Source organism: Ailuropoda melanoleuca, chromosome 7 (genome assembly GCF_002007445.2).
Source record: "Ailuropoda melanoleuca isolate Jingjing chromosome 7, ASM200744v2, whole genome shotgun sequence".
In the NCBI taxonomy this organism is placed as follows: Eukaryota; Metazoa; Chordata; class Mammalia; order Carnivora; family Ursidae; genus Ailuropoda; species Ailuropoda melanoleuca.
Window position 1 is genome coordinate 76,147,580 of NC_048224.1, and position 144,179 is coordinate 76,291,758.

The 144,179-nt window shown below is 37.4% G+C and overlaps 3 protein-coding genes and 1 long non-coding RNA gene across 12 annotated transcripts in view; 1 reads left to right on the forward strand and 3 right to left on the reverse strand.

The window, feature by feature from the left end:
* Nucleotides 1–3,073: 3,073 nt before the first annotated feature.
* CCDC169 (coiled-coil domain containing 169) lies at nt 3,074–52,762 on the reverse strand. Its single transcript, XM_034665071.1, has 8 exons — nt 52,370–52,762; nt 50,793–50,872; nt 37,740–37,850; nt 37,609–37,649; nt 18,900–18,998; nt 18,630–18,683; nt 13,663–13,739; nt 3,074–4,258 (listed from the first exon to the last, which is right to left on the reverse strand). The coding sequence occupies exons 1-8, from the start codon at nt 52,450–52,452 to the stop codon at nt 4,159–4,161; spliced, it is 645 nt and encodes a 214-aa protein (XP_034520962.1). The 5' UTR covers nt 52,453–52,762; the 3' UTR covers nt 3,074–4,158.
* Nucleotides 52,763–57,598: 4,836 nt separating this feature from the next.
* On the reverse strand, nt 57,599–87,553 carry SPART (spartin). 8 transcript variants are annotated; one of them, XM_011236715.3, is made up of 9 exons: nt 87,388–87,553; nt 82,896–83,707; nt 78,610–78,807; nt 76,328–76,504; nt 72,846–72,969; nt 68,411–68,605; nt 67,257–67,415; nt 67,087–67,177; nt 57,599–59,140 (listed from the first exon to the last, which is right to left on the reverse strand). In XM_011236715.3, exons 2-9 carry the CDS (start codon nt 83,703–83,705, stop codon nt 58,867–58,869), a joined length of 2,028 nt encoding a protein of 675 aa, XP_011235017.1. In that variant the 5' UTR covers nt 83,706–83,707; nt 87,388–87,553; the 3' UTR covers nt 57,599–58,866. The 8 variants fall into 8 exon arrangements, with proteins under 8 accessions (XP_011235017.1, XP_019665045.1, XP_011235016.1 ...); XM_019809486.2 differs by having other exon boundaries at nt 87,352–87,553; XM_011236714.3 differs by lacking the exon at nt 87,388–87,553 and adding an exon at nt 87,096–87,326.
* A 17,098-nt stretch (nt 87,554–104,651) lies between these two features.
* On the reverse strand, nt 104,652–110,534 carry LOC109491169. The gene is made up of 4 exons (XR_002144505.1): nt 110,450–110,534; nt 110,263–110,342; nt 105,628–105,783; nt 104,652–104,795 (listed from the first exon to the last, which is right to left on the reverse strand). It is a non-coding gene; the product is annotated as an uncharacterized LOC109491169 (long non-coding RNA).
* Nucleotides 110,535–143,937: 33,403 nt separating this feature from the next.
* The window catches only part of CCNA1 (cyclin A1), a 12,404-nt gene continuing 12,162 nt past the window's right edge, over nt 143,938–144,179 (forward strand). Inside the window, exon 1 of one of the 2 annotated variants that reach the window (XM_019809489.2) lies at nt 143,938–144,019. The gene's annotated coding sequence lies outside the window, so the exon portion shown is untranslated. Of the gene's footprint in view, nt 144,020–144,158 lie in introns of those variants that run through there. The other variant, XM_011236718.3, reaches the window with a different exon arrangement.

The following is a 144,179-nucleotide window of genomic DNA, read 5'->3' on the forward strand; positions in this document are numbered from 1 at the left end:
ATATTTCGTTAAAATTTATCTGCTAATTTATTAAAATATTACCAAGTTTAACATTTTTTATAACAGCTTTATTGAGGTACAAATTATATAACATGCACTACTCATTTAAAGTGCTCAATGTTTTTTAGTATACCCACAGAGTTGTGCAACCATCACCACAATTAATTTTAGAACATTTTCATCACACTCCAAAAAGAACCCTTGTACACATTAACAGTCATTTCCCATTGCCCACCCTTCCCCCAGCCCCACCAGCCTTCGGCAAGTATTACTAACCTACTTTGTGTCTGTATGGATTTGCTTATTCTGGACTTTTCATATAAATGGAATTATACAATATATGATCTCTTGTGACTGGCTTCTTTCATTTAGAATAACCTTTTCAAGGTCCATCCAAGTGGTAGCATATGGCAGTACTTCATTCTTTCTTATGGCTGAGTAATATTTCCCATTGTTTGGATAGACCACCTTTTGTTTACCCATACATTGGTTGATGGACATTTGGGTTGTTTCAACTTTTTAGCTATTATAAATAATGGTGCTATAAACATTTTATACACACTTTTATGTAGACATAGGTTTTCGTTGCTCTGGGGTATATACCTCGGAGTGGAATTGCTGGGTCATGTGGTAACTTTGTTTCAAAGTGGCTGTGCCATTTTACATTCCCACCAGCAGTATATGAGGGCTCCAATTTCTCTACATCCTCGTTTTCACTCACCATCATCTGCCTTTTTTATAGCAACATTTGTTTTTATAAATGATGCTGATATTTTGTAATATATTTACACATTAAAATTTTGAAGTATATTATTGTTTACTGATATTTTGCTTTATGAATTCTAAACTCTTTAAAATAAACACTGATATTAATACATATTTCACTATTAAAGTTAAAAGCTCAAGCTGTCATTTTTACACTGGTTGTTTCAATAAATAATTGCATTTTCTTATAAAACTTCACATGATACATTATCCTTAAAGCTCAGAATTCAGTAAAACTTTTTCTCTACTTGTAACTTCCTTCTACACAAAAATGAGAGCTGGATAATTCATTCCTTCTTTCTGCTAATTGCTAGAAAGCTTAAAAGCTAGAGCTTTTCTTAGTTGGAAATTCTTTTTTTTTTTTTTAAAGATTTTATTTATTTATTCGACAGAGACAGAGACAGCCAGCGAGAGAGGGAACACAAGCAGGGGGAGTGGGAGAGGAAGAAGCAGGCTCCCAGCGGAGGAGTCCGATGTGGGACTCGATCCCGGAACGCCAGGATCACGCCCTGAGCCGAAGGCAGACGCTTAACTGCTGTGCCACCCAGGCGCCCCTCTTAGTTGGAAATTCTTACAAAACATTAACTTTTATCTGTTATCTTATGATCATTGTTTTTATACCTCTACATTTAGTAAAAGCTAACACAATCCTTTTTAGAAATACGGTATAAAAAAGTAAATAAATATGTAGTAAGTATCCTTGACCTGCACAGAAATTTATTCCCAATTCTATAAGTGATTAAAGTAAGGCAATGCAAAGTGACTTACTCGAAGTTAGAAGCTTAGAAGTGGCAAGGCTGGTATTAGAACTTAGATCTAAGAGAATTCCCCATATCAGTTCTTTATGCTACCCCATCCCTCTGTTTAAGACAGGCCTTTTCTTCTTATACTGTTGGTGGGAATGCAAGCTGGCACAGCCACTCTGAAAAACAATATGGAGGTTCCTCAAGACATTAAAAATAGAGCTACCCTATGACCCAACACTTGCAATACTAGGCATTTACCCCAAAGATACATGTAGTGAAAAGAAGGGGCACATGCACCCCAATGTTCATAGCAGCAATGTACACAATAGGCAAACTGTGGAAGGAGCCTAGATGTCCTTCAACAGATGAATGGATAAAGAAGATGAGGTTCATATATACAATGGAATATTACTCAGCCATCAGAAAGGATGAATACCCACCATTTGCATCAGCATGGATGCAACTGGAGGGGATTACATTAAATGAAATAATTCACTTTGTAAATTCAAAATTTTTCTAATTTATACATCAGGTTAATCTACTACTTGTTTTTAAAATAGTGCCCAACTATTCTAAACCAGCAGAGAAAGACAATTATAATATGGTTTCACTCATATGTGGAACACAAGGAATAACATGGAGGACCACAGGGGAAGGGAGGGAAAACTGAATGGGAAGAAATCAGAGAGGGAGACAAACCATGAGAGACTCTGGACTCCAGGAAACAAACTGAGAGTTACAGAAGGGAGGGGGTAACAGGGTAATGGGTATTAAGGAGGGCATGTGTGGTGATGAGCACTAGGTGTTTTATGCAACTAATGAATCATTGAACGCTACATCAAAAACTAATAATGTACTATATGTTGGCTAATTGAACATAATAATAAAATATATATTCTCTAAAAGGCAAAAACAAAAAAGACAGGCCTTTTCTGTCATTGGAAACTGTCCCAGAGTAGCTCCTACAGACCTAATACTCAAACATGACAGAGTCCCCATAATAAGATATTCAACTAATATCCCATCCTAGTGATGGAAATAAATTTAAATGTTCCAAATTCAATCCCCACAATGGCTTGCTCTGTATGACAGAAATAAATTCATTTTTCAGTGATGACTCTGTGATTATATTATGAATATTTAAGTCATCAGTTTGCTGCTAATGCTAAGAAAGATTGTATAAGACTTAAAAATCTAATATTTGTTTAATAATATGGGCCACAATATCTGATCTTTGTAGTTAGCTTAAGAACAGGGGAGACAGGGGTGCCTGTGTGGCTCAGTTGGTTAAGCGTCTGCCTTAGGCTCAGGTCATGATCCCAGAGACCCGGGATCAAGCCCCGGGATCAAGGCCTGCATCGGGCTCCCTGCTCAGCACGGGGTCTGCTTCTTCCTCTGTTCCTCAGCCCCCCCGCAAATAAATAAATAAAATCTTAAAAAAAAAAAAAAAAAAAAAGAACAGGGGAGATAGTTCCAAACAGCATTTGGAATAATTTATAGAAAGTTATTTTATGGTTTTCTGTATTACTTTATAAAGTCACATAAAAGAACTATTTGTCTATATGAAATTTATGAATTCTTCCTCAAAGAAAGAAAGTGAATATCTATAAAAAGTTATTATAGAAATGCATTCAGTATTCATTACTGTTGATACTGAATAGAAGTTAGGTTTTAGTTCCAGATATAAGGTGAGAACACCATTAGCTGAAAACTAAGTTAGCTGTGAGTTATTTCCAGAAATATAAAGTCCAATAATTTTACTTATTAAGTTGGGCAAATAAATCATAGGTATGTTCCAAACCAAGGTAATAGTTACAAAACCACCTAAAGATAAAGAGAAAAATTCAATAAATTGCATAAATGTCTTAAACAAACCTTTCTCCTCTCCTCCCTCTATCTCCACATAGAGACTTATGTGAATGCTTGCAATGTTTAGTCTAAAGAATTAGAACATCACTATGAATTAAGAAACATCATAAAATGATTTAAATCACTATGTGCTAAGTAGTAGGACCTTGTAGTTGAATAAATACTGGTTTTCTAGCAAAGTACAAACCTTAGAAGTTATATCATTTGCCTCCATCATTTTACAGATGTGGGAAAAGGAACCTGCCCAAGATCTCCTAAATCCATGGCAGGGTAGGAATTATAACGAAGCTGATTACAGATTGAAGGCTATTTCCATAACACCATGGTAGTTCAAATCAAAGTTGAAAATCCATCTTATTTGTAGCTTTGTTTAAACCATAAGTTTAAAAGACCTGAACACGATATGGCCTATAATAGCAAAATGTCTTGATGAATTCACATTTTTAGCTGACAGTCAACTAGAAACCAAATAAAATAGCCATGTTATTATCAGCACAGATTATGAATAAATTATTAAAAATAAGTGTAATAATGCCAACCTTCAGGCTTTCTAGGATATTTTAAAATCATAAGCAATGCTATTAGGTATTTTAGGATCACTTGAGACAATTACTTTCATACAAACAAAGGAACAAACTTCTGGAGGAGGAGCTAAGAGAAGTTCGATAGCTCTTTCTTGTCTATTTCATTCCCTGAAAAATGTGTTAAACATTAACTTCACAAGTTGAATATTACAGATGAAAAAAGGGAAGAAATAGAAATCCACCCAGTTCTAGAATTACGGATTGAGTTTTGGAAGATGGTTTGATCTCGTAATCTTTTTTACTGGTCCTCTCTTGGCATTCATTGTCTTCTGATTAACTGGATTATATCTTCCCCTAAAATGAAAGAAGCGTTAATCATAATTTTTCAGTCAACATTGTGTACAACAAAAACATTATATGTTTACAGTACCATCCTAAACAGCCATATGTTATACCATATTATCTCATTACAGATAGAGAGGAAACCAACTCAAGGGCAGATAATCCAAAGGCCAGGAAGGAGTCCATGACGTGGCCTGATGTAGAAAGCTCTGACCAAAGAAAGATGAGATGGACCATTCTGATACTGCCTCTGGAAATATGAATTAAAGCTAAGGAAATAGAAGCCATGAAGTAGGGCAGGGAGAATAAAGAAATAAGGATCCATGAGTAAGCCAAATGTGTTACCTAAAATTATAATAAAATTGGAACAAGGATATACCAAGGTCTGTGATATTAAAAAGATATAGAGAATGAAGATGGTAGTTGGTAATGAGAAGGAAAGTGAAGTATAGATTGAACTAGTTGAAATAATAACAGCAGCATTTTTGAAGCACATAATTTATGTCAGGAACTGTTCTAAATTCTATTTATGAATTGATTCATATCAACCTAACAAAATCTATGATGTATGTACTATTATTAGCCCTGTTAGACAGATGAGAAAAACAAGGTTATATAGATAGTAAGTGGATCTAGAATTTGAATCCAGAAAGGCTGAGTTCAAAGACTATGCCTTTACTTTTCTTTATAGTAGACCACTAAAGTGAAGAACTATGAAGTTCTGCTGAGACTTTCAAAGCTTCCTTGAACTCTAGTTTTAATATCTGTGGGACAAATTATATTGGAATTCCTGTTCTTGGATTTCCGTGGGACCATCTTTCCTTTATTGATTTACATATCTTTATAAAGCCAACTTCCCCACACTCTTACTTAAGAGTAGAGTCAGCTTCAATTGCCTGCAAGGTGCTTTTCAAAAATATTTTACTCAGGGAGTGATATCAGGAAAAATGACAGAATGACTTTAGAAAAATCTTTCCTCCATAAAAGCTGTGGAAAAATTGGCAAAAATGGTCAGAAGCAACTTTTTCAGAGTTCTGGAAATTAACCAAGGACTTGAAGCAATCTTGGAGAATTTATTAAACACACTACACACCACACCCACCTACCCACACACAGCTGAAACTCAGCAAAAACACTGAATTTTGTAACATTTTTACTTGCCCTAGCCCCCTTTCCCCAGCTTTGTGGTATCCCTATGAAAACACTGAAAAACTGACCCTAAAATTCATATGGAAATTAAAGGGACTCCAAAAAGCCAAAACAATCCTGAAAAAGAAGAATTAAGTTGGAGTAATCACACTTGCTTATTTCAAAACTTACTGAAAAGCTAGTCATCAAGACAGCATGGTGCTGGCGTAAGGATAGACTTATAGATCAATGGAGTAGAACTGAGAGTCTAGAAATAAACTCATATGTTTATGGTTGATTTTTTAAAAGGGTGCAAAAACAATCAAATGGGGAAGAACAGTCTTTACAACAAATGGTGATAGGACAATGGGATAGACATGTGCAAAAGACTGAAACTGGACCCCAGTTTCACAGTACACATAAAAATTGACTCAAAATTGAATCAAAAAGGACCTAAAACTATAAAACTCTTAGAAGAAAATATATGTAAAAATCTTTGTGCTCTTGGGTTAGGCAAAAGTTTCTTAAATATGATACCTAAAGCATAAGTAATGAAGAAAAAAAAATCCTAGGAAGCAAAGGTCAACTGGATTTCATCCAAATCAAAACTTTTATGCTTCAAAGGACATCACCAAGAAAGAAAAAACAACAACAAAAATGTAAGAAAATATTTGCAAATCATGTATCTGATAAGGTCTAGCAACCAGAATATATAAAGTACTCTTACAACACAAGAACAGGACAATAACCCAATTTAAAAATGGACAAAAGGGGCATGTAGGTGGTTCAGTAGGTTAAGTGTCTGCCTTCAGCTCAGGTCATGATCTCAGGGTCTTGGGATTGAGTCCTGCATCCAGCTCCCAGCTCAGTGGGAAGCCTGCTTCTCCCTTGCTCTCTGCCACTCCCATTGCCGGTGTTCTCTCATTCTCTCTCTCTCAAATTAATAAATAAACAAACAAACAAACAAAAAAACAAATAAATAAAATCTTTTTAAAAAATGGGCAAAAGACTTGAACAGGCATTTCTCCAAAGAAGATATACAAATGGCAAGCAAGTACATAAGAAGATGCTTAACATCATTAGTCCTTGGAGAAGTCGAAACTACAATGAGATACCACTTCACAAGTACTGGGATGGCTTAAAAAAAAAAAAAAGGACAATAACAAATGTTGATAAAGATTTGGAAAAATTGGAACCCTCATACATTGCTAATGGGAATATAAAATGATGCAGTAGCCCTGGAGAATAGTTTGGCAGTTCTTCAAAAAGATAAAACAGTTATAAATCGACTCAGCATTTCCATTCGAAGGCATATACATATACATATACATATACATAGCCAAAACATGGAAAAAGCCCAAATGTTCATCAACTGATGAACCGATAAAGAAGTTGTGGTATGTGTACACACACACACACACACACACACACACACACAAGAATATTACTCAGCCATCAAAAAGAATAAAATCTTGACATTTGCAATGACATGGATGAAACTAGAGAGTATTATGCTAAGCAAAATAAGTCAGAGAAAGACAAATACCATATGATTTCACTCATGTGGAATTTAAGAAATGAAACAGATGAAAATAGGGGAAGGGAAGGAAAAATAAAATAGAGAGGGAGGCAAACCATAAGAGACTCTTAACTATAGGGAACAAAATGAAGGTCGATGGAGGGGAGGTGTGTGGGGGATGGGGCAGTTGGGTGATGGGCATTAAGGAGGGCACTTGATGTAATGAGCACTGGATGTTATATGCAACTGATGAATCACTAAATTCTACCCCTGAAACTAATACTACATTATATGTGAACTAACTTGAATTTAAATAAAATCTTGAAAGAAAAAAAGGGTAAATTTTGGGGTATGTCAATTATATCTCAATATAAATATTTTTAAATGTTGTACTTTGGGAATGAACCATTTCCTGTGCAAAGAGCTTCCTTAATTAAATAACAATGCTTTAGAATAATTTTGTCTTCTGGTGTAATATGGAATTAACCACAAGCATTTAATTATATCATATTCAATTAATAGTTCATTCTAGATATTTATTGTTTACTATACTAAATGCTTTTATATTATGTTAAGGATATTTTAAATGGCTTCCTTAATACCAACCATTTCTATAAGATCTAATTGACATGATGACACTAATTATCAAGGTGAGGTACATAACTCTAAAGATATATTTAATTTCCTAGAACTCCTTTAGAACAGTGTTTTCAAACTACAGAATGCAACTCAATAGTGGACTGATTTAGTGAATTATAACAGCAATATAAAAAATAGAACAAAATAGAAAATAACAGCATGCTTTGCACATAATAAGCCTAAGTACTCTTTCATAATCTTTTTCAGTTATATGTAAATATATATATGGGTAAACTGGGTCACAATATGACATCAGTCATGGTCAACAAAATTTGGAAATCATTTTCCATTCCTGAGTATTGTAGTTTTTATATACATGATAGTAGCTAAGACCCTTGCAAGATTATGCTAGCTTAACAGTGTTGTAGCTTTGTCACTTGCAGTTTCAAATTATTGTCATATGTCTTATTCTCTTCCACAAATAAATTCTTTGTTACTTTACTAATTCTTTATATTCAACAAAATACTATACATTGTAGAAGAATAATAATAGCTGATATTTATTGAACTAGGATTTTTCAATAATCTTTAATTTCATATTAACCATTTAATTTGGATTTTGTCATCCCCATTTTACAGGTGAATAAACAATCTGAAGGAGGTTACTTACATCAAGCCAAGTTAAATAGTAAGTGACAAGAGGCAAAAATTGATCCATCTACCTGCTTCAAACCCAGTGCGAATTTTCATTTACCACCTTACTTTTACCACACTCACTATTTTTAAAACTATCATACTGCATTAGCTACACAAATATTTACACTGTTATTTTACTTAAGGTATTCTATAGTCATTCTAATAGATGAACTTTTTCTTTATTTTCCTCTGTTATTGAATTTTTATTTTTTATTTTTTTTAATTTTTAATTTCTTTCTTTTTTTTTTTTTAATTTTTAAGTAATCTCTACACCCTATGTGGGTCTTAAACTCATAACCTCAAGATCAAAAGTAGCATATTCAACTGATGAGCCAGCCAGACACCTCTTGATTTTTGTTCTTTTTTTTTTTTAAAGATTTTATTTATTTATTTGAGGGAGAGAGTGTGCATGCGTGGGGGAAGGAGCAGAGAGAGAGGGACAACCAGACTCCACCCTGAGCACAGAGCCTAACGTGAGGCTCAAGCTCACAAGACTGAGATCATGACCTGAGCCGAATTCGAGTCGAACACTCAACCAACTGAGCCACCCAAGTGCCCCTACTTTTCTCCTTTAATATGATGTAGTTAAAAATGATTATAGAGTACACATATTCTTTTTTTTTATTGGCTGCCCCAATCTTACCCTATAAAAACAAATGGAAACACTAAAGCAATTAGACACAAGTATCCCATTAATAATTACCTTGACTTCCTGTATAAATCTAGTCCCAAATGAAGTTATCAAGGTTTAGATTTTTTCTATGTTTATTTAAAATCTTTATTGTTCTTTCCTTAGTAGAAGCAACAGAATCCTATAAAAAGAGCGCCATATCTTGAACACCCTTTATGAGCTGGGTGCTTTATAAGTTGTGTTAAAAGTAGTACACATATTCTTATAGAAAATACCAGAAAATATAAATATAAGTTATCCATGATCCCAATATACTACTTTATATTATAATTTTTATTTATTACTCTAGGTAAACATTTTCCTGTGTCAATTATATATTTTCCTAGAATGTAATTTTTTGTAACTTTATAATATCATTATAGTTAATTGAATTATTCCCTTATTGTTGGATATTTTGGTTGTGTTTTCCCTCCTCTAGCTGCTTTTCTTATCAAAAGGTGGTTCCCTAAATAATCTGTCTCTTAATGAGCCCCAGAATCAATTTCTCTCAGGTCCTGTGATTGCAGGGCACTAAGGATTGCCTTATTTTCTTCTCTAGAGCTTTTAATCACTCTAGAACACTACTAAGGAGAAAAAAAAAATAGGATGTTCACACTAAAGAAAAAAAATTTTACAGTTTTCTACCTTTAGGAACCACTGCTTGTGGTATCAGCTTTTGAAGTCTTTGCTTGCAGGAATATGATTTTTTTTATAGTTAATACATGCCATAAGTCATAGCCATAAGGTTACCTATTAACTTGGCAACTTCTAAACCGCATCCTAAAGAGATGATTTCTCCTATTTAAGGATGATATCTCTTATTTATCCTTTTAAGATTTTATTTTTAAGTAATCTATACACCCAATATGGGGCTTGAACTTACAACCCTGAGATCAAGAGTTGCAGGCTCCACCTACTGATCCAGCCAGGTGCCCCATATCCTTTTTTCAAATAAGTATATACAAGGATCTCTAGAACACATCTTTCAATAGCAGTATAGATATCTCGTTCATTTTGTGACTATGGTTTCACAAAATAGGAATGTATGTAATAGCAAATATGCAGTATTCCTCTTTGAAAGATTTTTTTTAAATAGTATATCACAGTCAAATGGATATTTTCTTTATTTCTTTTTCTTTTCTTTTTTTTTTAAGAGAAGGAGAAAGAGTGTGCCCACGAGCCGGCGGGGGTAGGGGGGAGAGGGGTGGGGGGAGAGGGAGAGAGAAAATTTTAAGCAGGCTCCATGCCCAGTGTATAGCCCGATGCGGGGCTTAATCTCATGAACCTGCGATCATGACTTGAGTTGAAATGAAGAGTCGGACATTCAACCGACTGAGCCATCCAAGTATCCCACATGGGTATTTTCTAGTGCTCTCATTTATTCCGAACATTAGGAAAACTCCGTAAGTCAGTATTTACCATTAGCATATATAAGAATATCAACTAAAGCAAACATTAAAAGCCACTAAAACTTGATTTTTAAAACATTGCTTTAAGTATAACATATATAGGAGAGTACACAAAATAGAGATGTAAGCTCCATGAATTATAATAAAGCAAATACTCATGTAACCACCACCCAGGTCAACAAACAGAACGTTGCCATCACACTGGAAGACCTTGTGCTCCTCCCACTTATCATTCCCCTTCTCCTTCCCATTGGTAACCACTATCCTGTCTTCTGACACAGTTTAGTTGTGCCTGTCTTTGAACATCATATAAATAGAATCATATTATATGTATTTTCTGGCCTCTTTTCCCCAAAACTGTGATAATTTTCCATGATGTTGTGTGAGCTGTAGTTTGTTTTTATTGTTGTTATTATTCATATATATATATGTGTGTGTATATAATATATTCATGTTACTGTTCATAAATATACAAATGTTTTTATATAAGAATAACATATACGTATGAATATATATCTCTCGAAAAATTTTATCTGATCTACTACTGATAGATATTTGAGTTCAGTTTATGGCTGTTATGAATAAAGCTGTTATGAGCACTCTTGCACAGGTTTTATGGTGTAAATATATGCACTATTCTCTTAGGTATATAACTAAGACTGCAATTGTTGGGCTATAGAGTAGGTGTATGGTCAGCTAAATGTAGAAAGTAATACTAAACACTATTCCAAAGTGGTTGCATAAATTTTTACTTATATCTTTGACAACACTTGTAATCATCAATCTTTAAAATTTGTGGTGGCCTTTCATAACTTTCATTTGCATTCCACTGAGTAAGTAATGGTGTTGAGTCCATTGGCCATTTGGATATCCTCCTCTGTGAGGTACTTAACACTAAAACTTGGTTTAAAGACTAAAACTTTAATCAAAAAGCATACTAAATTCTGGAGCTGAGGCAATAACTCAGAACAACAATACTTTAAAGTAGTACCAATTATATATACCTAATTTGGAAGGTTATAGGTATATAGAAATGTTTCTATTATTTGAGTTATTTGGTTTATTAGTATTTCCGGAAAGTGAAGTTGGGGTTTTTTTTTTTTCCCATTTGTATGATCATTTATTCACTCATGCATTCATTAAAAAAATTAGTAAACACCTATTTATTTATGCCAGGCACTGTATTTAACATTAGGCTCTACCAAAGATGGAAGTGACGTATCCGAGATCAAGCATGTGCAGTTCCAGGGGGCAGAGACCAGCTTACTGAACAGGGATCCCAGACCATGTCATCCACTTCTGATGCACTAGCACTGCCAGCTCAGTTCAGACCTATGGTATGGGGGGCTCCAAAGAGAAACTGATCATCAGGATGATATAGCAGGGGGCAAGGAGGAATGGGTTTGGCATCCAGGTCGTCTACTTGAGTGTCTTTTAGTACCACCTTGCCCAGTTTGACAGTTAAGTGGATGAGAACCATTTATACACGGCCTGGAAATGATGTGACAACCAGGATTCCGTTTCTCAGGGTAGGTCACCCCATCAGAGGAAGAGAAGGCCCACACTTCGTTCACTGATGAATCAGCTTGATACGTGAGACTGCAGCTGCACTGTAGCCCTATTCTCTCTGCCCGAATATATTTCCTTCCCCTCGAGGTACTCATTCTAAGAATGCTCACGAGTAAATTTCCTACATGCTGATTTCCATTTCAGAGTCTACTCCCTGAGAGATCCAACCAACAATAGTATCAGTGGAAAACTAAACTGCCCTAATAGACCTACAGTCTAGTGATATAGATGTGTATGTGTGTTAATACATGAGTAGAATGAATTTTATTTGTATATTCAAAATATTTGTCCATTATTTAAGCAAATTTGAATAAAAGAGGTATTATCTTTCTAAAAGATAATTGGAAGATAAATGTAAAAATAAAAAAGAAATATGAATTGGAAGATAAATGGTAAAAACAAAAAAGAAATATGTAGGGTGATTGTGCAGAAAGAGTTACTGTAGCAGGCCTGAAACTGCTCTCCTTAGAAAGGCCTTCTTGCAAGGTTGGTCATTGGCTGGTGTCTGGGAACTTAGTGGTAAAAAGTTCCCTACAATGATATAAAACTTCCCTTAAAAGAAAAGGAATGGCTTACAGTACTTGAACTGTATAAACAATATGGTTACTATGAACATGTTTTCCTTCTGGAAGTTTGGAATTCGGTATGTGCTAAGCAGAGGGTACCTACACAACTAGCCCCTAGTAAAAAAAGTGGGCACTAAGTATCTAATGAATTTCTCTGGAAGATAAAATTCCATGTGCTGTCACCTATGTTCCACGACTTCCTGCTGGAGGAATGAAGTGTGTCTATGTGACTACACTAGAGGACTTTTAGAAGCTTGTGCCTAGTTTCCTCCAAACTTCATCCTATACACCTTTATCCTTTGATGAATTTTCTTCGTATCCTTTGGCTGCAATACATTCTAGCTGTATGCACAAATATATGCTGAGTCTTGTGATTCTTTCTAGCAAATCACTGAACAGGGGACTGGTCTGGGGGGCCCCCAGCACAGAGGTATAATAGTTTTCAGAGGGAAATTGTTTTCTATAATTTAATGTTTTAACTATATTATATTTCTATTGATATAAATGTACAGGATAATGTTATAATTTAAAATATTCATCACTGCTCAAGGAAGAATATACTTCTTTCCATCTAACCATATACTGGACAAAACGTTGCTATCCCATGAATATCCACCAAAAACACTTGCTATATTGCATATATCTTGAATGTCTGTATTTGAAAAGAATTCTGATTTATAGTTAATTTATACCCTGGTTTACTTTTTTGATATTGTTAAGTTGTATCTGAATATATTCCCCTACATAGAAAAGGTTATATAAGACAAGGATTGCCTGACTAAATATTCTGTACTTAGTACAGAACAGGAAAAATTACGTGTAGATATAACTTCCTAAACCCATAAAACATTCTTCTGTTCTTCATTCATCCTAAATTGGTTTTGTTTCCATTGGAAAACACAATTTAAACTGCACTGTCTTCTACACTAATTTCAGTGTCTATATTTCATCAGTAAAAAAGTTAAGGCTGGTAATTTAATTGCGTTTATACTGTTAATGGTGTAGATTTAGGCTCTTCTTGGGTAGTGTATTGTTTTAGCTTTGAAAATAAGAACTTATCATGTTGGAAAGCCAGAACATATTCTTGGGATCTACAAAAATGTATATAAATAGTGAATAGAGAGCACAAACTTCTTTAAGTTCTTCTACCATCTGTTTGTTATTTTATACCGTTGCTATAAAATCTAGAAGTTCAACTTCCAAAATATAATGGACAGCTGTTTCGTCAGTATCAAATGCAAATATAATTAATTAGAAAAGAAAAATATAGTTAGACTTACATTTTCACTAGATTCTCTTTCATTCTAGGCAGTTGATCCATCTGTTGCCTTTTAGAAACTTGGTATGAGTCAGAGACCTGAAATATAAACATTTGAGCATTTGTCCTCTTATTTCATGACTGATTTTGGAGATAAGTGGAATAGTCCATTCTCAATTAACTCTTTTATAACCAGGCCCTTAAGTGGTATGTATAAGAGAAGCTAAAGAATAATGGGAAATTCTGGCCTTCTCCAGTATTAAAACATTCCTAAAGATTATGGAAACTCCTTTATCTCAACCCCACATTCCATGTGATTTTTAAAATAAATATAGAGGAAGCTATGAAAATCATATCATTTTTGTGGTATAAAGATCATTAAAAGTTTTTGTAATGGACACTGAACATAAATAATACGTATACTCTGCCATTAAGAAAGATATGACAATAGAAGCTCTATGTATATTGAAATGGAAAACAAGATCATATTTTCATTTTTGTCTGTTTTGAGGTATTTCTGTGATACAAAAGTGGAGACTTCCATTAGGTGGTATAAATAAAATTTCCAGTACAGGAACAGTTGAGGCTGGTGACCTTAGAGATGGCAATTGAAGACATGAGTAAATGAGATCATTCAGTAGAACACACAGGGAAGGAAGAGAGTTGATGATATAAACTTGAAAATGCAACTTTTAAGGGGTAGGAGAATTACTAGAGGCCATCCTTTAGGTTTAGGAAAACCCAGGAAAAAATACAGTCATGGAAGTCAAGAGGTGGGTAATATTCAAAAAGTGAGTATGGTTAGCAATATGTAATGTCTCAGAGATGTCTACACTACCAGGAGGCTTGAAAAGGAGTCATTATGTTTGGCTATTTTTTTTTTTAAGATTTTATTTATTTATTGGACAGAGATAGAGACAGCCAGCGAGAGAGGGAACACAAGCAGGGGGAGTGGGAGAGGAAGAAGCAGGCTCATAGCGGAGAAGCCTGATGGGGGGCTCGATCCCGTAACGCCGGGATCACGCCCTGAGCCGAAGGCAGACGCTTAACCGCTGTGCCACCCAGACGCCCCCATTATGTTTGGCTATTAAAAAGTAAACTGTGCCAGAGCCCAGTACTGGGGGTTAGAAAGGAGGTCAAAGACGTCGAAGATTAAAAGCAAAACAGTGAGTATATTCACACTTGCATGAAATTTGACTGAGAAAAGGAAAGCTAAGGTAGTAGTTTTATTAAGATGGGGTAAAATAAAAGTTGGCTTTACTTTGGTGGAAGAGATGAGCATCTTTGTGAAGATGTTGGACCATCTTTGCTAAGTGGGACAATTTTGGGCACATTGAACCAGAAGATGGAATTCACTCATTTATTCACTCAGCAAATGCTATCGAGCATCCACTGTGTGCCACCTCCTGTTTAGGACTGGGGCACAAAGATAAGTCATAGTTCTTACAATCTATTGGAGCATAATAAATAGATCATACAATAGATTGCACAATTCACTGCCTTGGAAGAGGTTTGCACAGGTGCTTTGTAAGCATAAAGCAGATGCTAGTTCAGGCCACAGGGGGCCTGGAAGAGTAGCCAATTTAGAGCTAAGGAAAGGACATTCCAGGCAGAAGGAGCAAGAAGGGCCTACAAATATAAGACAGCATGATATATGCAGGGTCCACATACATTGTTGTATGTACAGTACAGGGTGTGAGTAGGGACACAGCTGGAAAGTTAGGCACTGGGTGTTGGAAAGGACCTTGTAGACTACACTGAGCTTTGCTGAAATCCTTTGGACAATGCAAAGTCACTGAAGACTTTAAATAGGGAACACATCACTGGGGCACCTGGGTGGCTCAGTCAATTAAGCGTCCAACTCTTGATTTCGGCTCAGGTCATGATCTCAGTGTCCTGGGATCCAGCCCTGATATGGGCTTCATGCTCCCTCTCTCTCTGCCCCTCCTCCCCAATAAATAAATGAATCTTTAAAAAAAATAGGGAACAACAGCATATCTGTATTTCAGAATGATTGCTCAGGCAGCAGAGGAGAAAAAATTGAGTATGGTGGGGGCAAAAGTTTAATAGCTATGCTGTTGAGATTATATTTCAAGTCTAGATTTAAATCTGGGGAGCTCTAGGGCTCCTGGGTGGCTCAGGCAGTTAAACATCTGCCTTTGGCTCAGATCATGATTCTAGAGTCCCAGGATTGAGCCCCCAATCTGAAGCCCCACTCATTAGGGGGTTTGCTTCTCCTTTTGCCCCTCCCCCTGCTCATGCTCTCTCTTTCTCTCTCTCTCCCACTCTCTCTCAAATAAATAAATAAAATCTTTTCAAAAGAAAATAAAAATAAATCTGAGGAGATCTATTTTCAAATGAACAATAATAAAATAGAGTTGTCCAAAAAGACAACAGAAACAGCTGGATAGTCTGGAACCTATGTCATAAGGAATTGCTAGTGTAACTTTTGTGGTAATTTAATATTTTATCTTAGGGAAAAAACTATGGAAACACTTAAGAGTTGTTTTCATATCTTTGAGAAGCTGTAACATAGGAGACTTATAGAATTATTCTGTGTTCTTCAGAGCAGGGAGCTAAAACCAATATGTTTTAAGGAAGGAGAATAAGGAGCATCATCTGATGCTTTAATAATTCTAATAATTAGAATTAACTGACGATGAAACAGAACAGCCTCAGGTTCATTTTCTGTAAACCAAAGCATTATATTCAACAGTGTCTCCGATCTACTGCTAAAATTCTGTTTATGGAAACAGACAAGTTCTAGTCAGCCCTTCTGCCTGACTTAAGCAATGCAATGAAGCTGTGTATTCTTAAAACTCAATGTCTTTACCGTACACATACTGCATAAATTAGAAAAATCCTGAGATATGGAAACTCACAGTTTCATTCAAAACAGTGAAGACAGCAGAAGTATAAAGAGCAGCCTCAGCAAATAGCTCTAGTTATCTACCTAAGAATCAATTATTTATGGATTCAGCATGGGAAGAACTGCAGATCATCCATTGACCTTTCCAGTCACCCTAATATCCACATGGTCAGAACCATCTTTGACTATAAAGATTAACAATGCATTCTAGAGTGAAAATCCTTATTAACATTTATACTGGGGAACAGGATTAACATCTTCCTGGGAAGCTGTTAAAATAGGCTTTGACTGTATGTTCAGTGATCCTGTATAATCAGAGTAGAACCCACCTAAGTGAATTTTTCAGATAAACAAAGGTGAAGGAGAGAGGCTTGGGCAAGTAGACATTCTAATGCCCCTGTCACAGAGAGAGAGAGGCTAGGGAGATCAGGAAAGAAAACAGGAAAATAAGGTGCACCACTTACTAGAATATAGAACATATTATGGGGCCAGGCATTTTACTCAGCACTTTACATACATTACATCTCTAAACACTCACAAATCCCCTGCAAGACAGTACTATTATTTCCTGTTCTACCAAGGAAAGAAATTAGGCCCCAAAAGGTCACACTACAATTAAGTACCAAGCTGGGATTTAAATCCAAATTTAAATGACTCCAAAACCTGTGGTCTTTCCTCAAATCACGGTCTTGTAAAGCAATGAGCATTTATGCTAGAAATCGAAGGAAGCAGAACTGGCCAGGTGGAGTCACGGTCTGAGGAAGGGCATGAGGGTGCTGCACTGCAGGGGTAAGCAGGGATGCCTGCTGAGTGTCCAGGACCAGCAAGTGTGAACTGATTGTTTTATGGGTAAGAGACCACAAGGAGCGGTTCTATTTTGTCTCAATTTCCTAACTTAATCTTGGTCATTACTAGAAGTCCAAGCCTCCCTTTACCCACCACTGCCCTTCCATTCCCAAACTGATCTATACATCCCCTTATCAGCTCCAAGCCCCAATCCTAACTCCCTTCCTCTCAGTCCTTTCATTGATCCTCTGGAAATACCAGATCAGTGATTAGCAGACTATCTTTACGGCACACCCAGCCCTCAAGTTCCTCTACTTCCTTGCCTCACCAAGTTAATGTCCTGAAGACTCCAACCTTCTTCTTGGCTCTTCCTCCCCTTTCACTGTTGAAACTCTTCAGAGCTATATTCTAAACTATCTTTTCTTTTCACCCAGTATACTCTCCCTGATGCATTCCCTTCATTCACATGGCTTCATTTACTATCTATATGCTAATAATTTCCACATCTATATCTCCAATTTTTATCTTTTCTACCCTGAGATTCATATATCCAACTGCTCTTTGGACAATTTCATTTAGATAATGTGCATTGAAAACTAAACTCATATCCTGATTTTAAAACATATATCAAAATAAAGCTAACAAGGATTAAATATCTAAATGTAAAATATTTAGCTAAGTACTACAAAAAGATGTGATAAATATTATGAAACATTGAGATGAAGACTTTTAAACTATGACATCAGAAACCATAAATAAAAGATAGCTCTGACAACATCAAAACAAAAACTCAGTAATACTGACATCATCATAAATAAAACTGAAATGCAAATGAAAAATTATGGAAAATATGTGCAACATCATTTATAATTTACTGATCACTTTCCTGTCCCGTCCTGTCATTTGTATGTACACACTTTCCTATCCTGTATTGTAAGTACACCCTTTCTAGTAATAGTGGTGCTATAGCTATCTGAGACCTCACTGTGCCTAATTATGACATAAAATGCCATGAATTTCATGATAGCAGAGGGGTAACTGCTTATTTGCTTGAATTTAGAAATTATAGATCAAACTAAAAGGATAACTAAGGAAGCAAATATGCAAAATATTCCCTTAATCTGGGAAACTTTTACCTCCTTTCTTAACTTTTTATAAAACCTATACATTTTCCTTTTCACCCCCCATATTTAGAAACTTGGTACATTTTCTCCCATAATTCCAACATATGTTTGTCTACCAAACCAAACCAATCAAAAGTCTAGAAAAGTGAAAAATGTAGTTTACAGTAAGAGGAAACTCTTAAAATTTGGAAGTAAGACAACGAAAGTTACCCGAGACATTTCAGCTAGGTATCTACGGCACTCATTGGTGGTCTTGTGGTAAGCCTACAGGAAAAATACAAAAGAATCCAACATCAGAGAGGATTTGCAATACTAGCAAGACTATTACTAAGTCAAGTTTATGTCTCTTTGCTGTTTTTTAAAATAGTGTAGGAAATAGTTTTGTAAGCATTTTGTGATAATAGTATAGTAGGTTTGTAGATAACATACCAAAAATAATGACAGTTACAAAGAAATGTCTAGTATAGAACATAAACAAACCTTTGATTCTTGTTCCCGTCTCAGTGCACAGTTTTTCACTTGATTTTCAAGGCTCCTTTTCTCTTTTTCTAGCTGTTTAAGCAATGTATTTAAGTATTCCTGAAAGTATAAACAGTAGATTTTTACATGTACTCATGCTCTAAATAACAGTAAGAAATTTCTTCACTGGTAAATGCCTCTACCTCATAACATTCTGTGACTTCAAATTCTATAATATGCACCTTTTAAGTAATAGCAATAATAATAATTACGATATTTATTGAACCCAAACAATATTCCAAGTCAGTACTTGTGCTAAGTGCTTTCCACAGATTATTCCATTTAATCCTTATAAAAGCCATGAGGATGGCTAATATATTTATTTCCATTTTACTGTTGAGAAAATTGCACCTGATAGATGTTAAGTAACTGGTCCAAAGACACACAGCTAATAAATGGTAGAGCTGGAATTAGAACCCAGGTAGTTTGGGGTGCCTGGTTGGTTCAGTCAGTGGAACATGACACTCTTGATCTCGACCCCATGTTGGATGTAGAGATTACTTAAAAATAAAATCTTAAATTAAAGAAAAAGGAACCCAGGTAATCTGACTCTAAAGACCACACATGCTAAAATATTATTATATATTTTTCATATGACTGATACCAGTGTAAAAACAGTACAGTAGAAAAACAGACAATAAAGCTGATAACCAGGAAAACTGAGAAAATATTGCAGAGTAGGACATTTCTGGAAACTAAGACCTCAAGCCAAATACCATTCATCACAAATAGCTGGAGCTGAGTAGAGATTTAGCCAAATGCCAGAGCAATACTGCATTACAGCAATTTGGTTTAAAAATTTAATCTCTAAACCAATAATTATTTGCTATTACTCCAATTATTTCTCATATTCTTACACATTACCACATTAACATTAAAAAAAATCTCCAAATTGAACTCTACATAACCCTTGTTGGTCATGATCTAGGTCACTGAAGTTACTAAAAGGAACATTTAAAGAAGAACAGTAGCAGCTGATTTAAATCTCCACAAAGCGAAACTGCATGATATTTTAGAGCTCAAACCTTCCTCCTGAAAAACAGCTAATTCTCTAAAAACTTATTCTCTACTAGATACTTGTTAATACTTATTAGAATATTTAAAAAATGTATCAATAGGATAATTAGGTCAGCTGAAGCAAGTTCTTGTCTCTAAAAATAACACCAGTGATAATACAAATCCCTTTGTTGTGACAATTCTCTACTATGCATATTTGATTACCATGAAAACATAACTGGGTGATATTTTGCAGGCAGGCCTTATATCTCTTTGAAAACCATGCACTGGTGTCATAAATGGCTTCCAGTCCCCCCTTCCCCAAATACAAACTTGCTCCAGAAAAAAGTCCATGAAAGCCCCACAAATTTAAGAGGTTAAACTGAGTTATCTTATAGGAAATTTGACCCTTATGAAATAAATCGCTGCTCAAGTATGAAGAGTTTTTGAAGAAATAAGTGGTCAAAGGCCCTTTGGGGGGAAGACTGGAGATATGGTCATGATATATACGTGGAATGATATAGGCTAGGAACCCAGCCACCTCTTTGGTCAATGATTTCTAGAACTGAAAATTAGTTCAGATCTGGGAAATGAGCAAAGAATTGTGCTTTCTATTGGGCTGACTGTTCTCAGCCTCCTGTTCCTCCACTGATTTTTCTTATTTTTTATTTTTTTAATAGATGTTGAACAGCACCCACATTAACTGGCCTGGCAGTTGGAAGAGGAGGTGGGGGCAGCTCCTGAGGGGAGAACCCGTTGCCTTATCGGAGAAAGGACTCTGTAGCACCTTCTAAAACAGTGAATATTCTAGCTCTTACTAGAGGTAGAGGTGGCAAGAGGGTCCAGCTGGAGTCATGGAGTCAACAGCCTTAGGGGCACCCATCCAGATGTCCTGTCACACTTTTCAGGATCCCTGGTTATTCCTATTAGGGCCCTGCCCTTTGGGTAACACACCTGCATGGACTGAGCATTTAAATGCCTCTGGAACTCTGCAACTCACTATCAGCTCTTCAGCCTTGTTGTTCTACAAGTCTGCCCTTCTACTACTGGTATAAAAGACCTCTACCACCAAGACTCTCTGGTTTTCACTCTCAGATATTGTTAACTATTCTCAGTCTCATTTATCCTTACACAGGGTGTCAATACAGCTTAAAAACAAACCTATCTTTTTCAAATGCCTACATCATGGATTCTTCTACAATATTCCCCTCTGCAATAACATTTTCCAAGGTCACCATCAGTGAAGTCTTAGTAGCCAGGATCTACTGGTGCCACATCTACAAATCAGGACGGCTTCCTCTGCCTGCCACAAAGTAAGCAAGCCAGGCCCCAATCCCCACCTTACCTCCTGGGTTTTTTTTGCATCACTCCCAGTACCTCTAGTCGTAGACTTAGTCTTCTGAGAAGCAGACACCAAGACGGGATTAAAAGTGAAAGGATTCTGTTATCAGAAATGCCTGTCTTGAGAGGAATCAGGGAAGGAACAGGAGAAGGCTGGGAAAGTAGTTTGATTATAATACAAGTCTGAGCCTTAGTGAAGGGGAAAGGAAAAGAAAGTTAGGTGGAAGTGGAAACATCCTAGGCTGGCATGCAGCCTAAGGAAAGTTTGGCAAAACCATCAACGAATCCTTAAGCCAAAGTCAATGACAATGGAGTCCCATGTTTCCCAGAAATAGGGTTGCCTTAGTATCCCCACTGTACCCAATATGGGCATGGAGCGGCCCATGAGAGGTGTGGTCTTGGTGTAAAAGTAGTGAAATATTTTGAAGCCTAATAAGTCCTCAGTCAATTAACTTCCCTATCCTGGGAAGTCTGTGAGGTGCCTTCTCTGGGCAGCCACACTAACAGTCTTTTTTCTTAAGGGCATTTCAGTTTTTCAATGGAAGAACTGTCCAATCTCCTCCCTTGTGAGGTTTCATCTTAGCCACTGGTTTTCTGGGAGTAGAGCAAGGGAAGAAAGCTGAGAGTTCCATTATTCAGACCGCATATTTTTGTTTAATTCCATCATTCTTAGACCTCTATCATATTCTCATCCTCCTCTGTGCCTGAAGGCCCAAAATCCAGAACTTCTGCAGCTGTATTTTTCCAGAAAATAAACTCCCAACTGAAGGAGAGTATCCTGACTGAGTGGGGTGGGCAGAGGGGTCCCCATAGTCAACTGCTCCATGTCTATATGATCAACTAATTTCCCAGTTTCCACTCTTTCCTCACCTCCACCTTCTTTAATCCTTGGTGCTGCCAAGTTCCAAAGCACTAAGCAGGTCTAAGGAGTGACTGCTTTGTTTTCACTAATAGTCCTTCCTCTTGTCAAGAGTTTTGTTGTGCTTCCTCAACCCTGTCAAGTGAGTGACTATTCCTCCAGCTAAGGTTCTTCTAAAATTTGTTTAAATCTCTCACCTCCTGAGATGTCCTTCTATACTCTTCTTATCTATTCACTTCAATTACAAACTATCATTTCTCCGCTAATAAATATCACAACCAAATCTAAATCTGTGTGCCTATTCTTAACATTTGCTTGACACCTCAAGCTCAATTTTACCAAAACCACTTTCTACAACTTTACACAACTTATATCCCAATAAATTCAATGCTTTAATGGTACCAAGCATAGATTTCTAATTTTGCATGGGATATCTGGATTTGGTTAAGTGCGAGTTTTTTTAGGAATTTTGTACATGGGAAGAAAGAGTATGGGTTTGTGAGACTGAGTCATGTAAGAGTGAATATGTCAAAAAATGAACTGTAGTAGTCATTAAAAAAATTATGCTAACAGAGCTCAGGCCTGAAAGCCTACTACATACACTATCTCCCTTCTTAATTTTATAACCAAAAAAATCTTGACTAAGATGGGAACCATTATAGTTAAGCACATTTTTTAAAACACCATCCTACTTCACTAATAGTTCTTCAATAATTTTGTACTCAAACACTATGAATTATAAAATATGCTTGTTGTCAGCTACCTGTCTTGATACTTTTATTAGGAATTCCTAAATTAAAAAGTGTTTAGTGTTTTTAAAATGGCAACACACTAAAGCTGGGAAAATTTGAGTATCAAATTAAATAATGCTAAAAATTATATAAAAGTATATAACATAAAATTATATTATAAAAATCCATGAGTTCATCCTGATCTAAATTTTCAAATAATAATAAATATAGAGAAGAGAAAGATTTTCTCTATACTAGAACAATGACTAATAAATAGTGAAAGTCATGGACCATGATAGTAATTATCAACCAAGAAACATCAACAGAGGGGTGCCTGGGTAGTGCAGTTGTTAAGCGTCTGCCTTCGGCTCAGGGCGTGATCCCGGCGTTCCGGGATCGAGTCCCACATGGGGCCCCTCCTCTGGGAGCCTGTTTCTTCCTCTCCCACTCCCCTGCTGTGTTCCCTCTCTCGCTGGCTGTCTATCTCTGTCACATAAATAAATAAAATCTTCAAAAAAAAAAAAAAGAAACATCAACAGATGATAAACTAGTAAGTCAATATGAAATGGGATATTTACGTACTCTCAAAATACTTCCTCATAAAATGTTTTTTAATTACAAAGCGGAAAAGAATAACTTTGCAATGGAGATGCCTGACAGACGTCTTTTTAATTAAGTGATCAAAGTTAACGTTAACAATTATGAGACAAATTGAAATAACTTCTCACTTGATTGGATGAGAACACAATTTGACTTATGTGGCATTCTTACCAAAAATGTATAATTGTAATCTAACCATGAGGAGTCATCAGACAAACACATATACTAGAACATTCTACAAAATGTTTAGCAAGTAATCTTCAAAAATGTTGAGGTTGAAAGTCAAAGAAAAACTGAAAAACTGTTTTTCCCCCAGTTTTATTGAGGTCTAACTGGCAATTAAAATTGTAAGGCATTTAAAATGTATGACAGAATGATTTCAGATAGATAGATGGATGGATAGATAGATAGATAGATAAATAGATAGATAGATATGGTGAAAGTGTATGGTGAAAGGATTTTCCCCATCAATGAAGAACTATTTTGATTTAGGACACTAAAAGCACATGACAACTAAATGCAATATAATGATCCTGAATAGGGTCTTTCTGTATAAAGAACATTATTGGGACAACTGATGAACCTGTATGAGCAGTGGAGAATCAGTGCTAATTTCTTGATTTTGATGGCTACATTATGATTGTGTAGGAGAAAGTCCTTGTGTATCTTAAAGTAGTCAGAAGTGATAGCAACTTACTCTAAAATGGTTCTTGAAAGCAGAAGTTTCTTGCACTATTCTTGCATTTTTTCTGTAAGTTTGAAGTTATTTCTAAATAAATAAAATTGTAAATCCACCCAACAAAAACAATGGCAACATACGAATTTCATAAACTTGTAGAGAGATGTGGAAAATGTGTGACGCAGAAACTTCATATCAGATGTGGACCTCTTGCCTTGTCCTGATTTTCTTCGTAACCACCTTCACTTTTAACATCTTGATTTATTATCCTTCCAGCCTATACCACACCATCTCCCAGCTTTGTGCTTGTTTGTTTCCCCTAGACTCAGCATAGAGACACAAAGTATTTTATTTTCTCTGGTTAGCCTTTGGACTACTCTCACAAGTAGAATTCCTGGGACCTATCTCACTCTTCCCTGAGCCTGCTTCCTAGTTGAATTTTAGATGCACTATACACTGGTATTATGCCATCACTCAGGAAAGTGGGGTGGTTCGTTGGGGCAATCTCATGGTAATAAGGCAAGCATAAAAATAAATGGTTTCAATTAATGAAATCTATCATATCAACAGACTAAATGAAATTATGTGGTCATATCAATAGATGCAGAAAAAGCATCTGACAAAATCCAACACCCACTAATACAAAAAACTCTCAGTAAACTAGGAATAGAGGAGAACTTCCTTAACTTGATAAAGAATATCTTAAACAACAACAACAACAACTATAGTAACATCATACTTAATGGTTTGAATCTTGAAGCTTTCCCACTGAGATCAGATGGTACAAGGCAAGGATGACCCCTCTCACCACTTATTACAACATCACACTGGAAGTCCTTGCCAATATAATAAGACAAGAAAAGGAAATACAATGTGTATAGATTGGGAAGGAAGATAAAAAAAACTATGCTTGCAGATAATGTGATCATCTATGTAGAATATCCAAAATAATCAATAACAACAAACTCTGGAACTAATAAGTGATTATAACAATGTTGCAGAATGACCAGGTTAATATATGAAAATCAATTGTTTTCCTGTATACTGGCAATGAACAAGTAGAATTTGAAATTAAAAAACACAATACCATTTATATTAGCATCCCCCAAAATGAAATATTTAGATAAAAATCTAACAAGATATATGTAAGATCTGGATAAGGATAACTACAAAACTATGATGAACAAAATCAAAAAACTAAATAAACGGGAAAGATATTCCATGTTCATGGATAGGAAGACTCAATATTGTCAAGATGTCAGTTTTTCCCAACATAATCTATAGATTCAATGCAATCTCAATCAAAATTCCAACATGTTATTTTATGGATATTGATGAACTGATTCTAAAGTTTAAAGGAGAAGCAAAAGATTCAAACAGCCAAAATGACATTGAGAAAGAAGAACAAAATTGAAGGACTGATGTTTACCAACTTTATGACTTACCAAAAAGCTACAGTAATCAAGATTGGTATTAACAAAAGGGTAGATATATAAATAGAACAGAATAGAAACCCCAGAAATAGACCACCCAGAACAAATAGATCCTTTTTCAACTGATCTTTGACAAAGGAACAAAAGCAATGCCATGGAGCAAAGATAATTTCTACAACAAATGGTGCCAGAACAACTGGACATCCACATGCAAAAAAATGAATCTAGTCTATGCTCTTCACAAAAATTAGCCCAAAGTGGATCACAGACCTAAATGTAAAATGCAAAATGAGGGATGCCTGGGTGGCTCAGTCAGTTAAGCTTTGGCTTTCAGCTCAGGTCATGATCTCAGGGTCCTAGGATCAACCCCAGCATCAGGTTCCCTGCTCAGCGAGGACCCTACTTCTCCTACTCCCTCTGCCCCTGCCCCCACTCACGCTCTCTTGCTCTCTCTCAAATAAACAAATAAATAAATAAATAAAATCTTAAAAAAAAATAAAATTCAAAATTATATAACTCCTGGAAGATGACATAGGAGAAAACCTAGATAGATGCCCCTGGGTATGGTGGTATCTTTTTAGATATAACACCAAAGGCACTATCCATGAAAGAAATAATAAACAAGCTGGTCTTCATTAAAATTAAAAACTTCTGCTCTGTGAAAGACAATGCCAAGAGAATTAGAAGACAAGCCACACACTGGGAGAAAATATTTGCAAAACACACATCTGATAATCAACTGTTACCTAAAATACACAAAGAACTCTTAAAACTCAACAACAAACAACCTGATTTAAAAATAGGCCAAAGATCTTAACAAATACCTCATGAAAGAAGATATACGGATGAAAAATAAGCATATGAGAAGATGCTCCACATCATATGTCATCAGGGAAATGCAAATTAAAACAACAAGGAAATACAACTACTCATCTATTAGAATGGCCAAAATCCACAACACTGAATCCACAATACTGAATGCCAGTGAGGATGTGGAGCAATAGAAACTCTCATATAATGCTGGTGGGAATGCAAAATGGTACAGCTTCTTTAGAAGACAGTCTGACAAGGGCACCTGGGTGGCTCAGTCAGTTAAGTATAGGACTCTTGATTTCTGCTCAGGTCATGATCTCAGAGTTATGGGATGGAGCCCCACATCAGGTTCTGTGCTCAGCAAGGAGTCTGCTTGTCCCTCTCCCTCTGCTCCTCCCCATGCTTGTGCTTTCTCTCTCTCAAATAAATAAGTAAATAAAATCTTTTTAAAAAAAAAAGAAGAAGAAGACAGTCTGGCAGTTTCTTACAAAACTAAACATACTCTTACCATATGATCCCATGATTGCACTTCTTGGTATTTGACCAAAGGAGTTGAAACTTATGTTCCTACAAAAACCTGCATATGGATGTTTATAGAATCTTTACTCATAGCTGCTAAAACTTGGAAATAACCAAGATGTCCTTCAGTGGGTGGGTGGATAAAATGATACATCCAGACAATGAAATATTATTCAGCACTAAAAACAAATGAACTATTAAGGCATGAAAAAACATGGAAGAATCTTAAACGTATATTACTAAGTGAAAGAAGCCAATCTGAAAAGGTTATATACTGTCTGACTGCATCTGTATGACATTCTGGAAAAGGCAAAACTATGCAGACAGTAAAAAGATCAGTGGTTGCCAGAAGTTGGGGATGGATAGTGGGAAGGAACAGGTGGAGCACAGAGGACTTTTAGGGCAGTGAAAATACTCTGTATTATACTACAAGGACACATACATGTCATTATACATTTTCCAAACCCATAGAATGTACAACACCAAGAGTAAACCCTAATGTAAACTATGGACTTTGGGTGATTACGATGAGCAACGTAGGTTCATTCCAGTAATGGAATGAATAATGTTGATAATGGGGAGGCTATGCATGTGTAGGGTAGAGAGTATGTGAGAAATCTCTGTACCTTCCTTCCAATTTTGTTAAGAACCTGAAACTGCTCTAAAAAAAGGTATTAATTAATTAATTAATTAATTTAAAAGATTGTCCTGGGGAGAAAACAAGAACATATTCTGGGTTTTGTAAAAACTGTATTAGTCATTAAATACCCAGGATTATTAAAAGCAAGATATTTGTAATTATCCATTTAAAAAATTATTATAAACATAAGAAATCCTTTAAAATTATAAAATTATACTACAGTAACTTCAAAGTTCATTCTAGATTTTGCTTCTTTATTTTACTGACTCTAAAATGAACTATTTTTTAAAAATGGTTTTATCAAAGACACATATTCTCTTCATCCCATCACTTACGATTCATTAGAAGACCCATAACTTAATGTTCTTCATCTTTCCAAGGAGCTTGTTAGCTGATTATAAAATCAATGGTCACATACCAGAAAACTATAGCCTGAAAAGACATACTAAAGCCATAGCTAAATTGAATATTCCACTGGAAATTAACCAAAAAGAAATTACACACACAAAAGTTAATTCTTGTCTTATCACGGAGGAGTTGTTTTGTTTATGATACTAATCAGTTCTTAATATTTCACCTATGTTCATGTCTTAATTTGCTTGGAAAAGGTCACTTCCCAACGGTACATTGAAACAACAGGGTAAGAAAAAGAAATTTTGGGACACTTTTACATACCTGAAATCAAATATACTTAGTTTTTTTTTTTTAAGTCCCTTTCTTCTATCCTAATAAAAACAAAGCCCTATTAGCCACCTATTTTTTAAGCAATGTTAACTGCTATACTATAGTAAAGAACATATAAAAGCTACAAGTAAAAAAAAATCACTCTCCTGAATGCTTACAAGAGAAAAATATGAGAATATAGTTCATCACAGCGCCTAGATATCCAATACTTTTCAATGAAGGCAATTGCAATGAATGAATACAGCCCTATGCATGCTTAAATACCAAACGCCCCCTTGTGGACAAAATTGTTATTATATTTATATATAAAATCTGTGTTAACTTGTTTTGTGATTTGAGGCTACACACCTGTCTCCAAACTGACACATGACCTTCGGGGAGAACACAAAACTGGTGACATCTAGGACAGAATACATCAGGAAGCAGTCTCAGATGGATTCTACAGATCTACCACTAGCCAGGTGGCTAGTGGGAATTCCTCTTCTTGCTTTGTTTGTATCACATTCTTGAGAATCCAAGATCCCTTCAGTAAGCCTTCACTATGTGGCTGATATATCACTTTAAACACAAATATATTTAGGGGTGTCAATAGTGCTTTAGGCTCATTACTATTAACGCCTGGTTATTAGGTTCTAAAACGCATATTTATGTCTTTAAAACAAAATTTCTAAGAATATTCTGAAGGTGGCAATGACCAGAATGAACCCACTGGGAGCATGACCAGATGCTGCAGTGAGGTAATAGCTCCCTGGGAAGTCCAAACNGGTAATAGTTCCCGGAAGTCCAAACTGAGCTGGATGTTTGTCCAGGACCCCATGAAGCAGCATAACTAAAAGAAGAATCTGAATCACAATAAAGGGAATCACATTCAGGAAAATGGTATGGGGCATCCGGATGTACAAAAGAGGAGGGCGATGATTAAGGACACTGGAAGTCAGCATGTAGAACATGAATGGACCAAAACAGAAAATGATATGAGGGGAGAGTCTTGTTTCTTTAAAGGCTCAAGTGTATGATGAAGAGGCTAGTCTGGCTCTATGAAAGAATTTGTGAGACTTAAAACTCTCTTCCTTCTTGCTGAGCAGGGCAAGGAGAGAGATTTTATGGTTTGTCCTGAGGAAAGCTGAAACAGACTTCAGAAGGGAAACTAGGTAAATATCCAAAAGTAATATCTCAAGACATCAATTGACCAAAGGATTAACTTGCAAAGAGGCCAATTCATCTACTGTTCTAAATTTACCAATTTATCAAAAACTTGCTTTTAGGAGAGTCTTCCATGCATGTGAACTTATTCTTTTTCTGAGTATATTTTTCAATGATCATATTAATGCTAAACCATTTTCATAAGTTGTTTTTAACAAATCGATCATTCTTTAAAATGCTAGGATTATAATCGTGAGTGTATTCAAAGATCTAGATTTCAGCAATTAATTTCCTCTGACTTGATTTTCTACAAATTGATCAAGAGTCTTCCAGAGAACATTTAATGGGAAACTCGACATTTTCCTAAATAATGTTTCTCTGTTTCCATACTTTCTCCTTCACGTCTCCCATCAGCAGATAGCCCTGTTGGCTTTGGGAACAGGATCTTCTGTGCTATCTCCATCTGACTGACAGACTGTGTGTTCTGGTGAGAGGTTTCCCTGAAGAGACCAAGCTGTCTGGGTGTCATGAGAAACAAGGGAATGCACTGATTGGAAAAAGAAGCAGAGAGAAATAGTGCTATGGTTTGAATGTGTATCCTCCCCAAACGCATATGTTCAAATCCTAATGCCTCATATGATGGTATTAGGAGGTGGGGACTTTGGGAGATGCTCAGGTCATGAGGGTAGAGGCCTCATGAATAGGATTAATGCTCTTATAAAAAACACCCTATTGAGGTCCTTAGACCCCTCCCACCATGTGAGGACACAGCAAGAAGGAGCCATCTCTGAACCAGAAATCAAGCTGTTACCAAACACCATAGCTGCTGGTACCGTGATCCTGGACTTCCAGACTCCAAAACTGTGAGAAATAAATTTCTGTTGTTTGTAAACCACCCAGTCTGTGGTTTGTGTTTTTTTTTTTATAGCAGCCAAAACAGACTTCAAGATAAGGGGTCATCAATTTTATGACTCCTAATGAATCAAGGAACAGGACTTCCACCATGAAATAGAGTTGACCATAGGGATATGGTAAAACTTTTTGATAAAGACTTTATAGTTACTTTTCACAAGAGAAGCTATCTTGTACATCTTTCTCTGAGGGATTTAGATCCCCTAAATCTGTGGTTGTTGTTGTTGTTATTTTATATCTAATGGTGCTTTGCAATAGAACCTATTGAGATGTCTGCTAAAATATACAAGTGTCCAGGCCTTAACCCAGACCTACCAAATAAGGATCTCCAGGGGTGAGCCCAAGAATATGCACTTTTAATAAACTATTCACATGATTCTTACACAGTTTGAAAATTAAAGGACCACAACTTTATATACTGACCAGCAACTAGGGACATGGCAGTGCTGGACAGTAAAAGAAAGTACGGAAGTAGAGGGGCCAATCATTGTTCTTGTTTGTGCAACAGTGTCATAGGTACTAAGCTTGAGTGGGTCTAAATAAACTAATTAAAGAGAGAAGACATCAACTACCAGTATGCTAATAGCGACAGTAAAGCACTGAAAGATTACTCAAAACATTGCTGGGGAACCACCTATGGGGCTGTCTACCAGGAGCCATAAAGTTCTGATAAAGAGTTTAGCTGAATCCTCAGCTTCGTATTCTAACCGGAGATTAAAGAAGAAGCCTAGAGTGCCATGTCAGAACCTGAAAAACAGATACTGCTCATCAGAGAAAACACGGCCTAATTATCCTTAACTTTTAGTCATCTGGAATGCTTAAAACAGAGTCTAGTCTTCCAGTGAATGGCTATAGATCTTTGCTCAATACACCAGGAAATTCTGGAAGTAGGCACTAGGTTCTTCTGGTGGATGTAAACAGAAGGGGTTAGAAAATGTCCACCCAGCAACCCCAAGAGAAGTAAAAGTTCAGTGCTTTTTATTATATCCCTGAAGAAGCCCCTGCTTTCTGGAAAGGTACTAAAAAGCCACAGAATTCTACTATAGTTTTAAGGGGTACCGGAAGATTCACAACTTACATGACAGAACAGCTTAATAAGTAAAAACATATTTCCTTGAAATGCGCTAAGGTAAATTTCACAAAAGACTTGTTCTAATGAAACTTAGAGCTCCCTCTAAAGTTCCCATTATCAAGAGAAAGGAAGAAGGGAACTGACATTTTATCAAGGGAAGTGCTTACTGTGTTAGGCACTATGCTATTTGCTTTATACATCTCTAATAATCTTTATGACAACCTAGCAAGAGAGCTTAATTAACTCCATTTTACAGATGAGGAAATTAAGCCTCAGAGAGATGAAATAATTTCCTTAGTGCCCCATAGTCTTTGAACCAGGACAGTCTAATTCTAAAAGCCAAGTTTCTGGGTAAAGCGGGTTACACCCACTCCATTGTCTCACCCCTTCTTCCACTACACCACATTTTCTTTCAATAGCCTACCTTCTAATTTGCTTTCAACCTGCTTGCCTTCTTCCCCTTTGAATCGATAATGTGCTGGAACTTTGGACCATGTGCTTTATCTGCTCTGCACCTGACATTTCTTGGAGAACATTCTTCTGCTGAACATTCATTAAACCCTTCTCCACCTTTGGCTTCTGTGATACCACTCTTTTCCAGTTCTCCCCTCTCCCTTTCTCAATAATTTTCCTTCTCAGTTATCTTCACTGAATCGCCTCCTCAGCTAATACCTTAAGTGTTAGTATTCCCTAGGGTTCCATCTTCAATCCTTCCTTTCAGATTTTGTATTTCTTTCTGAACAATCTCATACTTTCATGACTGCAGGTGACACTGATGACTCCATGATCTCTCTATTCAGAGACACAACTTTCTATAGTCTAAAACCATGTCCAGGCGCTTATTGATCACTATCATCTGGGTAATACACGCAAAACTAAACTCATTCCTTAACACTCTGCCTGCTTCTGATTCTTTCAGTGCTGTTCACTATAATCATTGTTCAAGGGACAGTCCTTAATCTTCCTCCAATCCTCTCCCAGTCTCACCCAAGCATCCACGTACTCATAAAATCCGCACTCTTAAGTATCTCTTCAATCTGTCACATTGCCTCCATCCCCATATACTACTGCCCAAGCTGAACAACTCACCTTCCCTTACTTGGACTGCTACAAAAGTGTCCTATCTGGTTTCTCTGCCTCAAATCTCACCCTTCCTGGAGAAGCCTTTCTCCACGGGGGAGAAAAGGCTTTTAAACTGTACATTAAATACTTCAAAAGCTTCCCACCACATATAAAAAGGTTCACATGCATACAAAATCCTTTGTTATCGAGGCCCTGCTTTTATTTCCAGTCTTATCTCCCATCACCTTTTATTTATTACAGACCTACTGAACTAACTACAGACCTGGGATGTATTTAGATTGATTCAGAGGGAATCTATCATTATTTGAAAATGTGCATCTACCATGATCTAAAAATTTCACTCTGTGTGCACTAGAGCAGTGGTTCTCAAACTTTGGTGTATATCTGAATTATCTGGGGAGTTAATAAAGAACTCCAAAGTGGCAAGATGGTTGAAGGATAGAGCTGGCCTTTGTATTTTTATGAAGTTCCCCACATGATTCTGTTACTTACCAAAGTTTGAGGACCACTGCCCTAAAGCAAGGGCCAGCAAACTATAGCCTGAAGACCAAATGCAGCCACAGGCCTGTTTTTGTAAGCCAAGATTTATTAGCATAAAACCCTCCCCATTCATTTAGGTTTTGTCTATGGCTCCTTTCACCCTACAATGGCAGCATCAAATAGTTGCACTAGAGATCAAATGGCCTGCAAAGTCAGGAGTAGTAACTATCTAGCCCTGCATAGAAAAATCAGCCAATTCTGGAGGAACACTTTATAACAGGAGACATGTACAAGTATGTTCCCTGCAGCAATGTTTGTCACATGTACAAGTATGTTCCCTGCAGCAATGTTTGTCACAATGAGATTTTTAAAAATCCTCAATATACATAAATAGGGAAATAAATAAAGATGTATATATGTAGGTATATATATATCCACTATATATATGTATGTGTGTATATATCTCTACTATAATATATATACAGTAGGATACTATGTAGAGCAAATAAAACTTATCAGATCTTTATGCATTAACATGGACAGAATAAAAAATGGATGATATGTACAATATATTTTTACATGCACTTTTAGACACAATATCTGTAAAAAGGTATTTAAAAATAAATTAGAATGGTATATACCAAAGCCATGATCACACTTGCCTATAAAGGGAAAGAGACAGCAAAGGGAACAAAAGGGTCTTCAGCTCTATAGACTGCTTTCATTAAAACATTTGAAATCAAAAACTGACAAAAATTAAAGATTTGCTAATACTAAAATATACTGTTTGCCATAATATCCTCTGTGGGTTTTATTTTATTCAAATTAAAAGTACAAATAATCTAAAATATTCAACTATAGGGAAAAGGAATTGAACATTAATAATCCAATGCAATGATGTATAATGTAGCTCTTAAAAATATATATGAAGAAAATACAACATAAGAAATTATTGGTTTAATTGTCCATGATTAAAGTACAGGATAAAAAATTGTCCATGAAATAAGGTTAAAATTATATAAATATTTTAAAGTGTCCTTATTTGTTCCTTTTTGGTGTTCATTTATTTATTAGGTTGTAATTTTTAATCAATGTACATGCATGCAGAACTTTAAAAAAAAGAGGTTAACAGTAGATATATTTGACTTAATATTTATCTTTGTCTTTTTTTTTCCAAATAGTATTAAATGAATACATATTACTTTAAAATGAAATGGTACTTCAGGCACCTGGGTGGCTCAGTCATTTAAGCGTCTGACTTTGGCTCAGGTCAGGATCTTAGGGTCCTGGGATGGAGCCCCCAGTTGAGAGTCAGGTCACCTGCCCAAGTGGAGAGTCTGCTTCTCCCTCTCCCTCTGCCCCTCCACTCCACCCAGGCCCTCTCCCCAACTTGTGTGAGCTCTCTCTCTCAAATAAATAAAATCTTTAAAAAAAAAAAAAAGGTGCTCATTGAAAGTGACCTTGTGTGGCAAATAGAGCTAATGGCATAACAGCTACTCATTCTACCCTTCTTCCCACTACTATGCTCAGTGAAACACTAAATATCCCAGCCTTTCTTGCAGATACAGGAGGTCATATGATGCAGTTCTAAGCAATGAGATGTAAGAAGAGACTCTGGGTGCAGCATGTTGGAAAATGCTTTGAAAGAAAACAAACTTGACTGGCCTTCACTTTGCCCTTTTCCCTTCACCTACTTCTATCCATTGAAGGAGAAGGTGAAGCAGGTGAGAAAGTGAAGCAGCCATCTTGTGAGTATGGCGAACAAAAGCCTTCATTAAAGGATGGCAGAGTGGAAAGTCAAGTCAGGAGCTGGGAGGAGCCACTATGCCAACCTGAATTGTAACCCTCTAACACATCTGTTACCTGAGAAAACAAAACCAAGCACCTTACTTGTTTTACCCTTTCTCTCTCTCTTTTTTTTTTAAGATTTTATTTATTTATTTGATAGACACAGCAGGAGAGGGAACACAAGCAGGGGGAGAGGGAGAAGCAGGCTTCCCGCCAAGCAGGGAGCCCAATGCGGGGCTTGATCCCAGGACCATGGGATCGTGACTCGAGCTGAACGCAGACGCTTAATGCCTGAGCCACTCAGGTGCCCCAGCCCTTTCTCTTAAATGCAGCCAAATGTAACCCTTTACTGTAACATCTTGCTAAAATTAAATATTAATAAATTATACTGCTGAAAGGCACTTTAAAGATTATCTAATCTATAGTACCTGAAGATGAGAAAAAGAATCTTCAAAAAGGTTGAAGGCTTGAAGCCAGTCTGTATCAGAACAAGGACCAGAAATTCACTCTCACTTAAGTGAATCCTTGTTCTAAAATATTAAAATCAAGTCCACTTTAATGATCCAGGTTGTAAATTACTTATTTAGTACTTCAAAATTCTTTTTCAAATGGTAACATTTAAAAAAAATTACATATATCCTGGTCAAAAATTGGTACTCATCCTTGTTTTTGCCCACAAGCAAACTTGAAATTTGAAGTTACTCAAAATCAGCATTCAAACTGACATCAATTTCTTAAGCATATCTGTATAGGTTACTTTTAAAGACCAAACAATCAATGACAAGGATAAAGAATCAGTAAATTTACAAATAGTATTTGAATTCATATTCTATACCCCCCCAAACAATTTAAAACCTTTTCTCTAAATATCAACCTAATAGAAAACCAAACATGTCTGCATTTCATTATGTATCTGAATTTCATAAATATTGTTTTTATATAAAGAATAAGACTTAGTATACTATCTTTTGTCCCTGAATAAAAGACTTCATTATCAGATATAGGATTCTTGGATCCCAGTGCTTTTTGCTCAGTAGTTGGCTACTTCCACCACCAGCTCCTTGGCTAGATTCCTAACACCTGCTGTTCACACAATCTCCTCCCAGATTCCACTGTGTAAGAAAACCCAAATACTCACGCATGCCTCTGCCCACAGAATAGAGAGAACCAGGTCCTTAAGAGCCTGAACTTTCATTATCTTTCCTTTCTTCTTGGTACATGGCCCCACTCTTGGTTTTTCTAACATTTCTTTAGTCCTTTACTGAAGAGAAATAGAATTCTCTGCCTCCAGATCTAAACCTCTTAGAGAACCACATTTTTTTCAAGAATAACACAAACTCATCAAAGGAAAAAAATTTGTCAACATGAGTATGTTACAGAGTCTGAGATAGCAGTTAGAAAACCAATCAATTGCTTCTTACATATTTTGTAAATTATCATAGCAGGTCCCAACAGCACTTGCTGCTGTTCCCTGTAAGGCTGGTGATACCCAATTTCTTGAGCTAGCACTGAGGATGAGTTATCAAGAAACTGGGAGTCAGAATATTTTATGTTCTGTAGCTAGTATTCTATATTTCATACGCTATAGGAGGAATTAAAATTCTATCCACCGTTAATAAAGACAAGGCTTAAAATAGCCCTTGCAGCAATTTCTAAATACCACAAGATGGGGATATGACTCCATGACTTTTTGTGACATTCCAAGACACAGAAATAGAGGTATTTCTGGGTTGAAAATAACAGAGGTGCACAAATTAGGTTATTTCTCCCCTGATTTATTATTTTAAAAAAATATGATATTTTTCTGTATTTTTCACTAAAGCTCTGCAGTTATTCAAAGAGCAATCTCTATAATGCTCTGGTCCTCAGCACCTCTGTGAATATAGCAGTTAAGTGCTCTACATAAAGCTATTAAAAAACATGTTATTTCTGATAAGCAGTATAGAATGGCTGTTGGCATAGCACAATCTAGTCAAATAGGCACAGATTTTTTTCGAGAAAGAGAATCGACCTCCACATTTCCAGACTGTGTGATTCTCAGCAAATACCTAATTGTTTAAAGCTTAGAGTCACATGTATTAAAGGAAATAATACTAAATTTTATCTCATTGGGTTGTGTAGTCCTGCCACTTTAGTGGAGTATTGTATTTTCATTTTCATATAAAGTACACTTGATTTTTGATAAGATTTCCACCTTTTTCTAAATATTCTTGAAATAAAAATTCAGCATGAGTTCTAAAGAAAAGGCTATTTCCAAGCACGCTCTAGACCCAGCATAAGTCATGCTTTAGGTCTTCTCTACATTTTAAAAAATAAACATTTAAACAAATGAGAAACAAATGTGCGTTGTAAAGTATAAAACATATAAATTCAAGTAATTTATCAGGAGGAAAGGCTGTCACTAGGGCAGCCCAAAGAAAAAGTAGGTCGATTAGTGCAACAAGGTTTCTTTCATGTTACAGGATAATTTTATGGGTTCTTTGTTGGATTTTATACACTGTGTGTGTGAATGTGAATATGTGTATCTATACATGTATATGTGTATATTCCAGAGGAAATAGAATGGAAATGTTTTTAGATAGGTATGAATATATTTCTGTGTTTAATAGGCTCTTTTAGTTTGCAGGAAGTGGACACACTCAGGTTCCACTTGGACTGACTACTGAGATTCTGTTTCTTCCGTTTTGTTTGTACCTGCAACCCTGCCCAGCTTTATAAGGTGGAGATTAAGTTGAAGGATCTGCTATAGGATTCCTTACTTCCTAGAAACAGTTCCACTGCACAAAATATTTTATTTGGAACTTGCCAGTCTTCAAACGTTTTTTGGAACCTGTCTTAAAAAAGTACATAATTTCTTTCCTTCAATTCTTCTTTTTGTTTAACCAGCTTTTACTCACCACTGGCATTTGTTCATAGACAAAGATGGAAGACAATCTATCTACAACAAAACGAATATGAAAATATTAACAATATTTTATCCCTTTTAACTCAACTTATAAAATATATATATATATAGTTGCTTCTGTACCTAAAGGATTTCCACGGATTTTTTCCATTTTCTCTTCTAGAGAAACAATTTGCTTTTCTAGTTGATCATTCAGTTCAAGTTGTGTCTCATAACGAACTTTCCATTCACCACCTGATCGGAAAAGGAGGAAAAATCAAGATCATCTTGTCACCTCTCATTTATTTACAACACTAATCAACTTACTTATTTTTTTTAAAGATTTTATTTATTTGACAGAGAGAGACAGCCAGCGAGAGAGGGAACACAAGCAGGGGGAGTGGGAGAGGAAGAAGCAGGCTCCCAGCGGAGGATCCTGATGTGGGGCTCGATCCCAGAATGCCAGGATCACTCCCTGAGCCGAAGGCAGACGCTTAACAACTGCGCCACCCAGGCGCCCCTAATCAACTCATTTAAATCTCCTTTAAAACAACATTAATCAGCTCAATCTTAACGTATTTGACTTTGTTAGCAATGTAGATGAACAAGGGTGAATTAATTTTGAAGTATGCACCTCTCAGACAGGATCTTTCCGATTGCAGACAGTAGACTCCCAGATTACCACACAGCCAGACCTCGCTAGGACTACTGTGATTCCTGGTCTTCTTACTGCTTATCCCCTTTGTCCTTTAGTTCCTCACGTATCCTTACAAGGAATTCTATTAGAGGGACTATCAGGAACATGTTTCTTTCCTTGGAACTTGAAATATCCATACATAACAGTCTGAATAGTTCTAGCTTCCATCCAACGTCATGTCCATTTTTTATCCTTTGCAAACAAATTCTTAAGTCTGTTTAACAACTAACACTTACATGTTTGCTATGTACAAAGTACACAACGTTTCACATATATTAACTATTAATCCTCATTTGAAAACTTTGTTATCCATTTTACAGATGAGGAAACCATGGCTCAGACATGTTAAATAACACTCTTAGGATGAAAAAGCCAATAAATGGGGGAACTGGGTTTTTAACCCGGTTTTATCTAACTTCGAAGTGTCTGCTCTTAACTGCTGTGCTAATACATGCAGCTGCCTGTTCAGGCATCTTCTCTTATTCTTAAGCAGGTTTCTTTCACCAAGCCCCTTTGTAGCCAAAACATTTGTCCTATTGCTATAGGAGGGGAGGAGAATATAGCCTAGAGTTAAAACACCTTTGGTCAGCTTCAAGGCCCAAAGCTAATTTTTTTTTTAATCTTGAAAGTCACACTTTATAGAGAGAAAAAAGTTGGCTTGCTTCTAAACTTTAAATGCTTTTTACACATATGAGACAATTTCTGCTGCATCATAGTTGACAGAGGAATCTAAGTAGGAAGAGTATTAGCACATACCACTGTCCTCAACCTCCCCAACCCGGCCGCATGTCTCCCTTAGCCCCCTCATCTCTAAAAATATAGTGTTCCCAAAACAGGAGCAGGAACACCCTCCCAAACTGAAGTTGAAAGTCATTAACCCAAACGCTTCAGGGAACAAGAAGGAAAGAGAAGCCTGAGAGACTGAACATTCATCCAAAAGATACCATGAGTCCAAATAGATGTAATTATCTGTATAACTGGCTTGCTAGTCTCTATAATTGAACCCCTTTCTGTACCATGGGAATGGGGGCTTCAGAGCAAAATCAGAAGTTACCAAAAAATTATGAATGTAATTCATTTTTAGCACATCCGACTATAGTTTAGAAATGTTTGCCTCCACTTTAAAATATTATTGATCTAGAGATCCTCAAATATAACTAAGCCAGTAGTATACAATCATGTATTAATATTAATAAGCGCAAGGCCCTGGAGGTAATGATGTCAATATTCACGTTCCCCAATGTGATAAAGTGACCTCAAATGTACACACTCAAACGTGTAATTCCTTCAGTATACCAGAGGGCTCCGGATTACAGGGGACAAAAGACAAAGAGAAAACATATGCTTTCTCCTGCTGCATTATAGGAGAAACTTTTAAAATAGTAGTGTCTATAAAAAAAATGGGAAAAAATAGTCTTATGCTGCTGTAGGGTTACATTGTGACTTTCATGGGCCTTTGTGGCACTTCTGCCTTTGTGGGCCTCTTCCTCTGTAAAAAAATATTGAAAATTCTACTTTACTACTATGTTGGTATAAAGACAAATACAGTCCAGACTGGATCATATTTATTTTTCTTCTGATTTTAAAATAAAATATCTTATTGGTCTCTAAAAGTATCATCAAGGGCCCTTCATAATGTGCCTACTGTACCTAATGGGTAAGTCAGCTGGGGCAGATAGGAAAGCAAGCTTGGCTAATTCTAGGTCGACTTCTTAATAAAGAGTACAAACTAATCTTTTCAGAGTAAAGAATACTCTGTTCTTAAGCTATCTAGGCTATGGGTAATCATTGAGACTGATTTCCAGAGTTAATTTGAAATATCGTTGTTTGATATTTTTGCAATTAGTTCATATCTAAATCTAATCTATCTGACCTCTACTAATTACTGCCACATTGCCAAAGTTGACCTGAGAATGCATTCATTGCTGCTGTGATGTTGCTATGAGGAAGAAGACACATAAAACAGGAGAATTTATTTTAGAAAAATCTTAAGATTCATAAACTAACTGGGCCCAACTGATCTGTTGCTATTGTTGAACTGAAAAGGAAAAGACAAGACAGAGCTCTCAAACAGTTAATTAACACCGATTTGTTCCAGGCCAATTATGTTCCTAACCCTGGTAAGATAATGTGTATGTTATTAACAATTCATTAATTGATAATTAATCAATTAACATTTGATTACATAAAAATAAAGACTACATAACTTATCAAAACCTGCAGCCATCACTGATTTACATGACCAATACCAAAGTGTGTTAGAACTTCTGATTCCTTAACAAGTAGATGGAGGCCCACAAAACTGGAGATTAATAAAATTGTTGTTTTCTTTTCACAAAATAGCATCGACTCCCACAATCACATCAACTTCCTACTTATCAAGTACTTCCTTTTTCTAAAAAAGGACCACACTGATTCTTTCTCTATCACATTTTGTTCTGTGTTAACCCAAAAGTACCAAAAATATTAAGGTTTATAATTTTTGCATAATTCTTTATCCATCCTTAAAATGCATAATGTTTAAATTATGTTTTCAATTGGGAATAAGAGTGGCAATTAAAAATAGCAAGTTTTTTGAATAGGCTTATACTAAGGGAAGTTAGGGACATCTGAAACACCCAAATAAGAAATGTGGTGCTATCTTTGAGACAGCTACAATACACTTGACACCAAAAAGATGATCCCCAACCTTCAGCACAGCGGCAGCCAACCTATAAAGGCTAACAATAAACTTACAATAAGTCATTATTTAAAATACAGATTATAAGGATAAAAATTTAACAGAAACGTTTGTGTCTCTTGGTGGAAAAAATACCCTGAGCAATACTTCCATGAACCATTGCCTCTTCAGTAATTCTAAAAACAAACAAAAAACAAGCACCAATTTTTTTAAAAGATTTATTTATTTTGAGAAAGAGAGCACGTGTGCACATGTGGGGGTGGGGCATGAGGAGAGGGCCAGAGGGAGAGAGAAACTCTGGAGCAGACTCCCCATTAAGCACGGAGCCCCATGCCAGCTGGATCTCTCAACCCTGAGGTAATGACCTGAGCCAAAATCAAGAATATGAAGCTTAACCAACTGTGCCACCCAGGCATCCCAAACAAGCACCAGTTTTTAAAGAAAAATCAAATTGCTTTGCATTATCAAAGAGGGATCTTGGCCAGGATTAGTACAACAAAAAGCAAAATCAAACCAAAATTTGAAACATTCTAGAAATTTGATTCATGGCCAATTTTATGAATTGACCCTGAAAGAGGAAGTTCATAAAGTAAGAGAAAATTAAATTATGGGGTGCCTAAGTGGCTGAGTTGGTTAAGGATCTGCCTTCGGCTCAGGTCATGATCCCAGGGTCCTGGGATCAAGCCCCCAGTCATCAGGCTCCCCAATCAGCACAGTAGTCTGCTTCTCTCTCTCCCTCTATCTCTCCCCCTGCTCGTGTGCTTGCTCTCTCTCTAATAAATAAAATCTTTAAAAAAATAAATTCAGTAGAGCCCTATCTTTTAGATATGGATTTTTTTTCCAAAGAGAGATAACAGTGTTAACAANATTTCTATAACTTACTTTTAAACTTAACATTTTTGAGATCTTTATTAATACATAAATTTAGTTTATTTCAACATATATATAACACCCCATTACATGAATATTCCACAGTTATCTACGTTTGCTCATGTAGAAATAAACCTCCTGTACACAAGCTTCTGTAAGATACATATTCAGATCTAGGATTGCTAATATATTTATTGTCATAAAATCTCGACATTTTGACTCTGATTTTGGCAAATTTCTAACTACCAGTTTATAGCTCTGCCATTAGGGTAAGATAATTCCTATCTTCCCAAATACTCACCAAGGCTTGATGTTTTATCACCATTTTAAATGTTTGCAATTTTGATGGGTTTGAAATGATATCTCTTTATTGTAATCTGCATAAACATGAATGTCTAAGTCTACAAAATTCATCTAAAATTATTATATAACCTTCTGCTGTTGCACTTTTTGTCTTATTGATTTATAAAAGCCATTATTAATTTATAATACAATTAGTTGCCTGTGACTGTATTAATAATTTGTTACAGATTAACTGTCCTGCAAGTTTATTATTTTTCAACCTCCTTTATATATTTAAATATGCACATACTATTTTAAGTAGCTTATATGTTAATTGTGAAACATAAAAGTATAATAACCACCTCTGAATTCACCAACAGAACACTCTCAATCCCCTTCCCCTATCCCATATCCTGTCCTCTTCTCCAAGGCTACTGTCTCCCTTTTTTTTTTTATTTTGATGTTTTTTTATTATATTATGTTATATATGGTGACTAACATAATATAACAAATAATACATTTTTAAGTGTTAAAAAGGACACAGTTGAATTGGTTGAACCTCGAGTCTACATAGACTTTAATAATTCAGTCAAGTTTAATTGTGCTGGTCACTGTATTTATAATGATAACAGTGATGAAGTTATGTTAATTTGCAAAGACTTTATAAAAGAAGAAAATGTTAACAAGGAAAAGAAATAGCCTAATATGTGGCACTGTACTGGGCACTAGGGATACAAAAATAAGAGACACAGTCCCTGCAGTCAATCAACAGTAGGACATGTAGTGGTGGGGGCAAACATACAACCAGAACATTTGAGAAAACTGATTAAGTGGATGCTATGAAACACACAAAAGGACATCCAATCTGGAAGGTGGCAGAAGACAGAAAGATAGGGAGGTCAAGATTGAAGAGGCTCAGGAAATGAATGCTCTTGGGGAAAATGACATTTGTTCCAAGCCAGAGGAGGTGAGAAATGATATCGAAGCAGAAAGAACAGCCTGAACACAAATACCAACATGTCAACAAAGGTGGGGATACAATGGTGCAAAGAGTATTTCCTGTGGTAAAGGTGCCCCCACCCAAATTTTCAGATTTCATGAGGAAAAATACCCCCAAAGTAGGACTAGTGAGCTTGAGCCATGTCTCTACCACTTACTAGCTTATTTATGTGATCTTGAGGAAGTTACATTCCCTGTGCCTCAATTTCTCATCTCTAAAATAAGGATAATTGAAGTTCCTATATTAAAGGATATTGGGAGGATTCATTAAAATATGTAAAATACTTAGAACAGTGCAGGGCACACAGAAAATGCCATAGAAGTTAGATGATATTGTCATTATTTTCTTCTCCTTCTTCTTCATCATTATCCGCAGCAGCAACACCAGCAGAAATTTACTGCAAAATTGTTCTCCAAAAGGGTAGCACTATATTGTTAGTAATGTATGAAGTTACAATTTCACTTAAAAAAAAAAAAACTTTACTTTTCAATAACAACAAATTGTATGTGTCTCAATTCAATTCAAATTTCTTTGAAGAAAGAACAAGTTGGGTATTTTCTATACTCACAAATTGTCCCTGTTCTACTCATATTTATCTACTGGGAACTTTGTTTTTTCTAATTAAATTGCACAGAATATAGATGTAGTGAAACTATGGACCTTCTGTCCATCACGTTAGCTACTAATATATTTCCCATATTGCTGTTTGACTTCTCATATTGGTATTTTTTAGTTAAAGGGACGGTATTTGTCAAACCTAAACAGGGGGAGCCTGGGTGGCTCGGNTCAAACCTAAACAGGGGGAGACTGGGTGGCTCGGTCAGTTAATCGGCTGCCTTCAGCCCAGGTCATGATCCCAAGGTCATGATCCCAAGTCCTGGGATCGAGCCTGCCTGCATTGGGCTCCTTGCTTAGCAGGAGCCTGCTTCTCCCNGTCAGTTAATCGGCTGCCTTCAGCCCAGGTCATGATCCCAAGGTCATGATCCCAAGTCCTGGGATCGAGCCTCCCTGCATTGGGCTCCTTGCTTAGCAGGAGCCTGCTTCTCCCTCTCCCTCTGCTTGCCATTCCCCCTGCTTGTTCTCTCCCTCTCTCTGTCAAATAAATAAATAAAATCTTAAAAAAAAACAAAACTAAACATATTTTCCTCAGTGATTTATTATTCTTAATATAAGAAAGACCTTCTTTATCCATAAAAAGATATATATTCATAAATGCTTTCTTGTAATTAAAAAAAAATGTTTAACCCTATAATGCATCTGGAAGGTTTTACAATTAAGTATAGAGTGAAGATCTAAAGGAATTTTTTTCAAAATGTTATACCAATTTTCCAAACAGAACTTATTGAATTATTCATCCCTTTTCCTTTAGCTCTTTAAAGGTCTATGTGATGACACAGATTCCAAAAAAACATTATTGGTAATTGGCTCTTTGGTTCCAGCTCTCTGCCCAGAAGCCTCTCTCAAACTTGGGCAGGCAGGCTGAAGTTCTAATTTCTTGGTGGTGGGAAAAGGGACAGATAGTAATTAGAAAGTTGTTGTGGACTGAATCTTTGTGTTCCCCTAAAATTCCTGTGTTGAAGCCCTAACGCCCATGTGACTTTATGTGGAGATAGGGCCTATGGGGAAGTGCTAAATGTTAAATGAGGTCAAAATGGGTGGGGGCCTAACCTGATAGGGCTGGTACCCTTATAAGAGGAAGAGATACCAGAGTTTCTGTCTCTGCCATGCAAGAAAACAATGAGAAGGTGGCCATCTGCAAGGCAGGAAGTGGGCCCTCACTAGGATCCAAATTGGCCAAGACCTTGATCTTAGACTTCCTAGCCTTTAGAACTATGAGAAAATAAATTTCTGTTGTTTAAGTTACCCAGTTTATGGTATATTGTTATGGCAGCCAGAGAAGACTAAAACAAACATTCGGTAGTTTCCTATTTCAATGTATGTTTCAGGTTTTTTTTTAATAATCTATTTCCCGTAAGTCTCATAAATGAAAATAGTTTTCTCCTTTTTTCATAGGTAATTGGAAGATAATTGAAAAGATGCAGTTTTTAAAAATTTAACAATAACCTCACCCTGAATTTCACAGCATTATAATACGGCTATAATAAACCAGAATCTGTTTCTATTCTATCTGCTGTGGGCTTTGTGTCCCCTCCTTTCCTCCTCCCATATTCATATGCCTAAGTCCTAACCCCCAGGACTCAGAATGTGACTATATTTAGAGACAGGGCCTTTAAAAGAGGTAATTCAGGGGGAAAAAAAATACTACTAATAAAAAACAAAAGAAGTAATTAAGGTAAAATGAGATCGTATGGGTAGCCATAANGATAATTGAAAAGATGCAGTTTTTAAAAATTTAACAATAACCTCACCCTGAATTTCACAGCATTATAATATGGTTATAATAAACCAGAATCTGTTTCTATTCTATCTGCTGTGGGCTGAGTTGTGTCCCCTCCTTTCCTCCTCCCATATTCATATGCCTAAGTCCTAACCCCCAGGACTCAGAATGTGACTATATTTAGAGACAGGGCCTTTAAAAGAGGTAATTCAGGGGGAAAAAAAATACTACTAATAAAAAACAAAAGAAGTAATTAAGGTAAAATGAGATCGTATGGGTAGCCATAATCCAATATGACTGGTCTTATAAGAGATTAGGATATAAACAGGTACAGAGGGAAGGCCATGTGAAGACACACAATGACTTCAGGCCATCTACAAACCAAGGAGAAAGGATTCAGAAGAAACCAACCTTGCCAAACATCTTGATCTCGGACTCAGCAAGGCATGTACTAAGGCTGCAAACTTCCCAATTCCATTTTATTCCAGGGTTTCTTTCTAGTATAAAATCTCTTATGTTGAAAAAGGTGAGCATTCTGGTTAAACTGTTTTTAGTGCCTTATAGTCATAGTCTTCTGCTATCCTTCTTATAAGTTTTGAATAATTCTTATCAAGGATATTGTCAGGTATTTTATAGTTTGGGCTGAAATTAGGAGCATAGCCACTTAAAAACCCTATTTTTGAACTGGTTTTTGCTAGTGTTTTCTTTTTCTTTTCTTTTATTCCTTAAATAAGCATTTTTTCCATTCATTACTGCATCCATTTCCTAATTCTTTACTAATATAGTAGCTTTTCAATTGATCTCTGGAAAATTCTGGATATCAAATTATAAAAACTAAAAATTATAATAATTTTATCTCTTCCTATCTAAAAGCTACAACTCTTACGTCTGTTTCAAATTTCATTGTTTGACTGAAACTTTTGAAAATATTAAATTTTAATGGTGGCAGTTAGCATCTCTGTTTTTGTTTTTGTTTTTTTTTCCCCAGGAATAGGAATGCCTCTAATGTTTCATCACTAAGTTTTAGGCCAGTCCAAGATAAATAGAAGTGTTCTTCTGTTTAAAAAAAAGAAAAGAAAAGGGAACACAAATTGAATTTTATCAAAACATTTTTTAGCATTTACTGAGATGAGTTAGAAAACTATTTGATCTGTTAATATATTACCAAAGGGGCTTGAGGATAGAAACCAGCCTACAAATGAAGATTCAAAGAGCTCAAAGAGAGGTCCCAGGTGGAGATGTAAATTTTTGTGTTGCCAGTATACAGCTGGGATTTAGTAGCATATGATCAGAGGAGATCACCTAAGTAGTGGGTGCATGAGTTCAAGAGAGAACAAAACTATCATGCCTGTGTTGGGCAAATCCAGCCCATTTCTAACCCTAGATAAACAAATGTCCCAGAGCCTCAGTAAATCAAGTTTCTCTTCTCTAGATGAAAAAATATTGAGAAGCAAGCAAGCATAAGAGATGGAACAGTAGAGGCTAAGTGTGTGGGCTTTGATGCCAGAATGCCTAGATTCAAATGCAGATCGCTCACCACTTCTGCAGCCTTGAGAGAGATAGAATCGGAGTCAGTCTTTTCATCTATAAAATGGGGTAATAACATCTTTCTCAAACGGTAGTTTCAATTTTTTAAATACACTTAAATGTCTACACAAATACTGATTCTTGTCATTTAAAAAAAAAAAAAGTCTCCTGAACATCCTTTCCTGTGGTCTTGTCACTGAGCTTTAAGATGAACTTCAGATTCAATCAAAACATAAACCACTTTTGTGCTCACTTCAGGAGCACATATACTAAAACATAAACCACTTTTTCTGCATATCGTTTCCTATGAACCCTAAAGGGCTTCAAGAGGCCACTATGGGAATGTGAAGCCCTTTGAAGTTTTATTTGCCATTTAGCCTAAAAATTAACACAGTTACAAGCCAGATAGACTAAACAAGTATAAACAGGTAAGAGTAGAAATAGAAACCACTCTTTTGAAGAGTTCTGCTGTACATAGATCGGTGAAAGATGACAGTAGAAGAGGATATGTGGGGCCAAAGCTTTGTCATTTGTTTTCTCAACAAAATTAATTCAGTCTATTTGTATGCTGTTGGGAATGATCCAATGGAGCAGGGAAACAGTGCAAAAAGAGAGGACAAATGCTGGAGTGACATCCTTGGTGGGTAAAGTAATTAGGGGTCTATCACATAAGTAGAGGAGTCACCTTAGATAAGAACATGCAGAAGCACAGGAGGGAAGAAGAGGATGTGCAAAGTTGCAGGCAGGTAGGTAGCTTTCTTGGTAGAAATATGTGGAAATCTTCAGATTGCTTCTCTTTTCTCTTTGAAGGTAAGCTCATTAGCTGATAATGAGATGCGGAGAGGGGTGATGGAGATTTGGGGACAGTGGTAAGTATGAAAGAATCATCTAAACAAATGTACCCAGAGTTGCCACTTGTGCACATATTTCTTTTATAATATGAAAAAGTAATAAAATGGGCACCTGGGTGGCTCAGTTGGTTAAGCGTCTGCCTTCATCTAAAGGTCATGATCCCAGGGTCCTGGGGTCGAGTCCCACAACAAGCTTCCTGCTCAGTAGGAAGTCTGCTTCTCCCTCTCCCTCTGCCTGCTGCTCCCCCTGCTTGTGCTCTCTCTCTCCCCCTAATAAATAAGTAAATAAAATCTTTTAAAAAGTAATAAATTTATTTTAGAACACTTTTAATATTGCCCCATTGGCTTCAGGATCAATATGAACTAATTAGCATCATATTAAAGACTATTCTTCATTTGTCTTCTTCATAAACCTTAATCTCATTTCCTGTCATATTCTCAGGACAATCTATGTTCCATCTTTATCAATTACATAAGAGTTCTCCTAAAATGGCATTATGTTTAATGCTCCCTTTGACAGACTGTATTTTCCAAAGATGACTGAAATAATATATTCCATTCCCTATATCTTCTGTACTGTGAACCTGAAAAGTAGAATTTCCTTCTATATCCCCTTGAATCGGTGACTGTTTTGACCAATAGAATATAGTGGAATTGATGATGTACCAGTTCTGGGAGTAACCTTTCACTGGCCTGGCAGTTTCTGTCACTTGTGCCTTTTGGAATGCTTGCTGTTGGGATACATCCTCCTGGAACCCAGGCACCATGCTGTGAGAAGCAAAAGCTACAAGAGCCACGAGAAGGTATTTCTGATAGGCAGTACCCCGCTGGGCTCCCAGCCAAGAGCCAGTATCAGATCCTGGCCATGTGAATGAGATATCTGGGAATGTCCAGCCCAGTTGAACCTTCAGATAACTGAGCCCCAGACACCTGACTGTAATAACATGAGATCCAAATTACTAACTTCCCAGGTGAATGCAGTCAATCCACAAAACTGTGAGATAATTTGCTATTTCAAGCCCCTAAGTTATTAGGTGGTTTGCTATGTGGCGATAACCAGAACTGTTGAGTGCTCATGTGGTAGATAGCAGTTGTCATAGCAATAGTGGTGCTGGTGGATAGATGATCTAGGAAGAAATGATATGCTATATAATCTTAGCAAGTTATTTAAATTCCTAAATTCCATTTTTCCATAAATGGGGATAATAATAAGCACCTCACCTGACATAGCTCCTGGCCTTAAAGAAGGGGTATATGTTTCTGACCCCTTCACCTTAGGGTTTAGCTTTGGCCCATTGAGGAAATAACTTTCTTTCTTTTTTTTTTTTTTAAGATTTTATTTATTTATTTGACAGAGATAGAGACAGCCAGCGAGAGAGGGAACACAAGCAGGGGGAGAGGGAGAGGAAGAAGCAGGCTCATAGCAGAGGAGCCTGATGTGGGGCTCGATCCTACAACGCCGGGATCACACCCTGAGCTGAAGGCAGATGCTTAACCGCTGTGCCACCCAGGTGCCCCTAGGAAATAACTTCTTGTCCATCATTTTACCTTTTCTTTTTATACACACATACCAGCTCCTCTCCACGAGAAGATTTAGTGATAATAGGATTTTGGGGGGCTTATATTTTACTAATGGGCATGGTTATTGAATTGCATGCGTATCTGTGAGTGTGACCTGTTTTGTCTGTAACTGAATAGATGAGAAATTCCAGCTAGCCTTACCAAATTCAACTATTTGGTAAGTGCACTCACAGTCTCTCCCCACAGAGTCAGTTATATATATCCCAGATATAGATGTGGAGACACAGGAACATACTTCAGCCTTAGGACAAAGTAGTGTTCTCCAATCAACCTTTAAAAGAGCCCTGGGTACTTAAGTAGCATTTTATCTATCATATTTGTTCATAGCTTCCCCAATAGAAGAGAAAAGTGTAAATGGGTTTAAGGACCAAAGTCCAGGGGCACCTGGGTGGCTCAGTCGGTTAAGCCTCTGCCTTTAGCTAGGGTCATGATCCCAGGGTCCTGGGATCGAGCCCCACATCAGACTCCACGCTCAGCAGGGAGCCTGCTTCTCCCTCTCCTCCCCTTCTTGCTCTCTGCTGCTATCTCTGACTTTCTCTCCCTCTCAAATAAATAAAATCTTAAAAAAAAAAAAAGAGAGAGAAGCAAAGTCTATCCCCATAATCCTAATAAACTCCTGTTGTTCTTCAGCATTCAGTTCAAGCACCGCCTCCCCTGGAAGGGCTGTCTTTATGTTTTCATCCAAGTTGTGTTAGGTTCCCTTAAATGAGTTTCCATTTCTCCTTACATCTCTTCTAATATTCATATTTTTGTTTGATACTTTCTCCCAATAGTTAGTGAACCTCTTCAGAATAGGGAAAGGTCTTCTATTCAAAGTGTTAACATATGGCAGGTCTCAATATTTGTGGAATGAATTAATATCTTATATACATTATACATTTTAAGGATATATGGGTATGTGGCTGTGTGGGTATGTGTGTGTATGCCCACAACAGTCATCGAGTCCCACCCTCCTTCCCCCGGCATTCTTCCAACACAAATAGCCAAAACCTGGATAAAGATTTTAAAGTTATAGCCAAATCCAGAAGTTAAGATGTAAGGGGTATAACTTGAGTTAAATAGAAAACTTGTGGCATTTTATTATTTACTAAAAACAATAATGTATCAATATTATATAATAAAGGTTTTGCTAATTGATGAATGAACATTTTGAACTTGTAAGTAGATGAATAATTATGCAGTAACAGGTTTGACACCGAAATATTAGTGTCAAAAAAGCCTCTACAATAAATTATTATTAATGCTGCCAAAAAGCAGTACTGAGACCTTGGTACTATTATTTCCTATGTATAATTTAATGCATTACAGGTATCTTGGCAAAATAAACAATAATTATACAAGAGTCACATATAAAAATATTTACTTATATACCTTCATCATCAGTATTGAGTTTGGCTTCCAGTTCCGCTATCTTGCATCTTAATTCAAGCATTGATAGTTGTACTATATCCCTATTATTAAAAATACCTTGTTAATCATGATCCAATTATAATATGAAAAGAATAATACATAGTGACACACTACTAATTTAGGAACAATTTATTATGAAACGTCACTTATTGAAGGCATGGTTGAGAATCAGAAATCAGGCAAGTGGAGGCTTCTGATTACCAAGGTCCATAAGGATCTTAATATGCACTAAAGCTTAGAGGCCCCCCAGTGACAATTAGAAACCCTTTACCCTAAACTTAAATATGATCCCAAGAAGTTGTAATCTGGTTTCTCAAAGCCCAGCCAATTAACTGGGATGAGAGAATGGAATAGCTAGGGCAACAGGTAACTGAAAACCTGAAACAAAGAGGAGAAAAGAAACACTAATAAAAAAAAAATACACACATACACACAAGAGCATTCCAGAGAGTATCTATTTAGGACATCAGTAAATTAGCACATTAATTATCAAAATATGGCAGAATCATTTATGCAATATGTATTTTTGATCGCCTATTATGTCAAGGCATTGTGCTAAATGCTGAAAATACTACAGTGAATAAATGAACTGAACAATGACAATAGCAGTGGTTAACTTCCATCAAGTGCTTACTATAAGCTGATGTTAAGTACTTTACATACTTTTCACTCAATCCTGGCAACAACCACATGAGGTATAATGATTTGTACACCAGTCTTAGAGTTGAGAAAACTGAAGCTTAGTGGTTCATTAACTTGCTCAAGATCATGTAGTTACTGAGTGATAAGAACTGCAATTTCAATTTGTGCAGGATTCCTCTAAAGTGTTGCTTTTATACTCTACTGACTCAGGGAACACAACTGGTTCTCAGAATGCTTACAGTTTAATATCAGACCAAGAAATAAGCAAGTAATTAAAAATGTATTGTTAGAGCTACAACAGAGGAAAGCACAGGAAGCTTTAGTGACACAAAGGTGAGTCTAAATCTCATGGGGGCTGCTAGTGGGATTGGGGGTATTTTAAAAAAAATACTTAAAATGTTTCAAAGATTTAACACGAAGTAGGATATTGAGTATTTTTAAAAGTATATAGGAGGGGCATTATTTTTACAAAATTTTACACCATTTCTTAATTTCTTCTAAAGGGATGAAAGACAAGCATAACTAAATAAAACCTTTGTTTCTCTAAATCAGGAAAGCTCAATTTAGTAAAACATGAAAATCAAACACATATTTTAGCATTACAGTATAAGCACACAACACACTCCATTTAATTTGATCCTAAAGACAGAAAATCCTACCTCAAAATCTGCCTATTTTTAATACCAAACGCTTAATCAAAGAGGCAAATCAATCTTTCCTATCAAACAGTTTCTAGATGTCGCCAGATCTGCCCTAATCACACTGCTGGCATCCCATGGGCTTCGGTGGCTTTGGCTTTCAACAGCTGGGCACACACACAGGTGCATCTTCTCAGGCAGCCTGTACCTGAACCCTACACCCCCGGGCGGGAGTCCGCGCGACGCCCTCCAACTCACTTCAAATGGATTTCTTCCATTAACTTCATTTTAAGGCGGTCGGTGCTCACACCGTCGAAGCTGTCGCCTCTTCCTTCCTCCATACTGTGGGATCAGAAACGCCCCACGCCCTTCCCCTCTTACAGCTAAGACCACAAGACCTGAAGGGACACCTGCAAGCTGGGAAGGCGAGCATTGTAAGGAGCTGTCGTCATCGTGTACTCACAGTCGCCCGCTCCCCGGCGCCTCCCGGTGACGTCACAGGGCTCGCCGCGGGGGCGGGGGATGGCTTAGGGAGCCAGTGGGGGAGCAGGACACAGGCTGTGCCTCCGGGAGTGTAGCTGAAAGGGAAAGAACTCTCACTGTTCTGGAAACACGTTGTCAGAAAAGCACCTCTCAAAACCCAAAAGCTGAGGCCCCATTCCTTTTCCCAAACTGGTGGAAGGGGATTGTGTACCAGCTATATGGCTGACTGTAGGGGAGTGGGGAACTGTTGGCCCTGGTGCTTTTTTAAAACACTGACTCAGGCTTGATGTTCACTTTTCTCTCAGCTCTCGTTAGGGAATTGCTGAATCCAAGAATGACTGTGCCTATCTTTGCTTCAGTTTACTGCATACTACAGGCTCTGGTTAGGAGTGTCTGAGGAGCAGACCTTGAGAGGCAGGGCCTGAACTCTGACTCTGAGTTTCCAGTACAGATTATTCTTTGTTTTGCCAAATCTGGGCACTGTCTATGGACATAGCTTAAAGCTGCTTACAACAGCTTGAAGTATCATGCTTATATTTGTAATCACAAATTTTGCATTCTGCTCCTGAAATGTCCGTGCTTTAGTATTATCCCTGGCTCCCATCCATCTTTGAGTAGAAAGATGGGCTGCCTTTACCTCTGACTTCTCTGGTGCATTTTCCATACCCTGTATCAGTTTGAGAAGTGTGAGCTTGGGACCATGTTTTCTGACATAAATCAGCACAAATACTCTGGTAAAGAATTTCTTTATTCTGCTTATTGCTTCTTTAGTGTTGAGAAGAGTGACCCTTGGTAGTGGTAAATACATATTGATTATGCCCATAAGATACTCTTTCAAAGATTTTTTTTTTTAAAGCATAAAAAGCACATGTGGTAAATGCTTGTTTAATTTGGTTGCTGCTTATCAACATATTTTTGGAAACTTGATTTATGGGAAAAATAGAAAAAAGTTTTGAATCTATGGTTGCTACGCTTAAAGTTTGTATAAAACGGTAGAATGGTTCATTAGATACACGCTGGACCTAAGTCAAGTCTTCAATTAAAAAGTGGGTTTTAAGAGAGAAGGGAAATTCTGGAAATTTGGAGATTCTGTATTGGGAGATGTTTCAAGCATGGGGATAGTTTGGAATTTAATTGTTTGAATTGAACATAAGTGTAATAAGTAGCACATTCAATTGATACCGTTTAATGTCCAAAAGAACCACCCAGATTTGTAGGCAAAAAAGAGAATTTGAAGCATTTTGAGGAATTAGTTCAATTAATTGCAATCGAGGGTTTATTATGTACAAATTTTGATTTGTAAGAGATGGGAAATACGTTCACTGCTTTTAAAAAAAAAACCTATAATTTTAAAAGTTTAATATGATAGAATTCTATCAATTAAGTCATGTGGTATGGCAAATCCTGTACTCCCACTTTTGTGCTCAGCCTGACATAGGTTGTGGGGAGCAAGTTCAGGTCTCCTCTCGGACACTCACCAGGTCTATTCCCTGCCTTCGTGGCTTCCTTCTTTCTTCCCCAGCCAGAATTTTTAGTTCCAGTCTCTCATAGACTGAAGGGGGTGGGGGTGGGGCCCTAAACAACAGCTTTTGAAATATCNGGGGTGGGGGTGGGGGTGGGGGTGGGAGTGAGTTGGGGACAGTAAAAGGATGCTACTATGTATTCTTTCAAGTCTTTATGATTTACCCCTAAACAACAGCTTTTGAAATATCAAAAGCCAAGAATTGATGTTTTTGTTCTCTGGTTTCTTTGTAGAACCCCTGCTTCTTTGGGTCAGGAGAGTCAAGAATTCTGTCCACCTCTAAAGCTATTTCCAGATCGCTCTTCTTCCATCCTTATGTAAAAACCCATTCCTCTGATATGCATGCCTTTTTAATTAAAAAAAAAACTTAATCCCAGAATAGTTAACATTAGTTTCAGGGATATATATAGTGATTCAACAATCCTATACATTACTCACTGCTCATTGCTTTAAGTGTACTCTTAATCCCCCTCACCTATTTTCACCCATTCCCCCCCACCCCCACCCTTCCCTCTGGCTACCATCAGTTTGTTCTTTATACTTAAGAATCTGGTGGGTTTGTTTTTGTTTTGGTTGGTCTTTTTTGTTCATTTGTTTTGTTTCTTAAATTCCACATGAGTGAAATCATATGGTATTTGTTTTTTCTCTGACTTATTTCGGTTAGCATCATATCCTCCACATTCATCCATGTTGTTGCAAATGGCAAGGTTTCATTCTTTTTTCTGAGTAACTTTTCATTATATATTTACATAACATATATTTATATATGTGAATATATATATTATATATTATATAATGTCTTCTTTATCCCCTCATCTATCAATGGACACTTGGGCTGCTTCCATAATTTGGCTATTGTAAATAATGCTGCAGTAAACATAGGGGTATATATATCTTTTAGAATTAGTGTTTTTTTATTTTTTGGGTAAATACCCAGTAGTAGAATTACTAGATCATATGGTAGTTCTATTTTGTTTAGGAACCTCCATGTGGTTTTCCACAGTAGCTGTACCAGTTTGCATTCCCACCAACAGTGCACAAGTGTTCCCTTTTCTCCACATCCTTGCCAACATTGGTTGTTTCTTGTGTTTTAGAGTTTAGTTTTTCTGACAGGTGTGAGATGGTATCTCATCTTGACCATCTGTGTGTCTTTTTTGAAGAAATGTCTGTTCATGTCTTCTGCCCATTTTTAAATTGAATCATTTGGCTTTTTGGTGTTGTTGTAGAAGTTCTTTATATATTTTGGATACTAATCCTTTATTGGATATCATTCGCAAATATCTTCTCCCATTCAGTAAGTTGTCTTTTAGTTTTGTTGTTTCCTTTGCAGTGCAGCAGCTTTCTATTTTGATGTAATAGGGTTTTTATGGTTTCAGGTCTCACATTTAGGTGAGATCCATTTTAGGTTGATCAATTTTGAGTTTATTTTTGTGTATGATATAAGTGGTCCAGTTCCATTCTTTGGCATTGTAGCTGTCCAATTTTCCCAGCACCATTTGTTGAAGAGACTGTTTTTTTCCCCACTGCATATTCTTGCTTCTTTTGTCAAATATTAATTGACCATGTAATCATGAGTTTATCTCTGGGCTCTCTATTCTATCCCATTGAGTTGTGTGTCTGTTTTTGTGCCAATACCATACTGTTTTGACTACTATACCTTCGTAGTATATCTTGAAATCTGAGATTGTGATGCCAGTTTTGTTCTTCTTTTTCAAGATTGCTTGGCTTGACTCTTTAGGGTCCTTTGTAGTTCCACAAACTTTAAGATTATTTGTTCTAGTTTTGTGAAGAATGCTGTTGGTATTTTGATAGGGATTGCATCAGATCTGTAGATTTCTTTGGGTAGTGTGGACATTTTAACAGTATTTGTTCTTTCAATCCATGAGCATAGAATATCTTTCCATGTTTGTGTCATCTTCCATTTCTTTCAATGTTAGTTTTCAGAGTACAGATCTTTCACCTCCCTTGGTTAAGTGTATTCCTAGGTATTTTATTTTTGGTGCAATTATAAATGGCATGCCTTCCTGATGTAACAACCATCTATTCCTTCTCCTTGTTTCTACCCAGAGACTTCACCAACATTCCTTGTCTACTGACTTTGACATTAAAAGTGGTCTTTCCAGAGTCTTGCCCATAACCTTGCCCTTCAACTTGCAACTCTTATTGCTTGAATCTCCACTCCACTTCCACGGCTATAAATACTCTGAATCCTGTCACCAGAGTGGCTTTAGCTCAGAAAACTTAAGTTCAAAAACTGCTGTCTACCAAAACCTCATTCTTTCAGCTCCCAATTCAGTTACTCCCTAAATAGCTATGTTTTATTAACTAGGCATGCTGTCTCTGGAGCTTCTTAAACCTGCAAATACTGGGACCCTATCCCTATCACAGAGATCTTGCTTCCTTGATAGCACACTCTAGCAATTTGCTCCTCATCTGGCTTCCAAATTTGGACAAAATGGATAGAGGTGCGTGTGTGTGTGTGCACCTGTGTAGAGGACACTTGCCATTAAGTCACTGTTTCCATCGATGAATAGCTTCTGGGGTGATCAAACTATTTCTTCACATGTGACAACTTTTTGCATAGAATACATCTGAAGATATTATTTGGGGCCTTTTTTTTTTCATCTAATGTATGTTCATAAAGATTTTTTATAATTCATCTTTCTATATCTTTAAATATGAATAGAAAAAAAATTTTGAAGAAAGCAAGCTATTCAGATACCACATACAATTTTAAGTACTTCTGTTGCTAAACTAAATACAAAATGGCAAAATCCATTAGAAGTCTGTTTAAACTTGAGTTTGGCAAGAATAGACCAGAGAACTAATTTCTGTTTGAGCAGAGCTTTATTCAGGCTTACCTAAAAAGTGAAATATAATATGATTTCTGGCTAACAAGCCCTAAGCTTCGCTTTTCTTAGCTTGCCGAGGAAAGGACAAAAGCTCACACTATCACCAAAATCTAGGACTGGTGACCTATTTGCTAATATCTTGGGCAATTTTCTACCAACTATCAAGCCAGTGGAATGGTAATTAAAAAAACACAAAAACAAAAACAAAAAAACTAGTGTTAAGCAGCTGGAAGCAGAGGATATCTATAAATGCCATTAGTCCTTTCTTATCTACCTCTGTTTAAGAAAAATGTCTGGCTGAACAATCACTCTATTGTGTAGGTCCCTCCTTTTTGAGGCTAGTATATGACTTCTTTCATACTGTTCTCTTCGATCTTTCTAGACAGCTAGTGCCTGGAGGTGCTCCCAGGAAACTACCCCATACAGCATGAGGGAGGGACAGTCTGTAGAGGCAAAATGAGGCAAAGACCTGGTAGCAGTAAATACTGAGAATACTTACACTTCTCAAACTAAAGGCAGAGATTAACTGGAAGCTATTTACCAATTCAATTTTATTTCCACATTATCCTTAGCCTTAGGGGAAGGACCCATTAATTCTAGGTGTTCCCAAAATACAATCCTGTGAATATATTTGAGGCCAAGTAATTCAGAAACAGTTTATTCATAAAGGGTAAAGACAGTTTCAAATAAAGTCTAATAAACTAAGTAGCCACTAAAGCTTCAGAAATATTAGAATGGACAATAGCTATGAAAATCAATACCAATCATTTATAATCAGTAAATAAAAATAAAATGACATTAGATATTTACTTATGTATTTGTATCTTATAGGTCTGTGAATGTCCTGTCTTCTGCCAGAGTGGAAACTGTTATACCTTTCCCACCATGGATTAAGCCTAAAGCGTTCACATTCTTTGCCATGATTATAAATAGAAGATTTTCTTTCTAATAATTTATTGGCTTTAACATATAAAATTCTAAGGACTAAATCCCAAAATAAAAATATATTTACCACCCAAAAAATTCTGTTCATATTCTTTACAAAAATTTAGCCTCTCAGAATAACTTAAAGAAGTATACTAAATGATTTCTTAAAGTACTTTTTGTCCAATTAAGGTGGTGATAATCACTTCAAATTTTAATATAGTATCAATCATACACCAAAGTTTCCTAGGCTCCTAGATTGATACCAGTCTAAATCCAGAAGACTTAAAAATCTCTTTGTATTCATTCTTAATCAGAAAGACCATCTCCCTTCCTAACAAAAGAGATACGCTACCAAATAATTTTACAGAACCTCATCTTATTTTTCATGATTAGCTTATTCCCTGTATTGAAAAAGTCTTTTAAATGTTATCTGAGAATTCTTTTAGTTTAGGATTACAGTTGTTTTTAGCTTACACACTGAAAATTTTGACAAGCACCGAGGGAAAAAAATCCACAATAAATGCAAAGCCCACAGACAATATTTTAAGTCATTCTTCCAAGTACAACTAGAGCTAAGGTTACTAAATGCCAAATTTCATGTAAATATATAATTTCCTACCTTGCTTTTTTGAAAGACAGCAAATACAAAAATAGTTTAACATTAGGTTTAATGAGGTTTATAGCACATGTATTATTAGTCTTACTTTAACTGCAAAAATATTTTAGCCACATTTAGAAAAAATAAACTTAATGAGAAAATAAACCTATATTTCTAAAGGCCAGATGCAAGAATACTGATTCTGTTCCTTGTAAGTACAATACATGCTATAAAGCTTATGAAACAGTCACTTCATAGGAATGAATACATTTTTAAAACACTGGTTAATCTGTGGGGAACTCCACATTTGCCTATTTAACAAAAATGCATCCACCTTGTAAGGCTTTGGTATAGGTGATTCACAGCACTTCCTTCATTTCTCTTTCTTCTTTGCCTCACTCTTCTCTAGTTCCTTTGTCTGCTCACCCTTCTCCCTTTTCATGTTTACATTTGCTGTTCCTTCTTGACTTCTCCCCTTAGAATTATCAACTATTTTATAGTCTTCAAGGAGTGTTTGTCCCGTTTCTTTGGCCGTTTTCTTCACCATTGCTTTGATACCAATGTTGTCAATATTATAGGCAGTTACACCAACATTGATAGCAGAATCTACTGCATCATGTGTAGCTTCTCCAGCAGTATGCCCATATCTTTAAAAGAAAGATTCGAAAAAAGTGTATTAAAATTATAAATTAAGATCTTCTGATTTAGTATTAAATAAGTCCCATGTTTAGTATGTTATTCCTGAAAGCAAAATCAAAGGTTATGTTTCAATTTAATTAAGAACTTAAAATACAGTAAAGAATAAAATCCAAATGCCAAGGTTGTATTCCTCCTTTAGTAAAATCTGTGAAAATAAACTCAAACTACCTGAGATTAATGTAATTAAAGACTATGTTGGTTATAATAAAGACTGTTCATCAGTCATTATTTCCTTTTTTAACCCACCCCTTCTGGAAATAGAGAATTTTCAATGAAGCAACTATAGGACACAAAGAATCTATAGTCACTATAAATGGTTTCGAGTTCTATCTTAACTAGACTTTGGTCAGGTCTTTTATTTATTTATTTTTTAAGAGGAAGCGGGGGTGGGATGAGAGAGGTGACGAGCAGAAGAAGAGGGCGAGGGAGAAAATCTTAAGCAGGCTCCATGCCCAGTGCAGAGCCCAGCAGGGGGCTTGATCTCACGACCCTGAGATCATGACCTGAGCTGAAATCAAGAGTCAGATGCTTAACCTACTAAGCCACCCAAGCACCCCTGGTTAGGTCTTTTAAGGTATCAGAATCTGAGGTTATCTTTAAGCAAAGATTCTACAACACTGTCTCCCTCACTCCACTCTGCTGCAGATTCGCTGGGCTTCTTGCTGTTCTTTGAACCCATCAAACACACGTGCCACCTTAAGACCTTTGTACTGGCTGGTATCGGCCTAAACTACTCGCATCTCAGATATTCACATGTCTCACTGCCTCAGCTTCTTCAACTCAGCTAATTATTGTCTTCTCACTATCTCACCTATTTCAACTGCCTTACCCCACATGCTCCACCCCACTGTCCATCAATCCACCCATAAGCTGCTCTTATTCTATACCTACAGAAATAGAAATTATTAATTCCCATTGTTTTGTTTTGCTTATTTCTTGCTAGAATATAAACCTTATTAGAAAAAGGACTCTGCATGCTTATTAATGTAACCTACACACCAAGAACACTGCCTGACATTCAATATTTATTGAATGAATAAAATGATTAATTCCTGTCCTATCTACCACACTGTCTTTAGAGCATCAAATGTATAACCAAGAGGTGTTGTTTGAGATTGTACTCAGTGTGAGGTATAACAAAGTGCTTGGGAAATTATAAAAGCACTATACGAAAATGGTTATTATTGACAATTACCAATATCTGTGTTTAATACCATTTCTATAAGAAAGTACAAGTTAAAGGCCTATACAAAGATACTAAAAATTATCCCACTGCTTTTTCTCTTTACCGTTTTCAAATTACCAGATTTTTTCTTGCTTAGCAAGCATAAACTTAAACTACAAACAACAGAACGGCAACATTTCACAATTTTTTCCAGGACATACTGATGTTTCCTAAATGCTTTGTGACCTGTATCTGGGCATTTTATACTAATTCTGGATCTGTTCTTTGAATACACAAATCCTCTATTACCATTAGTCTGACCTGGAACAGTGGTTTGTGATCCTACCTGCTTGTTCATGCTTGTTTTTTTCAATTTCAGTGCTAGAAGTGTGAATCTTATTAAGTTCCTGGATGAGGATTCCATTCTGTCCTGTGCCTAATGTTATTAGAGCCAGAGGAGGACAGAACCTATAATTTGTCAAACCATATGTCTATACCACTCTTTTAAAAAAAGGTTTATTATTTATTTGAGAGAGAGAAAGCATGTATGATTGGGGGAAGGAGCAGATGGAAAGGGAGAGAGAGAATCCTGAAGCAGACTTCCCATTGAGTGCAGAGCCAGACATAGGGCTCGATTCCAGGATCCCAAAGTCGTAACCTGAGCTGAAATCAAGGGTCAGACGATTAACTGACTGAGCCACGCAGGCGCCCCCATACCACTCTTCATTGGGGCTTTCTCACCAGTTACCAGACATTAAAGCTTCCTTAACTGCTGTCTGCCAGTCCCTGTTGCTTTGCAACCCCTCGATATTCCATAGCATTTGCTAATTTTGCAGAAGACATGGAACCTTCTCACTGTCAATCAAGCCCTCACAAATACTATCATCAGGTAGCAATGGCTAAAGTTAAAAGAGAAGAAAGAGGGGGTAGCAGTTTCAGCACTGGAAGGGGGAGCATAACTCTTGGTTGAGCAGGTTTCTCTAGGGCTTTTCTTTTCCAGGTCTGTGTGAGCTACAATAAAGTGACATGGTTAACTTAAGAATTTGGCCATATCAGTGTTTTTAAATACAGGAAATCCTTCAGATTCAGGAACTTCCACTTCCCTATTATACTGATGCAATCTGATACCTCTAACTGCACTCATGATATTTTTATATGTAACACAATTCTAAAGGCTGTATTATTAGTAGTAATGTGCAAGAAGGAATCTGTGTTGATACGCTAATGTTTTGCTTGTTTTCCCCTGCTAGCTCCATTTCAACAGCAATTCCTGTTAATTTGAGAACAGTACCAAACTAGGAGTCAAAAAACTGCATTTTATTTTATTTTATTAATTTTTTTAAAGATTTTATTTATTTATTTATTTATTGGACAGAGAGAGAGAAACAGCCAGCGAGAGAGGGAACACAGGCAGGGGGAGTGGGAAAGGAAGAAGCAGGCCTTTGTACTGGCTGGTATCGGCCTAAACCACTCGCATCTCAGATATTCACATGTCACCCAGGCGCCCCAAAAAACTACATTTTAATATCAATTGTGCCCCAAACTAACCATATGATGTTGGTGAGATCTCAACCTCTTTACACCTCATTAATTTTTTCTTCATATAATAAAATGAGATGTCTAGATTAAAGCACTTTGAAAATTCCATTATAAAAAATGTGTATTTTTAAAGACCTAATAAAATGACTTTTAGGCAGTTGTGTTTATTTTCTTTAATACATTCTCACCTATCACCTCTGCTTCCCAATATGCCTTAGAACCAGTATTCCTGGCAGGAATCTATTCTTCCCCTCCTTGATAAAGAACTGCTCAGTTCTTTTCTTCATTCAAACTATACTGTAGATTCAGACTACACTGCTAAAAACTAGAAAGCCTATTTCTGGTAAAAAGACAATGTTTATCTTTGATTTCTTACTTTTTAAAAAGTTTAATTATAGCTTATCAAATCAGATTTTTTATACCAAGTAACACTACCAATTGAAGAGAAATAAAAATGAATATAAAGTATGCTCTAAATAAGTCAATGAGACTTAATACACAATTTGAATGAGACTGTGCAGAAATTTCTGCAGGAAAAAAAAAATTCTCCAGCACATTCAGTAAAGTCTACAAAGACAGCATATTGGCAGTGATTCTAGATTTAACTAATTATAGCAAAATTTCAGTCATAAATTTAAAGTAAATCTGCCTAAAATTCAATTTATATACAACCTTCAAAACTATTCTTGGAAATATTAATCTTAAATATTTAAAATAGAAATAGCATCTTCTTAGTCTATCCATCCAAGACAAGGGTTGTGGCCAATTTATGAAGGACCTTACAAGTGAAACTGAGGAATTTAAACTTTATGTTGAAACCGATGAGAATGGCACAACCAAATTTATGTTTTAGACAGCTCTAACTGAGGTTGCATTGTTAATTTTAAGGGTGTAAGAGGGAGACAGAGGAAGCAGTTAGGAAACAAGCTATAAGACGGATGAGAGATGATGAGGGTCTATTCAACCACAGTAGTGGTCATAAGGCTGAAGAGAAAAGGATAAATATAAAAAAACAGGACTTGGCAAACAAATAGCTGTAGGGCTATGGGTTGGGATTTATGAAGCCAAAAGACTAAGACAAAAATTAATTGGAAACATAGAATTTGAGAGGTTGTAACTACAGATCCCAGTATAATTAATATTCACAAACAACAGAAAAGGACTGAGCATACAGTAAACCTTAGAACCAATATTCAATGAATGGATATGGAAGACAACAACCCTGAGAAATAGTCTGATAAGATAAAATTGAATGGTGAGTTAAATGAGAATACTGTTAAAATCTGTAGACAGCTGACCCACTAATCTTAACAAGCAGTAAGTCTTGGAGCAAGATCAATCAGGAGAGGCTACAGTACGTATGTGATTAGACCTTATTCATGAAAAATTGAGGAAGATATCTAAGACATTAAAAAAACACGTCTTTCAAATCTTAAGATAGCATAAAATGGAACCCTGGCTAATACGACATACACCAAATCTGAAGCCTAACTGAAAGACAGACTTAATGATGAGTCAAAATCAACAATGTGAAATTAAGCAAGTGTAAATATAAAGTTCTTAATTTTAGGTACAAGTATCAACTGTCCAAAAATGAGATAAAGGCCCAGATTTTAAATATAAGTTTCATTTAAAAAAAAAAACCCAAATTTGATATGGGTCAATAAAGTAACAGCTACTAAAGAGATGCGTTGTGTGCCATATTTGCCAAATGCTAAATATGCCCAAACAAGGGAGGCAAATCCCACTGTATTCTATCTGGTCACAACACACAATGCTACATTCAATTCTGGATTCCATTTTGAGAAAAACACTGATAAATAAAGGATGTGGAAACCGTACTATATATGGAATTGTTAAAGGAATTGGGAGTATTCAGGAGATAAGAATAAGTAAGTAAAGGACATGAAGCTAATGTTTAAATGCTTGTATAGTTACCATACAGGAAAGAGAAGACTGATCTTATATAACTCCTAAACAGATGCTATATAGAACTGGTTTTGAGTAATATGACATCTGCCAAAAGAATTACCTTCAATGAGTTTGAATTTGCCCCTTCACCTAGTGCAAATTTAAGGGGAATTTTAATTAAAATTCACTAAGCAAACCAATAAAATACTACATCTTAAAAAAATAAATTCCTTATAGAAAAACAATTTTACTAGGCTTATTCTTCAGAAAAATGCAGAACACATTTTATCTTAGAACAAGATAAAATTTTAATGAGGGGAAAACAAAAATGGATCTAACTTACTGAATTTATATGCTTTTCCTCTAAACTGTTTATTTTTTTTAGTAATCTCTATACCCAGTGTGGGGCTTGAACATAGGACCTCAAGATCAACAGTTACATCCTTTTCTGACTGAGCCAGCCAGCAAGGTACCCCATCCTCTAAACAATTACAAATGGAAAAAAAGGGGGGGGCTTAAAGGTGAAATTTAGAAGCTATTTGGAAGAGTGATGAATTATTTAGTAGATACCATACTGCAATTAAATATAGCAGATTTGAAGTTACTTATTGCTTTTTTATTGTTCTTGTAGGTTTTCAAGTTCCTAAATTTAAAATAAGACAAAAGCATTAATGTAACTGACAAAAATAGTCTTAATAGTTCCTACACATTTACCTAAAAATTTTAAGAATATAATTAATTATATAGATCCTTAGATAAACCATTCATAATCAATGAACGTTATCTTGAATCATAATCAAAACCATGAAACATAAACAATATACTTCTCTAACACAATCTGCTTTTAAATATGCCTAAAGGAAAAGATAATCTTCCGTACTGGCTTGTAACACCAGAAATCAGATAAGGAAGTATATATAACACATTCGTTTTTCTCCTAGGCATAATGCATATAATTATGGCAGATTCAAAACTTGGGAGAATAAGTTATCATAGGCAATAAAAATACAAATTTTATTATACTATCATCAGTTGGATTAGAGGAGAAAAACACAAGTGCTTATGCTATCAAATACTTTTTCAAAGTGTAAGTAGATGTAAATTCATAAATACAAGTTTATATAAATAAATGAGAACCAAATTAAAAGAAGTAACTGGCTCTTCCATCTCTTCAGTGATAAATATCATTAAGTTATTACTGGTTTAATACTTGCAGTTTCTTCTTTTAAAAAACAATTTCTACTTCTGGGCCATAAGTGAGGAAACAGTATTACAAAACCCTTTATATTCCCACTGCCCCTCACATCTTCCTAAGTTTCTAATTAAATTACTGCTAAGACCAAAGTACCTTTATAGTTAGAAATATAAACCTACTTAACTAAATTCTTACCTGTTTTTGCACTCCATGAATCTTTGGAGTAAAGGATAAAAAGAACAGCAATACATACCATAATAAAAATAAATGAGCTCAGAACCACAGTTAAAATGTCCTTTTCATCTCCTAAGGACCAAAAATACAAAATCTACACTAAAACCTTGCTAGTTATGTGAATCCCAAATCTTTAATAAAGCTCTACTTAACTGTACTTAGATAAGCATTTTCTTTCATTAAACTAGGAAATGGGCAAAGCCACTGGAAGCATTTATTACTTTCTAACATGACTGCCTACTTATCTCTGCTAACAAATGATACTGATAATCTAAAAATAATTCACTTTTGGCCAAAAAGGCACTTCTGACTCACTTGGACTCTTGGAACAAAAGAAAAAACTTTTTCTAATTACGACTGACCCACAAAAGTAACCTCAGAGCCATAACACAAAGAATATTAGAGATCAAGGCTAAGTACCAAGAGGTAAGCTGGAAGACTTGGGTTTTATATTTCCACCAAAAGAATTTCAGATCTATTCTGTGTTTTCTTTGACAAATCTTTTGGTCAAACTGACACTCCAAGATGTTACGTTGCTTTGACTCAAAATGTATGCATGCCCCAGATGGAGGTCAAATCAACTCAGACTGGAAATTAAGTTAGTTTTTCCTAAGCCACAGGTAATTTACTATAGTGGGAGGGAAGGTAAATGCTTGATAGATAGTGGTTTCTTACCCTAGATACTAAACTTGCACAGATGTCTCATCAAGGACAGGGTTGGTCCAGTACTGTTCTTTCACACTGCATGACACAAAGAGACCTGGCTTATACCCCAGCTCTAGGGGTATAATATTTAACAAGGTATTTAACAGCTTTATGCTTTGGTTTCCTCATTTGTAAAATAGAGATAATAGTGTTTAAGATTAGAGGTGCCTGGGTAGCTCAGTCGGTTAGGTGTCTGACTCTTGATTTTGGCTGGGGTCATGATCTCAGGGTTGTGAGATGGCACCTCCATGCTGGGCTCTGTACTGGGCAAGAAGCCTGCTTAAGATTCTCTATCCTCCTCTGCCCCTCTCCCACCTTTCTCTCTCCTCTCTCAAAGAAAAATAGTGTTAAAGATTAAATACATATATGGAAAAGCACTGAACACAATGTCTAATACATAAGTATGAACTCAAATGTTGTGAGTAGATAATTAATACAAATAACTGGGAGTTGAGAATACCATTAATATTACTTTTTGGTTTCTAATAAAAATTTAATATTAGGCTTTAAATTAATTCAAAGCTAAGAAAGCAACTTGGGTCTTTCATACTAGATTTAATTTTTAGACCTAGATTCCCCTAGGACCTATAAAGAACAAAGAGCTAAAATCAGAAGATCCTGTTTTAAGTCTCACCTTTAATAGTTATCAGAGTAGCCGGGCAGATCACTCATTTCTATTTTTGCCCACTTCTTAATATATGAAATAGATGACATACCATCTGTCCATTCCAATGAGAATGAACAATGGTAGATTCAAATAAGATGTGACAATATTTACCATTCTTTGTATACAAAAGGGGATAATGTTAACAAGATACAATACATTAATATAATTCAAGTTTTTCCCATCAAAACTACCAGCAAACATCACCCATCAAGAACATGCAGTTAATAAGGTATTCAGAAACTACAGGCTTTTTTTTCATTAAACTTATTCTTTGCATTAATGATGAGCAAATATAACCATTAGTAATGTAAGACAAAGTGACAGTAATTCTATTGATTTACCTAAAATATTATTAAGAAAAACAGAGTAAAAAAATGTTTTATCAGATACTCAATAATGACACGATCATTTTAACTGTCCTGAATTTCTGCAAATACTATAGGAGATTTAGTCATTAAAATGATAAAACTCAACTTACTTGTATCTGACAGTCTGTACAGTTTCTGCTGAAACATTGTTAACAATACATTTGGCTGCACATTCCAATCCCTGCCAGACAGTTGAAAATCCTGCAAATATATTTAAAAGTCAGTAACACTACAGCTAAACGAATGGAGCTTCCTAGTTAAATTTATGGGTCTTTGTTACCTTGAACACTACTTGCTGCTACGACCATAGCACCATCCAAGGGAGACTTCCCATTTTTGTCTTTTTTAAGAGATTCTGGAACAAGTTTGCTTCCATGCTTCTTGACATGTGGAGCTAGTTCCTTTCCAACACAATTTGCTACGGTGCAAACTCCGTCAACTAATATAACCATAAAAAAAATGTATTCTTCCTTTGATTTTACCACTCTTACTTAACAAAATTCTTACATGAGCATCTAAAGTTGTTTTATCACATAATTTAGCATTTCTATATAATGAGAACGAAGGCTGGCTAGTTTTTAAACAAAGCCTATTATTTGGTTTAAAGATACGTTTGTAGAACCTAATGATTAAAACCTTGCCTCTTAAATATAATGTTCTTTTTGGCAATTTGCTTAAAAGAAAACCAAGACTGATGCAATGAAAGACTTGTAGGTTCATCTTTCATGTTTTCTAGCTATGTGTATTTCTAGGTTTTCTCCATATTGATAAATATCTCACTGAAATAGTAATAAAGTATTTAAGTCTATTTAAGTAAACAATCCAAAATCTGATTCAAAGAATATTGAATACCAAAAAGATAATCTTACTAAATCTAATGATAATTCATGAAGCAGTGATCTGGCCAACTTAAAATACCAAACTTTAGATCTATGATTCTCAAAGGAGAAGGAATTAGTAGGATATTACTTGGGAAGGCTGACACCAGAATTACCAAATCAGCTTAATTCAAACGATACATCCCTCCCACTTGACCCCAACTACTATGCAGTGAGCTGTCCTTAAGAGAATGTGTCATAGTCAAGGATAGCAAATACATTCAGAGCCATTCCTTTTCAAAGGCACAGACACTCCCCTCTCGACACATCAAAATAACCCTTTAACCAATGTTTCTCAAACTAATAAGCAAATAAAAATCACCTAGGGATCTTGTTTCTGAATCACTAATGTGTGCCAAGTACCTGAAATATTTCTAAGGCTCTCAGATAGGTTGATGTTGCTATAGATCCCACTATGAGTAGCAAGGTGACACTGCTTTGTCCTAATCCTTTACTCCTAAGGTTAAACCATCTAAATGAACATTTAGATTAACCAGGATTAAAAGATCATTTTTAATTTAACTGAAAGAAGTAAAGTCCTCCAAAGTTACTTTACCCAGGAACTGACTGACTTTTGCTGCTCCTCCTGTAGCCTGCTTTGCTATATAAAGTCCCCTGGTCACAGCTGGACTAACTTCCACTGGTTTTTCTTCTGGTTGAATCCGTTCACGGAGTTTAGAAGCACCTTTCTGGATTGCTTTGCCAGTAAATTCAGCACCTTTGACCAAACCCCAGCTCACCCAGGAAGCACCTTTTTATAGGAAGATTTAAAAGTCCACAATATTAGAGCTGATTATACCTATAAACCCTTTAATAAACCAACAGGAAAAAAAAGAAGGCATTCAATGTTCAGATCCCAAACATACCGTAAACTTTCAAGCCAAATTTACAATTATAATTTTCTGCTGGAATATATTTTTTCTAGGTAAATTCATCTTTCAGTACTTAGGTCATAGATCACTCATTAATATAGTTTTGTATTACTCTATGCTGCTACTACTACTTGTAGGTATCTCTCTACATGTTACTTACCACACTATTACTATTGTTAGGGATTAATTCTGGGTTTTGGTGCCAATAACACGGTATTTGGCTTGAGGACTCAGGTATTCTTGTTGTTGCCTTAGTCCAGGTACCACTTTTCCTCTATGAAGCACTGAGGGGTTTAGACACAAATAATGCAAATTGGAAACCAATAAACCCAGATCTCAAACACCAAGGCAGAACTCTTGCTTGCTTTAGACAAAAGGCATAAGGCAGGGAGTCCTGTTCCTCCCTCAATCCAAACCCAAATTCCATGACCTCAGCACCTTTTAGTTTGTAACATAAACCTGAATGACAAAGACAGAAGACTACTCAAAGAATACATGAGTAGAAAAGATCTAAGAAGAAAACTCGGAAGCCTAAATGGTTTAGCCATTTCTCATGATAGTTCCTAGCCATTTGCTTTGCTCAATGCTTCTTACAGCATGCATGAAAAATGAGACTGTCAAGACAGAAAGCAGGATAGCATAGACTTCTCTAGTGAAAAGGCCCTGTGTACACATGAGGAAAGGAGAAGTGGGAAGGAGATGGGAAAAGCAAGAAAAAATACCAAGGAGAATAGTTTCCCCTAAGAGGAAGAAGAAAGTTTTACCCAGCTTTGGAGAGCTTACAATTTTAAATATTTCCTTTTTGGCTATACCCTGAAAAAACAAGCTTTTAAAGCTAGACACATAAAATACCTAAGTATATTCTCCAAAGGTCTGGGGCATGGCTTTTACATAATTACTTTGGCCTATGAGTGAGTAGGCATCCAGTGATCATGTGAAAATCCTGTTTATTTAAAAATGCTAACAATGAAAAATAAAGTGCCAAGTGGTAACTGATCAGAAAAACTGTTGTGTTTCTCTTCCTCTTTTAGTTAACATGTCCACCTCTAGCTCAAATACTACCCCCACTGTCCAACCTCTGGGGGAAGACCAGGTCTCAAACCCAGACAAATACCTTCCAGCCAAGAGTTCCCATAACAATAAAGGGACTGAAGACCTCTATTAAAAATATCCATAGGGGGTTTAGAGTTAACTTTCAGGTTGAAAATATTTAAGAAGTAAAAAACCAGCTGAGCTTGAAGGAAGACTGAGAAATCATAAACGACAATGAAACAAAGGAAAGCTTAAGTAGACTATATTCCTGCAATGAAACAAACAGGAGGGACAGAGTCCACTAATGACTAAGAATAAATGGAAATTAGATAAATGAGAAGTCATAGGACTGATAAAGAGAAATGCTAGATGCAAGTTACAAAGAAGCTATCACCATGGAAGAGTGCATTATAGAGATAATACATTAAACCTAAGATATTACAATAGAAGATCAGGAAATGTAATGATTTATTGGTAGCTATTAAGATCTTTTAAATGGCATGTGTAGTGCCAGATACAGATTTATTCTATCCATATTCGCATTATATGCATCCATCCATTTAATGCTGAGATAGAGCAGGCAATGAATGTTTGCTGAATAAATGAGAAGTTGCAGATGACTTAAAATTATTTCATTCAAATTTAACCCAGTGAGGGGACCCTCTAATCGGTCTATTGTCACAGATCCTCTACCACTTCCCAAATTAGCTTACTAAACCCTCCATCTAAAATGTTTGGCAGCTGCCTTTTTAAAAGTGTAATTCTAGCCTTTCAAGCCAATTTTCTACGTAGGTAAATTTTAAGCAGTTCGTATTTTTTCACCTTTTGTATTCATGAAATACAATACTGTAGCTTTTACTGATCTTTACTGATCTTCAGACACTGGACAGGAACGATCACAGGCTAAAGTGAATAAGCTCAATTTAGATCCCTGATTACTTATCTTTATATAGAGCCTGCATGAGTCAGGCAGAAACAGTCTCTTGACAGATCAGATCATTTTCCCTGGAGTAAATCTTGGATATTCTGCCATTTTCTTTGTTACTTGTACCTCAAGTATTTGGTGAGCTAGTTGGTTTTCATTCTACCTATTAAAAAGCACATAAAAAGATATGTACTCTGATTGGCAGTTAAATAATTTTAATGTAACCAACTATTACGGGTATTGCTAGAACTGAGGAGATAAGATGCAAAGAAAAGAGTTACAAAAGCCTACTAAAGTCTCGAGTAGTAAAGCAGGCCCCTAAGTGTTATCATAGTGTAGTTTTTGCTCATTTTCAAATGATGCACTGCTGAGAGTTTTTCTGAAATCTCTAAAGAGATCTGTCCCCAGGATTAGCTGATTCGAAGGATGCTCTACCTCTCTAAATAGAGCCAGTATGTGGAATCTCTATGGTACCTAGGAGGCCTAAGACTTAATGGCATACAATACTTTCCAAAGGTAGCCAAACAGTATCACCTGTTCCATATGTTCTTTCAACATGACCTTGACATTCCTCCCATTGAGATGTGGGGTCTATGTCACATCCCCTTAAATCTGATGTTTATTATTTTCTTGTAATGAGTGATACTAGAAATTTCCAAGAACATGTTAGAAAGGGTATGTAAGCTTCTGCCTGTTGTTATATCATTCATACTTGGAACCCAGAGCTACCATGTAGAAGTTTGACTAGCTTAAGGTTGCTAATCTGTCAAACACATGGCGAGCATGTCAAGGCACTCTACTTGGCAGTCCTAAATTTTGAGCTCTTCCAACCCAGATGTCAGATTTGTGAATGAAGGAAATTTCAGATGATTCTGGCCCCCAGCTACTGAGTCACTAGTCAGCCTTTGAGTCTTCCTAGCTGAGGTCCTGCCATCATGAAGCAGATACAAGCTATCCCTGTTGTGACCTTTTGGAATACCTGGCCCACAGTACTCCTAAGTATAAATAAATGTTTGTTGCTTCATGCCATTAAGTTTGGGATGGTTTGTTACACAGCAATAGTAAACAGAACAATCTTGAGCAGTATGAATTCAAAAAACTTAAGAAAATAACCTATGAAATTATCTACATATTTGTGAATATAGGCAAGTTTTCTGAATGCTGACCTAATAGCCTAGCAATCTGTAAAGTTATGGGGCCGGGTAGTAAGAGTGAAGATTTTTCTTTAGCACTTCTTTGAAAATCTTTTCAAGGCTCAATTTTAACTGTTAAAATTATAACTGAAAAATTTGGCTTTGTCTTATCTCTAGCAGCTCTCTGACATGGGCAAAATATTATGTTAGTTCCTAGTTAATTTTCACTTATTTTAACTTGTTGGTATTTCATGTTGAAGGTTTCCTCTGATTAAGATACCTTTATTTAATGGGTATTTATTACAGTGATGGAAATCTGCACTGACAGTCTTTTAAATGACTGATCAAGATTCCTTTACAGGGTCATGAATTTGGCTTACTAAAGTGTGACTGACAGTGTTTTTTAAAAACAAAATAGAAGGTCCAAATCTAAGAGCTACAACAATTGAAAAGCTAAAATGCTAACCAATGAAAGTGGAAAGACGTATGTCAGGAACGATCATTCTGGTTTTAAAATAACTGATCTGATGCCCTTTCTAATCAGAATTAAATAGTAGGGCCTACATCCCAAAGCTTAGCTATTATAATCCTCAGGTCTCTTCATACCTCCACTGCAGTCTGGTTAGGGAGTGCTACTTTGCTTCCAAAGATGTTATGAGTATCTCACCATTTTTTTAGAGGAAGAGGAAGGGGGAGAAGGGGAGAAAAGAAAAGGATTAAAGGGGAATTTCAAAGGGGAAAGGGAAATAACTAATTTTATGTTCAGAAGAGCTATCCTGAGAGTATGGGGATTCCCGAAGCTTTTCACTATCAATTTTCCAAAGAATGAAACAGAAAATAGGCAAGAAGAACTTATACCTATATGATAATATGTAATATTCTAAAAGACTAGTTCCTTCTGTTTTTGTTTAAGTATTTATAAAATGATCACTTAGAACCAAAATACAAAATACTATCTTTCTAAGTATTCTCTTATGGATTCCAAAGCTTTCACATTATAGGGGGAAAAAATTAACATTACTGTAATACCTGACAAAATATTGTGAGCCACTTTCTCACTCCATTCAGGTAATTCCTTTGCTTTTTCTTCTGAAACTGGCTCATAGGGTACAATGTGACTCAGATTAACTTCTTCACTTGAAGGGTCTTTAGCCTAGTAAAAATTTTTCAAAATGTAAAACAATAAAGAACTTAGATGCAGAAAAATTATAAGCATTATGTAATAAAATATTAAGCCAACAAATACTAGCTATAATTGATAAAAATATCTCCAGCCAACATAGTTACCAGTATATTTTACAACATAAAGCAAAATACCACAACTGCCATAAAGCTTAAAACTGTACTGGTCTTATGTAAGATCTCCCTGGTGAGTAAGGTTTAAATACTAACATACCTCCAATATAGCATTTATCAAATCCTATTTAAACTGATGAGACTATGAGTTCCTTTATAAACCTATCAACCCCTTGATGACAGTATGCACATGATACTCAGTAAGATTTAAAAGATTTGTTAAATGACTCAATCAGTAAGGAAGGATGTATCCAAATAAACCGGTTTTGATAGAAATCAAGTAAAAGCAAGTAAAAATATATAAACACAGAAGAATCTGCTACTCCACCTAAATGGAAATGGGGAACACAGATATACCTGTATTTTGTTAATTTAACAGCTGTTATGAGAACTAGGGCCAACACTTAAAATGTCAAAGCTAAATTTATTCATTCTAAGAACTTAATAGCAGGCTAACTCAGACCTCATAATACTATAAAATTACTTGAAAATCAAGCTTCCCAATAGAAATACGAAGAGAACTTCATTTAAATATAAAACAACATTAAAAACAAAACGAAAACTTCTATGGGGGGGAGGGGAAGCCATTCATAATTAAAACCCAAAGGTAAACTGAACATAATATTAGCAACTTCCATCTTTAATAATGAGCCAATGTCCTACTACATAAAGAGCCCCTGGAAATTAAGAAAAAGACTAGCAACACAATAATAAAAAATGGACAAAGGACAAGAATACACATCACACAGGAAACAAAATTCAAGGAAACCTTAAGCAGATACACAACATCACTCATAATAAAATCAATGCAAATAAGATATTCCAATACACTGTTTCTCATCTATCAGACTGCCAAAATACAGAAAGGCTGATCACCCACTCTGTGGACTAAGCTATGAAGAAATAGGTCTCCTACTCTGAATGAGTATAGTCCTTAGGGAGGGCAGCTTAGTAAAATCTATCAAAATTACAAATGCATTTATCTACTGACTCAGTAACCCCACTTCTAAGAATTTACCTGATGAATTACTGGCAAATGTCTGAATCAATGGATCTACAAAGTTAGTCACTGAAGCACTGTTTCTAATAGCAAAAGCCTAGAATCATCCAAATACTCAATAATAGATTGGTTAAAGAAAACTATCATAAATCCATACAATGAAATATGAGGTAGCTATAAAAAAGATTGAGAGGGTTCTCCATTTATTAACATTGACAGAATTATCATCAAATAAAAAAACCAAAATACAGGACACTCCATGTTGTTACCTTTTGTATAAGAAAGGGAAAGAAATCTGTTTTTATTTGCTTTTACCTGCCTCAAGAAACTGAGGGAAGAAACACAACTTCTTGATAACCTACTGTGGCAGGGAAAATGATATGGACAAAGGTGGGAGTAAAGTTTTTCAAAGTATAAACCTGTTTATATGATTTGATTATTTTAGTTAAAAAATTAAATTTTTTAAAAATGGAAGTTTCAAATGATGTAAAAAATTTCCAAACATTAAGTAAAAAAGGAGCAAAACAGTTTGCCTCCCATGCTTACATTTGTATTATTACATGAATGTGTGCATGTACATGTATAATTCACACACAAAATAAACGTGTATGTATAGACGTTTGAATATATCTGCAAGGATAAGAAGCTAGCAATAATGTATCTGGAGCAGGAAGCTAGGTGGCTGAGGGATAGGAATGGAGGCAGACTTACTTTTCACCAAGTATCTTTTGGATTTGCATTTTGTGCATTAACTTAAAAAATGTTTTTAATAAATATATTTCTTGGAACCATCTTGGACTCCCAGTGTCCTCCATAAAGCTGGTCTAAGACATTCAACATAATCCAGAGATAAATGTAGAATATTCAAGGGGGACCTGGGTGGCTCAGTTGGTTAAGTGCTTGCCTTCAGCTCAGGTCATGATCCCAGGGTCCTGGGGTCTAGCCCCATGTTGTTGGGCTCCCTGCTGGGCAGGAGTCTGCTTCTCCTTCTCCCTCTGCCCCTACCCTGCTTGTGCTCTCTTTCTCTCTCAAATAAATACAATCCTTAAAAAAAATTTTAAATGTAGAATATTCAAGTGATATGAATTCTTCTAAGATAATTATTGAACACTTATAATATGGAATACAACAATGAACAATACAAAACTGTAATTCGATACTCGCACAATGCTATTTTCTTTCTTCATAGATGCTTATATTACTACTTCTGCCCAGAATCCCCTTCAATCTGCTATATGCATGACCAACTTTTGCTTCATCCTTTAGGACTCATCTTAGCCATAATGCCCTCTCAGAAGCCTTCCTTACTGCTTCCCACACCTCTCTAGGCCCATACTTATCTATGAGGCTAGGTTGTACATTAGATGGTGCAATCTAGCCTACTATATAACCTATGTACCTTCATCTAATGATCACACTGGATAGAAATGCTCTTTGCTAGCTAGACAATAAATTCCTTGAGATAAGAAATTTAACTTTTCCACTATGCTTAACATTCTAGCACTAAATACTTACTGAACTTACTACCATTTAGAGCATATCGAATACTCAGGATCTAAGAAATAAAAGAAAAAACTAAACATATATATTTTTAAAGATTTATTTATTTATTAGAGAGTGAGTGCTCAAGGGCGGGGAGGAAGGGTTGATGAAGAGGGAGACAGAGTTCCAAACAGACTCTGTGCTGAGCACAAAGCCAGATGTGGAGCTCAATCCCAGGACCCCAAGATCTAGACCTGAGCTGAAACCAAAAGTTAGATGTTCAACTGACTGTGCCACCGAGACACCCCACTACTAAACATATTTTTAAAAATTCATTCTCTTTCCTGATGACCAGAAACAAGGGACTGAATAAAAATGGTAGTGTAAGGAAAAGCATATCTAGCCCCAAGATTCTGGTGTATAAAGGAAGGTAGAGAACAACACAACACAAAACAAAAAGATATGCATTAATGTAAATACAAAAATCTTTCAAATACTTCAAAAAAAAATCTATCCCCCAAAACACAGAGTATGTTTTAAACAGTTTAAGTAACAAACACTGGAAAGGAAAATATTAAAGCTGATTCTAATTATTTTTGCCAGTGATCATTTTGTGATTCTGAAAGTTACTCTGTTTTAGTAAACAGGGATAAGATCTTATAAATAATTGAAACTGGTGAAAGGTACAATTAGAATAGAACACACACATATACCTTATTGCTTTTTTACTTACTTTACTTACTTTTTTCCCCCGTTTTCCTTTAGGACGCACGTCCTTATTGTCTTGGTCCAATGAAGGACCCAACTGTCTCACGTCAGTGCCACTGGCTTCCTTCAGTTGGTCAGGGGAGCATCTAGCTCTTCCAGGGATTTGGAATTCATTTTCTCCTTCTGCCCAGTTCCAATTGGCCTAAGGGGTAGACTAAACCTTAAATCAAATTCAAATTTTCTCTAAGCTATGCTCTAATGATGTGCTTGTTCAAACTCTGATGTTTTTGACAATCTACAAATACAACCACTTTTGCTAGTTTTTCCTCTATACTTTTGTTTTATCTCATCACCAAATCCCAACCCCTTGAGTTCTTTAGTTCACAGCATATGGCCTAAACCAAATTTCTAAAGACAAAGCATAAAAGATAAACTTACAAAAGTTGTTTGTCTAAGTTATCATTATGTCAGATGTAGCTACATTTGAATTTAATTAAATAACAAATGGTAAGTTTTAGGGAACACATGTAAGACTAAATGAGTTTAGAGGCAATGAACAAAACTCATGTCCAGTTTAACCACTCTGCATTGTTGGAAGACTGATTTTGTTTTCTGTTTTTGTACTTAATACTGAAGATATTCTGTTCGCATATACTTTGCTGAATGAATACTTAAGAGTAAAGACAAGTCAAAGTTATAGCTAGTAACTAATTTTTGTTTACAGTTAGAGTTCTGGGACAACAGAGCAAACTAAAAATGATGTGCAACCAAAAAGTAAACATGTAAAAGTTGGTTTAATTTCTTTCCTAAAGCCCAGTAATATAGGTCCAATGAATGTAGGGGGTGAAGGGAGAACCTGCTCCATGACAGGCCTGAAATAATTAGGAATGTCACTTCATTCAGCTAGTAAACAGCAAAGCTAAGACTTGAACTCTTATCCATTTGACCATGTTTTTGCCTTTGGCAACTACTCTCTATGAGCACACTGAGGCTACACACACCTCTGTAAGGGGACCACATGTTTTGTTACTATAGCTTAAATTTTTAGCATTGGCTATGCTAAAGTTTATGTTGATCACCAGGTCATTCTCATATACAGTTCATACAATCTAATGCTAGAGAGGACTCTGACCTTTTGCTTAGCTAGTAGTCTGCTCCTGTCACCTGTGATCTTTTCAACATAGGTATGGAATGAAAGTGTATTCTACTTTCTGAGAAAACAGGAACAAAACTTTTAAGACTGAACTCAAAGGAAACTGTTTTGTGAAATATCCCCTGATCTCCTTAACTGTGTGTATACTTTTATTTCATCACCTATCATCATCCTGTACTGTGGTTATTCAGAAGACTATAAGTGCCTGAGAATAGGAGCTGTTAAATAGTATCTTTATATTCAGTCTCTTGTTCTGTCTTCCCATCCATCATCTAACACAATACCTAGTTAAATAATGGATTCTAAATACACACTGACTGAAATAGAGAGTAAAAGAGTATATTATCATGCTGTCAATCTCCTTCAACTTCAGAAAACTGTCAATATTCACAATCAAAAATATTTCCCCCCCCTTGTCCTACATCAATATGCGCAAGAACACCTGAAGAACACCTCTCCTTAATAGTCTATATTTTGACTCCTTATGACAGATCAACACGCGGGGAGGAAAAAAACAGGCTTAATAAGTAAGGCAAGTTCTTAGGATGACAGACCATATTTTAAATTGTACTTTATTTTCTCTTTACTTAGCTTTATTTATCATGAGAACAAAGACAACTCCCTCAACTAAAACCTGTTTCTTCCTCAAAATGCCAATCGTACCCCTAAAATGTCCAACATAACCATCTGCTGATGCCCAAATTACCTTCACTTCACCATTTAGTCTCATTAGGCTATTTTTCCAACTGAGCAGGAAGGCTGTGGTGATAACAAGAATTAACATTCACAAAACATTACTACTTGCCAGCACTGATAGAAGACAGTTAATGTATTAACCTTTAATCTTCACCACAGCCCAGTGAAGTAGATATTATTCCCATTTTATAATAAAGAAACTAAAAAGAAGATGAATAACTTGAGTAAAACAGCTATTAAGTACAAGAGTTCAAATTCAAACCCAGGTAATTTGACCCCAGAAACCACGATCTTAATCACCATTTACAGGCAATTTCCAACTAGTATTTGTGCACACACAGGCAAATTATATATTGTCATTTTTCGAACTTCAATCACATTAGACCCTACAATTTCTTTAAAAGCATAAGTGCTTACATTAAAGTAGATTTCATTCTAAAGATGATCACACAAGTTACCTGAAGCCGAAGGTCAGACATTTGTCTTAATAAATCCTCAAAGAGTTCTCTATCATCTTCTGGTAATTCAGAAGACAAGACAACCCCCACAAAACATCCTGACGCTTGTAACATGGTGTCAGGAAACATGTAGGCTCCCACAGTACATTTAAGAACTGGAGATCTATCAGGAACTAGAGGATACAACCAGTCACAAACCTGAAAGGATTAGTCAGGAAAAAAAAAAAACCAATGAATATAACAAGGTTTTCACTGGTTTTAGAATTGTTATACCAGAAAATAAACATTTCAAAATTCTAAATGCATTTTACAAGGCTTTACAGAATCATTAGCATCAATAAATTCCCACTAAAAATTAGCCACTTGCTAGTCTGATCTTCGTGCATATCACTCACAAGAACTGTCCTAAAAATGTTATTGCTTCACTAACTATATGGTCTTCAAAGTAGTAGCCTTAAATAGCAGACAGATAACCAATAATGAATTTAGTTTTAAATAAATAAGTCAAAGTAAATTAAGACTTTCTTTATAATTCAAATTAGACATGATTTTGTGGAAATAAAAGTACGTGTATTTACTGATTTAACCCACATAATTCCATGAAGTTAGATATTGTCATTTTATGTACAAGAAAACTAAGGCACAGAGAGGTTAATTAAGTTGCTCAGAGTCTGTGAAAAGAGTGGAGCTAGGATTTAGATGCAAGCAATCTGGCACCAGAGAAGCCAAACAATTCCTTTAAGTAGAAACCGAGCATTCGCAGGGGCATTTGGGTGGCTCAGTTAGTTAAACATCTGACTCTTGATTTTGGCTCAGGTCATGATTTCAGGGTCGTGAGATAAAACCCCGTGTCACGCTCTGCGATCAACATGGAGTCTGCTTCGAGATTCTCTCTCTCCTCTCCTTCTGCCTCTCCCCCCACAGTACGCTCTCTTAATAAATAAAATCTAAAAAAACCAAAAAAGAAAACCAGCATTCACAATGCTGCTTAATTTTTTTTGTTGTTTTACTAAGAGAACCTGACGTGACATAGCTAGAATAGAACATTAAGTTATGCTTATGGATTTACCATCTATTATTAAGTTCTATCAAAACAAACAAAGCTGCCCTGCAATATCATCAGATTGTCCATACACTAAGACTTAGGCTCACTTTCTGAAGATAAAAATTCAGAAGAGACTAAATTTAAATCATAATATCCAAATGTATTCATTTCCATTGAGATTACACTCTAAGCGAAGAGAATATTCTAATTGTGCTGCTCATCCAGGACACACTGTTTTCCTAATTATTAAGAAACTTGGGAGAATAATCTATTATCAAAATATTGTGTAAATGAGTCAAAGAGCATGGAAGATTTCATATAAAAAATGGAAAATTCTGGTACACTGCCATCATCTCTGACCAACAGAATATAAACCTATAAGGATCAGAGTATCCAAGTCTGATTCTTTCTTGGAGAGTCCTTAATAAGCCTTCTTAAATTCTTCTTTTATAGATTCTCTTTTTTAGTCATCTCAAATACCACTCTCCATCTTTTATAAGTCAAATTCAGAGAAGACATAATAAAACTGATTACTGTGTCTTCCAAAGTATATTACTATGAGTGGTATATGAAAGGACTTTAAGTAATACACCAGATTATTTAAATTTGAATAGTAACGTATTTCAATAAATTAAGAAAAAACACATCTATCTCTCAATTTCACCGCTGTTATTTGTCGGGATGACAAAATTAACAAATGAGACATTTATTTATTTATTTAAGAGAGGGGTGGTGGGGTAGAGGGAGAGGGAGAATCTTAACCCTGAGATCATGACCTGAGCCAGATCAAGAACTGGACACTTAACCGACTGAGCCACCCAGGAACCCCAACAAATGAGACATTTAAATGTCTCATTTCTAAAATATTTAGAAAGTAATAATAGCAGAGGTATGAAACCGACAAAAAAAAGTTGCAAAGGTTGTACTTAAATAACTAAAATTGGGAACGTTTTCTTTTATTGTCATGATTTCTCTAAGACTAACAACATTCTGGACACCTTGATTGAACTGGAGTATCCCCAGATCTTCTGAAATGAAACTTTATAGACATTTCTCAGGGTAGATCATTGCAGATTGGAGGGCTTATCCACCACAGGCAGATTTCTCCCAGATTCACTTTTAGAAAGCAACCTTATGTCTAAATTTTAATGAACTGACTACAAATTTAACAGGCTTAAAAAGTATATTAAATTAAAACCTAGAGAAAAATCATTTTTAGAAACCCTAGAATTCTATGCCTGCCTACTTAAGAACAAATGTTAATTTCTAATTTCATTAACAGACCTACAGTGATTTTTAGGGTATAAGAAGTTATATTTTAAAAAATTATATTTAATTTCTAATATTCAGTTGATTCAGTGTTTGTTTTTTAGAACAGAGACATTCAGTAAATACATGTTAACTGCCTTTTAGCTCACTGTTACAAACATCTGAATACATGCAAACGAGAGCTCCTTCAAGAAACTCAAACTTCAGGTGAAATTTTACTTATTATTTACGACCAAAAATAGGAGATACTAGAAAGATTAAAAACACTTTATTTAAAGCACTCAAACGGACAAATTTTTACTAGAAAACAAGTCATTTTAATGGTTGAGCTCGTGTAACCAAGTGGAGTGTTTCTGATATTCATTTCCCATATCTCCAGTAGCCTGGGCCCAAAAAGTTTTTTTATTTTTTAATGTATTTTATTGTATTACGTATTAATTTATTTATTTATGTTTGGGGGGGCAGAGGGAGAAGGAGAGAGAGAATCTTAAGCAGGCTCCATGCCCAACGTGGAGCCTTGCTCCATATTACAACCCTGAGATCACGACTTGTGCTGAAATCAAGAGTCTGACATTTAACTGACGGAGCCATTCACGCACACCCCACCCCGCAAAGGTTTTAAATTCCACTGTTACAACACAGCTCTATTACCAGGTAGCAGAAAGTATTACAGCTTTTATCAGCCTCTTCACAATCCCTATCAATATGACTACTCTTTCTACCTCAAGGATTCTTTCCCAAAATAACCTACGGGATACACAATATGCTTCCTATCCAATAATGAAGTCTTTTTTTTTTTTTTTCCAGCAATGCCCCCAAATAACTCCTTCATATATATCTAGTAAGTCTCCAACTCCCTTTAAACAACTTTCAAGTTGATTCCATGTAAAAGCTACGTAAGACTTCAAAGTGGAGTATACCAAAAGACAAAATCAATCTAGGTAACTTGTGCTGTAACTAAACCAACCACATCATCTGGACTCTGGACAAAAAGAACTGCTTTGCTCAAATAGTCATCTTCCTTACATGCATGCAAACTTCTTTGTTATATACAGTATAAATGGAATCCTCAATCCTGGAACCCAACTCCCTGTACTGATGTCGAAACTTTTAAAAACAGATTGTTATTACAATATCACCTTCAAAATATTGCCTTTAGAATATTTCATTAATTCCACAGCAGTGCCCTAACACCACCAGTTGTTATTTAGCACCATTCTTTACTTTTGGACCAAGGGCATTACAATAAATTTATCTGCTTGGAATATTAGAAATGGATCTTAAATTATCATTGCTATCTCTACTTCTATACCAAAGTTTCTTAACCTCTGCATGATTAACATTCTGGGTTACATAATTCTGATTGATGAAAGTGATCCTGTTTAGAGGTTTAGAGTCCCCCCTGGCCTCTATCTACTATAGGCCAGTAGCAGTAGCACAACTCACCCCGCAGTTGTGACAACCAAAAATGTCTCCAGACATTGTCAAAATGTCTTTGGGTTGGAGAGTGGGGGGAGATCACCCCTGGTTGAGAAACACTGTTCTACATAGTGGGCTAGGTCTAGCTCAGATCAACCCCTCAGATGGGGCTTGACAACATTTGTGGAAATTTACAGTAACACACCCACATGAGTTACATAAATCCTTTTTGAAATTGAAGTTACTAGGTTTCTTCTTCAATAAAGAATTAAAAATTTAAGGATGAATGCTCCAATGTCCCTCAGGTCTTATCACCACAATTTTAATAATAAAACACAACTTTGAAAAAAAACAAAACAAAACAATTTTGTATCTTAAAAAAAAAATTAAACATCTAGACATTTAAGGCTCATAAATTTCACAGAATATATTAATAAGGAACTAGAATGATCTTTTTGCACTTGTTGTCCTGGACACATAATAAATATTGACAAACAAAAACAATGTATTCTATACATATTTCAAATTATGTTTACATTTTTCTCTGGCTTACCTGAAGAAATCCAGGAGGACGGTTTAGAACAGTATCAAGAGAATTATCCAAGAACCTCACAATTCGAAGGTACCCTGGATATGAAGGTGCACTAACCTCCCCTGCAGGATTTACAAAAAAAATCTGTACTCCATTTGGTATCAGAATCAACTCATCTGCATCTAGCCCTAAGGTCTCAAGAGGAGGTGGTTGAGAATGATTCCTATAAAAGTCTTCTCCAACTGATGAAAATTCCCCAGATTCCGTTCCATAGGATACAGTGTAGTGACCCTCAGCAGCCTGAGGAGTATAAGCAGGAGGTGCTTCTGCTGGATGACTTTGAGACTGTAAGGATAAAGAACTAGGTGCAGGAACCAACCCTGTACTTGTCGTTGAAGTGTTTCCATTTACTTCAGTATGCTGAGTAGCTGAACTAAAGGACTGAGGCTCTGGTGACTTTTCAGACATGTCTTTAGGTGGAAATTCTGGATATAATTTGGGCACCTCCTGAAGATCATTCCGTAGAGAAGTGGCAAGACCCTTCTCCAGAATTTCCAACCTGGTACGTACATTCTGGAGTGTTTCTTTCATTTTCTGTTGCATCTGTCTAGCAGATTCCCACCCAGCACCTATGTGTTCAGGCTCTGTTGATGATATGCTGATTCCTCTGAGCAGGTGTCCTATTCCTTGCTTATAGTAGTTCTTTGCTTCTTCCTTCTGACCTAATTCATCTGTATTCAGTCCCTTATTAACAAACAAAAAGGCCTTCTTGTATGCTTCCTTGATGATCTTAATTTCAGCAGGTTCTCCATTTTGTGGCTCTTGCTCCATTTCTGTCAAACAGAAAATATTATCTTTAATTATCTAATTTAACTATTTGTTTATTGAATTATTATCAATTTCTCCTACCTAAATATATTTCAAGAAGATATGAGTCTTTCTGGTCTGTCTTGTTCACTGTTGTATTCCCTAACCATATTATTAGATCTGACATAGAGAATGCACTCAATATGCATTTGTTGAATAGATAAATGCTCTTGTTCCTGAAAATTGTTTTCATTAAAAACAGAAGAGAATAAGTCAGAATATATCTACTGAATAATTTTCGTATTACAGTTTCTTATAATAAATAAATGTTTCCTACCATGTATCCAATGTTGGAAACCAAAGAGCCTCATTCTAAAATTCATTATAATATAAATCCAGATTATATCCACCTAATTAAAAATGGGGTTCAGGGGCACCTGGGTGGCTCTGACGGTTAGCCATCAGACTTGACTTCAGCTCAGGTCATGAGATTTAACCCTGAGTTGGGCTCTGTGCTGAGCAAGGAGTATGCTTTAGATTCTCACTTCCTCTCCCTCTGTCCCTCCTGCTCATGCCCACGCTCTCTCTCAAATAAACAAATCTTTAAAAAAAAAAAAATAGGTTGAATCACACATTGGAGAGGACAGAAATGAGAAAATACTATCTGAATGAAGCTTTACAGTTCTCCACTTCCACTTAAAGGTGGCAGGTTACTCACATGCGGTTAGCCCTGTTCCCTCTGAAAACTCCACTAAAATAACTCTAGCAAGATTAAAAAGGCTTCTTGTTAATGAGAAAAAAACATGAACAGGAACTTCACAAAAGAGGATCTTTAAATGGCACGTGAAAAGGTGTTCAACACCTGATCTTGTGTATACCTACATTTCAAAGCTTACGTTACATAGTGTGCTGAAAGATTTCCTGAAATAACGTGTCAGTGGAGGCAATGGGTTGCCTATTGAAAAGGAAAGTGTGGGGGGCTGGGGGAGTGGTGGTGGCGGTGGCGTTAACTCCATGGGTCAGTTGCTGAATAGCATTTCTTGCTGGCATCTCCATCTTGGGAGAGAAAAAAAAGTTTAGCAGGGGAAAAAACCTGAGAATCTATCTATCAGGTGAAATATAGTTGGGAATTTTTGTACAGAAAGTAAAAGTTTGCGGCGCCTGGTTGGCTCAGTTGTTAAGTGTCTGCCTTCGGCTCAGGGTGGGCATGATCCCAGGGTCCTGGGATCGAGCCCCTCATCGGGCTCCCTGCTGGGAGTCTGCTTCTTCCTCTCCCACTCTCCCTGCTTGTGTTAGCTCTCTTGCTGGCTTTCTCTGTCAAATAAATAAATAAATAAAATCTTTAAAAAAAGAAAAAGAAAAAAGAGTAAAAGTTGTAATGAAATACTGTATTTTTAATTTGGGATTTACTCCAGGACTTGATATATTCTCAGCAGTCTCTGAAAAATCCATTTCACAGGGGTAAGAACTGCAGAATAGTACTTAAAAAAAATAATGCCTGTCATATCCCTAATCACAGTTAAGACCTTATCAAGTGGCTTGAAAAGACAAAAATATTACATGATTCCACAAACTTTAATTTTTATTTTTAAAATATCTTTTAAAGATCGAGGGGCGCCTGAGTCGCTCAGTTAAGCGTCTGCCTTCAGCTAAGGTCATGATCCTGGGGTCCTGGGATCCAGCCCCATCAGGCTCTCTGCTCAGCAAGGAGCTTGCTTCTCCCTCTCTCCCAACTTGTGCTCTCTCTCTCTCTCAAATAAATCTTTTAAAAAGGGGAAAAAATAGGGAGAGGGAGACAGTCTTAAGCGGAGTCCGCTGAGCATGGAGCGCAAGGCGGAGCTCTATTTCACCACCCTGAGATCACCATCTGAGCCGAAACCAAGAGTTGGGCAGCTTAACCGACTGTGCCACCCAGGCGCCCCTCACATACTTTCATTTTTAAAGTTGAGAACAGGAAGTTTTGAAGTGTCAATCTATAGTATTAAATAAAATAGTACCCACATCAGTATAATCGTCTTAAATCCCAAACCAAACCCTGGTTCCAGACAGAAATAGCGCATTTCTTTTTTAAAAGGTTCTAGTGAAAGAAGTCAAACGTGTTTGTTTCGGACATAAAGATGTGTGGGTGTGCATATGTTTAAGCTTTAAAAAAAAAATCTCAGGAGAAAAGGTAAAATTTTGAATCAAACTCCTGACAACTTAGTTCAATCCCATTAACCCTAAAAGCAGTGACAATCAAGCTAAGGTCAACATCACAAGTAGTCTCTAATACAGAAGGTGCTCTAATGCCTGCTGACCTGGCCCCTTACAAAAAAAGAACCCGGAACTTCTTCAAATACCTGTATGAAATTCCCTCCAATAGCATCCCATCCATTCTTGTCAGGGGAACTCTACGAATGACGTTTCAGAAACCCCCACAGGTGAGAAAGAACCAACATAAAACCTTCCTGTTTCAAACAGGTTTCCAGTAAAGTCACAAAATGGGGTCTGTTACTGCAAAGGAGCGCAATCAAAAAACAGCTCCGTTTGTAACTGGGGACATTCTTACATTCCCCTTTTCTTGGTTTTGCTTTTGGAAATTTCAAAGAAAACCAGAATTCTTAAATATTTAAACCAATATTTCAGAAGTAGCAACAATCCTGAACACAAATCCATTAAATTACAATGCAATAAAGTAAATTTCGAGGATACTTGACAGACTAAAACAATTCATTAGTGGAAAAATGGGCCAACCTTATTGCGTAAGGTAACGCAATAATGCCGTGTCACGAAACAGTGCACATCCCAAGAGAAACTTTTTCCAGACATAGAAATTAGATCGGAGAGAGCCTCTGCGATGCTCAGTCACTAATAAACACGAACAAATGCATTCGAAAGAGCAAAATCCTGTGCTATCCATTCCCAATACAATTGCTATTGGTTGCTGATATTTTGTAAAGGCTACCGAATTCTCACGAAGCTGTTAAGGACGCAAAACCACAGCTATTTTCGAAGCCAAGTAAACAAGCGCGTATGAGGCAGCAAGAATGGTCGACAGAGATGTTCCAAGAGCGCTATCAAAGAGGTGGAAGTGGGAGGCAGCGTTAGCCAGTAAATGGGAGTGAAGGGCACAGGGAGCGCGGAGCTCGAAGGTTCCATAAATATAAGAGGCGGGGTAACCAAGAGAACAACTTCTCAAACTATTCTCTCGAAATTGCTTCCTTCAACGAAAGTTTCATGTCTGATACCTGGAAGAGGGCTCGGGCCCTCTCTGCCCTGCCCCTCCCCCCGCCCCGCCAGGCCGCGGGGGCCACCGCGCTCACGCGACCCGCCCGCCTCGGGAGGGTGGGGGGGTGGCCCGCGCCAAGGGCGAATCCTTCCCCGCCGGCCGCCGCCCCACCTGTGCCTTCCAGACGTCGGGCGCTTCGGCTCTACCTGAAGAGTTCCCCGCCCGGCTGCCGCAGCCCAGCGACCTGCTCCCTCAGACGACTCGCTGGGCCGGGACCGGTCCCGAGGTTCTTAGCGCCTCGCACGCGCGCGCGACCCAACGCCGGGACTCACAAAGCATTCCAAGTCGCGCGCTCCAGAGCGCGCCACGTCACGCGGCCGCGCCGCCCCGCCCGTCAGCCCTCGCTCCCGCGGCAGGAACCCACGGGTCGGCTTTCGCGTGACGCCCACTCGGGCGGCTTACCCTGGCCCGCCCAGCCTAAGTCTTTCCCACGCTGACCTTCTAAATGGTGTGTCAGCTTGGAATCCCAGAGTCAAGGTGAAACTCTGGGGAGAAAAGGACGAGGGCGGAAGGCCCCCCAGAGAATCACGTGAACCAGCCGCTCAGCGCGGACCCCCAACCCTGGTCTTTGCGGCCACGTCGTCAGCCCCCGCGCTTGCGCAATATCTTTTCTCCCCAGCGGAACCGAAGCCGCTGGAGGGGCTAGGAAAGAGCGGTGGGCAGTGAGAGCCGTCACGGCTAGAGGGAGCCCTAGGACACAGTGCACGTGGGAGAACAAAGGCTGATTCAATTCTTCTGGAACGTCATCTTTGTTACTAATGTATTCTAAGACAGTTACCTCCAGTGGTAAAAGTCTGGAGGGTGTGTGTGTGTGTGTGTGCGTGCGCGCGCACATGCGCACGGTAAAAGTCTATGTGGCAGTATGGTCAATGTTAAATTCCTGGCTCCTCAGGATAAACAGCAACTGTGCTAATACCATTTATGATTGTCAGAAGCTAAGAGGGGGAAAATCAAAGTGGACATACCTTAGCTTTCTCCAAAACTTCTTTAAAATTACTAAAATGCTATAGATGACAGATTATATATTCTTCAATAGACTTGCTTTTAAAAAATTATGTATACAGTACCCTGAGCATTTATGACTAGCTAAGTGACTTGTTGAGGGATGACAGGGACTTAATTCTAGATGAATTGTTTACCTCAATCAAAACTAATTAATGATGAGGACCGTTGGATGACCACTGGGTGAGACTTAAATTAGGGGCCATTTGGGAATTTCCCCAAATTGAAGAAAGGAGTCATCCCAAAGCGAAAAGCTGGTTAGGAAGGTATACATTAATACAATGGTTTAAATGATTTTGCTCTTATACTCCCTAAAAGAATTCTGGAAAATGTGACTCTGTACCTTTTCCCTCAATTTTAGATTGACCATCCGTAAAAATTTTGATCTGACTTAAATAGTTGCAAAAGATACAAATTGTTTTATTGTAAATTGACATTTTAAAATAGAACTGTTACATAACCCTTTTATATGTAGCCAGTGGAACCTAAATACCAGGCAATTTGATATTCTTCAATTTTTAAAACTACACAAACAAGCTTTTCTTTAATATGAAATTTTACATCATTCCTTTTCTTCCTGAACGTGTATTTCCATAGTTCTTCATGAAATTTTATCCCAATGAAATATTTATTCTGGAAAGCATTTTATTGATAATCTATCATACTTCTCTGCATCGTAAGTGCAAAAATTTAAATCTAATTTTAAAATTTTGCAATAGCCATAAAAGTGTTTAAAAATGTAAAATTTCTAAATATAAGATCATTTTATATAGAAAACCCTAAAATTTACCACAAAGTTACTAAAACTAATCACGTACATCAAGGTTGCAGGGTAAGAGATCAATATACAAAAATCAATAGTATTTCTAAACACTAGCAATGAACCCTCTAAAAATGAAATTAAGAATGTCATTGAGAATACTATCAAGAACAAAATACTTAGGAATAAATTTAACAAAGTAAGTGCAAGACTTGTTCACCAGAAACTACAAAACATTGCTGAGAGGGTTTATAGAGGACCTAAGTCAATGGAAAAACATTCCACATTCACAGACTGAAAGATTTAATATTGTTATAATGGCAACATTCCCCAAATTGATCTACAGATGGAACATAATCCCTGAGAAAATCCCAGACAACTATTTTGCAGAAATTGGCAAGCTAATCCTAAACTCACATGGAAATGTAAGGGAGCCAGAATAGCCAAAACAATTTTGAAAAAGAACAAAGGTGGAGGACTTACACTTCCTTTTTTTGTTTCTTCATTTCGTTTTGCTTCTTTTGTTTGTTTTTCAAGTTTTAATTTAGATTTCCATGAGTTAACATACACTGTCATATTAGTTTCAGGTGTAGAATTTAATGATTCATCACTTACATACAACGCCCAGGGCTCATCACCCCAAATGCCCTCCATAACCCAATACCCATTTAACCCATACCCCTGCCCACCTCTGCTCCAGGAACCCTTGGTTTGTTCCCTATAGTTGAATCTATTTCCTGGTTTGCCTCTCTCTTTTTTTTTCATAGGTTCATCTGTTTTGTTTCTTAATTTCCATAAGAGTAAAATCATATAGTATTGGTCTTTCAACGCCTGATTTATTTCGCTTAGCATAATGCTCTATCCGTGTCATTGCAAATGGCAAGATTCCATTCTTTCTGATGGCTGTGTAATATTCCATCATATATATACAAACACACACACACACACCCCGCTTCTTCTTTAGCCATCCATCAGTTGATGCACATTTGGGCTTTTTTCATAATTTGGATATTGTTGATAATGCTCCTATAAACATCAGGGTGAATGTATCCCTTCGAATTAGTATTTTTTTTAATCTTTTGGGTAAATACCTAGTAGTGCAATTGCTGGATTGTAGGGCAGTTCTATTTTTAACTTTTTGGGGAACTTCCATACTGTTTCCCAGAGTGGCTGCAACCATTTGCATTCCCACCAACAGTCCAAGAGAGTTCCCCTTTTTTCTGCATCTTTGCCAATGTCTGTTGTTCCCTGACTTGTTAATTTTAGCCATTCTGACTGGTGTGAGGTGGTATCTTATTGTGGTTTTGATTTGTATTTCCCTGATGATGAGTGATGTTGAGCATCTTTTCATGTGTCTGTTAGCTATCTATATGTCTTCTTTGAGAAAATCTCTATGTCATCTGCCCATTTTTTAACTGGATTATTTGTATTTTGGGTGTTCAGTTTTATAAGTTCTTTATATATTTTGGATACTAACCCTTTATCAGATAGGTCACTTGCAAATATCTTCTCCCATTCCGTAGGTTGCCTTTTAGTTTTGTTGATTGTTTCCTTAGCAGTGCAGAAGTTTTTTATTTCTATGAAGTCCCAATAGTTTATTTTTGTTTTTGTTTCCTTTGCCTTGGGAGACCTATCTAGTAAGAATTTGCTATGGTCAGGGTAAAAGTTTATTGCCTGTGGTCTCCTCTAGGATTTTGATAGTTTCCTATCTCACATTTAGGTCTTTCATCCATTTTGAATTTATTTCTGTGTATGGTGTGTAAGAAAGTGGTCCAGTTTCATTCATTTGCATGTTGCTGTCCATTTTTCCATTTGTTGAAGACACTATCTTTACCATTGGATATTATTTCCTGCTTTGTTGAAGATTACTTGACCATATAATTGTGGGTCCATTTCTGGGTGCTATATTCTGTTCCATTGATCTATATGTCTGTTTTTGTGCCAGTACGATACTGTCTTAATCACTACAGCTTTGTTATATAACTTGAAGTCCAAAATTGTGATGCCTCCAGCTTTGCTTTTCTTTTTCAAGATTGTTTGGCTATTCTGGGTCTTTTGTTGTTCCATGCAAATTTTAGGATTGTTTGTTCCAGCTCTGTGAAAAATGCTGATAGTATTTTGAAAGGGATTACATTAAATGTGTAGATTGCTTTGGGTAGTATAGACATTTTTATAATATTTGTTCTTCCAATCCGTGAGCATGGACTGTTTTTCCATTTCTTTCTGTCATCTTCAATTTCTTTCATTGACATTCTATAGTTTTCAAACTACAGATCTTTTATGTTTTTGGCTAGGTTTATTCCTAGGTATCTTACGGGTCTTGGTACAATTGTAAATGGGATCGATTCCTTGATTTCTCTTTCTGCTGCTTCATTATTGCTGTATAGAAATCCAATGGATTTCTGTACGTTGATTTTGTATCCTCCAAACCTACTGAATTCACGTATCAGTTCTAGCAATCGTTTGGTGGAGTCTTTGGGTTTTCTATGTAGAGTATCATGTCATCTGCAAATAGTGGAAGTTTGACTTTTTCCTTGCCAATTTGGATGACTTTTATTTCTTTTTGTTGTCTGCTTGCTGAGGCTAGGACTTCCAGTACTGTGTTGAACAGTAGTGGTGAGAGTAGGATCCCTTTTGTATTCCTGATCTTAGGGGGAAAAGCTCTCAGTTTTTCCCCATTGAGAATGATATTTGCTGTGGGCTTTTCATATATGGCCTTTATAATGTCAAGGTATGTGCCTTCTGTCCCTACTTTGTTGAGGGTTTTTTATTATGAACAGTTGTTGTACTTTGTAAAATGCTTTTTCTACATCTATTGAGAGGATCATATGGCTCATCTCTGTTCTTTTTTTAATGTGATATATCACATTGATTGATTTGTGAATATTGAACCACCCTTGCAGCCCAGGAAAAAATTCCACTTGATTATGGTGAAAGATTCTTTAAATGTAAGGGATATTGACTTGCAGGTCTTTTTTTTTTTAAGTGGAGTCTTTGTCTGGTTTTGGAATCAGGGTATTGCTGGCCTCATAGAACGAGTTTGGAAGATTTCTTTCCATTTCTATTTTTTAGGACAGTTTGAGAAGGAATCGGTATTAACTCTTCTTTAACTGTTTGGTAGAATTGCCCTGTGAAGCCGTCTGGACTGGACTTTTATTTGTTGGGAGATTTTTGATTACTGATTCAATTTCTTTGCTGGCTGTTGGTCTGTTCAAGTTTTCTATTTCTTCTTGTTTCAGTTTTGATAGTTTATGCATTTCTAGGAATTTATCCATTTCTTTCAGATTGTCTGATTTGTTGGCATATAATTTTTCATAATATTCTCTTTGTACATCTGTGGTGTTGTTTTTTATCCCCTCTCACCTGTGATTTTATTTATTTGGGTCCTTTCTTTTTTCTTTTTAATAAGTCTGGCTAGGGGTTTATCAATTTTATTAATTTTTCCAAAGACCCAGCTCCTGGATTCATTGATCTGTTCTGGGGTTTTTTGTTTTTGTTTTGTTTTGATTTACTTTGTATATCATTTATTTCTGCTCTAATGTTTATTATTTCCCTTCTTCTGCTGGCTTTAGGCTTTGTTTGTTTGTTTGTTTTTTTCTAGCTCCTTTAGGTTTAAGGTTAGGTTGTTTATGTAAGATTTTTCTTGCTTCTTGAAGTAGGCCTATATTGCAATATACATCCCTCTTATGACTGCTTTTGATGCATCCTAAAAGTTTTGGACCATTGTGTTTTCTTCTTTTTTTTTAATAATAATTTTTTATTATGTTATGCTAGTCACCATACAGTACATCCTTAGTTTTTGATGTAATGTTCCATGATTCATTATTTGCGTATAACACCCAGTGCTCCATGCAATATGTGCCCTCCTTAATACCCATCACCGGCCTATCCCAATCCCCCACCCCCCTCCCTTCTGAGGCCCTCATTTTGTTTCCCAGAGTCCATAGTCTCTCATGGTTCATTCTCCCTTCTGTTTACCCCCCCTTCATTCTTCTCTTCCTTCTCCTACCAATCTTCCTGCTATTTCTTATGTTCCATAAATGAGTGAAACCATATGATAATTGTCTTTCTCTGCCCGACTTATTTCACTTAGCATAATCTCCTCTAGTCCTGTCCATGTTGCTGCAAATGTTGGGTAATCGTTCTTTCTGATGGCTGAATAATATTCCATTGTATATATGGACCACATCTTCTTAATCCAGTCATCTGTTGAAGGGCAGATCTTGGCTTCTTCCACGATTTAGCTATTGTGGACAATGCTACTATGAACATTAGGGTGCATATGGCCCTTCTCTTCACTACGTCTGTATCTTTGGGGTAAATACCCAGTAGTGCAATTGCTGGATCAGAGGGTAGATCTATTTTTAACTTTTTAAGGGACCTCCACACTGTTTTCCAGAGTGGCTATACCAACTTGCATTCCCACCAACAGTGTAAGAGGGATCCCCTTTCTCCACATCCTCTCCAACAATTGTTGTTTCTTGCCTTGTCTATTTTTGCCATTCTAACTGGCATAAGGTGGTATCTTAATGTGGTTTTGATTTGAATTTCTCTGATGGCTAATGATTTTGAACATTTTTTCATGCATCCGTTGGCCATTTGTATGTCTTCATTGGAAAAGTGTCTGTTCATATCTTCTGACCGTTTTTTGATTTGATTATTTGTCTCTCATGTATTGAGTTTGAGAAGTTCTTTGTAGATCTTGGATACCAGTCTTTTATCTGTAGTATCATTTACAATTATCTTATCCCATTCTGTGGGCTGCCTCTTAGTTTTTTTGACTGTTTCCTTGGCTATGCAGAAGCTTTTTATCCTGATGAAGTCCCACAAGTTCATTTTTTCTTTTGTTTCTCTTGCCTTTGGAGACGTGTCATGAAAATTTGCTGTGGCCGATGTTAAAGAGGTTACAGCCTATGTTCTCCTCTGATTTTGATGGATTCCTGTCTCACATCAAGGTCTTTCATCCATTTGGAGTCTATCATTGTGTGTGGTGTGAGAGAGTGGTCAAGTTTCATTCTTTTGCATATAGCTGTCCAATTTTCCCAGCACCATTTATTGAAAAGACTGTCTTTTTTCCACTGGATGTTTTTTCCTGCTTTGTCAAAAATTAGCTGCCCATAGAGCCAAGGGTCCATTTCTGGGTTCTTTATTCTGTTCCATTGGTCTATGTGTCTGTTTTTGTGCCAGTACCATGCTGTCTCTGTGATCACAGCTTTGTAGTTTAGCTTGAAATCCGGCAACATGATGCCCCCCACTTTGTTTTTCCTTTTCAACAATTCCTTGGTGATTCGGGGCCTTTTTTTTGGTTCGACACAAATTTAAGGGCTGTTTGTTCCAGTACTTTGAAAAATGTCATTGGTTTTTTGATCGGGATGGCATTGAAAGTGTAGATTGCTCTGGGTAGCATAGACATTTTAACTATGTTTATTCTTCCGATCCATCTTTTTGTGTCTTCTTCAGTGTCTTTCAGAAATGATCTGTAGTTTCTAGAATCCATTGTGTTTTCATTTTCATTTGTTTCCATGTATTTTTTTATTTCTTCTTTAATCTCCTGGTTGATCCATTCATTCTTTAGCAGCATGTTGTTTAACCTCCATGTATTTGTCATCTTTCCAAAATTTTTCTTGTGGTTGACTTCAAGTTTCATAGCATTGTGGTCAGAAAATATGCAGGGTATGATTTCAGTCCTTTTGTACTTATTTGTGCACTGATTTGTGACTTAGTATGTGATCTATTCTGGCAAATGTCCCATGTGCACTTGAAAAGAATGTGTATTCTGCTTTAGGATGGATGTTCTGAATATACATGTTAAATCCATATGGTCCAGTGTGTCATTCAAAGCCATTATTTCCTTCTTGATTTTCTGCTTATTTGATCTGTCCCTTGCTTTAAGTGGGGGTGTTAAAGTCCCCTGGTATAATTGTATTATTATCAATGAATTCCTTTATGTTTGTTATTAATTGTTTCATATATATTTGGGTGCTCCCAAGCTGGGGGCATAAATATTTACAATTCTTAAATCTTCTTGTTGGATAGTCCCCTTTATTATGACAGTGTCCTTCTTCATCTCTTGTTACAGTCTTTGGTTTAAAATCTAGTTTGTCTGATATAAGTATTGCTACTCTGGCTCTCTTGTGATGTCCATTTGTATGGTGAATGTTTCTCCATCCCCCACTTTCAATCTGCACATGTCTTTAAGTCTAAAATGAGTCTTATAGGAAGCATATAAATGGGTCTTGTTTTTTATCCATTCTGATACCCTATGTCTTTTGATTGGAGTATTTAGTCCATTTACATTTAGAGTAATTATTGATAGATATATTTCCAGGAATGGCCCGCAATCCCTATACCGACCACTGAAAGATTACTCTAAATTTTGCTCTGAAAGAGAGGAGAAGGCAAGGGGGTCAACGCTCAGAGACAAAGACCCTTTGCTCTTCTTTGCTTCTGCTTTTATTGGTCCTTCAGGATAATCACAAATCCTTATCACTGTTTCTCATGCAGGTGATGTGTGACAAGGGGTCCCACTGAAACTGGGAGGAACTGTTTATGGGAAAGATACAATATGCTAATCTGTGTGTTCGAGGAGTTCTGCTAAACATAGCCTAAGGGACAAGCATTCCAAAGGCCTATGCTCTTCTCAGAAATCTTCCACCACCTCCAGCAGCCTCTGTGTTACATTTTAGTGAGCCAGGTATTATGGCTGATTTCATGCTCTACAATAACACCAACAATATATATTTAGTTCCTTTTTATTACTTGTTTTGTCATTGCTTCTGGAGACTTTCTCTGTTCCTTTCAGGTCTTTGTCACTTTTGGCCTTTCCTTCCCACTCAAAGCATCACCTTTAATATTTACTGCAGGGCTGGTTTAGTGGTCACAGACTCCTTTAGTTTTTGTTTGTCTAGGAAACTCTTTATCTATTATTCTATTCTGAAAGCTAACCTCGCTGGGTAGAGTACTCTTGGCTGCAGATTTTCCCCATTCAGCATGTCGAATATATCATGCTACTTTCTTCTGGCTTGCCAGGTTTCTGTGGAGAGATCTGCCAGTAGGCTATGGGCCTTCCCTTGCAAGTTAGGGAATTTGTCTTGCTGCTTTTAGAATTTTTTACTTTATCACTATATTTTGCAAATTTAACTACAATCTATCTTAATGCTGGCCTGTTTTTGTTGAATTTCATGGGAGTTCTCTGTGCCTTGTAGATTTGGATGTCTATTTCCTTCCCCTGATTAAGTAAGTGTTCTGCTATTATTTCCTCAAATAAACTTTCAGCTCCCTTTTCTCTCTCTTATTCTTCTGGGACTCCTATGATACAAATGTTACTACATTTGATATAGTCACTGAGTTCCCTAAGTCTGCTTTTGTGATCTGTAATTTTTCTTTCTCTCTTTTGTTCAGCTTCATTATTTTCCTAATTCTATCTTCTATATCACTTATTTGTTCCTCTGCTTCTTCCATCCTTCAGATCATTATAGCCAGTTGGTTTTGAATCTCAGTTATTGCATTTTTAATTTCAGTCTAATCGTTTTTTTAGCTCTTTTATCTCTGTGGTAAGGGTCATTCCAGATTTTCTCAAGCCTAGTGAATATCCTTATGATTGTTGTTTAAAATTCTCTATCAGGCATATTACTTATATCTGTTTCAATTATATCTCTACTGTGACCTTTTCTTGTTCTTTCTTTTGGGTTGAATTCCTCTGTCCTGACATTTTGTCTAGGTTGCTGTCTTCTTCTGTGCATTAGAAAAGCCTGTTATGTCTCCTTTTCCTAGGAGTAATGGCTTTAAAAAGAAGAGGTCATATAGTGTCCAGGGCCTGGTGCTTCAAGGAGTGTCTCTGATATGTGCTATTTGTACTCTGCTGCTGTGTTTTGGCTGCTCTTTCCCTCAGATCAGTCATCTCTAAAGGTTCTTCTTGCCTGCAGTGTGGGCAGTGTTTGTACCTTGGCCAGAGTGGTGAGTTTTAACTAGATGTGCTCTAGTCTGCTTGTTAAATGAGACCTGGTGCTACTTCTACTAGAATTGAAGCCTCATAGAACTTGTGGTCAGTAGGCATGGTACATTCAGGATTTTGTGCTGGTCTTCTAGGGAAGGGGCCTACTGTGCAGCCATATTTTGGTAATCAATTTGACTATTTCTTAAAAAGTAATATGTAGACTTACTATGACCAGCAATTCCCATCAGAAGTGAAATTGTATGCATGTTTTCATTTCTCTTGGTTCAAAACAATCAAGTGATGCTGCTGTTGTAAAATTCTTCCACTTCTATTTAGTTAGTTAGTTTAGGTGGATAGAGTTTCTCAGCTTTCTCATCTAAAAATGTTAAAATTGAGATAGAAATGGTGCTGAATCCTGCCTTATTCTGGAAATAGAAGACCTATAATACATATAATACAAACAGTACAAAAACTGGTACACATATACAAAGTGTACAGGTATACGTGACAGGAATGTTCATAAAAATATTATTTAAAATGGCCAAAAAGTAAAAATAACCCAAAGAGATATCAGTCAACTGATGAATGGTTTTTTGAAAATGTGGTAAATCCATATAGTGGGATATTATTCAGTCCCCAAAATACTGCAACATGGATGAAACTCAATGAAAGAAGCCAGACATGAACATATATTGTGAGGATTCTATTTCTTAAATTTTTTAAATGGCAAATATGCAGAGACAGAAAGTAGAATAGTAGTTGCCTAGGGCTACAATTGGTAATTGGAATTGACTGTAAATGGGTCTGGGGTTTTCTTTTTAGGGTGATAGAAATGTTCTAAAATTAGATTGTGATGATGGTTGTATAATTCTGTAAATATAATAAAATTCATTGAATTGTACATTTAAAATGAGTGAACTTTATGGTATAATTATTATATTTAAAGCAATTTGAAAAACACCTCCTGAGTAGAGGGATTATTATAATTATTTGTATTTATACTTATTTTAAGTTTGGATATTTATTGAACAAAAAGCATATATTTATTGGAAATATATCTTGAAGAGGTGACAGGGACTTTTTTTCAATTAATTTCTATATTTCTAGATGATTATCATTTATTTCTAGAATGGGACAGAATTCAGCCTCAATTCTATTCTAATTTTAATATTTATAAATGTACAGGCTGAGAAATTCTGTCCACATAAAATGAATTGATTTAGGATATCACTGGTGATGTTACCTAATTGCTCCCGGCTCATGTTAAACTCAATAGAATGACTCGGTGTAAAATAAAACTCCTGGTAAGTACAACATGTTGAAGGCTAATGTGATGATAATATTCTAAAGGTTCTACATGAGGCTAGGTCTTCAATGTATGATGTCATTACACTTTACTTCCTTAAACTTTTTTGCATATGGAAAGCATAAATTTGACCAAAGGTCAATACTTGTGATGTTCTTAGTACAGTATAATTTTTCTCTCACAGAACAAATAGTGGAGCTGGACAAATGCAGCATTTTAAAAACTGAGTAATAAACAGATAAAAGTAATTTCTTACTCATAGAGTTGGAGATACTTATGTAGGCTTTGTAAGTTTATATTTCCATATGAAATATTGGATCTCTTCCTTAGCAAATATATATACCCTTAAAAAAAAGCCAACCTATTGAAGTATGGAAAACAATTCCTTTAATATTTCTTACTAGCCTGATTTGTCTTCATTCTAACCAAGTTGCTATTTTTTAATATTATGTTATAAAGAGGTTAATGGCTAGTTTAGTAAAGTACCTCATTTTCTATACACTTAAAACACATAATGAGGTGGTGGGGTAGAGTTTAAAACCAAACACCAAAATTCTCCTTATAGCAACTGCATTGCTTTAAGGAAATCTTGGTAAGCCACTTAGAGTCAGGGTGAGTCCCCAAGGACACAGGTAAATAAGAGAAAATAAATGAAAGAACACTTAGAGCATTTTGTAATACTACATTAGAAATGAACAGACTGCAGCAGGTGGAGTGGGGAATGAGAGGCAGTGGAAACTGAGAAGGGAGGAAAAGCAACATGGCAGATTTACAAAGGACTCAGAAGAAAAAAGTTGCCTGATATTGCATTTGAAGTTGTTTTTGCTATCGTGGTGTAAGAAGACTAAATTTCCTGAATCCTTCAGTGTAGTTTTCAAAAAATTCTTTGTGTTTTGTTTTTGTTTTGTTTTGGTGAGAAATTTAGAAAAGAGCCTCAATGGTTTACATTGGTTCAGAACAAGAGAAATCTTGTTTACATGGTTCAGAACAAGAGAAATATATGACTAATGCTGAGAGAATCCACGAACTGGATTAGGGAAAATAAAGGCCCAGACCCAGAGGTGTCCTTGAGACTGTAAACCCCTAGGAATTTTTGGACATCTCGAGATGACATCAGATTCTCTACAAGAGCTAAAGATGGAGCTCAAAGAAAATGTCAGTGCCCTTCAGTCAGAGACCACCAGGAATATACCTGAAATTTGAACTTCTGTTTAAACCCTGCTTGTCTTTTTATAGAAGAAACCTGTAAGTGTAATGTGAAAGAACCCCTTGATAAAACACCAAATATCTTCAACATTATTAAAATGATGCTTTTATTTTAAGTATTCCATGTATACTTATAAAGGTTTTTCAAGTTCCATGTAATTAGATATTATAAGATTAAAGACTCTTAAGAAGGTATTTTTAGTGCTGGTTGGCTGTGGTTCTAGCGAGACACTAGCCCCTTCCCCTCTTGAGTATGTCACTTATTATGGGAGCTAAGAAGAAAAAATGTGTGATGACTTGCTCGTAAAATCCACTGAACACCAGGAATTCATTATTGGATATCCTGATTGTCTTGGAGGGATTCCCATTGCAGAACAGCTAACACTTTTCTGGCAATATTCAGGCAATTTCAATGGAAAGATCTAGTTCTAGAAATTCCTTCTTCAGCACTCTCAGTTCTTGGACCTGGCCCATCCCAGCCTGGCTGCCCAAACAAACTGATGTTATAGCAGATAACCAGGAACACAATACTCAAACAAAACACAGATTTGAATGCATCAGTTCATAGAGAGTTCACAAGTAAAGATGCTGTTCATGAAATAAAAAAGGAAAGAAAATCAAAAGCCTCCTAATTTTGTGAGACTTTTAAAAAATATACCAAGGGTTACATTTTTATAAAGTTTTCAAGCAATTCTTTCCAGAAATTCTTTCTTCATCATTCAATCATATTTATTTCCCGAACAGTTTATGTTTCTTAGTCTTTTTTTTTTTTTTTGGTCAGTTTGGAATTTTAATTGAAGTTGTTTCTTTAAAAATAAAGTCTCTTTTCCTAAAGCAACAGAAACTTAAAAAAACACTCATCAACCCAATATAGCTGCAAAGACTTGGTGCCATATGAAGATGAGAAATCAAGGAAATTTGAATTTATCAATTTTTTCTATAGGCTCAGTCTGTTTGGAACAATTGGTATTGTTATTACCAGCAAAAAAGTTATTGGCTATTAAAAAATCACATTCATGGGGCGCCTGGGTGGCTCAGTCGTTAAGTGTCTGCCTTTGGCTCAGGTCATGATCCCAGGGTCCTGGGATCGGGCCCCACATCGGGCTCCCTGCTCTGCTGGAAGCCCGCTTCTTCCTCTCCCACTCCCCCTGCTTGTGTTCCCTCTCTCACTGGCTCTCTCTCTCTCTGTCAAATAAATAAATAAAATCTTTAAAAAAAAATCACATTCAGGGCAGAGGTGGAACTTGAAAATACCTGTTTCTTTTTAAAAGAATCATTTCTGTCATCCAAAAAAATTCTTTAATTTACATATAGACAAGTCCCTATGGTGTCAGATCACAGCATAGTGAAGCATCACTGAACTGTATTTAGTCGCAAGCCTTGCTTATAACAGTGGGGTGCTTCCTATGCACTACTGAAGTGATAGAAATTAAAATGCTAACCAGACCCAGTTTTAAACAGCCTACAGAAACTACATATTAAGCCTACTCTCAGAGTCTATAAATTACTCCATCAGGATATATTAAGTAAGGACTTTGGAATTTAGCTCTTTCAGATGAAAACGGTTTCCTTTAAGTTTTCTGAAAAGTCAAATTTGGGGTGAGAGTAGTATCATTTTTTTGAAGCCCACCTGTGTGGAAGGTCCTTGGCTGGTCATTTTACCTCCTTCATTTTATTTCATACCCCAATAAACCAATAAGGAGACTATCATCAGATGAAGAAATGGAAGCTCAAGAAGCTTAATACATTCCAAACAACACAGCAAACACCTAACAAAGCCAAGATTCCCAAAGATTGTTTTCAGAATCACAGTTTTGTCAGAATCAATGTTTTGTCGATAACTATTACTGTATGCTCAGTATGAGTGGTTTCCATATATTATGTTTGAATCCCCCCTCTCTCCAAACCATACAGAATGAAGTTTGTTAACACTAAGTAACATGATCAAAATCTCACAACTGGTAAGTGGTAGAACTATAATTTAAACTGGAGTTTTGGACTTTAAAAGGTAGCATTTTCTATGGTAACACAGTATCTTAGGGTTGGTTATCCAGTTCCCAAAAGGTAACATACTTTGGAAGAAACTGAAACACCCTAGGACAGAGAAAATTTTGCCAAGACTACAAATTTGCTAGTTTCTTTGATTTAGCTTCAAAAGTAAATATATACTAGAATAGCAGACTATCAGATGAGTTCGTGTTTGAATCCTAGCAGTCTTACCTACTGCCTACCTAAATTTGGGCAATTTCCCCTCAGCGCTTCAGTTCTCACCTTTGTATAATTCAGGTAACAAGAGCTACTTCATAAGACTACACAGAGGATTAAATAAGATAACTTATGCAGTGCTCCATACCTCACAGCTGACTGGAGTGGTCAAGAGCGCAGACCTGAAAACCAGCTGCCTGAGTTCAAATTCTCAGTCTGCCTCTGTGATCTTGGGCAAATTTACTTTACACATCTGTGCCACCGTTTCCTCATGGTGAAACGAGGTAATGATAATAACTATTTCATGAGTCAATACGTGTAAAATTCTCAGGATAAAAATTGCTTCCATTAAATCAAACGTGCCTGGCACATTGTAAGTACTATTTAAGAGGTTGTGAAATTTCAAAACTGTGCTTTGAACACAACAGATGCTGAATAAATGGTAGTTATTTTACTCTACAATCACTTGGGTGATTTTAAATGATATATACATATATATTTCTACTGGTATTTAAACTTTTTTCTTTGGAGAAAATTCCTCCATTGCCAATAAAATCACATGTAAAACTGAATCTGCAGCCCAGAATGATTAGTTTTAGAACTATCCTAATAGGTTCCTTGAAGTTTGGGAGCAGGGAGGGGAGGTGGAGGGAGAGGAAGGTGTTAGGGTGTCTTTCAGATTTGGGGTTAAGCAACTGGACATGCCTCTAGATGCTGTTTACTGAGATGGGAGACACTGTAGAGGATTGTACATATGGGAAAAGGAGGGAGAAAGAGAACTCACGATTGTTTAGTATCTCCCAGGTACCGAGCATTACGCTGGGGCACTTTGTGTCCGTATTACCTCATTTCATTCTCGAAACACCCTATGAGTATTACCCTCTCTGTTTCACAGATCTGTGAAAATCTCTGAAGTGTGTTGTGCCGTGGAGGCAAGTGAGTTCAACTTGCCAAATAAAAGTTTTTTGCATTAGGTGGTAAGAATTTTTTTAGCCCCTGCTCCCTCCCCATACTGCTAAGTTCTGAACGTGTTCATGTCAATATTTACATTGGTGTGTTAACGTAGCTACCACTTTCAACCCAAAGCGACACTTTCCTATTCCCTGCAGTCCTTTAATACCTCCATGGACAAAGAATGTTTTGAGATGCCAGGCAGGCTCTAAAAGTTCAGTTATAACTTGGAAATCTGTAAGAGTTAGATTACTCTGCCCAGAAATGTCATGGTAGTTGCTGTCTTTCTCCAATACTTACATTAGGCACAGACATACTATCATAGAGCTAAAATTCAGTGTAACGATATTGCCCATTAACCTAGTAATGCCGTCTATATCGATTTCACTGTTGATATAATGTAACTGGTTCCAACTGGAAGTTAATCGAAGTTTATATGTTTCTATTCCAATCTTCTGAATAATGCATGTCATCTGTATTAACTCAAACTTGGGGAACAAGATGCAGCAAGCAGAACCTCAAATGGTTAAAAGAATTTGTCATTTGAAGGGTGGTATTTCTGAACTCTCTAACAACAACAACAAAGTTCTGAATCATAGAATCCATGAAGTTTTCAACCAAAAGCACCACCAAAGCAAATTTCCCATCGTTTTTCAAGTTTACCATAGTGCAAATATTGGACAGAACCATATTAAAATGCGGATACAAGCACTTTTGCCTGGCTCCACCTGATAATCGTAAAGAGTTCACAAATCTCAAGGAACATTAACTACCATAGTTATGTTTAAAATCCCCACATTCTTTAAAAGCCCTCTTTTTATTCTAATAGAAAGCCCAAACTGAAAATTACAAACTTTACTATTTATTGTTACTACTTACTTTTCACATTACATTACAACATTCTTACACTCAAGCTATATTAATTACAGCAGATGTATTTACAACTGATATTTTTGCTCTTTGGTTTTAAGATCAACTCTTGTCACCATGAAGATCAATGATAAACGTATTTTATGCTTGCGTGATGCTTCACGGCTGTCAGCAGGCTTGTGCAGATACTGTTCTGTGCAATCCCTATGACCCTTCACTTTAGGCGGGCATTGACAATCACGCTGGACATGCCCAAATACTACCCATGTATTATGGAAGAAGAAACAGAGGTTAGGTGAGGTGACCCGTCCTGGAGGGGCTCGGCTAACCCCGATCTCCTGGGTCATAACTAAGTGCAATGTATTCACTAGATCTCCGTTAAACCACCTCTCCAGTAGTGTGTCAGTCATTGAACAAAACATGCATTCCAATATCACACTCAGAAGGAAACACTGCTGTCAGATAGGGACATACCTCAGGATGTAGGATCCCTACTGCCTCTCTCCTCTCTGGCTCTTTCTGAGCTCCAGCCCCTCGCAGGCAGCCTCCACACGACAGGGAAGAGAAAGCTCCCGACCTTGGCCAGGTGGAAGCTGTAGGGCCCACAAGTGTGGGCCCTCCCGTCTACCAAGCTCACCCACCACAGGGGTTGCTTGGAGCCTGCGAAGGCCCCCCCGCCTGCTGCCTCTCAGCTGCTAACTCAAAACCAGCAGAGAAAAGCAGACCATCACATGGAATAGGAAGACTTTTTTAAAAAATTATTTTATTTATTTTTTTGAGAGAGAGAGAATAAGCGCACGAAAGAGAGCACAAGTGAAAGGGAGAGGCAGGGGGAGAAGCAGGCACCCCGCTGAGCAAGGAGTCAGATGCAGGGACTCTGATCCCAGGACCCTGGGATCTTGACCTGAGCCAAAGGCAGACGTTTAACTGACTGAGCCACCCAGGTGCCCCAGGAAGATTTTTTTTAAAAATGAGATTTTGTTAATAGAGAATTTAAAGATTAGTATCTTACTCCACGGATCTTTTTGGTGATAGGAGGTTATTTTCCCAACTGCTGGCAGTTAATTGTCCTCTTTATTAATTTTCTGTTGGTGACGTTGAATGTGGTGGGAACACAGGATTGGCAAGACCAGGGCTTTGCATCCATTAATGTGCATGCACATCCTCTGAATACTTTGAGAAATACAGATTCCTCGTCAGTGGGTCTGGGGCGGGGCCTGAGAGTCTGTATTTCTGGATGCCAATGTTGTGGCATCTACAGACCAAGTTTTGAGTAGCATGGAACCAAATCACTTCAAACTGTCCTTCTATTCCCCAGGATCTATGCGAAGTAGAAAATCTAAAGATTATCAATAATTTTATTTTTTTTCAAAGCAACAGACAACCAAAAAAAGAAAAGCGTCTGATTTCATTCTTCCTTTATTAATTTTTCTGTGGAAGACTTCATTTTCCTAGTGTCCTGGGAATAAGTCAGGTGTTGGGTTGAATAGGCATTTCTTCCTCTCTTCGATCCCCAGTGCCACAGAGAAAGGCTGAGCTGCTCCCTGTTGGTTCGCCCCCTTCTCAGAATTTTCCTGTCTAGTCTTCTTGCCTCTGCCTGATGTTTTTCCCTATAAAGATTTAGTTCTTTATTGAGCGGAGACAGATTATAGCAGGAATGTCACAGTTGTTTTAGCTTGTGCAGTTGGTCACATTATTTTGAGATTAGCCTGAAATTAGATCACCGCTAAAAACAGCCATAAAAATAATATCAGCACACAATATCTTACTCTAAATTATTTGGCTGCTTTGGATCAGTCCAATCTAAATGCTACAGCCTTGTTTTTATTTTTAACTTTTTATTTTGAAACAAAGACTCAGAAAAAGATGCAAGAATAGTGGTTTCATGCACCCTTCAGCCAGCTTTCCCCAAGGATAACATCTTACAAAACCATCGTACAGTATTAAAAACAGGAAATCTACGCGGGCACAGCACAGTTAAGTACAAGACTTACTCGGATTTCACCAGTTTTTACAAGTGCTCTTCTTTTTTTAGCGGGGAGAGTATACAGGACCATGAAATTATATAGATTCATGTAACCACCACCACAATCTGATTGTTAAAGTCTATTGTCCCCCAGGATTCAGCCCGGAGCCCTATTCAAGTTCTCTTTCTTCCCCGAACCTTCTCATCCATAATTGTGACGTTAACTATCTTTTGTATTTGGATAATTCCCAAATTGATAAGCCTAACCTCTCCCTTGAGCTCTATTCCTAACCATTTCATGGCCCATTTCGGACACCCACTGAATATTTTATCTGCACTTCGCACTTCAACATATTCAAAATCGAACCAGTATTCCTTCATTTTTAAACTAGCCTGTCTGTGGGGTCCTAGCACCCTGTAGCCCCAGCCAGAATGCCCAGGGATCATCCTAGATGTATCCATCAGCCATATCTCACCTTCACATAATGAGAACAGCTGACACTCCTCTGGTGTGTACCGGGTGCCCCACACTCAATGTGAATTAGCTCATTTCATCCTGAGAGCAATCCTAAGCATTGTCAGAAATGGCTCCAAGTTCCCTGAAGCCTAAGACTTGTACAGTTTTAGGGTTCCTTTTAAAGAAAAAGAACAGAAAAATACAAATATCAGGGAATCTTGCAGTATGCTACACCATGGATGAACCTTGAGAAAGACATTGTGTTAAGTGAACAAAGCCAGTCACAAAACGACAAACACTGCATGAATCCACTTACATGAGATATTTGAAATCATTAAGCTCAGAATCAGACTAGAGTGGTGGTTTCCAAGGGCTAGCAGCAGAGGGAGATGGGGAGTTGCTAATCAATGGATATAAAGTTTCAATTGCACAAGATGAATAAATTCTAGAGATCTGCTATGCAACGTAGTGCCATAGTTAACAACACTATTTGCACACTTAATTTTTTAAGAGGATAGATCTCATGTTAATTAATTGTTCTTATGACAAGAAAATAAAATTAAAAAAAGAAAATTACAAATATCAAAATTAGTACTTACAAAAATAAATACTTGGACTGGCACAAGTGATGGGTCCTGAATATTGACCCTCATTAGTTTCAGGACACATCCGCCCTCAAGGAGGGGGTTATTCTTATTTCTGTTTTACAATGAGGCAACTGAGGCACAGAAAGTTTGCATACTTGACCAGGGTCCTCCTGCCGTGGGAGGTCCCATTGCCCGTTGGCCTCCTATGTGACCTCCTGACCACTAAACAACTCCCCTTTGTCCATTCTCCACGCTGACCCCAGAGGCATCTGGGCACAGACCATGTCTCTCCTGATTGGAAGGCATACCTAGTTCCTTACTACTTTTAGGATAAGTGTTAAACTCTTTTCCATGGGTTCTGGGCTGTATCTGGCACTTGATGCTGTGGGATGCTGAAATGTCAATGGCTGTCCAACACTCCACACTTCCAACTCCTGTACACATGCCCTTCCCACTGCCAGTCTGGCTCTCTTCCCATCCCCTCTACACTCAATGCTCTTTACCAATCTTTTTCTGAATTAGAAATAGCATTATTGGTTACTTTTAGCTTATAGGAGTAATACATAGTTTAAAAGAACAAAATATGTACAATACAAAAAAAGCATGAAGAATTAAATGAAAACCACTAGGTCTGTAACCCACTTGTCTGGGAAGAAGCACTATTAACAATTGAGTGTATACACTTTCCATTTTTCCTGAATGTCAGAGTGTGTGTGCTTGTGTGTGCTTGTGTGTGTGTGTGTGTGTGTGTGTGTGTGTGTGTGTGTTCTAGTCTCTAAAATTGGGATATGTTACTATGTTGGGGTTTTTTTTTTTCATTTTTATCAGACTACTGGACTCTCCCCCTAAATACTTTGTTGTTATTTTAATGCACATCTCTTTGGTTACTGGGAAAGCCAAGCATCCCTTTATGTGTTTCTTCTACTAAGAGTTGCCTGTAGATATCTACCCTTCTCTGTTGAGCTTCTCCTAAGGATATTGGTTATATACATTACAATATTTTTTCAACTTTACCTTTAGTCCTTTGACTTTGTAATGATGTAATTTGGAATGATGTAATTTCATATCCTGTTGGCGCCTTTAGAATAACCACCATATATTTTTACCTCTGCAGCACACAATTGAGTACAATGCCCAATACAATCAATGGTGAACAAATATTTGGGGAATGAATGGGTGGTCTAAAGACACATCACCTCATTTTAGGGTGCCCAGTGTATTGGAGATAAGGTTTCATCCTCTGATTTCCTTATCCCTTCTCACAGAGAACTAAGAGCCAAATCCTGTGAATTCTACCTTCAAAATGTCTTTAAACATCCCACTGTTGCCACTCTCGTTCAGACTATTGTCACTCCTTACCTGGACTTCTGTAATAGGCTCCTCTTTCTGGTCTAACTCAATCTTTTCTTCATCTGTGATCACAGTTTTCTTTTTTTTCTTTTTTTAAAGGTTTTATTTATTTATTAGAAATAGAGATCACAAGCAGGGAGAGAGGGGCAGAGCGAGAAGCAGACTCCCTGATGAGCAGAGAGGCCGATGCAGGACTCGATCCCAGGACCCTGAGATCATCACCTGAGCCAAAGGCAGACGCCTAACTGACTGAGCCACCAAGGCTCCCCTATACCACAGTTTTCTAAAATATAATCTGTTCACTTCACTCTTCTGCTTAAAATCTGTTAATGATTCCATATTGCCTGAAGAATAAATGTGAAGTCTTCAAAAAGGGCCTAAGAGCCTCCATAACATCTGGTCAGATGTCCCATGTCAGCCTCACCCCTTCTCCTCCCCTCTTTACACCTTCTCCACTCCAGACAGACTACACTTCTGTACCCTTTGCTCTCTAGATCTATCTCAAATGCCACAACTACCCTGGAAACTTGTCCTCTCCTTGCACCAAAATAACCACACTGCTCTCCCCACCATCAGCCCCACCAGCACCACCACAACCACCCTTGCCTCGGGCACTTCCCTCTAAGTCTCTGGACTTTCTCATTATTTTGAAGCTAATCTCATATTTCTCTCCCCATCCCATCTTCCTGCCTGCATAGGAATTCTGGTTCAGCAATTTCAAAGAAACAAATATCTGAGTGCCTATTATGTATGAAGCACCGACTCTATTTCTGATACTCAACTCAGTTTCCAGCTGAAATCTTGAGCACAGCTGAGTTCTGAAAATATATTAGTTATAAAAGGCTAGAAGCCTCAGTGTACTTGTGTGTGTGTGTGTGTGGTTTTAAAACAGTGTAATTTGAGCTCCTCTTAGAGCCGGGGATCTGAGAACAAACGGGGAGGTAGATGTCCGTGTTTTGCCAGCCTTGTTAGTTAAACAGGCAAAGGAGAAGCAGAACTTCTCTGCCTCTGGTAGCATCCTTAACCTAAAGAATTTTTGGTTCAAACAAACAATAGACACACATATTACAATTACTTTCATTAAACTTTTAAAAAATAATACATTCTCTGAATAAGTATAAATAATCATTTGCCTCGGCAAATTTACAGTCCATAATTTTTTTGTGCATTCCCTGTTCTTGCTGCAACATGTTCAAAGTCTAAATATTACAAACAAAAAGGGGATTCAAGACACGTATAAGACTATTCATAAACTCTAAAATGATCACGGCTACAAAATTTTAAAGCTCATTGGCTTTCTTTCAAGGAAATGATCAGTTTAAGATACTGTAAACACGTCAACAACAACAACAACAACACTGCTTCTTTGGTCGCTTCCTATCTCCCTTCCATTCTACCCACAGATGCTTCATGAGCTGCTGGGGATACAGGGATAAACAACACAGGCATGTCCTCTCCCCTCCCGGGGCTTACATGAGCTTCCAAATAAACACAAACCAAGCCAGAAAGCTTTTGAGGAAGAAGGGCCATCCACAACAAAACAGAGAGAATTTCAGCATTCGGATCATGTTTATCAATCACTGAAATAGAATATGACTTCCCCACAATCTCTATGATTCCCAGCCAAGATATTTTTATTCCTCCTTACTTTAAAAAAATTGTCAATAGGAAGTTATTTCTAATATGTTATTTCTATGCCTTTCCTAATAGAGTTGAAAGCTAAGGTGTTAGAACCTAAAACATCTTGTCAACTTAATCAGTTGGTTCCTGTGTGTGTCAAATTCAATATTTAGAGAAGTCAAGCTATCTATATTTTCAGATGTTTGTTTTGTATTTTCCAATCAATTTTTACTAAAGTGAAAATTTAAAACCCTAATGTATCAAACCATAAGTTTCTTGAGCATAAATATAATGTTTCAAAAAATAAATTGCAGGGTTTTTTTTTAAATACTTCCATTTTTCCCTAGACTGAATCAGCTATTGATTTGCTACCAAGGTCTTTGTCCCATCTGTTTTTCTTCCAAGTGTCAACATCTTGTCCATGTCACTGTTCATTAAGACTTTAAATAGTGAAAGACCCAGACAGAATGAAAAAAAAATATTAATTCATTCAGTCACTTAAAATCTATTGCAGAAGCTGTAGTAGGAAAAAATAGAATTATTAGGAATATTGTGATGGAAAGCTTATCTGACATTCTAGCTTTACACTCCTCAGGATAACTGGCGTCATAGTATGAGCAGACATCTTAGTTAAGTGACATACAACAATGTGTCTCCAAATCTCAGTATGATTTCACCATTGTTTTTTTTTGGTTAACTCTGAGTTTTCATTTTCATTTGGAACTATAACTTATTCCAGTTGTGAAGACTGCCTGGACTCTGGTTTGGAATGTTTCCCAACCCAGGCATTACCCTCTTTCAAAATGATCTTTGCTCAGACTTGGAAATACATAAGGATCTGGGTTGCCATGCTTGACTTTAGGGTGACCCTAACACAACTTTGTGTACTTTTATTATTTTTACTCCTAAAAGTAAAGCAAAAACCAAAGGATTTTAGGAATTATCACTCTCCTCTGACAAATGGGAAATTTTCCCTATGCTTTCCATTCCCAGTTTCCCTCATTCCTCTCTCACACTCACTCAGTAATTCACGAAAAATCCACGAAGCACTTAGTGTGTGCAAGGCAGCCAACTCAGCACTGCAGGAAAGCACTGACCTGGATCCAGGGCTGACCCTCCAGGCTCTTGCCTTCAGAAGATGTTGAGGCCTGGTAGAGGATGGGACAAACATCCAGCCCTTAAAAAACAAAGTGCTCCCTTAAGTGCCTTCTGAAAGGAGGGATATAGTGCTTAAGTAAAATAATAATGATTAATAATTATCATAAAGTTTATTCCTTTACTCACTCATGAGCAATCCTCCCCGGGCAAGTCGCTTATGATTTCCTTCTAGAATTGAAGAATGCATTTGCAGAAGGAAGGTGGGGCCGCTGCTGGTGCCGTGCCTGGCATGGGGGCAGGAAGAAGCAGGGAGTGAAAAGACTCTTTCATTCCTCTGGCAAAGGCAGCCTTGCAGCTGGGGCCACGGTCTGCTCCGCTGGGCCTCGGCCTCCTGAGAGACAGCATGTGTTCGTCTCAAGATACGAGGCTGCGCCACCAGCCGTGCGCAGCAGCCAGGAGTGGGGAAGGCAGTTATATGACCCATTTAATTTGATAAAACGTGCATAAACATTTTATTTTCCCTTCAAATCAAGAATAGCTACGGAATTTAAACTTTTACCTGTCATCCCTCTGCCTTGGAACTAGGATGGTGAATTTCTGATTAATGCGGGCACGTCAGTATATCCTTACCCCATTGGCTTCCTCACCTGTAAAACGAGAAGGTGGTAACAGATGTTCTTAAGGTTCCTTCCAAATGAAAACAAATATGATGTTTAAATCAAGAGAATTTCAAGTGACTCACACTTGACTGCTAAGGAAAAGAATATATTTTAAAAAAACCCCACTATCTGCCTATTTTCCTGTCAGCCTTTTTCCATCATTTGAGATTACTTATTATAACCTAGTGACTCCAGTTTGTGTTTATTATTCCTCCACTAACATCTCTGGCTTAAAACAAGCAAAACTGTAAAGGCTTCTATTCCAATCCAAGATTTTTTTTTTTTTTTAAGATTTTATTTATTTATTCGACAGAGACAGAGACAGCCAGCGAGAGAGGGAACACAAGCAGGGGGAGTGGGAGAGGACGAAGCAGGCTCCCAGCCGAGGAGCCTGATGTGGGGCTCGATCCCAGAACGCTGGGATCACGCCCTGAGCCGAAGGCAGACGCTTAACCGCTGTGCCACCCAGGCGCCCCTCAATCCAAGATTTTAAACATGGACACACGCACATACCAGGTGACGCAGCATGGAAATGAGAGCCCAGCTGACACGTAACTGCACGGTTCCCAAACTTCAGCAGGCATTACAATCACCTAGCTAATTTGGTAGGTAAAGCGAGCCCAAGGGTTAATGTTTTTAAGAAGTTCTAAGTAATACTGATGCTGCTGGTCCAGGGCCACACTTTGAAATCCACTGCTTTTTAGCAGAATTCCCATGGAGACCTAACCCCAGGCATCTGTTCTCTTCAATCCTTCAGGTCAGACCGTGCCCCAGGCAATAGTTTCTCCCCTCGGCTGTTTATCCACTGCCAGCAAGTCCTGATGATACCGGTGTTTTCCCTCCTGTCAAAGTACTTTTCCACCTATTCCTAACCGACTGCCCACCCACTTCTCTATTCCCTTGACAATTTCCTTGACAGGATTTCAAGCCACTGTTAAACTCGTATTTTCATACCTAGCATGACGTTTTCCTTTTGCTCTGTTTTATTTTTGCAGCAGATTAAGAACTATCACTAGGGCACATCCCTTTTTAATCCCTCGGTCATTGTGGTCCAAAGCTCTGCCAAAAGTTCTGTGCTGCCCAGAACACAAAATGAATGGAAGAATGAGAGGTCAGTCAAGTCAGGGTAGCAAGGCAGAACATTCGCAGAGCGTTTAGCTCACGTGTGTAGAGGGACAGTACCGTGTCTGTTGTACCAAGTGTTCATCTTTGCCTTAAGCAGGATATGAGCCTAAGATGGGGAAGGAAGGATTCTGTTTAAAATTTTTATTTTGTGGGGCGCCTGGGTGGCACAGCGGTTGGGCGTCTGCCTTCGGCTCAGGGCATGATCCCGGCGTTCCGGGATCGAGCCCCACATCAGGCTCCTCTGCTAGGAGCCTGCTTCTTCCTCTCCCACTCCCCCTGCTTGTGTTCCCTCTCTCACTGGCTGTCTCTCTGTCGAATAAATAAATAAAATCTTTAAAAAAAAATTTTTTTTATTTTGTGGTATTTAGTAGATAATCTTTAGTAACAGAGAAACAGCTTTATATCCCTAATTATAGGAAATGGTTTTCGATTAATCCTTCTTTATAACCAATGTGTTCTCAGATCCCTATCTATGAAGAGGGGACTAGAGAATAAACTATGCTGGAAGTCTATGGTATAGCAATAAAGAGGAAGAAGGTGTTTTTATTTGTATGAAATAAAAACCATAATTTCTTAAGGTACTTATTGACTTAAATTCTTAAAAGGCTGATACCTTACGCTAGAGGTATATTTACACACCCGATTCTCTTTTTATCTGCCAATATGAGGAATCAATCCTGATATCTTGTTAGAGTGCCAGCATTTAAACAAAATAAGACAATTCTGGAGGCTTACTTAGCAGCCCTCTTTCTTTTTTTTATGTAAACTCTACATAAAAGAGTTTGGTGACTGCATGGGTTGGGGGAATTTCACCCCTGTACTAGAAAGATCCAAGCTTCACTTGTAGACAAGCCTGCTGAAGCCAGCCACTCATCCCTGCCCTTCCAAGTTCTGCCCACCCACTGGTCCTCCCAGGTAGTAAGGCATCTCTTTTCCATTCATGGCCATTATGACTAATTTCTAAAATTACATGTATGTTTTTAGTATGCACTGTGCGTGTGTGTGTGTGTGTGTGTAAAGGTGAGAGTAAGGGTTACTATGCCTCCGGCTTCACTATCCTAGCCATTGCCCTCCATCTCAAGAATTCCAAACTTCTTTTCATCTAATGCTTCTGAATTAGAACTTTCTGCTAAACTTAATTTAGTCAACAGAACTTCAAGCTTCCCTTTAAAATGGCTTAAATATATGAAATAATTTCTTTTTTGATAGCTGCTCAGTGACATCTTTGACACTTCACATTTCCACAAACATCTATCGTATTTTACTAAAGAGATTCCAATGTCACATGAAACTCATCAACACATTACCTTGACTCTCGTGGCAGTGTTGTGAATTATTACTGTGGGCAGAAGCTATCATATTACTCCATGACTTTTATCAGTATAGATCAGTGGTGACCTAAACAGTTCCTTTTTCTAGATGTCTTTCATTTTTTTCGTCTTTAATTAGACTTGAGGTACTGGAGTGGCCATTGCTTTTGTAAGTGAATGTTCTCAGTTCTGCTATTCATAATGCAAAGATGGATACTTGCTAATTATTTACTCTGGCCAGAGGCATTATTTATTTACAGAGCTGGTAATGTTTTATGACTTGTGAACTGGTCTACACCCATGGTTTTGCTCTTGTTCTAAATTTTGCTTTCCATTTAATTGTAACCTTGAGCTAAAACAGATACTGTTTGTTTTTAGCTTTTCATTAGGTATTCAGGTCAAGAAGATAACAGATCTCCTGCTTGAACTCTGAACACAGAAGTTCTTCAGGATCCTTTAAGAATTGGATCCCTTCAAGGCTGAAACTGCTGTTCTCAGCAGCTTGGTAAATCTACATGAGACTTTTCGTGATTTGTGCCATGGTTGTGTATACCTACTGTGGAGTTGCTGAGACAATAAATGTTAATGATCCCCAGCCCCCGTGATATGCCTGCCAGAGGAAGTGGCCTGGAGAGAGAACAGCTGTCAAGGCCTTGCCTCGCCTTTGCTTCTCATGAAGACAACAGCATTCTCCAGAAGCATTCCTTCCCCCCCCCCCGCCCCCCGCGCCCAAAGATTGAGTCCCATCACCAGCAAGCCCAGACATACTCAGGTTTCTAGAGAGGATACTTGATGACTGACCTACCTCAGCCAGCGGGAGCCCCCAGCACAGCAGATGACCAAGGAAAGAGCTTGATACTCCCTTTTGAAAGGGAGTCAGATCAGTGCAAACCAGAACATTCTTTCTGAATAGAAAAAACTCTATTAGTCATGAAAATGATTCCACCCCTCATACTGTAATCTCAAGTCTATGAATAAATCCATGATAATGATGATGATGATGATGGCTTAATTCTTATACATCTAGGGGTCGGTCGACATGATTTGCAGAGCAAAATCACACTCCAGAGGCAGAATCAGCAGCCACAAATTTTATAAAGTGTTTACATTCTTTATTTTTATTCAATGAAGAACATTAGGGATATATGATTCATAATCTGCGGCAACACCTTTTCAAACCCCTTCCTCCACTCTCCAATTTTCCTGTATGCGCCGGGGTCTCTACTATATCAGTGCTTTAACATTGTCTCTCCAGGCTCCATCTGTCTTACATTGAACTCTTCCTCTTCTTTCCTGCTCCTTTTTTTTTTTTAAGATTTATTTATTTTATTTGAGAGAGAGAGAGAGAGAAAGCAAGAGAGCACGAGTAGGGGGTGGGCCAGAGGGAGAGGGAGAAGCAGACTCCTCGCCGAGCAGGGACCCGGACTCAGGACTCCATCCCAGGATCCTGGGATCATGACCTGAGCTGAAGGCAGACACTTACCCGACTGAGCCACGCAGGTGCCCCTCTTTCTTGCTCTTAACTATGCTAGATACCTTGACTTCTATTCTAGCAATCAAAAACACACCCTCTTTAAGTGGATGAGAGATGGGGATACCTGGCTAGGCATTGTGTTTACTATGTTACTGGACTGGGTTTTGGAAGTGGAGGATCAGGAAAGGCATCCTACTTAATTTTAAAGTTAACTTTTGCTGCAACAGAATTGCTGTCCTTCATTATGCTATTATCACATTGCAACCACATATTAGATGCAGTATTTCTGTTTTGAAGTCTTACCAGCCCCGTTATAAAGGAGACATCTCAGCTTCAGAGATTATTAATATTCCCATGGGGACGTTGCCTAAAAGTGGAAAAGTCCAGTTCTGAATTCAAATCTTTCTTCCCCCAGAGTCTACACATCTGAACATTTGTCACTATGTTATCCTAAAGAATTAATTCAAGGGAAAAAACAAGTGTTTGTACACATCATTTAGATTAGATACAGGCCAAAGCATCAAGGCACAAAAATATGCATATGATTCGGTAAATTATTAACCAGCAACTTAATATTAATAGACTTATGTGGCCATGGAAGCATTATAAAACAGATTGATAAAAAAATTAAATGAAGTTTGGTATACATATAGTTATGATCATTTATGTTATAAATGATTATAATCATTTAAAACTAAGCATAGAGAATTAAAAATCATAAAAGTCATAAAGATTGCAAGATATGTCTATTAAGGTGAAGGGAAAGGGGTCATGTGTTTCTCTAAGAGTAAACTTTAAATGACTTCTTGTCTTTTGAAAGAAAGATTGTCATTCCTGTTTGTGCTGATTCTGCTGACCACAAACTTGGCGAGCTCAGAGTCAAGCTGGGAAAGCTAAACCTCCCATTAATCTGGTAGATCGAGACATTTCATATTTTTCAGCTTCTTATCCTGTTTCTACCCAAATAGTACTTCACAGTGAAATAACCTAAAACAAAGCCAGCCAAACCTCTGCTCTCCTCCCTGCAGGGGGCACTGTGGGCTTGTTTAAATAGAAGACTGGCAGCGCCCCGCACAGGCCAAGCAGTCAATTAGCAGTTTCACTTTACAGCTCAGCCTATGATGGGAACTGTTCCTCTGATACCGGCCCTGGACACTGAGCATTTCCTATTCTCCCTTTCCCTGCTCCCCCAGACCACTCTGCTATTCGTCCAAGGATAAAAGAGCTGCTGAATATGAAGTGTGACTTGGGAGATGTGTGTCAAATCTTGAAGCCTTGCTCCTAAGGTAAATGGAGACCCTATGCTGACGGGATTTGGCAGGGAAGACGTATTTGAAGTCAGGCTCTCTCAGCAGCTCAAAATCGCCTTTCTGCTGGTGGGAAGACAGCCTTCCTGAGGGCCTGGATCCTCAGAGGGAAATATTCTTTTCTTTTTCTTTTAAATAATCATTGTGGTGTTTATCACTTTCATGAAAGAGTGGAGTTTGAAAAGGAGACTGACCATTGCATATAACATAACCTGCTGTGCTCACGGGTCAATTAATGCATTTTCTCTAAAGAAGTACCTCTTTATTCTAGAGGGGCGTGTGGATTCTCTCTTACTAGACAACCGGCATGGAAGGTCAGGATTTAACAACTCTACCATTCTCTTTGGCAGGTTTATTTCAAATTCAGTTGTTTTCTTTTATAGTTCAGCACTCTAGGAAGCCTCACTTTGCTCCAAACATTCAGAGTCTGAGCTCCTTTGCTCCAAACATTCAGAGTCTGAGCTCCCAAAGAGTGAGGCATTCTGTGCATCTGGGTAAGAGCTTGTGATTGATGGTGTGTGATTCGTCCATCCATACACACTTAGGTTGCTTCCATATCTTGACTATTGTAAAAAAAATGCTGCAAGGAACATAGGGGTGCAGATATCTTTTTGAATTAGTGTTTTTGTTTTCTTCAAATACTCAGAAGTGGCATTGCTGCATCATATGGTAGTTCTATTTTTAATTTTTTCAAGAACCTCCGTACTGTTTTCCATAGTGGCTGTACCAGTTTGCATTCCCGCCAACAGTGCACGAGGGTTCCCTTTTCTCCACATCCTCTCCAACACTTATTATTTCTTATCTTTTTGATTATAGCCATTCTAATAGGTGTGAAGTCATCTCTCATTGTGGTTTTGATTAGCATTTTCCTGGTAACTAGGGATGTTGAGCACCTTTTCACATACCTGTTGGACATTTGTATGTCTTCTTTGTAAAAATATCTTTTCAGATCTTCTGCTGATTTTTTTGCCTTTGCTTTTGGTGTCAAATGATTGCAAATGCTCTTAATGCCACTGAATTATACACTCAAAAATAATTAAAATGGTAAACTTTATGTTTTGTCTATTTTATCACAATTTTTAAAAATCACAAAACTAAGATGAACCTTGTGTTTTCCTATAGATCAGCTTGCCACTTCCAAACCTAAAATGTTCTTCCTGATATTTGTTCCTAACCAATGCCCTTGCCTCTGTCTTGAACTCTACACAGCCACCCAGACCAGGCTTGTGCCAGAATCACACTTCAGTCCATTGCTGTCTGACCAGTCAGGCTCCCTCCCTCTTTATCTGGCTTCATCCAGATCCCTGGAATGTTACCTTGCCTGAGATTTGCACTTTCCTTTTATGCCCTTAACTGTCCCTCCGCCTGTAACTGGGAGATTGTATATCATGCTTTACTCTCTCCCTCTGGCTTAGATTCTTCCCTGTAGGTGCTCAACTTTGCTGCCCTGTTTGAGGGCTGACAGAATAGATGCATATGCCACATACTTCCTCTGCTTTATTATTGTCTCCAGATCCCAGTTCACATGTGTTACATCTGTGAAGGCAGGCTGGAGGCACTGCTTGAAATAGCATTCTCCTCTTTTTTTTTTTTTTAGGATTTTATTTATTTACTTGAGAGAGAAAGAGAGAGCAAGCGAGAGAGTGAGAGAGAGAGAGAGCACACAAGCAGGGGGAGAAGGGTAGAGGGAGAAGCAGGTTTCCAACTGAGCAGGGAGCCCTATTCAGGGCTCTATCCCAGGACCCTGGAACCATGACCTGAGCCAAAGGCAGATGCTTAACTGACTGAGCCACCTGGGTAGCCTGCATTCTCTTCTTTATCATAGATTCAGACTTTTGTGGAAAAATTGATACTTATGATTTGGGAGGAAGTTATGTATTTACCATATTCATCTATATCAAATGCTAATAAAAAACCTCAGCTCACTTATGATGAAGAACATTACATGATATATATTGGTTGGAGGTAACGACATCCTCATCTTGGTGACATGTCTCTATTTCAGGGATAGAAACTCCTCGATCCAAGTGTCTTGCTCTCTCCCCTCTTAGACCACCAAGTCTGCAATGCAGCCTCAAAAACAGCTAGTTGTTATGAAACATATCAAGCCATAATAAGATTCTTCATTACTTGAGAACAATAAATTGTTACATGCTCAGTTGGAGAAGGCATTGCCTTCAGAGGAAAATATTTTGATAATGAAAGTATGCTTGACTTGGTAAGATATCCTATACACCCTGCCATCTCAAATGTTTGTTGAGAGTGATGGTGATTCCACTAGGAGTGAATAAGCTTAGTGCCATTTAGACATGTCATTAGTTACTAAAAAAAATATTCAGGGAAGTAACTGCTTTTATATTTATTCATTCATGCACTCACGCATGGATTCCACAAATACTATTGAATGTCTGCTGTGTGTCAAGCACTGTTCTGGGAGCTATGATTATAGTGGCATGAGGGTGAGTCCAAGGTTCTCTTTCTTTACTTCCTATTCTTGGAGTTTACATATGAAATATTGGTCCCAAGCACTCCTAAAACTCGAATGTTCTGGAAGTTGTCTGAGGCTGACCATCAAGGTCAGACATAATGGGAACCCTCCTCCTATTCTCAGCCCAAACAGTCCTATTTCTCTTTCTTAGATGGTTTCTCTTCCTGACACAATTTCCCACATGCATCCAAAACAATGCCCATGGGTGAAGTCTTGTGGAAAAAAAAAATCACCTTCTTCAAACTATAATACCACTTGTCTGCCCTTAAATAGGATTGACTGCTCTTTTTTCTCTTTCTGAAAGTCTTATCTGAAACTCAAGTAATCACTAGAATTCTGAAATTTGAATATATATAATCTTTTAACTTCGTCTTGTGTGAATCATAAAGCATTAGAAAAAATTAGCTTTACAATCTTTCTTGCTGAAAAAAATTCAATTTTCTTTTGGTCTCAGCAAATTGGCAGAAGGGATTTTGGCAAAAGGCAATCTATTATTATCACCTTAGGATTTATTGGAGACAAAAATGGGACCATTAGTTAAAAACTATAATATAGACTATATTTTGGTGTTTATACTTCTAGTGAAACTGTGTAAAACAAGACGATCCCTATTGGAAATAAGATTTTAGAGCAGCAGGGTGATTTTAAGATCTACTGAGTCCATCCTATTTAAGAACCTTAAAAAACAATTTTAATGAAATTCTAGTCATCCTTAATATAAGAATGTTAATTACCAAGGAGTAATTAAAAATTTGTCCAAGCCCAAAGAGACTGCCCATGTGGGCAACTGAAAAAAGTAGAAATTTCCCTTCACAACTATAATTTGGAAAGAAAATTTCTAAACCATACTATTTACAAAGACACCTTCTTCCTCTTTGGAAAAGACTTGGACTCAATATAACACTTAGCTGATGATGTGGAATTTTGAAAAATTTCAGCCAGACACGGATGGCACAAGCATTACGAGTGCTGACTAATGAGCTTATCAATTCTACCCGGCACTGCAAACACCGGCATTTCCTGGTTTCATTAGTAATCTTGTTGCCGCTATAACATGTTACCACACATTTATTGTCTTAAAACACACCTTTATTCTCTCACAGTTCTGGAGCTCAAAAGCCCAAAATGAGCCCTATAGGGCTACAGTGAAGGTCCCCCTTCTGGACCCTCCAGGGGATGGTCCATTCCTTGCCTCTTCCAGCTTCTAGAGGCTCCCATATTCCTTGGCTCATAACCATTTTCTCCCAGCACTCCAATCTTTTCCTTCCCTCATGGAATCTTCTACTGTTCTCTCTCATAAGGACACTGGTGATTCCTTTGGGCCCATCCAGATAATCCAGGATCATCTCCTCATCTCAAGATCTTCACCTTTACCTCTATGAAGTCCCTTTTACCATGTAAGGTAACATTCACAGGTGTTGGAGATGAGGGTGTGGATATTTTCAGGCACTATTATTCAGCCTATCACACTGAGCAATCAGAGTCCGTTATTTAACTTCTGCAAGCCTCTCAAAGGGAAAAAAATAAAGATATTTTGTAAACTCTAGAAAGATGATAGCCATGTTAATATTTATGCCATCTCTAGCTCTGTGGATCTATGAAAATTTCACCCCAACCAGGAGAGTCTGCATCACTGATTTTCAGTTTATTAGGCATAAATGACAAATTGTGCATATGTAACATGTACAATATCATGTGAATATCTGACATACATCTACTTCATGAAATGATGACAATTAGGTTAACACATCTATCAGCTTATATAAAGCTACTTTGTGTGTGAGAATGCTTAAGGTCTACTTGCTTAGCAACGTTCAAGTACACAACACAGTGTTCTAAACTAGGCACCATGCTGTACATTAGACCCCCAGAGCTTACTCACCTTCTACCTGAATGCTTGTGACTTTGACCAGCATCTCCCCATCTCCCCCACTCTTTCACTGTTCTGTTTCTATGAGTTCAACCTTTTTTTTTTTAGTTTCCACATTTAAGTGAAGTCATATAGCATTTTTCTTTCTCTGTCTGGCAAATTTCAATCAGCATAATGTCCTCTAGATTCATTCATGTTGTTGCAAAGGCAGGTGTTACTTGTACAGCAATTCCTTCCCAGCTGGAGACTCTCCTAAAGCTCTTATGAGTCTTAACCAAAGAAAGGGGTTGAGTCTATGGTTGATCTTAAAAGAGAACCTAGCATCCCATTGCCCATAATGCTGAGACAAGCTGCACAGAGGGTCCTTTTGGACCAACGCCTGTCCCACCGCCGAGTCAAGGTATGAGGGGTGAGTGAGCAATCACTGACATTATAAGGTGCAGTTGGGGTAGAAAAATATCTGTTGGCTTCTACTTAATCTACATGTTCAGATATCCTAGAACAAATTTTTATTCTCACCATCACAATATGCTGAGAGTTCTAAAATCAGAAGCAGTTGATCCAGTTTGGAAATATGAGGGTGGATGTAACAGAATGGAACAAAGGGACATGGAGGTAAGACAGTGAGTGTGGATAATGGTATGTGGGTTGGAGAAGGAATTAAAGGACAGTGAGGTACAGATCAACTACGCAGCTGGTATTTGCCAATTAATACTATAGCTGTGAAATAAGAAAAAAAAAAGGATGTGATAGCAAGTTAGTGATTATTTCAGGATGAAAGACTTACCAGTACAATAATTATCTGTTTTAAGCACTCGTTTTTACAGAATATCACACTCATTAACAACTTTAAAAAGTGACAAGATTTAGGTACAGTCTGAAGGTGATAATTAATTGGTACCATATATATCTTGTAATGTAACTAAAAAGAAATGTAGGTTTAGTTACAAAAATGTAATTACACACAAAGGTCACAACTTCTTTTGGGAGACTAATTGATGGTGTTTGAAATGCTTCCAATTATTCTAAACTCTACTTTTTGTTTAAGAACAAACCTGAGGATGTTTAAAAGTATGCATTAGGGGAGCCCGGGTGGCTCAGTTGGTTGAGCGACCGACTCTTGATTTTGGCTCAGGTCAGGATCTTGGGGTCCTCGGATTGAGCCCCACCCCATGTGAGGGCTCCACTCTCAGTTTGAGATTCTCTCCCTCTGCCCCTCCACCCACTCATGCTCTCCCTCTCTGAAACAAATAAATAAAATCTTTTAAAAAAGCAAACATTTAAATTTTTGAAAGCATGAGTCAATGGAAATTTTAAAACTGCTTCATAAACATTTTGTTAAAATCTGTGGAATGCTAGGAGGGAGGCAAGATTGTGGAAGAGTAGGGGACTTCGTTTCATCCTGGTCCCTTGAATTTAGCTAGATAACTATCAAATCATTCTGAACACCAGTGAATTCAACCTGAGATGTAAGAAAAGAATTGCTGGAATCCTACAAATAGAAAACTGACCACTTTTTGCAAGGTAGGAGGTGTGGAGAAGTGAATCTGAGGAGATATATCAAAAGATAAATGACGGGGGCGGGGGGGAGCCTCTGTAAACTGGCCATCGGAAAGTGATATAGCCCTGGAGCACAACATCAGAACTTTTAGAAGTCTGCTCCAGGGAGAGACATCCCTGCCTGAAAGGTGCTCAGGTGGCAAAACGGGGCAGAATCCTAGATGGCACAGTGCAGGATCCCCAGGGTCACAGGAAGACCAGGGGTGCCTGAGCCAGCAGAATTCTCAAGCATTGGAGCATGGGAAACCAGCTACAAATAGTAAGCCCAGGAGTGGGCTCTCAACTCCGTTTGCCATAAACCGCAAACTGCGGCATGACAGGGCAACCACTCTCCATACAGGGACCCTGCAAAGGGCAGAAATGCAGCGACCCCCTCCTTCCCCTGTAAGGGGCAGCATGGGTGTGCACAAGAGCAGGTGACCCCTCTCCAGGTGGGGGCCCTGCAAGCAGCAGGCCAAAGGGAGACCCTCCTCCCTCCCCCAGGTGGATCGGCCTGGGTGCACAGCTAGGGGAAAATAGTATACAGAATTTGAGGGTTTTTTTCATGATTCTTTTATCTTTCAGTTTAAATTTTTCCTTTTCTTTTTTACCTTTTCAACTAGTTTCTTATTTTATCAACTCTTTGTTTTTAAGGTTTTTTTTTTTTAACTTTCATTTTTACATTTACATTTTATAGATGTATTCTTCATTTTTGGCTTCTTTTCACTGTATTCAATTTTATTTTTGGTATCTGTAAGTTTTTCTATCTTTACAATTGTGGAATCAAGTGTCTTCTAACAAACAGACCAAAATACACCCAGGACCATGTGTATCACCCTGTTCTGTTGACCTCTTTGATTATATTCTTTTTCCCTTTTTTCTTTTTTGGGATCATGAGGGGAGGCTTCGAGAAATCAGCAATTCCATAAAGCAAAACAATATTAGATTGATTGGGGTCCCAGAGGAAGAGGAAAGAGAGAGGGACAGAAAGTATATTTGAGTAAATTATAGATGAGAACTTCCCTAATCTTCCCTAAGGAAACAGGCATTCAAGTCCAGGAGGAACAGAGAACCCCCCTCAAAATCAACAAAAATAGATCAACAACCCAACATATAATAGTGAAGCAAGCAAATTTTGGAGATAAAGAGAATAACCTGAATGCAGCTCAAGGCAAGAAGTCCTTAACCTACAAGGGTAGAAACATTAGACTGGCAACAGACATATCCACAGAGACCTGGCAGGCCAGAAAGGGTGGGCATGATATATATACATTCAGGGTACTAAATGAGAAAAACATGCAGCCAAGAATACTTTCACCAGCAAGCCTGTCATTCAGAACATTCCATCCTAAGGATACACATTCTTCTCGAGTGCACGTGGAACATTCTCCAGATAGATCAAATACTGGGTCACAAATCAGGTCTCAACTGGTACCAAAAGATTGGGATTATTCCCTGCATGTTTTCAGACCACAATGCTTTGAAACTGGAACTCAATCACAAGAGGAGATATTTCTTGTTTAATTAACAAAGTTTCAAGAGGAACCATAGCTTTATCACATTACAACCTACCAACTGGTTCTACATTACCACCTCAAGCCTTTGGGTTGGTTCTTTGCAGCCATTTGTAAAAGGAGGTCATGGCTGTGCACTGGTGTGGCCTCTGGTTCTTATAGGAAGCACAGTGGGGTGAAGAGGGTCTCTCGAGGCCTCAAAACCACCTGGAGGATGAGAGCTGGGCCTTAAATACGAGAAGTTCTTAGACCCCCAGAGTGTGGGTTTGTGCATTTCTAACAAGCCTCCCAGGAGCTGCTGGGGGTGGGGTATCACACTTACTGCTGTGCAAGCAGTGGGTTTCCTCAGGGTGAAAGCTTTCTCACACATTGACACAAAACCAAACCTGTCCATCAGGATCAATTTGACGGCAAGTGATAGACATAGTCACTGAAACAGCTTCAATAACAAAGAACGCCCCTTCACCCAACAGGAGTCCACAGGAGGTGGGCTTCAAGGGTGAGACAGTCCCGTGGTTCTACCCCTGCAGTCAGGAGCCTGACGTCTTCTCACCACTATATTTTGGTTCCATGCGAAGGCTGACTGCCCTTGGGACTCCTTGGCCACATACAGGAGGACAGAGTGGGTCTGCCCTGTCGCCTCCCTGCACTGACCAGGGACAGCCAACCCTGCACAGGCCCGGGGCAGACTGGCTGTGTCTGGGGGTAGCACTGATCAAATGGCAGCAGGCTGCCAGAAGTTCTGTTCGCAAGAAAGCAGGCGAAGGGATCACAGGCTACTTGGCAGTGGAGACAGAATACATATCAAGTGTCTGTTGCTTTAGGTGACAGCTTTTGCCTAGAATACCAAATCACTCCATATTATGTTTATGGCAAGATGACTGTGAAAACAATTGAGTCCTGGATTACAGACAGTCTAGTGGAGAAGACTTTTAACTTTTTAAAAAAGTTGTTCCTTTGAGGATTGACAAAAGCTTAATATAGACTTTAGACCAGTCCATAGAAAAAAAATTGTAATGATCTGCTTATTCATAATGTGGTGAGACTAATTTAGGGAGCCCAGGGATGGCAAGAGCAACAGCAGCATCACAACAGCACTCAACGTGGATTTCAGGTTAAGGATTCCTGATCTAGGGGATCTGGTTCTGCCATTTTTGACTTGGAGGACTTGAGAAAGACCCTAACATTTCAGGTTTCTGCTCCTTTTGTGTTTAAGGAAGGGTGTGAGCCCTGAGAAGTAGGGGAGATCTACTTTGCTCACCGCTGTAGGCTTGACGCCTACAAAAGTGCCATCTCCCACACAGAGGTGTTCAGTGCAAATGTGAGGAATGAATAAATGAACATCCCAGAGTGATGATAAAACTGCCTCTTCAAAGAGCTGTTGTCAGACAGAATGTGAAAAATGTCATAACAGTGAGACTCTATCAACTCACTGAAGCAAAGCTGGAATTTCTTAATCTTTTCAGGGGGACTATGGCTTTATTCCCTCTGTGAAGAAGGCACAGGAACTTTTAAATCAAGTGACTTCTTTTGAGAGTGGGTGGGATTGAGTTGGCCTGTCATAACCTGGTCTGTCTCTCTTGCTGATATTTAGGTCAGATGCGGAAAGTGTTTGGGAAGAAGTTTTGGATTATTCTTTGAATCTGTGTCACGGAAAATTTGATTTGTTAGTTGGCATGCCTGACAACATAGTCCTACAGATCTTCTCTTTTCTTGATTTGGATGACATTGGGCATCTGTTGAAAACCTGCAAAAAATTCCACAAGGTAAGGCCTTAAAAAATACATAGATGTATTTTTTTACTGGTAAATATTACACAGAATTTCAAAGAGAAAGGATATGATTTAGAAAATCTTAACTTCAAATGATGACAAACACTGGACTGGGGCAATGATAAAATATGTTTTACTTACAGCTGAAGAAACTGGTTAAGTTACTGCTTACAAGGAAAAAGTAGCACAACAGAGAGAACGACAAAGTGCTTATCTGTAAAATATAAGGTCAGCGAGTGTCATAGGCAAACCTATTCTAGCAAAAGGAAATCCATCATACTGCATGTCAAGGTAAATGGTGTTAACACACATATTAAAGAAAATGTTAAAAAATAGTACTAATATAAGAGCAAACACTAAAAACAGAAAAATAAATTGCATGGAAATCTCTAAATGCTGGTTTCGCCAGTGTCCTTCAATGAGAAACTTGGCAGTTTAACAAAGACCCCTAGGGAAAGAATTAGTTTTCAAATTCCTCATTTTACATATATTATTTCAGGCATTTGTATATATTTGGTAATAAGTTTTGAATTTATTTGGAATGAGAAGCAATGAAAATCTATTTTTGTACATAATAATTATTTAAAAATTAGAAAACAACCAAAAATCATCTTAATCCTACCTGCAATTACTATTAAATTTGGTATAGTTTCTGTCTTTTTCGTAAAAGCTTGAGTATTTTTGTGCTTGTATCTCTTAACCTCCTTCACCCATTTTGCCCATCCCCCATCCCCCTCCCCTCTGGCAACCACCGGTTTGTTCTATGTACTTAGGAGTCTGTTTCTGTTTGTTTTGCTTTTTTAGATTGTACATATAAGTGAAATCATTTGTATTGCTTTTTCTCTGACTGATTTATTTCACTTAGCATAATACCCTCTAGGTCCATGCTGTCGCAAATGGCAAGATCTCCTTCTTTTTTTGTGACTGAGTAATATTCCATCACGTGTGTGTGTGTGTGTGTGTGTGTGTGCGTGTGCATGTGTGTGTATACACACACATTCTCTTTATCCATTCATGGACAGACACTTGGGCTGCTTCTGTATCTTGGCTATTGTAAATAATGCTACAATAACCACAGGGGTGCATATATCTTTTCAAATTAGTGTTTTTGTTTCTTTGGGTAAATACCCACTGGTGGAATTATATCATACGGTATTTCTATTTTTATTTCTTTGAGGAACCTCCAAAATGTTTTCCACAGTGGCTGCACCAATTTACATTCCCACCAACAGTGCACAAGGGTTCCTTTTTTCCCACATCCTTGTCAACATCTGTTATTTCTTGTCTTCTTAATTTTAGCCATTCTAATAGGTGTAAGGTAATATTTATTTCACTGTGGTTTTAATTTGCATTTCCCTGATGATTAGTGGTGCTGAGAATCTTTTCATGTATCTGTTGGCTATCTGTATGTCTTCTTTGGAAAAATGTCTATTCAGGTCCTCTGCCCAGAAAATGTTTTTCTTTTGCTCACATTCTTGACTCATAGTAGAGCTAGGTAAATTATTCTACCTTGATGTTATTGCCACTCAACATCTTGAGGATATTGTATCTTTCACCCTATTCTGACTTCCACTGTTACTTTAAGAAGTCAGTTGATTGTTAATGCTTCAGAGATAAACTGTTTTTTCCCTAATTGTACATCTCTTTTTACTTCTCTTACTTGGGATTTACTGTGCTTCCTGAGGATAGATGCCTGCCTTTAGTCAATTCTGGAAATTTATACACACACACACACGTTAAGATATACATCATATATATTAAATTCCTTATATAAAAAATAAAAATACATATGTTAAGAAATTCATGTTAAAACAATTTATTTAGGTAAGATCCATATAACAAAATTAACCATTTTAAAGTGAACAATTCAGTGGTCTCTTATATTTTGGAGTATTGTCTCTGCCCTATTTTTTTCTGTCAGGAACTCCCAAGTTATATTAGATTTTCATATTCTATCCTCTATGACTCTTAGGTCTCTTTCACATTTTCTGTTTCTTTGTGCTATGTGTAATTTCTTCAGTTCTATCTTTGATTTCAATAAATCTCTCTTCAGCTGTGACTGTTTGGCTATTTAACCCATTTACAGAATTAATAATATTATTTTCTTGGGTGATGAGAACTTTCAAGATGTATTGTGTTGGCAACTTCCAAATACAGTATTATTAACTATAGTCATTATGCTGTATATTACATGCCAGGGTTTATTTTATAACTGGAACTGTGTGCATTTTGACCCCCCTCACCCATTTTGCCCACCACCCCCTTCCCACCCAGCTTCTGGTAACCACCAATCTGTTCTCTGTATCTAGGAGTTTAGGGATTGTTTGTTTCTGATTCTACATACAAGTGAGATCACACATTTGTATGAGTACGAGTATGATATGAGTATTTGTCTTTGTCTGACTTCATCCATTGATGGACACTTCGGGTTCTTCCATCAATAATATTTTTAATTTTTAGTAGTCACATTTGGTTCTTTCCCAAAACTTCCTAGTCATTTACCATACTGCTATTCTTTATTCATATCTTTGATACCTTTAAAGGAACCACAATGAAACTGACAGCTGGTCTCTGTAAATATTTATTTTATATTATCCATCTGATAATTTCAGTATCTGAAATCCTTTCGTGTCTTATTTTGCCATTTCAGTTTCTGATGACTTTTGCCCATGGTGGTTTATTTGCTCATGTGTTTAGTTATTCCATATTGGGAGCTATATTTGGCTGATTTGGGGCATCCTGGGTTCTGAGTCGAGGGCATACTTCTCCATAGAGGACTTGTATTTGATTCTGCCAGGTGCTTCCATTCACTACCAACCTGATATCCCTTTACATGTTTGGTGTTTCCTGGATGCTGTAGGTAGTGTACTTTGAACCATAAATCCAAGTAAAAGGGTCATGTGGCTCTCACACATGAGTACGTAGGTGTACATTGAGAGTAGTTCACAGAAAAACTGCAGCTTAAGCCATGTGAAGTCAACACAGATCTTTGAAAAAAATTCCACTAAAAAGGAGCTCACTGTCCCTTAAAGTTCATTTAATAAAAAAATCCATCTAATATCTAATCTGTGGTGTTTCACACAAATTCTATTCTTAATATTAGGTTGGTGAACGGTATGCCTCTGTTCAGATGCTAACACTCCCCACCCCCCACACACAAATGCTATTAAATGGGAATAAGCCAGGCACTTTTCATGTAAATATACTGGTAGAGATTATAGATCTCTGCAGGAGTTCCTTGTTTTCCAGGATAGAGACCAGCAGTAGATTAACCAAAAGAATCTCCTAAGGATATCTAGTTTAGATTTACTTTGGGGAAACACTACCTCACGCATATTGGGCCAAAGGGAAGCTAGGGTCTCTTGAGGCAGCTTCTCTATTTCAGCATTTGAAGAACTCGCCAGGGAGTTGGGAATCCTAACACATCATGGTGAAAAGCTCCTTCTCCGTAAACATGAAAGCTGCAACACATGTAGATCTTCAGGGTGCTTATTAATAAACTGACTCTACGGAGGGGGGGGGCAGCAGCAGCAAGGGGAGGGGGAGGGGGAGGAAGAAGAAGAAAAACAAGGCTCTAGTTCCCTGCTGTCCCGATACCTTGAGATCAGCTGAGACTTCATAACTAGATTAGCACTCAGATATTAGTCTTCTCTTTTTGTAAGATCCCTAGGCATTCTTACTTTTGTATGATCTCAGCTACACATTTTCTGTGAAATATATCTGGCATCTAGGTGTTCTAGGATTAAATCCTCAAAGAGGATTAAAACAACAACAACAACAGCACCAGTCTGCCTGCTAGAAGCAGACTATCTTATTCTTGATTCTTAGTAGGTAAGCAGGATGCTTTGTTAAATTCAAAAATAAGCACATTCATCTAATCATTGTTAAAAAAAAAAGTTTGAGGGATACCGTCAACTTCATTTTTGAGCAGTGGTTTGTCCCAAATATAAGCATTTAATCAGCTGACCTTTTTGTTCATTGTATGGCTTCAGAATTTCAAGAAAACCATGTAAGAGAAATAGAATCAAACAATTCCACATGCCCTTTTAATTTTCTTTCCAAACCAAATTTAGATAATATACTGCTGTTTGTAACTTGGTACCTTTGCTAGAATGCTTTTCTTTGTCTTAGCAAGCAAATTAAAAAAAAAAAATCTCTGAAGCCTTTAAAACTCTGAAATATTTTTTCCTGAAGCTTCAATGGTATCTCCTTAGCGTAAGTAAATCTAAAAACCTTTGCAGACAAATGTTTGAAAATGAATTTTATATCATTTCTACAATCTCGGAAGGGAAATTATCTTTAAAGAGATCAATCTCATTGACTTGGCAGCTTTATTAAATTTTAATCACCTTTTTAATATTTTCATTGTTGAGGAGTACATATTCCCCTAAGGTAAAGATTCAGCCACCTAGAGCTTGAAAGATAAATATATAATATTCATAAAGGTCATGTAATCCTTATACAGTGGTTGAGTAATAACAATTAAATAGTACTGTCAGCACTGAGTCTATCAGTGAGACCAAGAGTCATAGCAGGTAACTTATTTCAACAAACTGTACCAGCAGAATATAAGAAAAATGACTCAGAATAGGTGGGAAGACAAAGCTTCAAATCTAATTAATCCTGAAATACTGTTTAATTACTCAGATCAACTGTCATACTAATTCACATTCCTTCTATCACAGGGAAAGAAGACCAATAAAAAACACTTTATTTAGGTTATAATTAACATACAAAAAACTTTACATATTTAATATATATAACTTGATTAATTTGGGAATAAGTATACCACAGTGAAACCATCACTACAATCATGCCAAAACATATCTATCACTTCAAAAGTTTCCTCCCGGTTTTTTTGGGGGTGGCAATAACACTTAACATAAGAAATACCCTCATAGCAAATGTTTTAAGAATACAATACAGTATTGTTAGCTACAGAAACTATGGTGTCCAGTAGATGTCTAGAACTTATTCATCTTGCATAACTGAAACTTTGTACACTTTGACCAACACCTCCCCATTTTGAAGAGCTCTTACTGTGACCTGATTTTAAAATCATCCTCATTCAGAACAAGTATTCAGTCTTAATTCTTCATCTCAAAGAGAAACAATGATGTCTACTTAATTTAAATAATAAATTATTGTATATAATTTCTAAGTGAAAACCAATTAGTAAGTGAACAGTCATATTTAACCACAATAGAAAACACGCATCCTCGCACATCCACAATTTTGCTTAAATTCTTTACTTACATTTTGACACGAATCTTCACCTTCAGAAGAGTCACCTTCTGAGCCATCTAACAGTTTCCCAGCTTTAAGACCTTTGAAATAAAACAATTTTTAAGTTGAGATAAAAACTGAATTGGAATCTGATGCTATAAATTGGGAATTTCATCCATGGAAAAAACAGCCAACTGTGAAGCAGTAAGATAGTTGTTTTTCATTATCTTGTAAGACATATGTTTGTTATTTCTATAAGATAAACAACTTATTAAATTGCTTTAAAAAAAACGTGATTTGGAGGGCACCTGGGTGGCTCAGCTGGTTAAGTGTCTGCCTTCGGTTCAGGTCATGATCCCAGAGTCCCAGGATCAAGCCCCGCATCAGGCTCCCTGCTCAGTGGGGTGTTTGCCTCTCCCTCTGCCCCTCACCCCACTCACGTGCTCTCTCTCAAATAAGTAAATAAAATCTAAAAAAACAAAAAACAAAAACCCCAAAACCTGATTTTGATCACCTTGCTTACATCTGTATGCCAACATTTACAATAGGAAGGTCCTGACTGAAATAATGACCAAGTCTATACTAAAAGCCTTTGTCTCCCCATGTACTGGTTCCATTAGAAGACATTAGAAAACTCCCAATATCACATTGATTGAGACCTTTCCAGGTTAATGCATTTTTATAAATAACTTTTTATAATTTAAATAGAGTAACTGAAAGAATACCACCACATCATATGAGAATTTTTAAAAGGACTTTGAATATTCAGTAACTCCCTTTTCTCTGAGGACTAATTTTGCAAAACACAAAACAAACAGAACATATTTCACAAATAAATTGCCTTATATTCTGATTCAGATAATATTTATTCACCTTCTGTGCTAGTCTTGGCTTTGATATCCCTTATCAGTCCTTAGGGGAGGGCTTTTCAGTCCTCGAAGACACAGAATTCTCTACGCTGTTTAACTGTACATGGGGTGGTAGTTTTAAAACATGGTCACACATTCTCTGATGCTTTTCCCAGAGAAAGATATAATCTAATTCCCCTCCTTCTGAATATGGGCCAATCTAAGTGACTCACTTTTTACACATAAAATGTTGTGAAAGTGACGCTGTGGGACTTCTGAGGCTAGTCTAGAAAGGTGACATGGCCTCTGTCCGGTTCTGTCTCTATTTCTCACTGCTCTTTGAACCAGTCACCATGTTGTGAGGAAGCTCAAGCCACATGAAGAGGCCACACATAGATGCTCTTTTGGCCAACAGCCAGCATCGTCTGCGAGGTATGTGAGTTAACGAGTCATCAGAGGAGTCCAACCTTTGAGCTGTTCCAGCCAACACCAAGTAGAGCCCTACCTAAGTTGTAGATCTGAGAGCAAAATACATCTTCTTGTTGTTTTAAGTCACTAAGTTCTGGGGTGGCTGCCTCCACAACAGCGGATAACCAAAATGAGTTATAGAATAGAACACATCTTGCTCCAAAGAGAATGATGATAATAAAATAAGTATCAAGGAGATAAAATCTCTGTAAAAGGCTCTCAGGATCAAAATAGAATGTCTTTCTTTTGAAAGTTGTTCCTTATCAGAAAATAATAAAACTGTTCCCATTCTTCAATGGGTATAACTAAAGAATAATTCAGTGAAAAAGGACAATGTAAGAAAGAAAACAAGATAAAGGCAAGGTTAAGGGCATCAAATGAAAAGCCAGCACAGTCTCTTTTTCTACGTCACATTTATCTGATGTGTCTTATGGTGCTCAGTGTGTTGGTACCACATCTTCTACTCCCCAGCAAATTCTTCATGTTCAAGACTATATCTCCCAGTCCTAAACATAGTATCTCACACAGAGTGGATGCTTAATAAAAAATTCCTGAATAAACACATGAATATGAGCTGTAATAAATCAAATGTCCTTTTTTTGGATGTCAATACTGATACACATTTTTGCTGACATCATTCTTCCTCAAACACTCTGTATGAACTGAATTGTGTCCCCCTAAAATTTGTATGTTGAAGTCCTAACCCACACTGTGACTATGTATGGAGAGAGGACCTATAAAAAGATAATTAAGGTTCAATGTGGTTATAAAGATGAAGCCCTAATCCAACTGGATAGCCCTTATAGGAGGGTGAGATGACAGGAGTGCACAGAGAGAGAAAAGGCTATGTGAGGACGCAGGGAGAAGATGGCCATCTGCAAGCCAAGGACGGAGGCCTCAGGAGAAATCAAACCTGCCAGCACCTTGATCTCAGACTTTCAGCCTCCAGACTGTGAGAAAATGAATTTTTTGTTGTTTAAGCCACCCAGTCTGTGGTATTTTGTTATGGAGGCCCTAGCAAACTCACACACATGCCAAACAGGTTCCTTCTTAGGGTCTTTGTACTTGCTGGTTCCTCTGCCTAGAGCTGTTTCCAGATAGCCACAGGGTTTGTTCTCTCTTTAGATCTCTGCTCATATGTCATCTCATCAGAAGTCTTCCCAGACCGTCTTGTAAAGGGTAGGTTCTCCTCTGACTCTTTCACCTCTTACCCTGCTTTAGATTTTCTTTTGAGCACTTATCACTCATTCTCATTACATATTTATCTGTTTTTGTTTCCCTCAATGGGAAGTAAAGTCCTTGACAGCAAGTACTTGGCCTTTTCTATCTTACTACTCTATCCATGTTTCTGTGACAGCTTCTGGCACAAGTAGCAGCTCAATAGTGTTGGATGAATTTTAAACAATGCATAATTTCAGACTGATGAGGAAAAAAGGATCTGGTTTCAGAAGTAACATCCTCATAAAGTTAAAGTTAAAAAATACATATTTTGTGATGTTGCAAAGGCATTTTCAGTTTTACCAAAAGCATTCTAAGCACTGTAGGAAGATCAGGCATCGGGCAGCAGAGAGCTACAGGCTGCAGCTGCTGGGGGAGGAAGGATGATGAGAAGTGAGGAGCCCAAAGGTGAAGAACCTTAGAGAGTCCTGTTCTCATAGAGGACACAGTTGCACTCAAATTCTGGTTACTGCACCAGCGTCAGGTGCCTCTATCACATCTCTAAATATCTGCGGCTAATTCTGTCCAGAGAGACCAGGAGGGGGAGAGAGAGAATCTCAAGCAGACTCCGCGCTGAGTGTGGAGCCTGATCAGGACTCAACCTGGAGATCAATCCCAGGACTGTGAAATCATGACCTGAGCCAAAATCAAGAGTCCGACACCTAACTAACTGAGCCACCCAGGCGCCCCCCATCCAAACTTTTAAAAAGTTCTACATATAAATATATAAATTAAACAAATCAAAGATAGTAGTAGAAGCTAGACTTAAGGGTATTTTAGAGGCACCAGGGAAATTAGAATTTTGGGGGTTTTATGCCTATTTTAATTCACATAAACAGTGTTTAGTAAGAACAAAATAGTTCCTATTTAATATATATGTAGAATATGATAGACTTCAGTTCTTAAACTATAGGATTTTCCCAAAGATAATGTGCAATATACATTCTTCCCCCCAAAGGAACATAACAATGTTCAGAAAAAAAACCAAAACGAAACTGGTGCTCAATTTTGCTTCTACAAAGCTCAGATTTTCTCCCCCAAAGTGAGTTTCAAAGTGGAAAATTAAAAAGAGGTGAAATATAACTTATAGAAAAAATGATTAAACTAAGTCTTTTTGATTAATGACTTAAATCAAAATTTAACAGATAGGTTTAAATCAGTTCTACCCTGAAACACTCTTAGAATACATTGCTACAGATTATTAATTCATTTCTATGTGTTAGAATTTCCAGTTTACTCAATCCATTGCTATTGTTGAACTGACAGATGCTTCGTTAACCCTTAACAGATTGAAGTTTATTAACATTAGCAATAAGGCAGAGCATTACATCCCAATGTATATGGGGAACATGGCCTGGCTATTCCTCCTGGCCTCAGAAGCTTCCCTCTTTTATTTCTTCCAATGGGATTCAATTCTCGTGGAATGTTTCTCTCTCAATATTGCTTTGGTCTTTGCCTGAAGTCAACAGAAACCTTAATCAGGATTTGAGAAGTTTCCATATTGGCTATTCCTCTTGATTTATCAAAAAAACAAATTTCTTTGTTTTTTTTTCCCCTGTATTCCTTTAGTAAAAGGATCAAAAGCTAGCTTTTTACAAAACAAAGACAACTTAAAAATGGTTCAATTCTAGTGGGATAAAATATTGACTGTGGATTCAAAGCAAGCAAACAGAAACAAAGAAAGTGTCTATTATTTTTACTACCTCAGGAATTGCTCAGAGTATTCTCTTATTTCCAAGTCCCATTTATAAGTACACATGACTTCATCACTGTTTATTTGAACTTGTTTTCATTAACTGGGTAAATAAGTTTCTGGATTATTTTCCCAAAGAACTGGCATAGCAACACGCTGTTAGACTGATCTCTCTAGCTTGCTAGCTTCCTTTCCCTCCCTCCGGCCCAAATTACAAACTCTCCATTTCTCTTCTTTTTACCAACTGTTTCTGCCATCTTCAGTAAAAATTTGTAATTTGCTCTAAATGAATTCTCTTGGATTTGAAATTCAAAGAAACTCATAATTATAGCTGTATATCTTCTACGTTCATTGTAATTATAAAGATTTCTCCCAGAAATTTTCTACCCGAAAAACTTATCTTAATAATGTTCCTAATGTATTCTCAGCACATCTCTAGAATTTTTAATCACTATAGTGTTCTTGCTTTATCAGGTAAATTAATAGATGAGGGGAACCACTATGGAATCTATTAAAAATCAACCCCTCAAACAAGGAAACTCAGCATAAAAATTATTTGTTTCCAGTAACATCAAGAAGCAGAATTGTGAGCACAATGCTGCATAAATTCACTACTTATTTTCTGGAAAGCAAAAGTATATTCCTATAGATAAAGTGTCTCCTCAGTCAGGAAGCAAGAAACAAACAATAGATCCCAAATAAGGACAGGTCCTGGGTGCTGATGAAGTTTTGGTGGAGAGATGAAGATTTCACAAACACTGGTATCAGTCAGAAAAATGAATTCTTAAATTAAGGAAGGAGAGTACAAATTTGGTCACAAAATTCAACATAAAACTTGAGTAACAAAAATGAAGCTTAAGCTTTAATTTACATTAACTGTTATACCAGCATTCAGCAAATCTAAGTAAACAGTTATATCTATAAAATTAAATGGAAAAAGTCTGATTAGTTCACCAGATTAAGAGAATCCAACCTGATCTTTCAGTTGTTCTGGTTCTATCTCTAGATGATTGCTTGACCAAGCAAAAGGATGAACATTTCACTTTAACAAGAAACAGGTAATTTCTGGATACACTCTCCTTGTTCATTTACAAAAGGGTCTTTTTTATGAACTGCATGAACTCAATGTTTCTCAAAGAACTTATACTGAATACATGGTTTCATCTCATTATTTGTTGGTGTGCTTTATCCCAAATTATGAGATACAAGAATAACTTGTAAAAGAAGTATAACTTAGGAGGAAGCTAGTCAAGAAAAACATTCACATTTGCATACACTGTAGAATGAGACTGTCCACGATGTCTGTTAATGCGCTGTGACTGATCCCAGCCACCAAGTATTTTATCCAGCCTTGGCTAATATGGTAACTGGCAGCTACATGTAACTACAGAAATTTAATAAAAAATTCAGTTCTTCAGTTGCACTGGCATATCAAATGCTCAATAGCTACATTTGGCCACTCATCATATTGGACAATGCAGATATAAAACATTTCCATCACTGCAGAGTTTTATTGGACTGTACTGTTGGTCTAAGCCTGTAACTTGCCATGATAATTTACATCTTTAATAATGCCTTTTTTTCTTATTGAGTGATTAACATTGTTTATGATAGGAAACTTAGAAACTATAGAGAAGCCAAACGAATTAAGCTATAATCAGCTAATCCTATGAGGCACAGATAACTTCTTAATATTTAGTATTTATTGTTGGTGCTTTTCTAAGCACATAAAAATTTTAAACAAAAATGCAACATACTAAACTTACTAATTTTTTTCCTTTATGTCTTAAAATATATTATGAACATTTCTGTATGTTATTTTAAAATCTGCATTATTTTACATGGCTGCATAATACTTATTCAGATTATTACTATTTTTGAAGCTATTAATGATCACTTTCTTGGTATAAGCCCTGGATTTAGAATTCTTAGGGGGTTAATTTCTGTAACTTCACCTTCAGGAGCTGAATTTTGAAAGAGAGAAGTCTGAACCCAAGTGTCCTTACCTACATAGAGCAGGGATTAATGAAATAACCTCCAAGTATCATTTTCGCTTGCCAGGTTGAAGAATTTTTTTCAGTGAGTGCCAAAATCTGAAGTTACTAAAAGGAAGAAAAAAACCCTCCCATAGTCTTGAGAAAGCAATTTAAAGAAATTAGTGTTTCCTCTCTTGTACTGTGGGTTCAGGGATTTGGGAGCCGATGAAGGGAAAAGATATAACCACAAGGTGGCAGGAGCACACAATGAGCTTCATTTGGGTGGTGCTTTGAGAGGTTTGCATGGGGAAGGGGTGCACAGGTGTGGATGGGAAAGTCCTCCAACTATGAAACCTTCTAGAGACAGTGGCATGGGGCCACCACCCGAAAGAGGACGAAAGCAAGGGAACTCCGGGAGAGAGAGGAATCAGAGATGGGGGTTACACGTCTAGGTGATGTCCCTCTGAAGCATAATGGGGAGTCTCTGGGTGAGACAGCTGGAAGGGCAGCAGTGACTTGGGGGCTTTTATAATCTCAGGTTTGTTTATCTAAGACTAACAGATGTTTGGTGCAGTTTCGTGGGATATGCACAGCAGGGAGTCTCCAAGTAACTAAAAATCATGCTTATTTGGGCATTTTTAAAACAATTGCATGTGCCAGAATTTGAGTTTGGTGCTAAGTAGGCTTTTGAACTAATGGTCCTGGCCTGCGGTGAAGAAGTAGACAACATAGGGCCAATATACAGGGGCCATTATTGGCTCATTTCTGCAACAAGTGTAAAGTACATCTTACGATTCAGTCATTCAATTAACAAACATTTATTAAGTGCCTCCTATATTCTGAACACTGTGCCAGGAAATGGTCTTACAAAATTGAAGATTCAGTCCCTGACTCAAGGGTCTTATGGTCCTGGAAGAGGGCCTCTTGAATAGAAGAGCAGGATCCTGAAACAGGAGATAGGAAGCTGTTGATCTTTAATTCTTCGTGGTTTTTCCTGGAATAAGCATCTAAATATGAACAATTATTTTTTGATGGGAATACTAGATCAACACTTGAAAACTGTGTTATAATCTACTTCTACCTCCAATCCCATCATCAACCCCTGAAAACAAGCACAATATTCAATATCATCATAACTCATACATACACAGTGTTGGGGTGGAAGGAAACAGTGGTGGTCCTGGACAGTTATTAGAAACGATTTCTAATCATTATGATGTCCAAAATTAAACTCATTCTTCACTTCCTTTTTCCTCTGAATCCAGTTAATCTGGCACTGCAACTTATTCTGTCCACCCTACTATTCCTCCATCAACCTGACCTAGAAATTGCAAAATCATTTGCCCACATCTTCTTCAAGCCCAACATACAATCAGTTGCTAAGTCACATAGACTCCATGGTCATGAGTCTTTTTTCTTTCCTGTGCTCACAGCATGGTCCTGGCTCAGGTCTTCATTTCCTCTAGCAATTGTTTCCCAAAGCATCTCCTAGCCCAAATCTTGGGCTATTCATTGGTCTCAGATTGTTTTCCTATAAACATTGTTCTAACACCATCCTCCTCTGTTCAAAAGTTCCACAGAAAACTCCTTACTCTGGAATTCAGGACCCTGCAAGATGTCATCTCAGTGTTCTTGACTGTCCACTATCACCAAACTATATTGTATATTATAACCTCAGGTGACAGAAAACCATCAGCATTCCGCAGAATATATTTTGCAATTTCCTCCTGTCTTTACTTACACAGTATGCCCCTTCTTCCTAAAATAGACTCTTCAAATGGGGCCTATCCAAAACCATATTCAAATTTCAAGGCTCAACACAAAAAGGCCATCTTCAAGAAACCTTTCCTGATTCCCTTAATTAACTGAAAATGTACCTTGATTTTAGGCAGAACTTTCTCTGGACTTTTTAAACAATAGCCTTACTCTACCTTGTAGCAAATCACTTGTGTATATTTCTTCTTCTGTAAGCCTGAACTTTAAGTAAGACTCTCTTACTCATTTATGTAACCCCTATATCTATCACAATTGAAATGTGTCGTGCTCTTTATATACAAAACACAGTGCACTTCGGAGGGATACAATGGTTTTGACAGATCGACTAGACAAATGGTTCATTAATGATAATAAACAATTTTGGTAATATGAACAAACCACCAAGCTGTCTTATTTAGTCAGAAAATATATCAAATGCCTAAAAAAGAACACATATACATGCAAACAACTTTATGACTCATTGTTGCTATAGGAAAAGTTATATGTGTCTGAGATTTCTTCTATCCAGATAGAATTTTCACAAGTGAGGACTATATAAATTCTTTAGGCTAGATAGTTCTGATAGTAATCAAAATGGTTTAACAGTTCTGCAACAAGGTTTGGATTTTTTGTTTGTTTGTTTTTAGCATGGAAAACTTTGTTCTTCTAACAATCAAAGTTTAGAATAGGAATTATTGTCATTTGCTGTGACCACTACTGATACTATTGTAGATGAGCAATAAAAGGATTGAGGCAATGCAAAACAAATTTTACAAATATTCTGTGATTTACTGGCAGTAGGATTTAATTAACAAAAATATTATCAGGCAGACAATATTAATAAATGGCTGATGGAGTTAACAGGGCATAAGCCTGTCCTCAGATACAGTATTTATCTAGATAATAAAAGACACAGGCAGCTCACATGGAAATTCTATAACATTTTTAAATTAGAGATTGAGCTAGAAATAAATGTGAAACACAGGAAACCTATTTTACAGAATCCACTGTGTCACAGAACTGATTCTACAATAATTTATTTGCACAGAAAAACTGGTATAAACAGGACTATTAATTAAAAGGATATAACCAGAGATGCCTGGGTGGCTCAATCGGTCTGCCTTCAACTCAAGTCATGATCCCAGGGTTCTGGGATCGAGTTCTGCACCAAGCTCCTTGCTCGGCAGGGAGCCTGCTTCTCCCTCTGCCTGCCACTCTCCCTGTTTGTGCTCACACACTCTCTCTGACAAATAAATAAAATCTTTAAAAGAAAATATATAAGGATATAACCAGTAAATGATGGCTAACTTTAAGGATGCAATGACTTCATATTAACATGAGTTATCAAATGAATTTTAGACCTATGAAAGACTCTAAAATCCAGGTTCTTGACTTCCTCTAACATATAGATTGGTTTTCACTAAAGATCTCGCAACTCAAAACATTTTAAATTATTTAAACTATCATGGCTCCATCATCCACTGAAACTTATTCTTCTCTTGGCGCAGAGTCTTGGAGAGGATACTTCCTGAAAACTCAACTCTGCACTCTGCACTCACAGGTGTCTGGTTTTAATTGTGCACCTCCAGTTGAGCACATTATTAGGGACTGTGTCTTGGGAACTAGAGTCACCAGAATCTTCTTCCCTTTTCCTAAGTTCCTGGGAGGTTGACTTCATGAGATAGTTGCTGTGGAGTCTGTCCCGGAGCCAGGAGAGACATACTTGAGGGATATTTTTGGACATCACAGTTTATTGCTCTATCTTGGAAGGTACTGGATAAACACAGCTGAAAATTCTTGTTCTTTGGGCTCCCCCTTTCTAGGATATATGTAGACTATACCATCTGCCCTGCCAATTTTTTCTTACACTAATCATCTTTATTGTCAGATCTAGATACTGCTTCCAAATTTCCACAGCATGTATTATTCCTTTCCTCTACGCTCCAACTGCTCCCTGTTTATATATCTATGTTCCCCATGGTGAAATAAACACTAATTATGCTGCACCATAACTATTTGTTTACCGTCTCATTGCCTAGAACAAAAAGCTCCTTGAGGGCAGGAATCATGTTTAATTGCTGTTCCATACCTAGCTACTGCCTGGTATAAAATGGATGTTCAAAAAATATTTGTAAAATGAGAGAATGAATAGTAGACTGGCTACTCTCATGTATGAAGGGATCCACTTTGCACCATCTGAGGATATTATGCTAAGGTTATACATTTTGGGATGCTTCTCAAACTGGACTTACTTGATCCTTTTGTCATCTTCCCTGGAACTATGGGCTAAAATGTCACAAATTGCCCACCAGCCCCACCATCTGTTCCTCATCTTACTATATAGTTATTTTCTGAAATTAAAATCTATAGAATGGCAGTGGTATGCCCACGAAAAGGCAAAATATGTCCCTAAAAGGACCTCTGTCCTTAAAAAGGGGGGGGCTTCTATTTTTTCATCTCTTTTTTAGCCCTATGCTGAAAATCAACTTGATTTCATACAAATTAATGAAAACTGAAAAGTTTTGAACAGGAGGTTAATTACTAGCTACCATAAGCAAATGTAATAGAAGTAATAACAGCTTCTGAAATGCCAGGTAATTGCTGGCAAACAGAAAAGATTGTCTTTGAATTGTAATTTGGAGGGGAGAGAAATTGATTTTAATAGGACTGTTGAGTTTTCAAAATTCCTAGCAAAGAATTCAGCTGTCATCCTTATTATGGAAATTAATCCCAGTGTCAAATGTAGCTGAGTACTGAATATCAGGCAAAGTGCTGACCAAGTAATTTTTAAGCTAAGAAAGTGTTATATCAGTGTGTAAGTTTCCCCAAATATTTTAGACATTAAAGATATATTTATAATTAAATGTATGGTTCACTTCTCAAGATATTAACATTCAGACATTCAAAACTGACTTAACTTTGAGTTCTAATCCTGATTTTGCTATAATAGCAAAATTAAAACTGTGTATTTCACTATAACTGCATAGCTTATGAGAAAGTCTGTTCTATTTTTCTAAATTATAAGGCTGTTTTTTGTTTAAATTTTTAATGAAAATTGTGCACCCATTTATCAGTTGGGTTTTTTTTATGCCATGAATCATTATGATGAAGCACAGTTGGAAGGCAGGCAGGCAGGGACAAAGACACGCCCGCCCCCCCTTTTGCCCCAAGAGGAAACCACCCTTAAAAGGATTTTACACCAACCTGGAAGGAGCCCTCCACCCTTTACCTGATGATAGGCAGATGACAAAAACCTGATTGGATGACAGGCGCAGGAACGGTTAATCTGATTAAAACAGCCCACTAATAAGTTCATAAAACCCCCTAAACTTAGAAACTGCAGTGGGAACCCTCTCGGGTCCCCACCCTCCTTCGGAGCTTTGTTCTATCACTTTGCTATTGCTCAATAAACCTTGCTTTGCTGCCCACCACTCTGTCTGGTCAACCTCTTCATTCTTTGAAGCTGCTTGACCAAGAACCTCGGGCACCGAGGGAGAAAAAAAATCTGGTAACAATTACTTGTTCAAATACTTAGTGAAGATTTAAGTCAAGAAAGCCATAATATTGTACAAGTTATACAAATACTTGGATTTACATGCATACACATAAAATATATATATGAATATTAGTTCATCTGAATTATTCCATAATTTAAGATGTGACCGGAGCACTACAATTAATACTTAATTCTAAGGCAGCACAATAAAAACATAAGCCACTATCACTTCCTTTTGCCAAGTTTAACAAAGTGGAAGGAGAGGATGGTAAAAGGTAATGATAATAATAATTCATATGTATAAGGGAAAAGGATTATGAAATAATCTGAGGATCTCACCTTGTTAAAATTTTCTTTTTTAAAGGCAGTTTTCAGACTCAAGACAGCTGACCGACACTAGACACCCTAGTAGCCTGGTCTTCTCCTCCGGACTAGGTTAGGGTTGAGAACACCCAACTTCAACAAGCCGCCTCTGCTGCCTCTCCAGGAGCCCAGCGCTACCCTCTCCCCGCTCAAGCCTCAATCCCAGAAAAGTGGATCAAAACCACAGGCTGCAGGAACAAACATTGTATAACTCCTTTGTTTTGGAAGAAAGGCAGAGTGAGGTTTTTGGTCATTTTTTTTGTCGAGGAAATCAGATCAAAAAAGATGCACGTAAGTTCAGGTCATGTGAGTGCAGAGAATTCTTGAACCCGCCAAAGCCATCAAGACTCTAGGCAAGACATGCTCTCTCCCTGACAGAGTTCACGGCTTGAGGCCTTCAGTGTCCCCAGAAATCACAACAGTGCCGCCAGGTGGGGGAGGGCTCTGGGGAGGGCTTCCAAAACCCGCGCAAGGGGAGGGCAGAAAGGCCCTTTTCCTCAACCAGGTAGAGGCACCTCGCAAAGTGGAGCATTTTGTCCCTGCCCGCACCTGACTCATCCATGGCCTCAATCAAGATGCTATTAGGGATCCTGTGTTGCCTTCATTTTCAAAGGTACAGGAGGACTTCCAGGGTGCAAGGGGGTTGCTGCCTCCCAATGAAGGAAAGTTGGTGATAAACGTGATAAAAATTAGTTTCATAATAAGCAAGATCACTTTCTGTGCTCCTCGTGCACTCCGCACTGATTTCCAAGATGCTTCCCAACTTCCTCAACAGCTGACTGGATCAAATGCTTTCATCCGCACTTCCTGTAGAATATTTCAAATTTCCCATTAAAATAATGCATACCCAGCTCGCAAATGAAGAACACTTGAAAGATTTTTTTTTTTGGTAAGATTAACAACCATTTCCAATCAAAATAAGGAAGAAGGCGATAACCATTTCTTAAAGTGGGCATTTAAATGGCCTTTGGCGGGGGATCTGCTTTAGAAATTTAGGGATGCGTGTTTTAAACTAAAAAACAAAATGAAAGCAGCAATACTATATATGCAATGTGTTTGTGTGTACACACACATAAGTAAAATAATAATAAAGATTTTACCTATTTTGCCAGTTGCCAGTCACATCTGTAGGGTGCGAGAGCTCCCTGGTTTCAAGGACCCTGTCCTCCCTTCCTGCGTGAGGGCCCCTTCCCCTTATTCCCACCTCTCCCCTTATATGAGGCCCTCTGCTTTCTCCATACTTCGCCTTGGGCTTCCGGTTCCAGGGATTTCCCTTCCCACGTGGCCAGGCCCCCTGCCCAGCCCCCACTTCCGAGTCCCCCTCAACGTCCCAGGCCCCAGTGCTGCCGCCTGTGTTCCTTCCTCTTCCTGGGCCACTATCTCGCTGTTCCTAGACCCGCTTCACGCCGTGCCTGCTGGAACCCATACGGGAATACCTCTTGTGGGGACTGCGCGCATCACGTGCGACCCTAAAACCCCCCAACCTCTCTCGCCCGGCCGGGCCACATGCACTGGAATCGGGTCGGCCAGGTGCGGCCTCTGGTGCACAAGGATCCAAAATGACCGAAGGCAAGCCGCCACCATGGATTAGGAGGCCCTGGCTCAAACCTGGGCCAACCCGCTGCTTCTCGGCCTCTCTCTGGGAGGAAGTGTAGGTGTGTGAGCCGGGGACCGGGAGCGAGCCGCGCCCTCAGGCGGGCGCGGTCAGGGCGCCGCGGCCTGCGCAGCCCCGAGGGCCCCGCGTCGCTCTCCCGAGCCAAGGTTCTCAGGAGCGGGCCGGGGAAAAGACGTTAGCGGGAGGAGTTAGCGGCTGTT

What these genes read in the sequence shown, in the direction of transcription:
- CCDC169 (XM_034665071.1), bottom strand. Translation starts at nt 52,452, where the DNA reads ATGGAGGAAGGAAGAGGCGACAGCTTCGACGGTGTGAGCACCGACCGC. An exon ending in ATGGAAGAAATCCATTTGAA is followed by an intron (nt 50,873 to 52,369) that starts GTGAGTTGGAGG and finishes TTTTAATAATAG; the next exon opens with GGATATAGTACAACTATCAA. An exon ending in TCTATGAACAAATGCCAGTG is followed by an intron (nt 18,999 to 37,608) that starts GTGAGTAAAAGC and finishes TTATACTTTCAG; the next exon opens with GAATACTTAAATACATTGCT.
- SPART (XM_011236715.3), bottom strand. Translation starts at nt 83,705, where the DNA reads ATGGAGCAAGAGCCACAAAATGGAGAACCTGCTGAAATTAAGATCATC. An exon ending in GGGGGAAAAAAGTAAGTAAA is followed by an intron (nt 72,970 to 76,327) that starts GTAAGTAAAAAA and finishes AATTTTTACTAG; the next exon opens with GCTAAAGACCCTTCAAGTGA. An exon ending in GGCTCACAATATTTTGTCAG is followed by an intron (nt 68,606 to 72,845) that starts GTATTACAGTAA and finishes TCCTATAAAAAG; the next exon opens with GTGCTTCCTGGGTGAGCTGG.